The 140,670-nt window shown below is 29.4% G+C and overlaps 8 protein-coding genes and 1 pseudogene across 13 annotated transcripts; 4 read left to right on the top strand and 5 right to left on the bottom strand.

The window, feature by feature from the left end:
* The first annotated feature begins 7,643 nt into the window (after positions 1–7,643).
* On the top strand, positions 7,644–36,835 carry LOC132941265 (excitatory amino acid transporter 3). Of its 2 annotated transcripts, none has more exons than XM_061009242.1 (12): positions 7,644–7,949; positions 18,841–18,990; positions 24,208–24,333; positions 27,675–27,885; positions 28,166–28,208; positions 28,562–28,632; positions 28,858–29,004; positions 29,265–29,498; positions 30,784–30,975; positions 31,884–32,018; positions 32,171–32,258; positions 35,576–36,835. In XM_061009242.1, exons 1-12 carry the CDS (start codon positions 7,919–7,921, stop codon positions 35,684–35,686), a joined length of 1,539 nt encoding a protein of 512 aa, XP_060865225.1. In that variant the 5' UTR covers positions 7,644–7,918; the 3' UTR covers positions 35,687–36,835. The 2 variants fall into 2 exon arrangements, with proteins under 2 accessions (XP_060865225.1, XP_060865226.1); XM_061009243.1 differs by lacking the exon at positions 7,644–7,949 and adding an exon at positions 18,260–18,656.
* A 4,987-nt stretch (positions 36,836–41,822) lies between these two features.
* Positions 41,823–45,826, bottom strand: LOC132940428 (large ribosomal subunit protein uL6). Its single transcript, XM_061008035.1, has 4 exons — positions 45,667–45,826; positions 44,821–45,072; positions 44,546–44,756; positions 41,823–41,950 (listed from the first exon to the last, which is right to left on the bottom strand). The coding sequence occupies exons 2-4, from the start codon at positions 45,070–45,072 to the stop codon at positions 41,847–41,849; spliced, it is 567 nt and encodes a 188-aa protein (XP_060864018.1). The 5' UTR covers positions 45,667–45,826; the 3' UTR covers positions 41,823–41,846.
* A 54-nt stretch (positions 45,827–45,880) lies between these two features.
* Positions 45,881–50,927, top strand: LOC132940427 (palmitoyltransferase ZDHHC23-B). Its single transcript, XM_061008033.1, has 5 exons — positions 45,881–46,061; positions 46,706–46,911; positions 49,249–49,848; positions 49,932–50,108; positions 50,571–50,927. Exons 2-5 carry the CDS (start codon positions 46,793–46,795, stop codon positions 50,788–50,790), a joined length of 1,116 nt encoding a protein of 371 aa, XP_060864016.1. The 5' UTR covers positions 45,881–46,061; positions 46,706–46,792; the 3' UTR covers positions 50,791–50,927.
* Positions 46,060–46,697, top strand: LOC132940429 (nuclear cap-binding protein subunit 2-like). The gene has a single exon (XM_061008036.1). The coding sequence runs from the start codon at positions 46,125–46,127 to the stop codon at positions 46,602–46,604; it is 480 nt and encodes a 159-aa protein (XP_060864019.1). The 5' UTR covers positions 46,060–46,124; the 3' UTR covers positions 46,605–46,697.
* Positions 50,928–51,008: 81 nt separating the features above from the next.
* Positions 51,009–55,320, bottom strand: LOC132940426 (coiled-coil domain-containing protein 191). Its single transcript, XM_061008032.1, is given in 7 exon segments — positions 51,009–51,156; positions 51,623–51,657; positions 51,659–51,778; positions 52,017–53,370; positions 54,406–54,470; positions 54,880–55,032; positions 55,186–55,320. Coding segments are annotated over 6 exon segments (1,875 nt in total). The 5' UTR covers positions 55,186–55,320.
* A 13,304-nt stretch (positions 55,321–68,624) lies between these two features.
* On the top strand, positions 68,625–79,097 carry LOC132940758 (guanine nucleotide exchange factor for Rab-3A-like). Of its 5 annotated transcripts, XR_009664102.1 has the most exons (10): positions 68,625–69,040; positions 70,881–71,377; positions 71,436–71,616; positions 72,982–73,148; positions 73,219–73,430; positions 74,456–74,558; positions 74,673–74,739; positions 76,698–76,838; positions 78,082–78,190; positions 78,264–79,097. XR_009664102.1 is itself a non-coding variant. In XM_061008492.1 (8 exons), the coding sequence occupies exons 2-8, from the start codon at positions 70,913–70,915 to the stop codon at positions 78,341–78,343; spliced, it is 1,275 nt and encodes a 424-aa protein (XP_060864475.1). In that variant the 5' UTR covers positions 68,633–69,040; positions 70,881–70,912; the 3' UTR covers positions 78,344–79,097. The 5 variants fall into 5 exon arrangements, 3 of the variants coding, with proteins under 3 accessions (XP_060864475.1, XP_060864476.1, XP_060864477.1); XR_009664101.1 differs by having other exon boundaries at positions 76,698–78,190; XM_061008492.1 differs by lacking the exons at positions 76,698–76,838; positions 78,082–78,190 and having other exon boundaries at positions 68,633–69,040.
* On the bottom strand, positions 71,681–81,433 carry LOC132940759 (uncharacterized). Its single transcript, XM_061008495.1, has 3 exons — positions 81,216–81,433; positions 72,356–72,629; positions 71,681–72,269 (listed from the first exon to the last, which is right to left on the bottom strand). Exons 2-3 carry the CDS (start codon positions 72,624–72,626, stop codon positions 71,860–71,862), a joined length of 681 nt encoding a protein of 226 aa, XP_060864478.1. The 5' UTR covers positions 72,627–72,629; positions 81,216–81,433; the 3' UTR covers positions 71,681–71,859.
* A 7,849-nt stretch (positions 81,434–89,282) lies between these two features.
* Positions 89,283–91,670, bottom strand: LOC132941733 (uncharacterized; annotated as a pseudogene).
* A 122-nt stretch (positions 91,671–91,792) lies between these two features.
* Positions 91,793–108,646, bottom strand: LOC132941732 (nose resistant to fluoxetine protein 6-like). The gene is made up of 12 exons (XM_061009880.1): positions 108,099–108,646; positions 99,795–100,015; positions 99,175–99,392; positions 98,805–98,899; positions 98,527–98,720; positions 97,186–97,352; positions 95,469–95,637; positions 95,073–95,266; positions 94,641–94,782; positions 94,366–94,555; positions 92,228–92,370; positions 91,793–92,098 (listed from the first exon to the last, which is right to left on the bottom strand). Exons 1-12 carry the CDS (start codon positions 108,376–108,378, stop codon positions 91,985–91,987), a joined length of 2,127 nt encoding a protein of 708 aa, XP_060865863.1. The 5' UTR covers positions 108,379–108,646; the 3' UTR covers positions 91,793–91,984.
* Positions 108,647–140,670: the final 32,024 nt, after the last annotated feature.

Below are 140,670 nucleotides of genomic sequence, written 5' to 3' on the forward strand. Positions count from 1 at the left end.
AATTATTACATACATATTGGGAAAATAGTTTTATTATTATAATTGTTTATCAAAATTAGGTTTTTATTAAATATACAATAACACAATCTATTACCATTTAATGAAGTATCAATGAATTTTATTTTGATATATTTACAATTATTGTGAATGATTTGTATATGTGTTAATAAGAATAGATAACTATTAATTAAATATTTAATTATTTGTATTTATTCGGGTGACTGATGGGAGTGCAGCTACTCTCCACCCCCCCCCCCCCCCAAGAAAAAACTATCTGAGAACATTTTTTTTAATTAAGTGCTTTATAATTTATATGTATCGGTATAACAATATTTTGTTTTTATTATTATTATAATAATATTATCTGTTAACACATTTTTTACTAAAACAAATAGACCATAAGTTTGCCCAATATATCTATATAATAGACATTGATTAACCATCTGTGTGGCGGGGAGTATAAGGCCATTATAAAATCTATATAATAGACAATATAAAACAATAACAATAACAATAATATACCTGTAGTGAACTGATAATTATAAAATTGTGTTTTTCTTCATATTTTATTTTTAGTTTAATTTTTATTTATTGTAAGTACGTATTGAATATGATATGTGTAAGATGTCCCTATTGATATGTGTAAAATATTTTCAAATTGTATTAAAAATATCTTTTGTAATAAAATTATAAATTTTCAAAATTATTGTAGACATAGTTGTTCAATACACAATATACCTATATACAATAAATTAAACTATGATTTAATATAATAATAGATAGGTATACACACTAAAAAAATATATAACATTTTCAAAATTTAGTTTTTCATCCTTGAGTCCCTGAGTATAAACCAAAAGCAATACTCGAATGAGTAAAAAAAACTTAAAATTATTTGTCAGACTGGTTTATAGTAACTTCACATGCGAATTAACTATTATAAATACGTACTATTAATTATTATTGTCACATAATTACCTATTATTATAATATTATATGAAAAGAATATAGGTAATTCGTTTGTAAGTGCAATTTTAATCAATATAGGTACTGTACGAATTGGTCAGTCGCGTAATTACGGTGATTAGAGGGGGGGTCGTACCCCCATGACTTTTTTAATTGGCGAATCATATTTATATGTACTTATTATTTTCTGGTTACTACCTAATATAGTTTATTATATAAAAACAACAAATAAAAACCCAAATCCCCTATGGTAGCTGTATAACTAAGTAATATTTTACTTTGTAATAAACACAAATCACTATTGCAAATTGAATATTGCTCAAATATATATTGAAATAATACAGTTTATCTCGATTTTTGGGATTTTTTTTTTCGAAAACCTATAGATAATAGGTACTTATATTTCAACGAGTTAAGCACAATGGTACTATCGGAATTTATCGGCCGATCTTAGTTCCAAGGTTATAACATTTTAAAGTTTGGGATTTTTCGTAAATTACGCATATACACAGATTATTCCACAAATCTACATAGAAAATGCAGTTTAACTCCCAAACGATTTTTGGACAATTTTTTTCGGAAATCTATATATTTCAACGAGTCGAGTACCTATACTACGGTGCAATCAGAATTTATTGGTCGGACTTAGTTTCAATAAGGTTATATAACCTTTTGAAAATTACAATTTTGAGTATTTGACGTCTACGCAGATTATTCCACGAATCTACTCGAAAAAGTACATTTAAAACTTTATATATAGTATGTATTTATTTATTTTCATGTATGCGTGCATTTATACATGTAGGTACCCTACTTACATTATTCAAATTATAGATCACAATGGTTGGACTGAGAGCTTTTTATGATATAAACCAAATTTTTTTTTGGTGGGTGGTGGCGGTGTTTGAGCCTGAAGCCTGAAGGTAAATGTTTTTAATCTCCCTCCCCCCAACAAACACGACCAAATTACGCCACGGAACTGGTTTGTGCGTAGTGTCGTAGAGTGGGGTCCTCGGCTAACAACAATATTGGAATTCGATTCGAAGCAACGCCAGAGATGTGCCAATTATCAGTGTTTAACATTTCGCGATTTTCTATAAAATTCAAAAATCCTTTCAATACTCAAATTTCATAAAATTGTGAACAAAAAAAGTAAAATTATTTTTAATTTATAAAAAGATTACAATTACGATTATCTCAATACAATATGGTAAAAAAGTTTTACTTTCCAACAGTATCCTACTTAATAAATGGTTATGTTTATTGAATGCTTCGTACTATTTAAAATACAAAAGCTGACTATTTTTGCTACAAAAATGCTGGAGTCTGAGGGGTCTGAGGTGAGTTTTATTATTTAGTATAGAAAGCAAGTGTATCTATGAATGAAAAAGAGGTGGGCTAGACACAAAATACGCAATTATATAATATAAAGGTTACATAAGTTATAATATTCGTAGCTTTAAAAAGTAATAAGCCATAATACAAAGCCATACACATAATATAATGTATGTTGTGTGTATTACTGACTTATATTATATAGAGACTTTAAAGCAGGCGTATTACGTGATTTTATAAATGATAAACGAGAACGAATTTTTGAAATAGTACCTATCTAAGGGGAGTTCAACCACTATAGCACCCTGGCTGCACCCTCTATATTGTATGATTGTCCCCGGGTGATGGGTACTTGGAGAGTGAAGAGATGTTATGAATCTTTGCACTGAAATGGTTTATTGGCGGTAAGGTGTTTTTGTGAAATTTTGTTATTTTAGTTTCGTCAAGCACATAATATTATGTATTTATATATTATATTGTATATAAGTACATACGATATTTACACGGATATACGGAGTGTTTGATTTAATTCATCATTAATTAATAGCGAATTTTATTGCAGGTTTGGATTTCTGTGCTGCACCCCAGATCGGTAAATCACACTGTTTATTGTCATGAGTCATGACAGCCATGCAAATTAGATTTTATTCAAAGAATGAAAAAAGTTATGTTGAATAATGAATTAGACGTTGACGTACTCATTATTTAAGTGTAGAGGCGTTTTCTAATGTGGGTCTCACGTTAATCGTTTGTCTAAATGACTAAATTTATTCTTTTAACATTTAACGTACTATGTTGATTATAACTTATAAGAACTTATGCCTTATAGCACAGATTAAAATATATTCTCCACCATACACATAAAATTATGTATTTGATTTGAAGGTCATTTTTTTTTCTTATTTTATACCAACCTAACGTCTGGAAAATTGTAATTAATGAAAATCCGATTGTTATAAACCGATGTACCTATAATTAATACCTAAATGTATAATATGCTTATTTTATTTGTTTTTTTTATTTCCTTTTTTAGAATATTAAGAATGTTTAGGACCCCCCTCCCTCTCAAAAAAAAAAAAATAAATAAAATAAGAAAAAAGTAGCACTACCAAATACTGGCGGGTAATACTGGCATTATAACGGGTCAGATAGTATATTTTAATAATAAAATACACACAAGATCAATGGTAATTAATTAATTTATAATTAACAGTTTAATAAATTATTACATTTTATAATTAGTGAAATAATTTATCATTATCATTATATTAAAATTAATATATGCAAATAAAAATATAAATGGCTGCAATTACAATTTAGATTGATTTGTGTAAATTGTTAAATGAACGTATTAGTACAGTACATTATATAATTTTAAAGGAGATATTTACGATACTAACTACCTACATAAAAAAATACATTTTTTGTTAAAAAATTTAGTAGGTAAAAAATTATTATTGAAATATTTTAGTAATTTGGTAAAAACTTATAGCACATTGTTTTTAAAAAATGGTATCTGGTAATGAGATTACCAGTATACCATGACATATAATGACCCGGGAATCAACTAATACATAAAGTAGGTCTCAGGAATCAACTCACCTACTGCGAATTAGAGGATACCTATCCTAACTTAAATAATCTGTATAAATATAGTATACGTATTACGTACCTATACATATGGTGGACTATAATATTATATAGTTGATAGTAAAATATCAATGATTATTGACTACCATTTGCGTATATTTGGTTAAATACTTAAATGTGTTTGAAGGCTCAATATTTTTACCCATTATCAAAATTAGGCAGGCTTCAACTTTCTGCTTATTGCCAAAATGTATCCAAACAACAAGTATACCTACATAATATAGTACCTATATATTTATAAATGCAAATAAATAAATAATAAATAATGATATGTTTATTTTAAATTTGTATGTTATAAACTTATAAATCTACTAGCTGATCCCGCGCACTTCGTTGCCAGTAAAAAATGACAATTCTTAAAAAAATTGTGATTGTTTAACTCCTTTTCGGCAGGGACTGGAACCTTACCAAAAAGAACCGGTTTTGGAACCTGAACTCTTTCAATATTGGGAACCAAAACCTCACCGAAACCCTTATTTAAATTAATTTTAATACCGCGGAACCTCACCGGAACCGATACTTTAATTTTACAATTTTTTTTTTACATAAGTATAATACCAAAACAGGTAACACATTTTTTATTTTTTAAAAACCGAAACCTAAATTTTAGGTTTTCTGGGAACCGAACAGGAACCGGAACCGTAAAATCATCAAGGTTCCAGTCCCTGCTTTTGGGTGTACATTGCAGCTCAACTACCCTGAACAATGTGCGACGACATATCAAGTACGCAATCCACCAGCTATAAGTGCAACTTGGGTGTTGACCATTTCCCCTCAAACGCTGTTTTTGGCATTTTAAAAATGTACCAGTTGCCCTCGCATATTATTACATACACGGTTATAATACCAACCCATAAAATAGGGGAGGCGTGTGTCCTCCTATAAATAATCCTTGTATAAATAATTGTATTAATAATTTTAAAAAAAAAATAATAATAATCGAAAATATCTCATGGCTAAATAACGTAACTTTCCGGTGAACTTTTTTTTTAATAAAAGTAGAAGAACCTCTATGAAAATTTCTAATGTTAGCCCTGAAAAGAGAAACTTTTATGAATTTTTAACCGAAAAATTATTTGCACATTTTCGGGAGCCCAATGAATTTTGTCATGAAATGTTTTATAAATTTTCTTACAGAAGTTCAAACAAGTACTTACATTAATTGTTATACCTAAACAAAAAAAACCCAAATCAAAGATTTTATAAATAAATACAAAAATAAAAATATAAGCAAATTAGATTTTGTAAAATCTGTTATTCATTATCGTCAAATAGATAATATCCAACGATTTATTATTATATACATTTTATAGTCCAGTCAAGTATAATGCTTATAAAAAATACGTTCATGAATATTAAATAATAAAAATTAAAAAAAAAAAATGGGTACACATCTTGTATTAATGAAATGCAAAATGTGCCGTATAAATAAACGAAGGTATATACCCTTTAATAATAAAGAGACATTATAATAATATTATTGACTATCAAAACCAAAGCTTCTTTGTTATGTCATATTCGTAACAATGTATCCGTCTATTTTCCCCAGAAGCCATAGTTTAATTTCCCATTCAAAGTTAAAAATTAATAATAATAAAAAACATTATAAGAAGTTCTTATAGGTTCTCATCCTTAGTGTATATATTTTTGATAATGAACATAAGTATTTACTAGACTTGAAACACGTTTCTTATAGATTTATTCGTAATTATTATAAATTATAAATATAGTAAATTGTGAATATGAAATATTTTGAAAATCTGGTATCTCTAGAGTGATGACTGATAGCTAAAAAATCCAATGAAGAATTGATACAGGAATATAATATTATCGTCATGTGTAATTAAATTTTTTTTTTGTATGGTCACAATCTACAAGACGTACATTTACAAATATAAATACGAATATTGAATTATTTCGTATATTAAACATTAATCCCGATAGGTAATAAATAATAATATTCATTCGATAAACAAAGTTACGTCGTAATAATTAAAACAAACGCGAAAGGATGGAGTAAAAAATAAAAATCTGCAGCACCTAACTTAGCCACCTAGGCATTGGAGCTTAATAATTATTAGTAAGTGTGGTCGGCACATCAGATTAAAAATTGATAGGAAAAATCAGAAAACACACTACACGAGTGTCATCGATATAATTTTATCAAAGTCGTAAAATGATACGTTGTACAGTATAATCGTATCGTAGATATATTGTAAATAATATTCGTTTTTGCATCGAAAATTCTAATCAGAATATTTTATACAAATATATAAGTATTATGCATTTATGCATTTATGCGCGTGTTTATTATAATATGAGATGTATATACAAGGTGACTATTTTATTAGGTTATCACTAAACCGTAATTTTTCTTTCATCATTCAAAACTAATACATTACAACATTTTTGAAGAATAAAATGTTATATAACTCGTAATTAATAATTATATTTGTGCACTATGTTTCACCATTGCAATTGCCGCAGCCCGCAAGTTAATTACAAGTTGTAATCAAGTTGTAACTTACAACAGTTATACCTATAGAAGTGTTTAAAGTTTTAAAGTTTAGACAAGGGAAGTAATGCAAGTACACCAATGTCATTGTGCCACCTCACTCCAATCGTCTAAAAAACTCTAAAACGTAAATGCTTATGCTTAGAAGTTATAAACTCAACTAATATATTATTATTAACTAGATAGTAATAGGTTCTGCAGATTTAAAAGTCGATTTTCGGGTATATCTGAAATCATCAGAGAATTGAGAATATGAAATTAAAAAAAACGTGGATAAGTGGATGTAACTCTGCTGTACAGTAGGTTACAAGTAGGTCACTGTAATGGATGGTGTTAAATTTGAATTCAATGATATAATATCATTGTATAAGAAAAACGATTCTGAGCGAAAACGGTCAGTCAGCCTATGATATCATTACCAAGTATATTTGATGATATTATTTTGAATAAAGTAATTTATATATAACCTATTTAAGTGGAGCCTTGTTTTAAATTTTCAATCCCTACGGTCATTTCTTTTAGAGTTACACCAAAAACCAAAATCGATTTTCTCGAAAACAGATTTTGCGTAATAATTCCCGTTTTTCCTTAATTTTTGTTTTTGTTTTTCACGTCGCTTTTGAAAACTACTGGGAAATTTTTACTTTTGACCCCCCCAAAGTACCAACTAGATTCACTTTCCTATCAGAAAAGTTACTGTTGAAGAAAATCCAAGCTCTTTTACTGTCCTAAAAGGTAATAACAGACACGAAAAAAAAAAAAAGAAAAAACACACATCATTGTAAAATCAATACATTCATCGCTTCGCTCAGAATCTAAAATGTAAGTTATAATTTCACACGGTAAAAACTTGAACGATAATATTAAAAATGTAATTTAAAAAACAATATAACCATTGCGAAAAAACACGGATTTACCGTGAATAAACCATGATACGTTTTGCTTAACACTATGATGCTTTTCCAAAATAATCGCCCTGTATATACAACACATCTGTGACACTAGACGTCGGTCGTCGTCATTAAAATTTATGTTTACGTCAACGGCGGGATGACCGACAGCAAACCGACAGCGACGCCGCCGACACGAGCGAGCGAGTGTGTGTGTGTGTGTCCGGCGCGCGCGTGTGGGCAAGTGTGACAAACCACGAAAGCCCTTTGTAGAAAGTGCGCTCAGTACGAGTGGTCGTCGGACGACAATGTCCAACGGTCAGCTGCGAATAATTATATTATTATTATCGTCGTCGTCGTCGATACCGCCGCAATCGCAGCCGTCGTAGCCGTGACTTTAAGTCGATTCAGCGGCAGCCGTTTTTATTTTATTAGTTTTTTATTAGTTATTTTGTTACCATTATCATAACACTATCGTCGTACATTAGTCGTCCATATTATCATCACGTCGGGATCGAGGAGATAGTGCCTGCAGGGATCCGGCGGCGGGCACGCTGCAGGAATGAAAATCAAACATGCCAGCAACAACATCGGTGAGTGATGCGTAATATTCCCCTAAATATTATTACCTATAATATAACAATAAATCTACACTATAAAATTATTGTCACGTAATTTAAAGGATTTTATAATATTATATACTATAGTATAATATTATTATAGTTCTATACTCATAACAATATTATCAACAGGTAAAATTTATTTATAAATGTAGGGGATAATCTCTGTAACTATACTGAACCGATTCTAAAATTTTTTTCACTTATTGAAAGCTATATACTGATATATATCCCTGATAAGTAATAGTAACATTATATGAGTAACATAGTAATTTAAGTATTCTAAATTACTAAATTACTCGTGCGTGCGAAGCCGTTACTATAACGGCCATTGATAAGATAAAATAATAAAAATATTTATAGGTGTTTTAATTGCCTATCAATCAAACCTAATACATATCAACGCCTCAATATTTTTCCGGAATAGGTCGATAAAAACTTCAAGCACGACAAAAAATCTCACAGCGAAGTTTAGAAACAGACAAGCAACGGGAAGCAATTTAACTTAAGAAATCTAGTAACAATGGTAAAGCATTGCTGGGTCAGATAATATATAAAATTATAATTTTATTATCAGAAACTGATTCAATAAATTGCAGGGGCCATTTACAATCCAACGTGAAGTCCTAGTCCATAATTATTTTAGTGCCCCCCACTTACCAATTCACCTGTTAATTTTCTAAGATTTAAGATTTAAACTAAAGTTGAGAATTCATTTTAAAACAATAATTCTAATAGGTAAGTTGTAGGTACGTCCGTAATAAGTACGTTCAATAGTACCGCGGTATAGTATAATTCAAATTTAGCACCGTTAATTTATTTGAAAACGTTATAATATCGCCTAATCTATAATTTATATTTTTCGAGTACCTATACCTACATGTAGCTTAGGTTAGGTTAGGTTATACAAACACAGGCGGCAAAATAATTATTGTTACCTATTGAACAAATCGATTTTGAACATGAATACAGCGGATTAGAACGAATAACAATATATTATAGAAAAGAAACATTATTATGTGAAACCAAATGAAATCAACGCTCAGCTCGCAGTCTAAAATAAAAATATTTTCAAAAATTGTATTTTATATTATGTTTGTTCTACAAGGAAATATGTGAGTTATAGTGCCCCTATATGTTTTTGGGGCCAAGTTGCGTAAATCCGGGCTGGATGCTTGTTGATTATTATATTATAATTAAGTATATTAGCCATTAGGTACACAAAATATAGTAATAAAGTCGTTGTAGCAGTTGCGGCGTTGTCTGTAGTAGGACCTAACCTATGACCAACGATCGCCGTTTTTCTTTTCGGTTTTCAATTACGACCGCGATTTTATATGTATTCCACGCGCACCCGTTCCTAATCATTTTGTTTTCGTTTAGAATTTTTCGCGAAACGACTCGTCCGTCCTTGTTCTCAACTTCCACAACGCATAAAATATTGTTATTTCAATGCGCATCGAATAAAATATGTGTAATTTATATTTGTGCCTATCATACTGTAACGATGCATGCCATATCCCATATAATCCATTATTATTGGTATTACATTAATTATTATTACATATTATATAGAGGAACAGGCTATATTATTGCATTATATAGTTATATAGTTGTATGAAACACACGCGAACCAACGGGGCGAAAATATAATATTGTTCGGTCGTCGTCTGTTGGATTTATCACTCTGTAATTTATGCGACATGCGTAAATAAGAATCATTTTTATAATAATTATTACTGTATGTAAACATCGAGTCTCACGTGCCACACAGAGGTCGTATAATAATTACATTGCCGTTATATGGCAATTACACGGTTCGTCGTAATACAGTAAAATATTATGATAACAATATTACATTCACTGAATCCATATCATTCAACTAAACCCGCGAATGATATTATAATATTCGATCAATCAAACGATTAAAATAAAGTGAGTCGCGTCGTCCATGTGTTATTGCGACACTGTAGCAGCAGTGAAATATTGCTACTGGTTTGTTATTGGCCCGTAATCTCTATAATGATAATAAAAAATAGTATGCAAGTTATAATATTTTATATTTTTATATTTTAATACTTTCAAATGTTATAAATATTGATCATAATAACATATATTTAAAAATTAAAATTTTGATGATACCTTGTCGGCTTCCGATAGACGTTAATGAGTGTGTGTGACCTTGCCGCGCAGATTAAGTGGCCGTATTGCGTCCCATGAGTTTGATACAGTAATCTCTGCGCTAAGCTTGGACAAAAAAACGAAAATATCCCTCGACTTGCTATAAGCAACACCACCTCAAGAGGGCATCGGGTTGGAGCCGATTATTCGGACACCTGCAAGTGAAAGGAGGGAGCCGAAACGGACAAACTGGAGCCGATGCGGATACACCGAAAAAAAACCTAGATATGATAATGACATATTAATACCAATTAATTTGTATGATAATAATATGAATAATAATAATGTGAACAAAATTAAGATGGGGTCCAAATTGTGCGGGCGGTTGATAATTGGGCCACATTTTAGCTACCTGATTCGTATACAATATATTATTTTGTTTGCATTTTATTACCCGGATTCTGACCCGAGTATTTGGGCCACGTAACACATAAATATACGAGTACATAAAATAAATGAAGTTAATTCTATATCATTTAATATTGGATAATTTATTACCTTTTGCGATAAGACACTCAGTCGCTTCGAATAAAGTTTCGTGTGTGTTGCTGCAGTGAAAAAAAATTAATTATAATATATTATCATTTCATAAAAATCTAAAATGTACTAAAATATAGTAACTCAATTACCGGCATACCTTTTTCAAAAAAAGATTTATCCTGGCCCAATTCCCGGGCACCCAATTTTGCTTTATCTATTTTAATTATTTCAAATGTACCTTTATTTAATTAAGTATAGCTTAATGTGCTTAAATCGTTCCTCATAATTTTTTGTTGCTATATTATCCTGTATCATCATTACCTCCAAATTGTGTGTGTAGCCCCTTCTAAAAACAATTCCGCAAAATTGTATATATGATTAATTATATATAGATTATGTTGAAACCCATGTGGTTACCAAAACAGCATTAGCTTTCCAGCTGTCAGAAAAAATTATGGAACCTGGTCTAAAACAAACACGTTTGGTATTGGATTGTTTGATACTTTCTTAAGTATCGTTGGGTGTTTGGTTATTGGTTTAACAACCCATTAGTAATAAATACCTATAGTACACCATTAATAATAATATGTAATAGATGGTTTTTACCGAGATTCGTCAAATTATTAGATTATAAATATGATAAATTGATTATTTAGAGTGGCATAGCGAGGCAATAACAAAACAGAACCAAAATATTTATTCAGAATCCAATATCTATTCCCAAAATTAAATATTTAGATATATTATATGGAAAAAAACAGCCAAACAAAATATTGTTTATATATTACAAACTATTGAAAATCGTGATTGGTGAACATCTAATACAAATTAGTACAAGCAATAGATGACGTAGAATGTAGATTCTCATCAGTGTTATATTTATAGAGATTTTTATAAAATAAACTATTATTTCACTCGAATAATTTATAGTTTACCTGTTTCTTTGTAGTTTGAAATTGTAATAGCTATACTTTATATTACATTAGAATATAATATGTATAATAATTAATATCAATCATATATGTTTTAGATTTTATTTTTTCAGAAGATATAATCATTGTTTTCATTGCTTTCTATGTTATTTATCATTTAACTGCTAAATATAGGGGTTGGTTTTGAAGCCTTTATATTTAAGGGAGAAATCAGAATATTTATGAGTGACATATTATAATAACATTATGGAATGAAGACATGAACGTATTTATGCAATTTGTTGAAAACACTATTTATTTTATAGTATAACTTCTTGACCGAGCAGACGAACAAAAAAATCAACCGGTGAACAATTTACTTAAACTGATATTAAGGGAATAGGGGATTGAAAGCGGTGATCCTGTCTTTATCGAACACTTACAATTGGTATATAAATCTATATGAGATCAATTTTTCCACTATTTTTAATTTTTCTACAAAATATAATTTTCTATGATTTAGGAGATACAAGATTAATACAATAGAAAAGTCGATCTCAAACATAGACGTGATTTCGAATTCAAACCGTTTTCAGAATTATAATTGCTTCACTAGGTCGATCGGTACGTTGGAAATAGAACACATCTAAATTCCTATGTTATGCGTGTGTTACTGAGTTCGATAAAGACTGATCATCACCGCTTTCACGCTTTAATTAAAACACCGCCACCGTGGTTATCACTTATCACAGAATAATAAAGGATTACGTATAAATTATATTATTTTTATATTAAACTATGTATAACTGTAATACCATAATATTAGTATACGAAATGAAAATGGCGGGGGTATAATTTATTGTGTGTGCTTATAATGGACAAATATACCGTACAAATATAAATAAGTACCTAGGTGTACCTACTATATGTAACCTACCTATGTCAAGTACAAACTCCATCAATAATCACTAAAATAACTAAAACCTAAGCATAATTAAGATAAAAGTAAAATTTAATTATATAATTATAGTTCAAAATTATATTTCCGTTGAGACATTTAGTATTTACATATTTTGGGATATTTTTATAAACAAAACATTTAGACTGTTCTCATTTAATTCGTTTTACAATATTGCATTATATATTTATTATATATCATAAAATAGAAATGTCCGTATAAACAATTACATAATTCCATTTACCTAAATACAAATAAGGTACGTTATAAGACGTATATAGAATTAAATTGAAGCTAATTCATAAATTACCTTATAATAACCTAACATAATTAGGTATTTAATTAGAATGAACATTATTAGTACGTCATATTACATATTATGATTATCTTGAAACGATAAATAATTTGTAGGTAAATTGTACATAAGTAAAATATATACGGCCATGAAGTTGGCCCACCGACTTCACACAATACGTTCAAAATGTATGCCAATATTTTGCGAATAATTTTGTAAAATTCCCGAAATTTGCGAGTCATTACATTCCCTTGTCCTATTCAAGGGTGGGCCAACTTCATGTAGATCAGTAGCCCACCCATCTTACTCAAATTAACCGAGCCGGTATCAAAAGTTTCGTCTTGCTAAAAGCTGCGAGGCCATTCCTGAAATTGGCTAGTCACCTAAAGCTGAGAAATTAACTTCCAAAGTTATGAATTTTGCCCACCCATCTTACTCAAATCAACCCAAACAAATTACAGCAAATTACTCAAAAAGTATTTGCATATATTTTGAACGGTTTGTGTGAAGAGTCGGTGAGCCAACTCACGGCCGTAAAATAAATAGCTTCTTATTTGGAGAGGCTTGAGCTCTACGGTGTGTGTGTGTGTGTGTGTGTGTGTGTGTCTGTCTGTGTGTCACAAATTAGATTGTTAAAATTCTAGTTTTTAAACTGCTCAAACATTCTGAAATAATAAGCTATATGGACCATATTTTCACACAGAAACTTCTTTTGTTAATATTAACTCGCATTATTTACTGTAAATTGTAAGAAGATAATTTTTTTGAAATTATTGATGAATACAAATTGAGTAATTTGAGTTGGCGCCGAATATCCAAAAATAATACGAACGTATAGTTCGACAAAATATTTATAATATTAACAGTAGGTATTTAACTAGCCGTTAATTTCTTAATAGGTAGATATATTTTATTAAATATTAATTTTTTATGTAGAATAATATTATCAAATTAAACGCATGAATTTCACATGTCTGTGTCAACCTGTTGTATTTCGCCATTCTCAAATCTTTATAATAAACTATATAAGTATATTATATAAATATACTAATAACGTATCGACTACTCGTTTTTGAACGTGAATGTTTCAAAATTAAATCTGATATCGAAGTGAATGTTCAAAACTCAAAATATATAATGAAATAATTAAATGCTATCTGGTTTTTTCACCTATTTGTCAATAGGCATATAGTATTACATGTTATTATGCAGTTTACACAACGTTGTAAAAACAAAAATCAAAGAATAAAAAAATCAAAAACCGATTAATATAGAAATCTTATACCTATGCCTAAAGAAAAGTACATATGGGAGCGGTTTGTCAACATTTTTAAGATTACGCCATCGTTATAATACTGCCTACTGGCCTCGTGAGTCAACTTAGCTATATGTTATCTAACAATCAAAAAATTTAAAATATTATACCGTTATTCGTTTTCTTGTTCTTTTAAAAATCTGAGTTGGCTAATTTATAAATCTTTTGAAACCTGAATTACGAATTTCTATTAAGTATTCAAATAATCATATGGTTAGGCACTTTTTTTTTATTTAGCTTCCAATATTTAAATTATAATAGCTCAAAAGTTAGGTAGGTATTAGAAATAAAAACATAAATGAACAATTTAAAATAAATGTTTTTACAAAAAAGAAGTAATTTTACTTTTTAGGCACGTTATATATTAATAAATTATAGTCAGTAGATAGAGAAGTAAATTAGGGATGTATATGTTATATTTATATACAGTTACGATCGGACGACGGACGTGTTCGGAACAAACACAGTGAGACACAAGTACAACACCAGTGCTGTATTTAGAATTGTGTTGTCATAGGCACACATTTCTTTACAGCATGCGGGCATCCCTACCTTCCTCTTTCATAGCTATAACTTTCTTTGGATGATTTTTGCGTACTTTGACCAAAGACTAACCATTCTTCTACACGGCGTTGAATAAGTCTAGACTTACCTTGTTTACTATATATAAATATATAAGCTTTTGGCTGATGACATTGATTCTCTTGAATTTTTTAGAGCCTTTTATCTTTCTCTACTCCAACAGCCCAACTCGTAATACATGGTCTAAAAATCTATTTCATTTAAACCTGTACGTTTATGCCGCAAAGTAACACTCGCTGTAACAGAATTATGCAAACCGTTAACAACCTGAAAATTGAAATGTTCAACTCACCAAACTTATATTTATCTAAGTTGTATTGTACTTTGGGGTCCGAAAGAGAAGTAATGCTAACGTGGTTCCTCCTCCGGTCCTCGATTTAACCGAAAAAAAAAGTTGTATTGTACATTTTTAATTCTTAACTCATAATAATTACACTCATGTATACATTTTATAACATTATTATTTAATAAATTATTGTATTTAAATATCATGTATTCGCGAAATCACAATATTATTCAGTATTCAATATTCATATTATTATTATCTGTAATAGGGCCTCGCCCGTTTAACACCAAATAAATAAATATTCTTCTACACGTGTTACCAAATGCAAAGATTTTTATAAATTAATCATAATTTATTGGTTGAAATTATTATTGTTCATTAAAATCTTGATGTCCTGCAGAAATATTGCGTAAACCAAGAACGATGGAGAATAATAATATATTTTATATTATATAATTGATCATCGTCTATACCGTAAATAATACGCCACAGAGGCCTGTGAGACACCCTGTGCGTACCATAATTAGGTATTGGGCAGCAGTACCTAGCCTGCTGCAGTGGCATATTTACTGTGGTGATGACTGATGACGACCATAATGGTATTCCCTATATTTATTTTTATACTTATGTTTTATTAATACAATTTTCTAAATAAATAGAAACGTTGTGAAAGAAAAATTGAAGTAGTATTTTTCTGGTGGTCATCATCACTTATCACACACCTCCCCCTCCTCACTCACCATCGAAAAAAAAAATAATATTCTAAGAAATACGCGGCTATAGGTACGCTAGATGACTTTAATATAATAGACCTCAAAAACAGTTTTCGTACATCACCATATGAATTATCAAGGCTAGGCATTAACGGGTTAATAAGTTAACAGTTAAGTTATTTTTAACTTATAAACTTAACTTACTAGTTCGCTGTTTTAATTAACTTAACTCATTTGTATATACGTTAACTTAAAATCAACTTATATTATTTTTAATATTCACAGTTACGTTAATTTTGAATTTTCATATTATCTAAATATTATTTATATAAGTTATAAATTCCTAGAATATATAAAATATTATCAGAAAAAAAGGATATATTTACGAAGGATTTCGTACATATATTTTTAAATAAAAACTAATATTAACAACACGATTCACGAAAAAAATTTCTTGAGAAAGCATACTAAATTTGTAGTCAAATAATGAAGTTTGAAAATTCAATAATCTATAATTGGAAATTTTACGTAGAAGTGCATGGTAGTGTAGTTTCAAATCATTTAGAACAATATCAACATAGTTATAGCCAATTTAACTAGAAATTATTTTAGCGTATTTTCAACATTTAATTAGATAATATTTCCCGCGGCCCGCATTACAGTGTACAATCCAACATCTATGGCAACCAATAAACAAAAATAATAATAATAATTTCTACTATTACCATTATAATCTGCAAAAAAAAAAGAAAAAAAAGATCATTGTAAAACCAATATGTTCCCGAAATAATAAGGTATCAACAAAAAATGAATGATATTGCAACAAAAACACTCCACCATACTCCGAGTAAAAAAAACACTAAGTATAAAAAACAACTTCAAAAGTTGTGATATCATTTTGACATTTTATAGGTAGCTAAGTCTTTGAACTATATTATATCATTGCTGTTAAAAATAATCTGCTAAAAAATTCATAGTAAAATCAAGCTAAGTTAAATATTTTAGCAGATTATTTTAATACAAATTATATATAAGTTCATATATCTAGTTCAAATACTTAGCTACCTATAAAATTATATCACAACTTTTAGAACCGTTTTTTATACTTTACTTTTTTTTTTACACGGAGTTTGACGGAGTATTTTTGTTGGAATATCACTCATTTTTTTTGTTGATACCTTATTATTTCGGGAACATATTGGTTTTACAACGATTATCTAGTATTCTAGTATATTATCTAATAAAATGTTGAAAATACACTACGATAATTATTTCTAGTTAAATTGGCTATAACTCTGTTGATATTGTTCTAAATGATTTGAAACTACACTACCATCATGCACTTCTACGTAAAATTTCCAATTATATATTATTGAATTTTCAAACTTCATTACTTAACTACACATTTAGTATGCTTTATCAAGAAATTTTTATATAGTACAAATTTTCATTATTACTATTATAATGTGCAAAACAAAAAACATCATTGTAAAACCAAGTTCCCGAACTAATAAAGTAGGTATTAACAAAAAATAAGTGATATCCCGACAAAAACACTTCGTCAAACTCCGTGTAAAAAAAATGTCAAGTATAAAAAACGGTTTTAAAAGTCGTGATATCGTTTTATAGGTAGCTAAGTATTTGAACATTTGAACTAGATATATTATGAACTTAGATATAATTTATGTTAAAATAATCTGCTAAAAAATGTACAGTAAAATCGAGCTAAGTTCAATTTTTAAGCAGATTATTTTAACATAAATGCGATGTCTATAGTTCAAAGACTTGGGCGCCTGTAAAATGATATCACAACAACTTTTAGAGCCGTTTTTTTTTTTATACCTACTCAGCGTTGTTTTTACACGGAGTGTTTTTGTCGGGTTATACTTTTTAATACATTCGATAACCGTTAGTCCGGCGTCGTGACCCCATACGGACTAAATCGGCGAGGCATATACATATTATACTATAAGAGGTATACTATTACCTAGTATTACAGCATATTATATTGTACCTATACTTATAACAGGCCTACTTAGACGGCAGCAGCAGCAGCAGCAGCAGCAATAATATTATTTTGTAGCGGTTTTCGTTTCTTCCGAGGCGCGCACGGTGTCAAAATCGCGTGGCCGGTCGCAGTTTCCCCCGCACCCGGTCCCCGGTGCGGAGAGCGACCGACCGTCATGTATAATAATAAAATAATTTAGTTTTTTTTTTACACTGAGCGCGTACACACAATAACGATAAAATAATAATAATATATTGTCAGCCGTGGCGGTGGATATAATATTATATGGTGTATCATCGATGTACACGCCGCGCCGTCGCGGTCGGCTGGAGCGTCGTCGCGCCAAGCGCATGCAAGCGACCGCGTCGGCGTCCGACATTCTCGTCCCGAAAACCAGTTCCCCCCGGGGTTACCACCACCCAGGTAACCGTCGAACCACGTACAATTCACTTGTAAAAAACGACGACCATGTGTGTGTGTGTGTGTGTGTGCTGCAGGTACAACACGCTCGCACGATGCATTATTATTATTATTATTATTATTACTATTATTGTTGTTGTTATTAACCATCATCTCGTCATCATCGCGTAGGTAGTCGCCGTTGTCGTCGTGTGTGCGGTTTTGTTCTGCGCGCGTATTCTCCAGCAGTCTGTCGCGCGTGTGCACAGAAATCACGACGCTCTGCGCATTTTTTCGTGCAGCGCGACGACGGTATCTCCCGGTCGAGCTATAAAACCGTACCCGTACCAGCAGTGACCATTAACTACTAATCGTGACGTATACCCAGATTACCTATTACCATTTACCGCGGTATCGCCATATTATATTATACCGCTATAGTGTAGGTAGTAACTGGTACCGCAGTCTTCGACGCTTGCGGTAAATCGATCTTTACGAACACGCCGCCGCACTGCAGCTGAGGTTGACGCGGTAAAACATCATATTGCACCTGTAAGTCGTTTTTCGACCGCGTTAGATATGATTATCGTACGATTTAATGTTATTATATTGTTATTGTATCCGGCCGCGCGAAATCCGAAACTAATAACAAACGATAGCACACTATTATTAGTCTTACGTCATAAATGGGTACATATTATCATTATACGCGTCAAATAATGTTTTTTTTTCGCAGACGACATGGAAAGACAACGGGCAGAGTCGACGTTCACCATCATTTCAAAGGTCAAGAATTCGCCCAACGTGAACACGGCCGTGAAATGGCTATCGTCCAACAAGTTACTCATATTCATCTTGGTATCGGTCGTATTCGGAGTGATCTTGGGTGAGTACATGGTTAAACACAATACTATAATACATATTATACGACCAACAGCTAGAAGTAATAATATTACGCGAGTAGTATAATTTATTGTTCCAATATTGAAAAGGTACTTCAATTTCAGTGAATATATTAATATTAATCGCATACCTACCTACAACTATTCGTCGACAATAAATTTACTGTGGTTTTTATTTTGTGTGAAAATCTTACCACCTGATCACAGAGTTTTCACATCAAGTAGGTAGGTATACAGCACTTATACCTATATCGGTTATACATAATATACCTATTATTGTTACTTTTCTGTAGACTCATTCCAGGTTGTGGGAAAAAATCTGAATTTAGTACAGTTTTTATCAAGTGCCAACCATATACTATACGTAATATTATTATGTATTTTCTTAAAAATATAGGTAGATAGGTACGTATTTGAACTTGATAAATAAAATACGTCTATAATCAAGTCATTTGATTTATTGATCAACCTTTAAATTCCACAAAAATATAAATAGTTACATAATGTAGGTAGGTACATTTATACTAACTTTAACACATTGAACACAATATAATTAATACCTATTTCTTCGATTAGATGTATTTTCAATGTTCTATAATCTATACTAATTTATTGAAATTAGAACATTTTGTAATATTAATTGTATTTTATTACACGATTCTCACATAAAATTAAATATACAATTATAATTATTATTATTCTGCAGATAAACTATGAAATCTACGTATTTAAAAATGCCATTTTGCATAATATTATCTATAGCGATAAGGTCTTGAAGTTATTGAATCGAGTGCATTAAACTTACCTTTGCTGAAAGTCGTAAAAGAAATACCTTAATAGTTTTAATTTATAGAATATGACGTAGAAGTAGAACCTACAATATGCAACAATGAAAATATATTAAAATTTATTAACTCTCGCGGAGGAACGAAATTACTTCAGACCAACTATAGATGGAAAAATAGGTATTCTCCAGAATTTTAGTTCAAAACGGTGTAATACTGTTATAATAGGTATCTGCAGTCAGTTGCCAGTGGCTTTAAAGTTAGAGGCCTTAAGTTAGGACTCAGAAAACTTTTGCATATTATATACACTATGTACAGCCTAGGGAGGGATTGATCTCCTTGATCCCCTCCCCCCCTTAAATACGCCACTGCCCGTATACAGTACACTATCGCAGCCCGCAGGGTTGGACAAACTTTTTTTGATAAAGATCAACTGAGAATATATTTTTCATTTGATGATAGCCATACAAATATAATATACGACTGTCGACAGCAGTCTCTGCAGGGATTTATTAGGGGGTTACTATATGTGTTATAATACATTCTAACTAAAGGGAATGACTTTGAAATCGGCCCCTAGTATACCTACATAGTATAAATTATTATAAAAAGCAGGTAAGTGGATATCGCTCTGCTGTACAGTAGGTAAAAAGTGGGTCAATGTATAATGGATTATATTAAACTTGAATTCAATGATATAATATCATTGTATAAGAAAAACAATTCTGAGCGTAGACGGTTTGTCAATCTGGATATTTTATATTGTTATTATTTATTATAGTCTGTAAGTTGAATTAATATTATAATATTATAATTTTTTATTCGTTTTTATGGTGATAAACAAAACGTTAGAAATTAAAATTCCACTTTTAGCGGTTTTTCGTAATTTGTCGGTGGCTTTTCACGTGGCATTAAATAACTATTGATAAAATCGAAAATGACCTCTCTAAAGTACCTTCTTGATCCAATTTGCTAAAAAATAAGATACTTTATGTTGAAATCAAAGCACTCCGTCTGGTAGAAATTTTGTATACAGGGTAAAATTAAATTTTAAAAAAACACCATTCTAAAACCACTAGCTTCCTCACTCCGCTCAGAATCTAAAATGAGTTCATACTTTTCTAACATAAACGAATTTTTCAATCGAATTTAATTGCGTTATTAGATAGATAATGCCTAAGTTATATAAAAATGCTTGTTGCAAAGTCTACAAGTGCATTTGCATATCAATCTTGCTAAGTCGTATTTAATGCTAGATGACATAGAAATCCATTTCAAGCTTTTTTGATTAAGTATGTAAAGTTTTATTTTGCGTATTTTTGCATATTTAGAGTTTTTTCCCTATTTGGCATATTTATGCGGATTTTGGCCAACATTTGATGTAAAAAGCAATAATTTATATTTTTGCACTGTTTAAAATAGGTATATTATGGGAATTGTTTTAAAATTTTCGAATTTTCGTTTTAAATATAACGACTAACTGGATATTTATTTTATTAGGTTATTATTTAATAATAGATGTTTTTAAATTTAATTTTTGGAACTAAAATTAAACAAATAAAACGTAATTTTTCAAAATATGAATGGATATATTTTCTTGTTATTCCCAAAATTTCTTATAATTTCTTCTTTTTTTAATCTGCAATTTTTAGTGCATATAAATACATTTTTCTGAACTTTTTAAGGCATATTTTCAATGCGTAAGTGCATGCTTATTAAGGCAATTTTTAGGGTATGAACTTACGAGCCCTGGCCCCTGATTATTAGTTATTATTAGGCATTAATGTCACTATTTTAGTATAATGTACTTATAACAACTCAATTACTTGTTCTTATCAATTTATTAGATTTATTAAACAAAGTGAAAATTTAAAATTTAATTTATAAATGGAAATAATTTGAGTAAAAAGTATTAAATATTGTGTTTACATTAAGTATTAAGTACTTGTATATTAATGGTTTAATTTAACTATAACTATATATTTTAAATGGTAAATTAAAATTTCTATCCTTGTGAATATTTTGAATTATCCCTCCAAGAAACAATGGTGGATTCAAGACTTCAATTGTATAATAAATAATATTATATGCCACTATCTCGTGTCGAAAAGAGTGAAGCGAGAAAAGTGCTGTATTAATATACATGTATTTATTTATTTATTAAAGAGGTCTAGAATTTTAAAACGTTTAATTCTTAAACGTTGCCTGTTATTTTAATATAATATAGTAGATAACTACTATATTCAACAAAAATAAATTGTCTTACCTAATCTGAGCGTTTCTTTTTTTTTAGAACGATTTATTGTTAATTAGTTTATTAAACAAAAATAACGTAAAATATATGTATGGGCGTAACGTATTCAAAAGTATTATAGGTACCTAATATGATTTATATTATAATAATAATAATCATTTAGGTGATATCATTTGCAAAATTAACGTGGGCGCAGAATCGCGTACAACACGATTACAGGTACATATTTTAACATTTATTACAACACTAATACTAGTAGTATAGGTACTATCCAAATTCCAAGCTTAAGAAAATGCAAATTTACCAAACTCGTAACCTTGAAATCGCTCAAGGTCAATAGTTCTGTATTTTTTAAAAGAAACAAAGTGTGTTATTTTTTTATTTTATGGTGATAGTAAACTTTTATTATTTATACATAGGTTATAAAAGACAACATATTTTTATATAAAAAAGTTGGAGCGAGTAGTTGATATTGTTTTTGTTTTATATTTTACTTTTCAAAAATTCAATTTTGAACACTAAATATTATTTTGAAATATTTTTTAGTTTAAATAAAAACTTAAGTAACATGCTCAAGTAACTTGAGAAACATTTGTATCACTCAAAATGGTATACATTTGTGCTTCATTCATCACAACTCTTTGTAAGTATTAAGTAGGTACACTTAACAGTACCTATTAAACTTCTAAGTTCTATTTGTTTAGCGAATTTCATTAGAGTATTTATAGATGTTTATTTTTTTTATTAAACTCAGAAAAACTTCGGCAGCAAAGGATTTAAGTTATAATTTAACTTCATAACAGTGTTGATTATAGTATTACAATATTAATTTGAATGAAGTTGAGGCGGGAGAATACGACATTTTATCGGAAAAAATAACTAGGCAATACCTAAGAATTATGAATATAATATTGAATTCTATTGGTTTAAAAAAATGAAGCAATTCGTATTCAGTATTATTATTATTATTATTTACTATCATATATGACATTTATTAATTATCTATAAGTTAGAACCATGTAGTAAATATTTAGGATTGTTTATATTACCACGTAAAAGTGTATAACGTATTGGTTTAGTTAATCATCGTTCATGAGCGTGATTAGTGAATTTTTTTTTTAATTAACCATTTAATTTGCCGCCACAGAGTAATGAGAATTGCCAAGAGAATTATCAAGTTAAATATTATAAAACGTTAAAGCTGATGAAAAATAAAAATGTAGCAATAAAAAATATGTTTTTGTAAAGTTTAGGAGATTATAAATGTATTACGTAAGGGCCTACAAAGTGAGTTACTTTTTGAAAGGTGAAATCTGATTAGTTTTGTGCATATAAATTCATTGAATATACATATTTGTGTCATTAAATTAAGTTCAAAATGAGCATAATTCATTGATTATACTCTATAATATATTTTTACAAAAACACTACTGCAGGGTGTCGATGTTTAATATTTTAATATAGGTATAAATTAGTACTTTTTAACAGTAAGTACGGATATACAAACCGATAGTTTAACACTTTAACATATTATTTGTCGGTTTTTTATATCATCTGCTGTAAATTTCCTACGATATGGTAAAAGTTGTAATAACTAGCTATGTACGAATTAAAGTAGTTATCATTTTAGCAAAATTACTAATTAATCAGTAATATAATAATAAAGATAAACAATACATATTAACCAGTAAGTACGATTTTTTTTTATCAAAATTATAGATCCAACCAATTAAAATATTATATTGACCTATGTTTATTGAAATTATTTTTTTCCGGCTATTATTTTTTTGCCATTATTCCATAATTAGGTTCATTATACGTAATATTATCAACAATTAAAATGTAAAGGCATTAATAATGCACTATTTTTTATATATCATATACAACTTATACGTCATTATTATTTATAAATACCTACAATTTTAAAAACACAACATTAATTATCATAATTTCTGAATAACATGATACAACGTGTTAAATTTATTTTACGTCCATAACAATAATATAATATATTGTAAAACAGATATTGAATTCTAAGATGGTTTATTTATATTCTATATCTTAAAATCTCAAAATAAATAAATGTATTAAAATGCTTACAGTGCCATTTATGATGTTATCAATAGGTTTATAATATTATATTTCATTGTATTTGATTTCAGGATTGATATTAAGACCGCTGAACCTTAGCAGTGATATTATTACTCTAATTTCATATCCTGGTGACCTTTTCTTGAGGACTTTAAAGTTGATGGTGTTACCATTCATTATATCATGTTTAATTATAGGTAAGCATATTTTTTTATTTATATAACAATACTCAATATTAACGCAATGTAACACCTAATTACAATTTACAAGTAATTAGTAGATATTGAGTTATGGGTAACAGATGATTAAAAATCACAATTAAAACTGAACTGAATGAATAGGTATTGATTGTAATTGTCGAAATATAACAATTTTAAGTTAGAATTTCAATAAAGAAAAAAAAACTGAACTGGAATCGTTTTCAGTTTGATCAGCTTTATTGACAATTTCTAAGCCATTATGTACATTTTTTTTATAAAATTTTTCCTCACTTAAATAATAATAAGGTATAATAAGTTATATTTATAGATACATTAAGATGATTGCCAAAGTCCTTTAAGACAGCGGAGAACTTTAATAGGTGAAGTTTGGAATTTATTAATTAGTCAATAAATGAATCATGTTTTATGTGTATGTAAAACTTATATATTTAAAATATATAATGAAAAATACAATTAAGTATTACCTATAATATATGTTTAACTCGTATTAGTAATATATTTATAACAGTAGAACAAAAATTCTATTGGATTCATTTTACCTAGAAAACACATATAATGACATAATATATTTTTGATTTAATATTTGTATACATTTTATAATATTATTATTATAATCAAATATTGGTACTCTAATCCACCAATCTAAACTTAAAACACTTATAATTAATTACTCGTTCGGTATTCAATTTTTAGACGTAGAAATACTATGCTTAAAAAATGTAGAATAATATCTTCTCCTTCTTCGGTAAACTCGGCCACTAGGACCATCCCGACAACATCCTTGCCTCCAATTTTTTCTATACGATGCCTGTATCATCCAGTCGACACCTCCTCGTAACGCTTTTACATCATTCTTCACTACGTCCTCCAATCTCAGACGTGGTATTCCCAGCGATCTTTTCCCAGTAGGGTTTTCTTCTAATATTATGCGTATTAGTGGGTTTTTACTACACCATGCATACCCAGCCCATAAAAATCTTTTGTTCTTTATTGTTTCGAGTATACTGGGTTTATGGAAGAGCGTTTCTAATCCATCGTTTTTTCTTATTCTCCACTCACCACTTAGCATGTCCTTTACTGGTTCAAAAATCTTTCGCAATATTTTTCTTTCCAAATTAAGAGTTTTATTCATCACTTTTCCTTTATGACCATGTCTCAGATCCATAAGTAATTACAGTTTGTATTAATGTAATGTATAATTGTATTTTTAAATTCTTTGAAAGTGATCTTGATCCCAGTAATTTCGCAAGACTATAGAGGCATTTATTTCCTGACTGAATTCTTGCCCCTATTTCTATTTCCATTTCATTTCTCTCGGAAAGTATAGACCTTAGGTATTTGAATTGTTTTGTTCTTTTGAAATGTCGGAAAGTAGAAAAATTAAAATGTAGAATAATATATAATTGATAATATAAATTAAATAGGTATAGGTACTTAAATTAGTTAAGTTCTATAAAGTTATAACTTAAAAATTTATAATAATAAAATATATTAAAAAATTATACATAGTTATTTTAAAAATAATATGTGTCTTACACTCTTACATTTAAATAAATCCCTGTGGCCTACGTATAACTGATCTACGAAAATTGGCTTTTGAGAATGTTAAAGTGTGAAAAACGAACCTTAGATTGGCAACCAGCTCATAATAAATTAAGTAAAACAAGTTTACGTCATAATTATAACTGTATAAGACAAAGGTACATTTCTATGCAGTTTTTAGACACAATATTACTCAGTGCCACCAATTATGGGGGGGGGGGGAGAGGGGCAACTGCCCCGAGTGGAAAACTTTAGTGGTGGCAAATGTGTTGAATGGGGGTTTATACTTAGGAGACTATCGCACTCTACATAAATTAAGGAAAATAATACTTATTAGTAATTATATATTTAGCAATAAAAAATTACCCGACTTAACTTTTATTATAATTCTATTCTCATTTCAATATTTAATAGGCAATCAAATCCATAATTATTAATCTTTCTCGATTACTCCTTATACCAATTAAACATTATCTTATCTTTTAAAATTTATTTTAACTTTAAACCTAACTTAATTGCATAATATTACGATTTAATGTATTTTAATTGATATTAAATCATATTATTTGTCTGTAATTTTGCATAACTGAAGTAGACCCATTAGACCTGGGATGCATGATAGAAGGGGGGCCTCATCGTGCATCCCAGTCTTGTATACTTTACCCCCCATAATACCTGTTGTACCAATTTTATTACAGATTGTATATATATTCTTGTCAATCAAAAGAAAAAAAAACAATAAATTACAGTCAGTTGATAAAGATATAAATATTTTTTGTGAAATTTGCGTCATCAAACTTATTTTGCCCCGGTGCTCATATAGTCTAAAATTCGCCACTGCAACTACTAGTATAGACAATGGTCATGGTTGGCGTCATGACATTTATTATAATACCGTTTTTCACCATACCGCACTGTTGCACCCAAGTTACACCACAGATATGGGCACAGAAAATTATAATTGTCCTGAATGCAGGCTGGTGCAAGTGTAGAAGAAACACAATATCAGTACCTACTAACCACTAAAGTTATCACTAAAGAGTAAAGATAATAAAATATGTTATATATAAATATGTTATATATCTGTGGTACTTATCATGGTAATGATAAGGCGCACGAGCTCCAGGAGCTCGTGCAACTATCACTGCACTAAGTGCAAAAAACTCGCATAATGCAGTAACGTGGAACATAAAATTAGTAATTTACACTGGTGAAACACAAAAAAGTACACCAGTGCAGCTAGTGCGACGAGGTAGAAAACACTATAAATTGCTGTTCCACTGAACGCTGCGTCAAGACACTACAGGAGAAACCAATAAACCCAAATAATTTATTATTAACTTTGTTAATATTCATTGGGGTTATTATTGCAATATTTATTACTTATTTAGATCGTTGTAGGATGTATCCTGCAGGCATAACGTACTTTTTATGTGTTCCATAATCAAATATTATTATTGTTTAAATTTATGACAGTGGTACATTATGTAGGTACTTATCCGCAAACACATTACTTTCACTCATTTTTTACTAAACCATATTTTTATTTTACGCACGTTTCATTAGAATTCAAAATTATGAATGTGAACCAAAATTACAATTTTTCCTTTTCTGCCATATTTATCTTTTTATTAGGTACTGTTTCAGATTAAATACTATATTGCAGTATAGAACAGCTGACTTTAATATTGAAATCCAATATGGCAATATATTATGTTAATATATATTTGCATAGTTATTAAGTTCATTATGCATTGTGAACGAATTTTTTTCAGGTGCTGCTAATTTGGATATAAGCAAAAATGGCAATGTTGCAATCCGAACCATTGTGTATTTTGTCCTTACGTCTGTTTTTAATGTCTGTTTGGGGTTAACGCTCGGTCTGCTCGTTCATCCCGGCAGCCCAGATTTAAGGTACACGAATACCACGTCATTTTCAGGACCCAAAAAAATGAACGTTATGGATGGATTTTTAGATATGGGAAAGTGAGTAAAATAAAATACTAATTGTATTCGTTGGATGTAATAATTAACAATTCAAATAAGTCATTTTATAATTGTATATACTAATCAAAACTGTATAGAAATTAAATTAAAATAGAAATAAAATTAAAATTAAAAATTACATTGATATACCTATTATAAAACAATAGCACTATATTAGTATACACTATATATAGTAATAATTTTGAATTTGTATGAATAAAATTAGTATCACTGTCTTCAATTTTAAATTTAAATTTACTTAGTGATTTTTTTTTTTTAGGAATTTATTGCCAGAAAATTTGTTCCAAGCTACAATCCAACAAGTAAGAAATAATTAATAAATACTATTAAATATTAATCGTATAATATTATATAACTATTAACATTTTCAAAAGTTCTATTATTGTTCGGGGCTATTGCTTCAAAGTAATATTTTATGAATTAATTTCCTAAATTTAAAAATTATAATTAAAAGTACCTAATATAAAATATTTTTCCTTCTTAAATCACTGTTGAAACGCATAAGGTTTATTGTCTTGAGATCTTATAATATATTAACATCATTATTATAAATATAATAGTTATTATACTATGCGCCTTACCATTCACTATGTACCAAGTAACTTAGTACCTACTACATTCGATTTGTATAGTGACGATTGTGAATATTTTTCAGACATTAACCGAGTATGAGACCGTCATGGGTGAAAATAACACGAAAACGTTGAAAAAAGTCGTTAAATACAAGTAATACTACAACATTATTAAAGTGCAGTTGGCTGGGTCGGATAATATTTAATAATATTATATCCCGTGCTTTTGACTTTGTCCAATATACTATAATCGTTATCGTAGCTTACATAATATAAATATAAATCTTGCTGCTGTGCAGCAACTCGTTTTGGATGAAAAAAAATATATATACCTAACATAAAAAAAATCGTTCAAAAAATATTTCCAAACCATTTTCAGAGACGGTACAAATACATTGGGCATAATATTCTTTTGCCTGATCTTCGGAACCGTACTGGGCACGATGGGTGAACGCAAGCGACCAGTTTTGAACTTCTTCACAGTCACCTACGAAGTAATGCAAAAGATACTCACCGGAGTGATTTGGTAAATTTCGATAAACTGCTTATTGCATGCGTCTAACAAAATATATTATTATGTATACCTACATCATACACTCCCACACACACGTGGTTTATTCAATTCCGGACCTAATTAAACTATGAAATATATTTCTATAATCCTCATCCATTTATATACCGCATTATAATATACATAACATATTGTATACATAACATATTGTTAATATTATATTATTGCACGTACAACCCTATTACGGTAACCTCTATTACAGAACGTCTCTGTAGGTTTACACCAATTGGAGTGGCCAGCGTCATATGCGGTAAGATCATCACACAGGCCCAACTCACCACCACGCTGGTCCAGCTCAGCTTGTTCATCGCAACGACTGTCGGCGGTTTCCTATTCTATCAGCTGATTGTCATACAAGTAATTTATTTCGTAATCGTGAAGAAGTCTCCGTGGCCGTACTACGTGTCGCTGGGACCCGCTCTCGCGACCGCCTTTGCCACTGCTTCCAAGTAAGATATTTTGTTTTCGTTGAAGGTCGTCAGCGACTAATACAAAGTTTGACTGATATGACAAATAAAAATAAAAAATATTATAATACTATTAACCAAATATCATCCCATGAAATGTAAAAAAATATAAAACTCACGGAACTTTAATAATAATATTTATTGAAGTATTTGATTTTGAAAATATGACTGTGTTTGTATAATATTTTGTTCCCACTATTACACCAATGAGCTTAAGCTATAGGTACTATAAACTTAACAGATATTATAGAAACCAAAGTTTCGTCAAAAAATACGTAAATTCCAATTGAATCACATAACTTACAACTGTAGGTATAGGATTTAGATTTTAGATGATGGACTAAAAGATTGCGAAATATGCTCATACTATATTTTATAAAAAAAATTATGATTTTGATTTTAAATTTATATAAAACATGTTACCACAATGTTTATTTATTCATTAATTATTATAAAATCATAATTTTAAAAAAAATTCTAGAAAAGTGTAGGAAAAAATAATATTATGGTATAAAATAATAATTGGGTTGGTAGAGCTTAAATTTAAGTTTTTAAAATTATCTTTACTGTATTGAAAGTCTTGAACAAAATACATTTTCATTTTCTCGAAATTGTTCATAAAGTTATACGTATTTAAGACTTTTGAGTTGTAAAATAGTGCAATATGTCATAATAAGACCAAATATACGTATAACCTTAACATTAAAAAAAAAAATTTAATGTTTAAAGGTACTTACACACAAATATTATAATAATTACTAAAATACTAAAATAATTCATATTTTCAATCACACTTTCATGAAACTGCTTATTTAGCTTACTTGGCGTTTAAACTGTAGTTACAATCGACCAGTAAAAATATGAAAATGCTAGTCATATACTCATATACTCATATCTGAGTTATAGTTCATAAGTTCATACTGTATAGGTTAGGTAGACATTTCAAACAATTGTAAGAATATTAATTTGAGCAATAATTAATAAAGCATATAACTCAACACGCTTTATTTGTATAGGTACAAACTTTACGCATATTAATATTTTTGTTTTTTAAAATATTAATAAATAAATTATATTAATGTTTCGTAATTATTATAATGATGACTCATGAATGAATAGTGTAAACTAAATACTTCAAAGATTCATAAATCATAATAATATGTATCTAACATTCATATATTTTACCTACGTGTTGTTGCCTTAATGATAACATTAAATAATATGATCTCAATTTTAATTTAATTTATTATTTAATGTTTTATCTTAGGTCAGCGTCTCTTCCAATAACATTCAAAGTGTTGGACGAAAAATTAAAGATGAATCCAAAAATCACTAAATTTGTCCTACCAATCGGTACGATCAATATGGACGGTTCGGCTCTGTACCTGAGTGTAGCACTATTGTTCTTGGCACAAATCAATAATTTGCAATTAGGCATTGGAGAAATTTTCACTATCGGGTATGATATTAAAGGTTTCGACGATACATATATAATACAACCTTATATAACAATATAACGTATATCGAATTACACGTCATTCGAAACTCACAGTTTTGTTTTTTACCTTTTTACCGTAAACTGTCGTTCAATAATATATGACGTCGATAAACATCATTGTTTAACAATAAACACCTCGATAAGAAAATTTTAGTAGGTAAAAAAAATGGTTCAAAAACCAGTATAGGTATAATAAAAGTGCATCATAATATTTTATTAATCTGTCCTCTATAGACTATATAACATTATAATATACCTATACAAGATTAAGATTATAAGAATTATTATTTTGAAAATGTTCAAGTATTAAATCATAATTTGATCGAATAGTTTTTGTGTTATTATCAATTTTTGTTTTGAGGTAATAGCAGTTTAGAAGATATGGGAACATTTATTCTTAAAATAATTTGTAAAATCTAAGTACTTATCTAAAAAATACGGTCTTTAAATACGGTACTTGTAAATTCCAAAAATTAGAATTTTAATATATTTGTTTTGTAAGCAATTTGTTTGTTTTTCATATATCTATGATATCCAACTGAAAATCCAGTTTTTATATAAATACGAACGCCAGACAAGTTATAGTTCGATCGCAATAATTACATATATTATATAAATAGTACACCCAGGCCTACCTAGCTGTAGTTAATGGGGTGCAACCATAATGTTTAATGGCTACAAATTGCGCAATCCCCTCGCGCATGTTTTTTTAAATATAAAAACCGGTGGGTACAAAAAATTGCGACCAATGAATATGATAACAATCGATGTTTAAATTTATATGATGACAACCAAAAAATATTCACATAATTATATACATGCCCCTCACAAATAAGTGATTTATTTTAATTGGTATCATTCGACTACAGGTTGGCTTGCACGGCGGCAAGTATGTCTTCGGCAGCTATTCCATCGGCAGCCATCGTCTTGGTCGTAATGCTGTGTAGCGTGATCAACATACCCACCGAAGACGTATCTATGCTGTTTGCCGTCGATTGGCTAGTGTGAGTACCTTATGTATCGCTATATACGACATTAGGACACATAATATAATACATATGTACTTATACATATAAATGTATAATAGGTACACGCGTTTCTGAAATTAGTTATTTATAATATTAATTTTTTATTTTTAATATATATCGCAAAACAGGGACAGGTTCAGGACCATGAACAATCTGATCGGAGACTGTTACACGGTGGCCATTGTTCAACATTTATCCAAAGAGGAATTAGAACAGGTAAAAACACAATAATAATAGATATACTTTTTATAATATAAGTACAACAATACAATTATAATGTCAGTCAAATTTGGTACCTAGCGAAGTTCACCAATCCAGCATTTAGGTATATACCTAACACAAATAATGATACCCGCCCCATCTTTTTAATTTTTGAAATCATCAATCTCGAATTCAAGTTTAGAAACTAATAGTTTATAGTATAATAATAGTATAATAGTTATAGATTTATTATAGTATAATAAACAATTTTAAATATTTGATATGCCTACTTTACTATAATGACCACATTTAAATAGTGCCTTTATAAAATAAACTATAGACAATAACTTCCTGAATAATATATAATATTTGTTCCCCCTCCCCCGATAGCCTATGTATTTAAATAGTTTATTTAATACACCTATTAGGGGTATATATTATATAGGTACTATATGTAGATAAATAGAACCAGGAATATCCCCTATATATTATTATATAACGTGTAGCCCGATGTATTGTGTTAGGTATAATATAGGTAAATGTACATTGTACATAAATTATAGTTAATCCGACTAGATTTAGGTATCGCATTTCAGACATTCATTACGATTTATAAATCACCGCATAATACTGTACACAAGTACCTATTCCCATTTCCTATTTTACTTATATATTGTAATAATATGACTAATATAGCGCGATAGGTACACCGATGACTGTATTTTATTTACATTGCTTCCATCTATTATACTTGGCTGTTTGCCAACCAGGAAATCGGTACGGAAAATATTACAACTCCAAAACCCGAGGTTTTGTCTGACACGATGCAGTATTATTGTAGTTCGTAACCTCGTACCTATAGGTATACCGTCGTTACTCGCTTTAAAAGTGTAAATCTTAGATCATATACGATATATACTATGATCTAAGGTGTAAATAGTGTCAGTATGGTTACGCAATAAAGAAAAAAAACGAAAAAATAATAAGTTTTATCATTGATTATGAATAGGTACTCAAAATATATTAAATTTATATTCAATGGTTATATATATTATATTTTTTAGTTTATCAAAAAATGTGATCATAGAAAATAATATATAATAATGTTTACCTATCATCGTATAGAATCATAAACAATCGAGTTTGGAGCGGCTCTCGACAAAATATTTTCACGAACGCCCTTGGTCGGCTTGAATAATCGATTAGTAATACACTTCGATATTAAAGTAGAATAAGTAGATACATACACAATACGGTTGTCGGTTAGATAGATGTATACCGATACTATTACTGAGTATAATATGATTATTATGATCTTTGTGGTGTAGAAAGTAAAATCGACATCCAATAGTAATAACTATAGTAGTATCTACAAGTCTACAACTTACTGTCGCGAGAAATTTTAGTATGGGTACGCATTATAATAATATCCACTATCCAGTGACCAGTATCCACACTTTTCTGAAGAATGGTCTGCCATAGCTAAAAAGCTACAGTGCCACATTAAAAAAATACAATAACAAATATAATATTAATACATGTAATTAAGGCCCCTGCAAACCCTATTAATTTTTCATCAAAACGACCTTAACGACTGACAAAAATTAAAGTACTTCTAGTGGTTCGATTTAAAAAATGTAAAGATGTTTTAATTGGTCAACAAGTCTACTTTGCATCGGTCGGAGCATATTTTTTATATTTTAGATATTTTTGAATATATTCAATACTAAAAAGTTATACATTTATAAAATGTAAAATATTTATTCTCGTCAAGAATTTGCTAAAATTGAAAAAGTGCTCCGACCGATGCAAAGTAAACTTGTTTACCAACACAAACATCTTTACGTTTTTTTGATTTGAACTACTAGAAGTACTTAAATTGTTGTCAGTCGCTAACGTCGTTTTGATGATAAATTAATAGGGTTTGCAGGGGCCTTAAATATGCATTTCTTACAAAATATGCAAAAATGTGCAAGTATACATTTAATGTATAATATAGAATCATTAGAATCTATACAATATTATTAAAGGTATTAAGAATAGATAAATCCACAGGATTTAAGTTGTCACTGGCACGGTCAACTGCATGAGTAGATAACCGTGGTTACCGGAAACGCCGTGCAGGATCAGCTATAGAAAATAGTAAACTCTGAAGCCAGTGAAGCCCTATAAATACCTACATACTATAATAAATTAGGAATCAAACTTACTCCATCGCTTTTTGTTGATCCTGAAAAAAAATGTTGATATCAAAATTATAAATATGATTTTTGATTCATTATGTCTGTCTATTGGCATTCGCGCGGTTACCTGAATACAATATAGTACACTGTATAATAATAGTGACAAATCAATTGATTCAGATGCGCAGGTTGATACCTATATTATTGTACAAATACAACGCATGTTATAACTTACTCAACTAATAAAGTGATTCTTTACGTGTACTGAACGATTTTGCAATTGTCTTTCACTGATACGTGATTGGAATACATATTGCAATTAGAAGTAGGTACATCAAAAGTCAATGTAGCATGAGCCCAAAAAATTAGTACATTAATTCGATATTGTAAAACATTATAAAATTGTCATTGTAAAATTTATCGGTCACCGGATATATTAAATTCATTAATATGTTTAAACGGTAATGGTTAATCTCATTTTCAACCTCTACTATTGAGTAAGAGTTCTTTACAACTAACGGTGTGAATATCCAAAATATAACACCCATGGTGGTACATAAAACTATAAAAAGCGTCAAAAAACATTTCAATTTCTTTTGACTAATTTCAAGTATATTATACGTCTGATGTGATACCTACTTATATGACAAACATTTTACGGCCTTTGAGTGTATTCAATTCCATATGGTAACTGAGTTACTAATTATGAAACAAAGTTTAAAATTTCAACTACAACCATCATATGCATACTGTATTATGCATACTGAAATATCTCATCGCCTCGTTTACCTATGTCACTTACTAACTAGGATGTGCTTAAAATATACCCAAATACCGCCATGGCGGGAATAAATACTTGGATTGCAGCTATACATTTGAAATAATTGTAACCCAACAACAACTTTGGACCGTGTGAGTTCAAAATTTGATATAGAATCCGATAGTTTTGTATTCGATAAGACAGTGACACAACTATACAAGGGTGCAGAAGCACTCCCGACGCCTTGCCTTTATAATAATTTCAAATACCTATACCAGCTATAGTTGTAACAAATACCTATCAATGTGATTTTATTGTTTTAGTTCAAATTTTTTTTCTTACCACATGATTACCATTTGTTTAATATTTGTTTTTCCTCCCCTCGACAGGACGACGAGAAAGAAGCCGAAGAAGCGCACGTCAACGGCACGTTCGTTATGCAAGAACAAGAACAAAACCCACAGACGAATCAGAGTTTTTCCACCAACACGCCAGTATAAAATATATTATTATATTATTATTTTCAATACCTATATTATAACGACTGCGACGTGTTTCCAGTATTATTATGTATGTGTAATATAACGGAGCTGGCTGTTTAATCGCACGTGCTGCAGACGACAGTTCATATTATTATTATGTTATGACTCGAACGTATTATTATTATTATTATTAGTAGTATGTATTAGTATTTTACTTATTATTATTATTATTATTCCGTGTTCGTATGACCATTTACACTGCGTACCTGTTATTTTTTCAAACAATGTTTTTTTAAGAAATCGCGATGATGGTAAGACATATAAATTATCTCCGCGTCGGGTCGCATGTATAGGTAATATAACCACCCGCGACACATTGGTAGGGCGAATAAGTACTTCGAGTATTATGACGGTTTAAAATCGTAACAGTCGAATATTCGAGATACGTACCACCTATACCCATAATATAACGTGGATAATTTTTTTCAAATTTCAATTAACAGTTTAATATTCAAATACGGCACTTTTCCGACAGTGTTTTCCTATTTTGCACTCTCATGCTTACACAATATGTATATAATATGTACTATACAAATCGGTAGATCTGTATGACACGTAAACTAGAAAAATACAGACGAAAATCGTATCATATTTTACTATATTTACCTTTGTGGCCAACGATTATAATAACATATACCCTGCCACACGATTATAGGACCTTATTGCTGGTGGTTATTGATATCGTTATTAAATACAAGACACAAGTACACCTACCGTAACAGAAAATGAGAACACTTTTATCGTTTTGATTTATTTTATATTTTCGAGAAATCAATTACCTACCTAGGTATTAATAATACAATTAGTACCAGTGGCGCGTATATAGAAATTAATTATATATATATATATATATATGCCACTGATTAGTACAATAGTACAACATTTAAACTATCTTAAACTTAGTCGAAAATTTGTTGTGTTACCGTCATGCACCCTTGAAATTATTTTTATTATTATTTTATATTGTGTTTTTTCTATCGTGTCAGTTTATAATATTATATTGTGCCTATCATATTATATTATATATTATTTACCTGCCATATGTTCATATAATTACTTTTTCGCGTTAATATAAAATTATACATGTGTAAACATTTGTTTCAGGTATTGAATGTTATGATTTGTTGTTGTATTTGTAGTCTCTATACATTATTATAATACGGGCTTTATAGTATTTACGTCACAACTCACAACTGTGCATCGCCTGATTTGACTAATAATATTGTAATATTATAAATTATAATCATATTCATTGGATGCATAACGTATAAAATCGTCGATAAAATAAAACACTTGACCGGGCGTCAAAATGGCCATCGTCATCATCGATATATATATAGGAATAACAATCGGTTGCCAGTTTCGAGAGTGCAGGTGACCCTAAGTATAGTAACCTGATATTATACACTATTATATTATGTGAGCTTCGATTTTTACCGCTTGTGTTGACCTTAGGAGAAAACTGTTAAACACGATGTCCCACGCGCTGACACTCTGAAGTCGGAACAGTGTACATACAATTAGTATATCATACAGTCGAAAATCCTAATGAAACGATTTAATTTTTCTTGCACCAAAAATATAATTCAATTTTATCCAAAATATTTACGCAACAAATAAACAGGACTCGAAGCTTGACTAATAGAATTTGGATACAAAAACTATTTCTTAACTTAAATAGCGTCGCAGAGTTACAGTAAAGATGCATCATATGCGGACACGCGCCTAGCTCAAAATTAACATTTGTTCAAAATATCCCGAAAGGAATAATCCAAATATCAGTAACTATACTATATGTATACTATATTATAGTGCAGTAGTCTACCCAGGGTTTTAGAATTGTGGGTCAGCCTTGCTTACGAGAGGCCACTGTGTAGAAACTTCAACCAACTGTCCTGACTATTATAGGTATATTGTAAAGTCGCCCAATGCGCTCGCGATTTACCTTATTAGTTATTTACATCACATTTCGATACATTCAATATAACTATATATTACACGAGTCATACAACATTTTTAAGTAAAATGTAAAATTTACCTACAAGCTTTAGCCATTATAAATTAATTGGTTTTTTTATTTGTTGCATTAAAATGTATATTCAATTATATAGTGTGACACAAACGTCAAGTCAGTAATCTATAAATTGTTATAACTTATAAGGTAAGCTTTATTGAGGGTACCATTATAGTACCACGACAGATGACGCGTATCGTCGAACATATTTATTATTTATTAACAAAGAAGCTTGACTACACGTCATATAATAAAACGATGTTATCATAACAATACAAGTAGGTAGGTATAGGCACTTAATGTAACGTAGGTATCTGTTTTTATGTCGGAAAAGTCTTAAATCGATTTTCTATATTTTGAAACATTTATTCTTCTCTCTCTCGAAATCATAGTACATAATATAAAATATTTTGTAATGTTGATGAATGTCGACAAATCGTTATGTACTCAGGTATACGTAGGCACTTATAGAAAAATGTTTCACGACTCTGCGTATAGAATTAATAAACCAGCTACCTACAATAGAGACGATTACATTTTTCTTGTTTCTTTACAACAGAGGTCAACAAACTTCTTCAATCGTAGTTACACACAGCCTGTAGTCTGTTTTATAGGCCAACAGCCGACATTTCCTAATCAAGCGATCACGAGGTTCGAGGTATATTAATAATAGATATCGCCATATCGGATATCCGTATGGTGAACTAGTTACGACTCAAGTCAGTATAGTCACTGTTAGAATCGAAATCGAATGCCTAAGTACCGAAGAGCATTTACGAGAAACTCTTTAGATTGATCTCCGCGGGAGGACACCTTTATTGTACAGTGTACTTCACACGGACATTGATCATTCACACCAGAAAAAAATATAATTTGTATTGGGTATAGTCCACCTGCGAAAAAATAAAAATGTACGTTTTTGACAGCCCTTTCATCGAAAATTTACTGTCGATGCACTTTACAGTAATAATATAGTTTGATAGTGAACGTCAGTTAATTAAAATGTTCAATTTTTATATTTAAGGCTTGACAAGTATATGTAGAAGACTCAAAAGACAGTGGTCTAGAGACCTAGAAAAAAAAAATTTTAAAAACAATTGATACTTAATATATGTACCGGCCGGGTGGTGCTGCTGAGTGCCTGCAGCCCACAAATGTTAAATATTCCTGTCATTTACCATGAAATATCAAATTTGCTTATTGTATTTAACGTTGTAGGGATTGTAAATTATATTCAAATATAAAATAAAAAAAGGCTTCACAATTTAATACAAGAAACTCATAAGTATAGATGTTAGTGAAACCTAAATATTTAAAAAAATAAATAATCTCAACTATATCTAAATTAATTGAATGTGATTTTTATGAAAAATTGTAGATTATTTCTGATAGTATTGTATTGCCTTTATAATATACATATAGGTATTAAGCAGTACCCACCTAATAGAAATTGTAGTTCACAACAATTGATAGGTATCTTATATTCTTATGTTCCATTTTTGTATATGTGAATTTCAGATGACAACAGTTTTTGTTACGGTAACGACACAGAATTTTAAAATTACATTTATTAACATTATAAAGTTCCCTACGCAGTATATTACAAAACCGAACTATATAATTTGTTCCTTGCACTCTGATACTGTAGGCAGGTAGTAGAGCTCTGCACGGTCTGGTCTAGACCGGTCCAAACCGGACCATGGTTCGGTCTTAGTGTATTGTAATTTAATGTGATGGTTCGGTCTCTTCGTTTAAAAAAAAAATGGTACGGTCCGCTTCGATTCTTAAAAAAAATGGTCCAGTCCGGTCCGCCATCAAATTTATATTAGGTCGATATTGTCCGGTCTATAGTGATCTGCATTTTGAACGTCGATTTAATATTATAATTTTACATATAATTTATATTACCTTAAAAAATAAAAATCATTATCATAATAAAATAGTCGTTCGGTCTGACTTCATTTTTATTTTATCGGCATGGTCCGGTCCTAGTATTTGTTAAAATATATCAGTCCGGTCCAGTCCTGGTCGCTGTTCAAAGGATTAGTCCGGTCCGGTCTATAAGAAAACGGACCATGCAGAGCTCTAGACTAGGTAGGTACGTCTTGAGAAATGATATTTTAGAAATTCCATACTCATCAATTTTATTCAAATTTTAATGTTTATACCTACAATTGAAGTCTTTTTATCAATAATTTAGTTGTAAGTTTACAACCAAATAATATAATATGTGCTTCTATCTATTGGGTTTTTTTTTTTTTTTAAACAAAATTAGAACACATATTTCAGTCATTAATTTGAACGAAACTTGATTATTTTGTATAAAAGAATTCACTCTGCGTGCACCACTTGAAAAATTAATTTACACTTTAAAGGGTTAATAATTTTTAAAAAATAATCAAAAGAACGGTGAAAAACAGGAATATATTCGCTACACCAGCATTAGGTAAAATCGAAATTTCTCTTGGTAAAGTGACAATAATTAAAATATTAGATGAAACACGCTATAAGAAACCACCCTGAATGTTGAAGATTTTCTAATGTTTTGCGCTAAATAATTGCATATTTATGGGTTGATGAAACCTCTAACTTAAAAAAAAACAAAGTAGTCTGTGAATTCCGTGAAAATATTTGTCTGTAGATGAGTGTTTTTATTGTGATAAGTGATAACACACGCATCTGTAATTAGTCACGTATAGTGTATACAGGTTCAAAACTCGCCAGTTTCGAAAAAAAAATGGGTCATATAATATGCTCAATACTTTATTAACGACACTTTTTTTCGATAAGTTTAAACGATAAGTATAGTCGAAATAATGGTTCGATTTTCAACTTCAGAATATTGTTCGATGGGAAAGTGAATATAGTTAGTGCATTGGGAAGGTTAAAATTCCCAGAAGTTTGCAAAAGCGACAGGAAAAACAAATAAAATTAAAAGAATTTGTTCGCAAAATTGATTTTGGTTTTTGGTGTAACTCAAATGACCGTAGGCGTATTACATTTTTTGGTTACAGAATAACCTACTTACGTGGAACCTCGTTGTAAGTTTTCAATCCTTAGGTATAAAAATTGTGTATTTTTAACAATATCATTATTAAATTTTAAAGAAAATCAACTATAAATGTTTATAAAAAAATTGTCTATACCCGGTTCAAAATAAGCACATCGATTTACGTAATAAAACCAGTTTTGCCCGTGGCGCCTATGTGCTTTTTATTTTGAACATGGTATATATTGTATTTTAATATTTTTAAACTGCTAAGCAATACATCAGGAGCCTTGTATTTAATTTTAACGCTTATTGGTACAACAACTACAATTTTATTGATATTTACAGAAAAAAAAACTAAAAAAATTGAAATTTGAAATTGTCTGTAAAAAGCTCAAGATACTACACACTTTCAAACTTGCTACATACTCACATCAGTCAAATACCTTTGTGGATGTTCAACCAACAGCAAGTGTATATGTAACATAATATATATGTTTAACCACATGTAAACTACTAGAATCGATAAGATTTCTTTCTTTAAAAGTTTAAAATATTAATTTATAATGATAATTTAAATAAGATAATCTATTATCTCATCAAATTATTGTTTTGCCCATTATTTTTAATAATATTAGGTAGAATAATAACATTTGCACCATACACTTAAACCGAAATACACAGGGCGATATATAAAACCTTTATTGGGTGAATTTCCTCTGAATTAACACCAATGATGACTAATAACTACACGCGAACACAGCTTTCAACTTCACACTATTTGAGATACAAAACAATACCACAACACACCAAAAACAACATCCATCCAATATCAAAGATATTTTACACAACCAGTCTAATTAGCTGATGAAGCTCTTGTCGGGTCTGGGTAGATGCTTGTATATATAATATTCTCAGATACTAAAATACATAATATAAAAAAAAACAGTCGCAATATTTAAGTATATCATAAATCTAGAAATAGTAGAGTACAAATATAGGAGACAAAGGGTCAATTAAGAGCAAACAGTATTATGTTTGCATACTTACTTGACCACAATATAAGGAAATTCAATAAAAAAAATACATAATTAAACGTATGAAATAATCAATTTTTATTCCTCTTGTACAACTGTTGTCTTTTCAGATACATATAAACCATCCAAGAACTTACGGATATCCTTGTTCTTTACGGTTGTGGACTGTTGGATTAAAGCAGCTAGAACAAATAATAAATTATAAATTATTACCACTAAGAACTAAATTAATTTTTACAATATATTAAATGCAATCTTTAAAATGCAATAATATAATCACAAAATGAATCAAGACTTGTACATTAAATAGACTAATACTTTTATAATTTTTATAATAGGTTAAAATATTAGAAGTATTTTTTACACTAATAGTTTTGATTAAGAAGATTGCAATCGGTCAGTTATTAAAACCAAAATGTACCAATCAATTTTCAATCATACCGATGGACTTAGTAATGTGATTATACTTTTGAAGTGATCTGAGTTTAGAATTTTATTTATTTAAGATCGATCAAAACCACTTTTTTAATATTATGTTGTTCCTTAACTGCTATACATTTTTTGCTTGAATATTTATAACTTATGAAATTTAAATGTCAATTATTCAAAATTTAAATTAAATATGAGGCCTGATCGATCTCAAATTCATACTAAAGAATTCAAATCGGTTTTCAGAAGTCATATTGTGCAATTAGGTGTATCGGTAAGATTGATAATTGATACATACAAATGAGCATACATAGTTTATCATTCACACGTACAAAGCCGAGGTGGTGACTTGTATGTGCGCCTGTGCAGAAACACTCAGATATTTATTTTACATTAGGCCAGCCGTATTTCAAAGCAGTGCAAAACAGGTGGCCAGGTTATTGCAGTGAGTATGCAATTGGGAAAACAAGCTAACGATACGCACTCTAGTGGCATGATCCTCAACTCGCATATTCGGAATGTATAGATATAAATTTATATTGGTTGTTTTACTTTTTATAATAAATTAATGTTGTTATCAAAACTTTATACGCTTTTATAGCTAATTGTATACATTGGTAAGTACAAGTTCTACTAATATTATCAAAAACATTTAAATACACTTCGGGAAAATAAATATAATCTCCCACATCGACGTAGTGGGGTACCCGGCCTAACCTTCAGTACGATAGGCGTCGACAGCGCTCTCAGTGTTAATTTGTTTTCCCAATAGGTCGTGGCTATTTTTTTCACTGCATTGGTGTGCCCGGCCTTACTCATACACACTAATGATCAGTTACTACGTACAAATTAACAAAATTCACATATGTGCAATAAGAAAATTGCCTATTTTGAACTTCTTAAAAACTGTCTATTTGCAATCCTCTTAAAAGCGAGAACACACTGTACGGTTACAGCCGCAGCGGTAATAAACATCCAGGTTGACCACAACATGCATTGCTTCAGCTAATGACAACCTCAGCAGTTATTTTAGGATAGGGGTGCTAACGTCTCGGTACAACATGTTACTAGTTTATGACTTCGGTCCCAGTCGTCCCATTAGACCCTCCAAAAGTTCCGGCTAAGACTAAAGACCGATAACTGGTTGTTTTTATTTCAAATATAAACTAAAATATTAGTTATTAAAGTTTAAAATTATTATTCATATTATATATACTATTGTTTTTATCCTTTTTTCAAAATTCATTCGAACGTAAAGTATTAATATAAGTAATAAGTACCTAGTAAAAAGTAATATTGGCTAATAAACATTTAAACTCAAAAAGGATATAATTACTTCCATATAACTTACGATACAAGAAAAAAAAAAGGGGGAATATCCAGGTTTGGTAATTTCAAAATATGGCAACCCTATTTTAGTATAGTGTGGTTGGTCTAATTCAAAACAATGTATTTCGATCAAACCGGATAATTTTTACTGCTGCAGTCAGAATTCAGTGCAAAACCAGACAATGTGTTCCCGGCCTTAGATTATTTTATTATTTTAACAAATCTAATTATATAAAAAAATTGAATTGAGTATAGAATGCGGTTTATTTGCTATTGTATTTTAAAAATCATTATTCAGGCTCTTTCTAAATAGTTCAAACTATGTCTAATCTAATTCTAAATTTACTAAGTTTTTAAAAAATTATTAAGAAAAATTAAGTAGGTACTACAATATAAGTAGTTCCTTTCATATTGATTATGGTGGCACACAACAGTGTCCAATGCATCCATAGGCCACTGGTCATACAATATGACTAGCAAACCTTTAATTTTTTATAGTCTTTACAATAGAATAGATGCAATCAGAATGAGAATGTACACTAACCAAACTTATTCTGTGGTTAAACCACGGATTAAGATTATAGGTATACTAGTGCCACTGAGAGAGCGTTACTCATTGGCGCATCCAAATGACCGAGCTCCGCGTTTTCGTAACCCATATTTATCCCACTTTACCATATAGTTGTAGCAACGAAGGGGGCGACAGCGGGCAGGTTTAGTGGTGGGAATGCCCAGTAGCACAAGTATAGTATATTATATATCTTAGTCCGTGGGTAAAATTGAATGAACAGAATTTTGAAAATTATATGATTAATTTCAGCTGCTGTCTCGAAACATTATAATAAAAGGCTATAAGTGAGAAATATGACAGTTTTCAAAATATAGTGACAAAAAGTGACCAAAAGCTAAAAAAAAAAGTGAAAGTTGCAGCTCTGAACAATGTTTAGCAAATTTAAATATAATTGAGTTAAATATTAAGTGGTAGGTAGAGGTACTTATAGTAAATAAATGTATTATACCTGATCTAGAAACTTTTTCAATGTCATTTCCTTCTACAATTAACTCGTCTTTTTGTTTAGAGTTAGTAATGGTGACACCTGGCGACATCTTGACACGTCTGATATATTTTTCTCCCAAGAAATTTCTGATTTCAATGAGCGAATTATTTTCAGAAGTAACACAATTGATGGGGAAATGGGCATATACGGCTCTCATTTTGTACAAGAAACCCTAAAAATAAATTTAAAAATGTTATATCAAACTAACACTTATTATTAAATCGATTGGCACTCACTTTGGTGACACCCTTAATCATATTTTCAACATGGGTGCAAATGGTTCTGACAGCAGCTAATTCTTTCTTGGTTCCAAACCATTTTTCAACAGTTAATATACGTGGTCCTTTCAGGTATATATCAACAGATAAATGTTTGAAATTCCTTTCTAACGAACCACGGGGGCCTTTGACAACTATAATCCTCTTATTGACTGTGACATCAATGCCGTCGGGGATTTTCACAGACTGGTTGGCGTTTATGGTCCTCATCTGAAAAAGTTTTTAAAAAAATGTTTTAAATAGGTATTCAATACACAATACGTACAGAACAACAAAACATCATATATCGGTTGATTATTAAAGACGAATATAAAAAATGCAACTGTGTACAACAGGCAATAACGAGGGTATACAGAATAACCGGAAGATCGGGAAAATTGATGGTATTCAAAAAAAAATTGCACAACGAAATCACTCGATATATGAAAGATGTATTATACGGGTAGACACAGTCCGTGTGCACTTCATCAAAACGTTGAGGACAGTCACGGTAAAGTCGATACATTCCAAAGTTTCAAACTCACGGCTTGGACAGGTAAGATATGTTTGTAAATGATCGGTGAACAGGCAAAAGCCGTGCCCGAGATTTAGATCGATGTGGGAATCGATGGAAACGTAAACTGAAAGTGCCGGAGGAGCGTAAATCGACGTTTCGGCGGTCGTCACCGCTTACGTTCCGGAACCCCAAAAAATTATATTCCCTAACGCAAACACAAAATAAAATTAAAATAACGATTGCGAAGAACTTACTGCAACGATCAATTGGGTTTTAAATGTAATACAGTAGACAAAAATTTGGATTACCTTGGATGAAAATCCGGACACACCGAAGACGCAAACTAGAATCGAAGAAGAGAATAATTTGTTTAGGTGCAAATTCTAGGTTATGATTTTATGAAAAAATGTCATGAGGACGTGGTATACGCGGTATAAGGTAATATGCGGTATCTAGTCGCGGTCACAAACCCTGTAACCAATATAGTTTGATTATTTATATTTTTTTTGTTTTTATTATCAGTGTTCTTATCAATCGTGTTTTCGTTTCGGCGTCGGTTCGCGAATCACTATTGCTCACTTCTCAGAAGTCAGAAACTAAGAACTCAAAACTTTAGAACTTCAGAGGTGCTTACTACGTCTGCTTACAACTACTGGTTACGGCTTACCAGCCTTACCATTCTTTCGGAAAACGATTTTGGTTCGTAAGTAAATTTTTTATTTATTATTTGACGAAAATACGCGACCATTTCTAAAAAACAAACGCCATGACTGACATAAGCTCGTATAGAGACCAACACTTTAAAGGCTCTCGTGGTGAGCTGGACAAGATGTTGCGTTTGTCGACGACCATGTACATTGGAAACTTAGCGTTTTATACGACGGAGGGTCAGATATACGAGTTGTTCTCAAAGTGTGGCGATATTAAGCGCATCGTCATGGGCCTGGATAAATTCAAGAAAACACCCTGTGGCTTTTGCTTTATTGAGTACTATACAAGAGAGGATGCTGAGAATTGTATGCGTTTCGTCAATGGCACCCGACTGGACGACCGCATCATAAGAACAGACTGGGACGCCGGATTTCTGGAAGGTAGACAATATGGCCGTGGAAAAACAGGCGGCCAAGTGCGGGACGAGTATAGGACTGATTATGACATCGGCCGAGGTGGATATGGCAAAAACGCTCAACCCAAAGCGGACATGATAATATTCGGCAGAAACAAAGACGCCCTTCCAATGGAATGATGCACAATTTTATTTAAATATATATAATTTTTTTTTTTCTATCACGTGTAAATTTCATACCACTTGATTTTGTAAATAAATAAATATTTTATATGTTGTAGAAGTGTATTCAATTCAAACTCAATTGATCATATTATGATCATGTTATGTAACATTGGGATGTGACATTTTAAAATTGCTACACACAAATGAATAATAACCGATCAGATAATTTGCATTGCTGTGAATATATTAACATGAACGAAGAAAAGTCTACTATAATATCAGACCTCTGTAGTTGTCCACCATTTGGAAACTGCTGTTCAAAGTAAATATACTTATTATATTATTGAATACTGGCACTGTTTTTAGTTTGCTATTTTTATTTCTTTTTTTAACAATTAGCAGCAATTTTTTTATAATTAATAATAATGGTCTATGGTTTTATACAAGACTGTAGCCATAAATTAAATATTTAATAAATAAAACTGTTGGTGAATTAATTAATTAGTTTGCTACTTTAACTTACCTACTATTAGTTTAAAATTGTTTTGTCCTGAAATAAGTGTCGATTGTAAAAAAAAAAATACTAAACACCTACTAATATTAATAAATTTTCATTTTTAAAGCTCTTGGTCCAGTCAATAAAACATTTTGAGTCTAGTAAAAAAACAGTGATAAATTTAGTGTTAATAAGTGAACCTAGCTAAATTATAGCTTTGATTATACATACAAATATACTTCTTAGTATTTTTCTTATAAAATGAATTGATTAAAAATCTATATAGTATCGCTAAGAATTGGTGGCTTATTTTGATCAAAATATAGTGACTGTCTTGAGTGGAAATTTCATAGAATATTTACATTAAGCTGATGAGGCTGAAAAAAATTTTAAATGTATTGGACAATTTGAATTGTATTTGTTATTGAGTTGTATTTATGTACATGCAAGTTGCAATATATTTATATTTAAACTTAATATTTTTTGGATATAAACTCTTTTTAAGTGTATTAAATATATTAATAAAATCCAAGTAAAAAATGTTATATTGACTAATATTAAGCATTTTCTCAATATTATATGCTAATAAATACATTTTATATATTAATGGTTTGTTAATAACTATTGGACCATACTAAAACAATTCTAAAACTTGTAATATGCAATGCAGATAAAAATATTTTGCCAACAATTTTAAACAGCCAGTATTTCAATTAATAAGTATTGTCGTTTGGAAATATGTAGAGAACAATTATAAGGAAAGATAAAAGCATTTTATTTCATGACTCATACTAGTCATAAGCATGAGTTCACAATATTATTGAAAAAAGTTTCACATTTTAAATCATTTGTAAATGCTTAATCAAAATGACAAAATAGATTTTAAAATGTAAAAAGGAAAATAATTTATTAAAACAATTGCATGTGACCATTATTAATGATGTGGTATCTTGTACACCCTGTTATTGCTAGTTAAAAAAGAAAACTAATATAAAATATAAAAGGGGCATTTAGTAGATTTGTAGTATGAGGATATAAATTATATATACATAGTATATCTGAGCACCTTCACAAAAGACAGTATTAAATTAAGATCAAAATGATCTACTACTTCTGTAAATTAAGTAATTTTCTCTATAAAATTATAAAAATTTTTCTATCATGAAGAGGATGCTACACAGATATATTTTGTGGCCTCCGCCTTACAAGTGTGTAACATAGTAAATTTACGCTCAGCAGATCTTGTTTAGCTCCGTTAGTTTAAAAATTTGAGTAAATCAACGTTTATGAAACTTAGTGGTTATTTGTGTTGGTATGTGCATTTTGTTACGATAATTCAGTTTTTTAAGTAAATTATGAGCATTTTTAATGTATGCTATCTAATATATAAAATTCTTGTGTCACAATGTTAGTTACCATACTCCTCTGAAACGGCTTGACCGATTTTTATGAAATTTTATATGTATATTCAGTAGGTCTGAGAATTGGCTACTATCTATTTTTCATACCCCTAAGTAATAAGGGTTGTCCAGAAAAAAATAAAAATAATAATAGTGTATTATATATTGGTTGCTATTAGTTAATTGGGCATGTTTGTTGATTTGTATTATTATTTTTTGTCAATATATTATATATAAATGAATGTTTGCGTTTAGATTAGACCTCTGGGAAGAAGATAGGTTAATTTAAAAAGGATTAAATTTGGTTTATTTTTTATTCATCGGATTTTAGTATGGTTAGGTTAGGTTAGGATTTTGTATTAATTGATTATATTAATCCACCGTAGGTGGAATTAAGTAAAAACAACAAACTTGGTATAACTTTGATACTTTAGAGTTAAATCATACACTTATGTACAAACAGCACGGGATAGATTGCCTACCTGATAATATACTGCTATGAATCAGAATTTTTATTCTGGGCAACAGAAAAGTTAAGATAAATCTAGAACATCATACACCGAATATTAAATAACGCATTGAACAAAGTTTGAGTCATATACAGTTTGTACATTTAACGGGTAACGAAGTGCACGGGATCAGCTAGTATTATATAATATGCAAAACTATGTTACTCACTTAAAAGACGGGGATAACAAATGACTGTGTCACGTCCTTTTCAGATTTATTAGTACTATTATATTATTTTTTTACATTGTTTCAGTTTGTTAAAATGTCCGCCGTCTCGAGACATAGAAATAAATGTTATGGTGGCAAATTTTCAAGATCGATTTAGAATTCCTTGGCATGGTGGAGCAAGACGTATTTCTTTAGATTCTGCAGTGCCCTTACTTCTCTTTCCGGCTTCTCTTTATTTTGCTGCTCAAGGGTTTTGGCCGACAATTTTAATGTTTCCGTTGGTTACATTGTTCCTGTATTACACTCATCGCACTGTCCGCAAATATAGAGTGGCCACAAAATTCTTTTATGTGTGGACATTGACATCGGCATCATTAGTGTTAATTGTCTTCCAGTTTCTGGTGGTGCCCATGTTAGATATAAACACCAATGAAAACATCATAATTACAGTCACTATGGTAGCCACTGCAGCTTGTTTCTATTTTACTAAGAAACACGCTATCAAATCTCATCTGAAGTATGATCTAGAAATGACAAATATCAATAAAACTGACGAAAACCTAGTTTTAATAAACGAAACTGAAAATGTTCAATGCAATACTTGTAAAAGGGATGTACCGTCCAGAACATATCACTGTTTTGTGTGTAAGACCTGTGTGATCCAACAACACATACATTCTTATTGGTATTACACTGAGACCTATTGATTTTTAGTTTATACAAAGCATAAATAAATACAATCATAATAGTGTTTATTTATTCATACAGGATAGACTGTTGCATTGGAAAGCATAATAGGAAACCGTATATGGCTGGTCTGGTACTCGGTTCAGTTTTGTTTACATTCTTATCAAATCTCATCCTAACTACACTGTGTCATCCTTTCAATGTTTTTGCAACAATCATGTTACCCGATGACTGTAGTGATGTATATTATGATATTATGTAAGACAATTTTAAATATTTTATTCTATATTATTATAATACATGTTGATTCATTACAATTTAATAATTTATACATGTGTACATTTTCATGTCAACAATCGAAAAAGTGGACATATATTATAAACTCTTATGGCATTTTTTAATTATTTATTTATAATATAAATAATCTAAAATATTATTACGTTGAACTGTGTAATTTCTTGTATTACTTTTGCAATTATTTAAAAAGTCTCATGGTTTTACTAATTTTATACTTCAATTCAGTGAATTTTTCTTTTAAACTCTTGAGTAAATTTTTTATCAATATCATTTTGTTTAAAAATTAAATTTTTTGAATTAATAATATAATATTATATGATGAAAATATTTAATTGGTATCAAAATGAATGTATGTTTAAGATCAAACACAGTATGCATGACATACCCATGACTTAATATTAATTTGTATTTTGTTTTTTCTAGGTATGGTATTTGTTTTGTATCTGGGCTGTATTGTTTTGCAGTCGGAGTAATTTTGTTTTTAATGTTTATCAATGACATCTATATGGTTTCATTAGGAATAACTTACCATGAGTGGCAAGAACAGTGTAAAGATTTTAAAGGTGATTGCCGTTGGTTCCTATTTAGGCCCGTTATTAGGAATGTATTACCAAACTGGAAAGCATTTTTCAATAATGTCTGAACTTTGGATACATGTTTTTATTTTTCATATATATATTTTATGTACCTATTACTTTCGATATACTATATATTTTTAAAGCTTTTATTGCATATTAATTAATTTTTATAATATAATAAATATATAATTAATACTGTTTACTATTAATTGTTAGATACAAAAAAAAAATGTATTTCATAAATGTATAAGTTTATATAATAATGTGATAAGTCTGTTATAAATTATAATTCAAATGCTGGAGGAATAAAGTCTGGTAAAATTTCCTGAACCTTTTCATGCCACAAACGTAGTCTACAGTCTTTGAGCCTTTCCTTGTATATTATTTCTGGAAACTTTCTCCAATTTTCGAAACAACACTTCATTAATATCCTATAATCACATTCCAATTAGTATTTGTCAACTATTAAAGCTTTAATCTTATATTAGTTATTATTCTATTTTGATTAAATGTTAGTTAATATCTTATCCTAGGTACGTTATGTTAATTATAGGGTTTGAGACTTCTAACTCTTACTATAAATAATTAATTTGTTTATATTTTAATTAGAATAATATACTACTTATATGGTCAGTGTTGAATTAAGAGTTTTACTGTTAGAAAGATAAGTTTGGCAGTTCAGTTTTGTTGTGTTGGTAACTCTTTATTGACAAGATAATTTTCAAAAATGTCCTCTAGTAATTGAATTTTGTACAAATAGGACCTGTGCAGAGCTAGGTACACCCCAAAGTACCCTACAGATCCTATAATGTCCCCATATCGTAATTCTTAAACTATATTTTTTGATAGTGATACTTATATAAAAAGGTATCACTTGTTTTTATAAAATAATATTACTTGTTATGATAAGATTCTGCTTTCGACATTTTTTTTTTGTGTTTGAACTCTAATTTCCCTAACATAATCAAGCCATATTTTAAACCAATATTCTTCCATCTTAAGATTTCGCCAATCCTCGGCTACTTGTTGTTTTCTTTTCCTTTCTTCTAAAATCTAAAAATAAATATAGTTATAACGCATCTTAATCAACTGTCATAACTTAATTAGGTAAGTACCTATGTACCATTAACCTATATCATTGATTATATATTAATATATTATAGTTATTATTACTAATTAGGTAACCACACACACCTATAAATGCAATGTGAAATAATACAATTGGATTATACTAGATAATATACAATGTACATGTCATGTAACACATCTCATATTTATTATAAGTGCCTACCTCGTAAAACCCGATAAATGTGGTCATCAACAATTTCCGCTTGTAAAACTGTTCTGCAAAAAGAATTTTCTCGTTCAAACTGTTGTTGACGTAAAACCGCCATTTGCTGAAGCAAGTGCCGATCAGTTGTCTGTCGTAGTGATCCGAAGCCTCTTCCGCCCGCCACCTGGCACAGTTCAAATTCGCACTGAACGCTTCGAGTCCTCTCCTCATCAACAGTTTACGGTATAAATCGTCCGCGATCCGAAAGTTTTCCCTCCGCACTTCCCTTTCCGCTTTTCGCCTGTTCTCTTCGATCGCCCTCAGTCTCAGGTTTTCCCTGGCCTCGAACAACCGCTCACGTTTCTGCTCCATCCGTTCCCTCGTGCACTTCTCCTCCAGCTCTTGTTTTTTCCGAAACTCTTCCTGTTCCGCCTTCCGGCGCCTCTCCTTGATCGCCTCCCACTTGGCCCGACGTTCCAGTGCCCGCAATTCCATCCGGTTCAATATGTCGGACGGACTAGCCACAGCGGTGCTCTGCTGTCGCGCCGTTAGCGCGTTTCTAGTTTTCAATCTCCTCTCGGACCCACCGGCGTGCAGGTCTTGCAATAGCCTCTGGTTCTCGAGCAACGCCTTCTCGGATTCCAATTTCAACTGTTGCACCCTCAGGCTTTCGATTTCCTTCCGCTGTTTGTCGAGCAATTTTTTCTGTTCGTCGATTTTCGCCTGCTGACGATCGCCATTGCTGACGCTCCGCTTCGTCGGCGGCGCCGAGCGGTTCCACGCGCAAGTCTGTCTATTATTATTGTTGCCGGACGTTTTATTTTTCCGCCGACGATTGTCATCCATGTCCAATTTCTCTTGGATTTTCGACAAAAACATGTCGACTTTATCGTTCGTCCCCGCGTGACCGCGGGACGCTTTCGACTTTGCTGCGTAATTCCGCCACCTGTCCCAGTAAATCCTCTGTAGCAGACACGTCGGCAACGCTTCCGGTCCGTTTTTATCGCCCGGAACCATGTCGCTACAGCCTTGATCTGCAGTAGTCGTACGATCAGCTTTGTCGTCGTCGTCCGAGTTGTACTCGAATATCGTCGCCGGTTCAACGCCGCGATTATCGCAATCATTTTTATAGTAATTGATATGGTTATTTACAATGTTGACGTTCAACCGTCGTACGTTGATGATTGTGAAATTATTGACAACCGTGCCTGTTCCTGCATTAGATATTGACGATTTGTTGCAGATATTGAAAACGCCATTGACGGCCTCCGAGTTTTTACAGTGAAATTCGTCGTCATCCTGTTGCAGTACGCGCCGATCGTCAATCGACGATATTCCTCGGACGTGTTCCGATTTTTTCCTGCGCGCATACCTGTCGTGTATAATATCATAACAAAATTAATTAATTTAATAATAAAATACGTATATTATATGTATGGGTGGACTTGCAGAGATTTGAGTTTTGCTAGGTGGTCTTTATTATACAATGTTTTTATTACATTATAATATAAAATTAATACTAACATAGCAAATTTACGCTCAGGAGAACGCGTTTAGATCCATGGATGCATTAGTTTAAAAATTAGAGTCAATCGACCTATTATGAAACTTAATTGTAAGTACATTATCTGTTTTTGTATGTGAGTTTTTTACGGTAGTTCTATTTTTTAGTAAGTTATGCGTATATTATAATGTAGCGTAAATTATAAATGCTCATAATTCACTTAAAAAATGAATTATCGTAAAAACCCCACATACAAACACAGATAATGTTTTTACCATGAAGTTTATATATATATATGGTCAATTCACTCTATTATTTAAACTAACCGAGTTAAGCGTTATCTGCTGAGCGTACATTGTCTATGTTATGCACTTGTAAGACGGAGACAACAAATATCTGTGTACCTAGCGTCCTCCTAAATCTATTTGATTGGGAGAAAATCAAAAATCCGACAAACTTAAAAATACATAATATACATAGTGAGTGGTGGTAACCTAATTGGTGGTTAGGTAAGCTTTCAAATCTGTCCATTTTTATATATTTAAGTATTACCTATTGTAATTGGTGCAAATAGGGGGGGGGGGTCTTGGGGGGACTTAGTCCTCCCCAAATGTCGGTCAAGTCCACCCAGTTCAAAATCTAGTAATTAGTACTAATTTTTATATTCTGTGGTACTAAGCAATATGGCCTATGAGGAGGGGGGCTTGAGTCCCCCAAAAAATTTAGTCAATTTGTGCCTATGCCTATCGCATTAATGTAGGTACCTAAAGGCTATAGGTATAATTGTTTTTTAACAGTTAGCAGTTATAACACGTGATATACTCGTGACTTGTGTATAATAGTGTATAACTGAATTTAATAATATTATATACATGGATTGTTCGCTGAAAAATAAAAATTTACTTGTTTATGTCTGAAATCACTCTTTTACAGTCCTTTTCAATTAACCAACGATGTTCGTCTTCTGTCTAAAATGTAATTGAAATGAATAAAATTAATATTAGGTAACTATACCATACCTATATATATTATTATAATATTAAGTATATGAGTATAATATGACGTTGTATAAATATTGCGTAGGATATTTTAGATCGTGCTTAGAAAGCAAAAACAGCCCAATTTTTTAAGAAATGCTTAAAGTCGTGTATAAATAACTTACCTAATCGACCAATTACTACAACTCAAACAAAAACAAAATAAATGCAAATATTTCATAACATAAAGGTAAAAACCACTGGTTACATAAATATAAGCATAGCTATAAAAACATTTTATACAAGCGTGCTAGGTACATAAGTACATTACGGTATTACGGTAAACAAGTTAGTAAGATAAACTTTGTCTTATTTTTTAAATACCAATTTTACTATTTACCAAGCGTCTTTCGGAATTACTAACGATTCTATCCAATCGTTTTCTACTAACGATGCTGTAATCTTCTAGACTCCTAGCGGAAAACTGTGCAACGTCCACTGCCAAGTTGCAGTACTGGACGTTAACGGCCTGATGATCGATGTTGAACGCCATCTCAACATAATAATATAATATCGTTCTCGGACATAATTTTATATGTATATAAAGTATAAACTAAATATTAACACAACTTATAATATGTTTAATATATAACTTTAAGAGAAGAGGTAGGTATGTACAAACCGTCTATTGTTGTGCAATACCTACGTCATGAGGTTAGCCTTTTATTATGTTTCGTAAAGTTTTGTTTACGCATTTCACGCCGATTTATCGATAACACCGACGACTGCGTGTTGTACAATATTACACATTATAATAACAATAACAACAATCACACCGGACCCTATGATGTACTAGCTGTGGTGCCAGTTGGAAAATGTTTACGTGTTACTGTCGCAATCGCTATGACAACATAACCATGATGTGGGTGTATATTATATATTATAGGTAGCCGGTAGGTACACGTATGTGGTTGCATAGTATAATGTATACCTATGTATAATATACAGTAAAATTATTGTTAATTGACTTAATTGTTATGTAAGTTTTAAATAAGTAATTTTGATTGTATAGTTTACAATGTACATTTATCGGTTTATAGTAGGTACCTATAGGCTACAGGAACCTATATCTTTTACTCCATGTCAGTATATGTCACCCTTATAGGCTGTAAAGTTCTCGCGACTCCCAAAATAGGTACTCATCGTAACACAGTTTGAGAACCGCTGATCTAGTATATTATTTTTCAAAAAATATTTTGATATTAAAACCCAATTAAGCAAATAATATATACTTCTAATAAACTTCTCTGCGTGTCGTATTCCTATTGTAATAGCGACAAATATTATTTTTACTTAACAGTTAGCACCACACCATCGTGTGTTCGATTTGGCAAGAGACGCGATGAAGAACACTGCACACATAATTGGCATGGACCATTCCCACCTAACTTTGGAGGTGACCAAACATAGCTTCTGGGCTGTGGGGACTTATAATATGTGGACAACCGCTGTGACAATGCCCCTCACGCTCGGCCACCAGCCGAACTTGACAATCTGTCGACAGCTTACACCCTCTAAAAGTCATTCACGTACCCTCAACGCTGGTTGTAAACACTGCTCCTGCACCGGCACCGTAAATAGCACCCAATGCTCCACCAGTACCGCTGATTTCGGGACCACCGCCACCATCTTCGAAAATCCTATACCGTACAGCATGTTGGAACACTCTAAACCTGACTTAGCACCGATGACTTCAGCATGCAGCGAGGAGAAAAAAATTTAAATGGAATAGGTACCGGTAATCCACTATGTGCGTATGTATATTTTATAAGCAGCAAAGTTGATACATTATTAAGCATTTATCCACTGTGCATAGGTATTTGCATGGCAGTTTATGATATTGCGTTACATTACGCGGGACAGATTACGTTTAGTAGCCTATCTACGACGCCGTATGATCATTAATTCATAATAAATCTAAATGTATAGATACGCGAATTTTTTTTTATTTTAAACTTAATTTAGTTATAAATTATAAATTTCGACTATAATATTATACGTGAATACATCGAGCTAGACACGGCCAATTATAACTAATAAGTAGACTATGATGTTTATTTCCATTACCTATACCCGCTACTTTTTCAACAAAAAATCCTATTTATTATAAATCGATTATCGGTTATTGGTTTTGAAAAATGGTGCCATTATTATTATAATTATTGTTATAGCTATATTATTATTTTGATACATAAAATAGGCTAGGCCCAAAAACAATGGTACATTATTATACGGGGCCATAAACAGTATAACAAGTTCGGAAAATAAAAAAATATATATATAGTAATTGGATTATATTTAGGACGCACTAAAAGTGAAATTATATAGGGATCTCCAATGCAGCCACCGTTTCAAAACTCATTAAACTTCGGAAGATGGATAAAAAGAGAATAATAATAATGATTCCTTTTAATTTTAAAACAATAACTGCAGACAGTTCAGTTTATTGTTTATAGGAAAACGATTTTTATAGAAGGCGATCGACGAAGAAACCATCAGCCTTTCGATATACAATTTTATTTGGGTAATTGTGTACAACACATATCGACCATACAGTGGTGGACTTAACTATTTAAGGGTTTAAATGAAGCCTGCAAATTTATACGAGGGGCCTCGTACAAAATGTACCTACAGTGGCCAGTGACATACCTGCGAAATAGTTTTGATTCTATTAACCTAACAATGGTAAATTATATTGCAGTAATGCAATTTGCAATATAAAATGTATTCATTATTTTGTGGTAAAAATTAAAAAAAAATTAAATTTTATCGTTCAAGTGGGCCCCAGTATGGATATGAGGAGAGGGGCCCCGTCGGCATATGACAACTTACTAGACGACCGTTAAATCCGCCACTGCAGCAAGAATAATATGATTTATGATACAGCAATAATATTATATTATGCATGGCTTGTGCGCAAGTCATAATTTTTTACGTAACGTTTACAAAAAATTTAGTTTTATGAATTTATTTTTTTCAATAATATAATAACATATAGGTACGCTGCGTCACTGTTTAAAATAACACGGTATATGTATATTCAGTATAATATTTTTGTACATAAATTGAATATGTACAAGCGTATAGGTATATTATGTTATTAATTATTATTGTATATGTATTTATAGATATTAATATAAATGTATTCCTGTATGAGCGTACGGTTGTATATCTATACCAACACCGACGCCTATAAGTAATAACCTAATGTTCATGAATTAATAATAATAATATTATGTAGGCAATGGGCATAGCTGGTTTTTATTCCATTTCAGAAAACATAATAATATTTTAGTCGACAGGAATACCGATAAATATTTCGTTCCATACCTACACACATTGCAGCATCGTCAGACCGTGACCAATTATTATTATTATTATATTGAAGTGCGTGTCGTAATGAAGTTCCAAGCACAGTTTTTACTGTATTTAACGGTAAATCTAAAATCATATTATTTATTGTTATACATTGCAGAATGAAAAAGATTCAAACGGCAAATGTACTAATGACAATATAATATTAGGTATGATATTGTGTATTACACGAGTTTCTCATCATATAGGTCATCGTATTCACCAATTCATCATATTATCAATATTGACAATTATATCACAATATTAAAGACTCATCAATGTTCATAACTCGCGATATTTTTATATTTTCAAGCGGCAACACATACGCAGTAATACAATTTATATAGGTATATATTTTAATATTATACAGGCATTAACATAATATTTATATTTTGTACATTTACGATCTGTGGTATTTATAATATTATTACATTCGGACAAACAAAAAGAAAACATTATTTAGGTATACACGTATAATATACATACCTATACATTGTAGTCCGTCACATCCTCAACACATGCGATGAATCACTCTCTTGCGGTGTATATACATAGGTATAATACGTATGTATTAACAATAGTCACGGAATACTGAGCACCACGGATAACGCGAACATCGACCCTTTCGTTTAAATATTATGCGTGTACAACGACTTATATTATATACAGAGTGATCCGTATAAAGGTAAACACTAATTTTACATTTTTTCAAAAGGTCATAACGTTTTTAAAAACATAAATATTTTACGTGATTTGAAGTATAATTACAAAATTAAATTTTTTTTTAGTATTTTCAATTCATAATTTCTCAAGTTTTTTTTTGCTTTTTTAGTGACATAAATCATACATTCATCGATCATAATTCATAATTTATTATATTTTATGCATTTTTCATTTTTCATTCCATTCGTAGGCTATTTTTCTGAGTATTCCGATTTATAAAAATCAAATTTTAAACTGATGAGTTGTCAATTATTTATATTTTATATTATGTATTTAAAATTTAGTTTAACGGGATGGAGGTGACTATACTGGTTAGGGATTAGTAACAGTCGCGTGGTATTCCTCAAAATATTGGTTCACTACTCCGCTTATCAAAACTTTAAATACTTATAAAGTTATTATAATTATAACAAATAGTAATATTACTCGTTCAAAATTTGATTACTATAAATCGAATAAACACTAAAAAAATATTCTGTTCCGGAATATGTAATTAAAAATGTGTGCCGTCGTTCAAAATAGTAAAAGACCTAATAATTGATAATGATTTAAAAAAGTAAAAATATACCTTTTTAAAAAAAAAGTTGTGTTATAAAAAAATATTAATAATACACTTCTAAATAATTATAGTCTTAACTTTTATAACAATCACCTTGTATAATAATAGTGTAAACGAGACGGCCTACAAATTACGATGGGAACCTGTGCAACAAAGACTTAAAACAATCGGTATACGATTTTCTTTGTGAGCTGTGCAATAATAAGAATGCGCTTCTTATATCTATATATTATTTAAATTATTATTACGAGGTTTACGAAATTTTCGGAAAACGAAATTAATGTAAGATTATGTAGGTATAGGTAGGAATGTCCATATAATATTATATAAAGGCAGAGTAGCTGTATTTATTATTCACCATATTCGGTATAATATTACAAAATATATTATTCTATCGTGTCTAAACAATTAAATTTTATAGGTGATATTACTATAAAGGTCGAAGGAAATAAAATAAACGCATTTGGGGGAAAGTCGTTCACGTATTGATATATCTATATACGGCGACAAACTAAACCTCTATACCACAATACTAATTATTTGTTATTATAAATACGGGAAATTGTATTCATACCAAATTATTTGGTATTTGATTTTTTCGTAATAAAAAAGTATATAATATATGGTGTGTTATATTGTATTATGAAATCAAATTTTCGCACATTGCATACTTGATAAGCTGTCGCACATTGTCCGCGATCCGATAGTCTGATTGCCTACCAGCTAGGGAGGCTGAGTTGCGCCCAAAAGGAGTTGAACAATCGCATTTTTTTAAAAAGTCATATAGGTATTTATTGAAAAATAACAGCGGAATAATTATCGAAATAATTAGGTATGCGTATCCGATTTAATTACCACACCGTAACGTGTTTGCTGAGCCTTAAAAGTTATGAGTGTTTTTCAAATGAAATATATTAGATATTTTAAGAACTATACGGTATTTAATTTTCATAAATATACTATGAATATAATTATTAATTAACAAACAAACGTCTCATTTACAATGTATAATATGTACCGCATAATATACTATGTCTCATGCATGATTATATTAATATATTACTATTATTACAGTCGCCCTGTATGCGTAAACCTACTTAAGTGTCCAGCGTAACGACCTAGCACATATATTTATGAAATTAAACGTATTGCGAGATACACCTCTAAATATAGATAAAAAAAATTTAACCTTTTTTTAGTTTTGGTTTTTCTTGAATATTTGTATTTATTGGGAACATAAAAATTTTACCCGATACTTCAATTTTGAGTGGGTATATATATTTTATACACCTACTTTCTACTCAAAAATACAACATACAATCATACATAACCGAACTTGCTTTCATATTTTATATGTTAGTATCACGGTTTAAGATAGATAATTATTTTATATCATTATATATTTTATAATCATTTAATTCAAGTAAAATATTGTGCAATTTTTGCACAGTTATTAATGCACTTTGGCATATAGGTTGTGTAAGAACATAATATATAGGTATAATATAATAACTGTGGGAATTCATAAATTCATTAATACACTGCGTATTTATTTTTTTTATTAAAATTAAGTTATCCTGACGTCATGGTCATCTAAACTGAATGTAATTAGATTATAATTTTTTTGACGTCATTAAACATATAATAAGTTATTACAAGTTTACAACCGTTTACAATGATTGAAGAAATTTAAAAGTTTACCGATGTAAAGATATTGATTATGTACAATTGATATAATGATAACAATAAAAGTAATGTAGGTAATATTAATAAAAGTAGGTAAAAGTAGGTACCATAATAATAAAAATTAAATACAAGTGTTATTTGAAATGATTAAATAGTTTTTTGTCTTTAGTATTATTATTAATTAATTAATCATTCTGTAAGAATATCGTGAGGACCTCTTCGTTTGGGCCTACACGGAGAGTACCTAGGATTGTCATTTAGGTGGTAATATTACGCACTGTTTGCACGTTTTAGTTGTTCGAAAAAGTTAGTTTTTACTAAATGGAAAATTTTATTGAGGATAGTTTCAAGTCTGTGTAAATGGGATTCGTTTCTCACTAACTAGAGCGCATTTGTAATAATTGTTCTTAGTATTTTGGATTGGATAACTAGAGTTTTATCTATAATATGTGTTTTTACGCAGTTGCCCCAAATCCAAATGGGGACAGCACAGTCCATATTCCATATACCTACTTTATAGAGTACTAAGTAGAATTTGTTTGTAAAAAAGTAAAGAGCATTTCCAACTTATAGTGGTTTGTCGATTAAATAAGCCAATTAATTAAGGGATATAGAAATTAAAGGGGTTGATAACCTTGTTGTAGCTTTACTAGTTTGATGAAATTCAATACATTATAGGTAGGTATTCAACAAATACAGATATACTTATTTTGAAAAGTGTTTATAAATACGTATTTGAATATTCAGTAAAAAAAAGTATTTAAGTACAAATAAAAAAGTATTTGAATTTTCGGTTGAATATATATAATAATTAATATTCACAATAAAAAAAACCCGGTCAGAATACAGACAGTAATCTCTCGTCTCGTTTCGTTCTTTTAGCAAAAGCCATATTATAGTATTATTATTTCATATTTAAAAAAACAGGATAGATATAAACCATCCATCATATCGGAAAATAAACTCTTCATATCCGACCTAATAATTATTACGTCTAACTGTAAATAAGAGTGTAAACTTAAAACGTTCATAAAAAACAATAGACTAATATTTTCGTTGCTCAATGCCATCATAGTCCATACGACCCATACTGTTACAGTTAAATACAATGTTATGGTATTGTTCATATTGGTATCAAGATACCTATGTAACTACAATAGTTATAATAATATGTTGTGTTATTTGTTGTACTTAGGTAGTTATAGGTTAGGTATATTGGCTATTATCAATTTAATGTTTTTCAATTATTTCGAAGATAAAAAGTTACGCATCAATATTGGTATATTGGCTTGTACCTACTTGTACTAATTATTGTTTATTTAATTTAAATAGGTAAATTTTTTTAATCAGCTGTTATTACATAATAAGTAATAACCAATAATTGTAATAAATTATATTATTAGGGCGTACCTATATACGTCGTCGTATCTCATTATAATTTAACTGTGGACGGCATACGGAATAATATTTTATAATATTTGCAATATTCGGCGATGGAAACAATAATATTAAGGCTGTCGTATTACATCAGCCACGTTTATGGTTTGTTTGAATTACATTTATATTCGGCCAATACGATAAGTTTAACTCGTGTTTTTGACTTATGTATACGCATCGTAAAAATTAGTAACAAAAATGAAAAAATTAATATTTACAAATTAAATATGTAGGATGCGTCTAAAAGCTAACGCGTGATTCTATTATTATTATTTTGAATCCATATTAAATTGTATTATGGGTAGTCCATTAAACATTGCGAAAATAATCAAGACCTTCTAGAAGGTGTTTATCGCTTCGTTTTGTTTATTTTATTCTTGTTCAGTGGTCCTTGGATACTATTGAATAACATAATATTGACGGCCATAAACTTGTATTACAGTATTAGGTATTCAGGTACTCCTGGTACTCAATCGTTAAATTACCAACAAGGTGATCGAGAAGATCTCACGATTTTTAATTTATAAAGACTAAATATTAAATAGTATGGATTATATAAAAGTGTTTTTATTCGCATAACGCTAATATACATGTACTATATACCATATAGTTGGACGTTGCATTCATTTTTTAGCTGTTAGTTTATGTAAATGTTCCTTTTCCGCGCATACTATATTGTAATATGTATTTATTATTATTTTTATACTATAAACATTGATGTTTTAATTAAATATTACAATTAGCTATCGCGTATTGAAAAATATATATTATATTTTGAAAATATGAATTAATATGTTGCAAGTATGGAGAACTTTGGTAGCTTACTCGTTTGACCTTCGTGCAGTGTGTAGGTACAAAATAAAATGTAAACTTTTAAAATAATTCGGATAAAATATAATGATACGAATGGACGCATGTATACATTATTTGGTACCTATAGGCTATAAAGGTACCCAGGTATAAGGTATGTACAAACTGTCAAACTACAAAGTAATTGATCATTATTGTAACAGCTGAAAACACTCATATTGTTTATTATTACGAAAAGTAATACAGTGAAACCTCGATAACTCGAATCGGTTAGGGGCGAAAAAAAAATTCGAGTTACAGAAAAAATTGTGTATACTTACTTATCGTGTTATTGAAATGCAGGGGCGAAGATATTCCTTCGAGTCATCGGAAATTCGACTTATAGACATTCGAGTTATCGAGGTTTCACTGTAATATTTACGATAAATAAATTTCGAAGATACAGCATACAGATTACTATTACAAATTTACAATATAGGTGAGAATGTACAAAATCATAATATTATAAATTATGACGAACAAATATAATATGTATAGGTATAGGTACTATGGTACGATTTGTACTGCCTATATAATAGAGTATAGACTGCAGTGAATAAAACGTCGATAACAAATAAATCAATGTTATAAACTTATAAAATTAAACCTATTCTAATGACCGTAAAAAAAAATTGTTATCCAATCTTTATAACATAGCGATGCGCGTTCGTATCGTGATGAATCGAAAAATTCGAAATGAAAATTACGAAGAGTTTCTTCAGAGACTGGACGAACGGTTAATAATTATACGGTTATACATTATACATATACAAGTACAACGGACTGCGATTGGTTAAATTACTCATGGTGTCTATAATATTATTAGTGTCGTTCTTTTATATACCTATTTACTATATTGTAATAATATTACATAACAGTGGGTACCAATATCTTATATTATACAGATATATAATAGAATGCAATATAATATTATATAGAATACTGCAGCTGCTGCAGCCATGTCTATTATTCGACAATAATAAGGATGAATGGAAATATATATAAGTATACAGTCATAATAATAATAATAGTAAATAGGTATTATATATGATGTATAAAGGTATATATGGGGTACGGGGAGTACATCTGAGGCTCTAACTCACCGTGCAACAGTTTGTCGCCTCTGCTCTAACTTTTTACTTTTTTTCTCATTATTTTAGAAATATAATTTTATATTGGAAAATTATTTCTGTACTATACTAAATATAAATAACACCGGAAATTTAGAACCCCAAAATATATTGGGAATTTGAATTTTTTAATTTTTTTGTTAAATTTGGATTCAGTAATAAATAATTGTATATGCCTACGATATAAACAATTCAAAGCGAAGGTGGTCTGTTAGTCATATAATATTTAAGTCAGATAATTAATAACTATACTGACATAATATGATGGGTTTAAAAATTGTCAATTTGTTTTTATTTATATATTATTATTGACACCTATTTGTTTGTTTTTAAATCATAGGTACATAGAATGACATTTAAATCTCGTGTTGGGGGCACATGATTTTTATTTTAGGTTTGCATATCTATTTCATTATGACATTACGTTTTTTCATTTATTTTTTTTCAATAATATCTATCCGTGTGAGTATTGCATGTGGAAGAGTGTTGACTGTTGAGAATCAATCATTCACTTATTATAGCATTATAGGCTCATACAAATTATGATAAATTATATTTCACCGAAGCTTGGTCTAAGCGTTTTCTTTGCTCTTTTTCCTTACTGCCTCGTTACGCGTATCTACCTACATACAGTAATTTATAATACCTATTATATAGCACAGGAACAATCGTATGTTTGACAGCAGAGTTCCAGAAACACCCTGTACTATACCATATACATATAGATAATTGTTGTGACCAGCTGTACATAAATTATATTGTACGGTTTGCTATCCGAGTCCAAGCAGAGGAGCCTGAAAAGAGCATAACAATTCACAATTGTAATTACACAGATATGTCAATATAATATATACATATTATGTGTGTGTCGTGTGTGTGTACTATGTCTATATCACATATTACATAGATACGTCATAAGTTTATATATGTATTATATATGTATGTGTGACCCATATATTATAGACGTACACGCATATAACCATGGGATAATTTGACGGCGCATAGGTACCCGACACTGGCAAAACTAGCATATTATACCTTATTCCCGCGTCTATTATTGTGTTGTTGTAACCGATTAGGTATACTCAGCGAAGAACTTTACGATAAGACATATTATGCCGCATATCGTATATAATTTGCAGAGCCCGCGCTATTACCTAAGCAGTATTATATACACATGTTAGTATGTTACCTATATGACTATAATATATTCGCACAAAAACCATAGTGAAATACGTTCGCTAATTACATATTATGAACACAAATTGTAGAAATAAGCGTTATAGCTGCCGGTATTCGTGTCGAAATTTTAACGTGAAACTGTGAAGTCTATGCCATATAGATATAGTGCCTTTATAATATGGTACACTATTAAATATTAAAAGATTTTAAAAAAATAAATCAAATAGTTTGAAAGTTGAAACCTATAACAACTGTATAATGGACCATAGTGGATAGTCAAACGGGGGAGGGGTAAGGGCGGCGATGTATCCCCCGATGAACTTTTTTCCAATATTTTGAATAAATTATTGATATCTTTATAGAGAAAATAATGAGAATAATAATATTATTTTTTTATAATCTGCAGATAAAATATTAATATCTATTCATAACTTTCGATACCGATATTAACGAAAATTATTTTTGTTCTCGTTATAAAAACAATATAAACTTTGATTGATAAATACTTATTAAAAAGGAAATATATTTGTATGAATAAAATAAGATTTAAATTAATATTTAACAGTTCAAACTTAATTAAAGCCTTCGTATCAGAAAGTTCTTACTGCCTATTGGTACTAATAAGTAATAACTTATTAGGTTTTACCTCATTTCTTTTTTAATTAAATTATAAATGTGTTATATTATGTTAATTTAAAACTTAAATATTTATGAATTGTGTAATTATCGTGTTATTTTAGAGGGGGCGAACCTCATAGCTTAGCTATAATGACTATAATGGCGTTTCATCTTGGGGTTGTAAATAGAACCACAAATGTAGTACCTATATTAACCTAATAAATAAACTGACGAAAAAAAATTGATTACCTATCTAATTTAGGTATAATTTTTGCCTACCTATTAACTAATTTGTTAGTATATGTTTTTAATGAATAAATTGATTATAAATTATAATTCTTAAATTGTGATTTTAGTGATCAAAGTACATGTTGAAAAATCAGCTTCATCGCCTTCATTTATGTACCCATGACAAAATCATTTGACTGCCACTGGTGTCTGGTACCCATTAACTCTTAACTGGGTTCATGCGTGTTTAGAACTCAACATGAACGTAATATTACCAAATAGCATAAATTAAAAATTGTATGTAATATTGAAAGAAGTACCTACAAATAACAAATACCAATATTAGTATGTATAATCAGTACCTAGTAGTTTATAGTGCAATAGACTATCATAATGGCCCATAGTGGTATAATACATACTGTTCGACAAACGTCAATACAAATTATAGTTAGGTATAATATTATAGGAATTACACAAATTTTAATTATTACAATCTTTAATTAAAACTATATTAAATAATATCATATCATTGATACATTTATAATAATAACCACAATAATGTGTCATCTAATATTCTAATAACTAATATAAGTAATAACAATTAAATATTAAATTATATCATAACATTAGGTAAGCGTATAACAATGTATAATACTTATCATATTATTTGTAATCGTTGTATTAAATTAAATTAACTTTAATTAGGTATTTAAAAGTGGTTTGGATCAACTTTAATTAAAAGTCAGTTTAACTTTAAAAACTATTGACGCTATTTCCTAGTCGCTGGAACAAAAATTATATTGTACGTGTGTTATTAGATATCTCTCAACCTTTTGATCGCGTTTGGCATTCTGTATAAGCTTAAAAGATTCCTTCCACGTGCTTATTATCTAATTATAAAATCGTATCTCACAGAACGTCATTTTCAAATTCGCTATGCTCTCTCTGACATAGCAGTAGTTATAAACGCCGGCGTTCCACAAGGCGGCATATTATCCCCTATTCTACATTTATGTTTTAGACCAACCAACCACTCTTAATACGTCAGTAGCTGATTATGCTGACAACAAAACGATAATTTCAATCAACAATGATCCCCTCACTGCCTCTACAAATCTGAAGAATTACCTTGGCCATATGGAAAACTGGTTTACCAAATGGCGTTTTGAAGTTAACCAAAGCAAATCTATTCACACGACCTTCACCCTCAGGCAGGATCCGTGTCCTAATGTTTCTCTATTTAGTATATGACTATATGGTACACCCATTCCTTGCTCTCCTATACTGTTAAATATCTTTGTGACTTTGTCTAACACTCGATCAAAGACTTTTTTGGGCCCACCATATAACAACCAAGAGACCAGCTCTAAATAATCGCCTACGCATGCCAAAAACGGTATTATGAAATAATAAATACACCTCCACGGGCATGAAACTTCTTATGCTCAAAAGTATACTCAAACCAACGCCCTGGGTTGAGAAGACTGAATAGGTACGTTTCTGTGAGTTCGACTATGGAGGTATAAGTAACCAATAGTATCGGGCCATCGGAGCATGTACAAAATACAAATACCTACACAATAGTTTAGTAAGTGTTTAGTATAGTGTAAGCACTTTCCTGCAATACAATTTACAACACTATTTAAAAATTAAAACTGATTGAAATTATTATGACCACCACTTACCTAGTGGCTAGTAGTCAGTACTCGGTAGTAGTCATATTAGTTATAAATAGTTTAAACTTTAAAGTTATTTTGCGTAAATAAATCTATTTTTTCGTCATCAACATCCAACGACATTCTTATTAAAAATGCATATTTTTGGTGTTTTTATAATAATAATATAATAGTAGGTATCGTCGTCTTGCAACATAATGTAATAATAATTTATGATGGTTATTGCGACGAGTGCAACACCCAGATCATGCCTCCCGATTTACCCACCGTCCATTATAGCTGCAATTTGTTATTACTTAGGTACCCAGCTTCATACCTAGTGCGGTTATTATTTTTTTACCCGACACCCGTTTTGTACTAATTTATTCTTATCGATCGACGATCACTGTGATCGGAACACACATTTGTTTTGTCCGTGTGCATTAATGATACGATAATATGTTACTATTGTACGATCGCGAATTACCGTGCGCGTTCCCGGGACAGCGTGGCGCCCGATAATTTCGGTTGCGGCGCCAGGACACGCTGTCGCCGCAGCCGAGTCCGTTACCCCCACTCAGCGCGGTTCACGGACGACGGAAACGTCAACGCTTTCACATCGCGGGCTCAACGTTTCGCCGCGTGCGCGCGCCACACGATACTAATAATAATAACACAACCACCTAAATAATAATAATGATTGTTTCCCGTGATAAATCGTTCGTCGTTATCAGGGTCAGGCCGCAGCCCGCAGTGTCCGTGCTCCGTAGATCGCGTGAGTTGGCCCGAGCTTCGTCGTCGTCCGTGTTATTATTTCTGAGCATTATCAGCGTCGTTGTTTTTCATTTTTGATTTTAAATTTTAATATTATAATGGGGTTTGAAAAGGTATAATAATATGATCGTATTATTATTCGTTGGATCGCAATAATCGTATCCGTTCGGCCGCCTACGTCCGTCCTCTACGATTCGGTGATCTGACGTTTTAAATACACACGTATTGTAGTCAATTTACAACAGTCCGCAGAGTTGCACCAGGGACCACCTACACATGCGTAATAATATACTATGGCACCGATCCGTAAGTCCCGAATTGTATTATTGTTGTTATTATTCGTTCTTTCGCCAACGAGCGACGCAGCCGCCGTACTGTGCTGGAGGCGGTATCGTGGGCCCCCGAAACGATGACTGTTGTAGCCGTCCGTCCGTGTTAGGCAATATTATTTTCGCGCGAACGCTTTTTTTGGCGCTCGACATATGTTTGCCCGGATTCGTTTCCGTCTCGTCGCAGTGTTAGGAAGACGTGTCGAATGTACTTAATTATTGTTGTAATGCAAAGTGTATTATGTATAACGTGCACAGTATCGTCGATCGTCACATTCGTCGTCGTTTGCGGTAAACGAATCACTTAAACGGTGAAAGTAGTGCGGACGCATGACACTTAGGAACATAATATTATGTCGCTTTCTACGCGGTAAACGTTTGGATATTATTATTATACTTTGCCAGGACTTTGGTCCGGACATTAGATGAAAAATAAATAGCCCAAAAAAAAAAAAAAACGTCTTTTGTTCGACCCGACGTCTTGGCTTTATTTTCGCGATCTATTTTAAACGACGACAATTTAATAATTATGCGCTTTTGCATATTCAGAGTATATTAATAGAGTTCCAATTTTGTGTGATTACTCTCACGGCCAACTCTCCGACCATATGTCCGAAATAATATTATACGTACAGATATAAATATTTTTTTTTTTTTGCACACAAAGAAATCGTGTTTATATTAAATATTAATTGTTTCCTGTTTACATTATAGGTACGTAGGTCTTATTGTTTTTGAATTGATAACAAAACATATACTATCTATTTTCAAATTCATTGTAATTCAAAAGTAGGTACCTATATTTATTGTTTTTTTGCAAACAGTGTTATCTCATTTGTGTGGCTTCAATGTTTGAATTCATTCCAGTTGTTTGTCCTTTCAGATATTTAAACTTAAATCTGTTTAGCGTGCCTAGTTCTATATAATACATTGACATGTGTTTGAATAATAATTTTGTGATATTATTTGCTCAGAATTTATTTAACAAATAATTAAACATTACGTCCTATCTAAAAGTTTATTTAAAACTAATATAATATACCTAGCTTCTTATATATATACATATATAGTTATATTATACGAATATACCTATAAATATATTTATTTGAAAGTAACGATAATCCACCTATTTATCATATTCTGAATCATTCTTAAGTAATATTACATTTTTTGTAGATTTTGGTAGTTCTTCTTTATACCTAAAAACCCCATATAAAACTTAGAAAATAAAAAATAATAGGTACTTTTTTAATGTCTAACTCTGTCCTGCGAGAGAACAAGCTGATTCTGCACATCCCCACTTGACACTGATTCCACTATGGCAAGGTGTCACATTGAGATATGCAAACGAATCAAGTTTTGTTGGCCTTCGTGTTCTCTTGTCGAACAGAGTTAGTATAATGAGATTAGATGAGAGTTAGGTAGGAACTGGACATTTTTAGAATTTATTTATATAAAATGTCACTTCTTCTTAGATAGGTATAGCATTTAAAGATGAAATATTAAATTAATTACACAACAGTTTTTGTGTTTTATAGAAACTATTTCATTTTTATAGCTTGGGATGTTGATATTTTGTTGAGATTTACCAAAAAGTTGGCAATAGATACATTTTTTGTGCCATTATAGGTACCTTATATACTTACATTATTCATACCTTCAGTATACTATACCTACCTATTTTCTAATTTTGATTTGAGACATAATTTTTTTCAACCATTATTTTTTGCTTTTACAATATTAATTATTATATTATTTGCCTATAGTATACATGTTTAATAAATAATATTAATAGACTTGTATTTGTTTGGGATTAGGTTTGTACAAAATAATCGAATAAAATTTTGTAATGAACACATTATCGGAGTCTGATGTCATTGAAAAATCTCTCCATGTTCCTGAAATTACCCAAATGGCTAATGATAATGAATTAATATTATCACCAAAAAAACATCTGGTTTGCTTTGCTACTGTCAAAGGGGATTGTTTGGTGACAAAAAACGGTGCATCGTATGCTGGGATTAAGGAGTGTCTGCTCAGTGATCGAATGGTTGATAAAAACGAACCAATTGAAATTCAAATTACAGATTCTGCAATTCCTGACACTGATATCGATAGTGGAATGGAATCTTCAGCATCTAGCTGGGATCGATCAGTTAATGAAGTAAAAGAACATGCATTTGCTAGGCTTGAGGAAGAATTAAAAAAAGCGAATGAAACATTAAAACTTAGAGATGAAGAAGTATCACGTTTAAGTAGAATACGTGCTGATGTCGAATCAGAATTAGAAGAATTGACTGCTAGTCTATTTCAAGTTAGTAACTCTAATACATTATTGATTATATAGTTATTTTAATATATTTTTATTGTAGGAAGCTCATAATATGGTGAAAGAAGCAAATTTACGCCAGGCGGCTGCAACCAGAGCATTAAAAGAATCTTCAATGAAAGTTGATGTTTTATCTGCTGAGGTGACAGCATTAAAAACCCTTGTACTAACTTCTACACCAAGTCACCCTAATTTATCAAGAGAAGACAGCATTTCGATGCCAGGTTAGTATAATTTATTTGTTCTTATAGTCGCAGATAACTTGTAATAGTAAACAATAGTAGATAATAAACGAATAAATATGATAATTTATTAATATGTATATTGTATAATTTACAATACACAATTGTAAATGTATTTATTAATTTATTGTTTATATCAATATATATATATATATATATAAGGTACTAACGAGTACAATAATTAATAAACTTGTCGTATTCATACATAAGGTATACAGACATTAATTAAACGTTATTTTTATAATTATTTTTCTTAAAAATAAATATTCTCACTGTATCACTTGGTGGTTCGGGTATGTTCTTAATCCAAGGGTGCCCATTATCGTCTCTGTATTCGTTAAAATGTTTTTTTACCACACACTCCATGCCTAGATTCTGAGCTATTTTTGCACTGAAGTAATTAGTACAATCCATGCAAATAACAGATATTTCATCATTGAGTAAAGCTGCGTCAAACGATTGTTTGGCCACAGCTGTGGACAATCCAAGACTACGGTATTGTTTTGCTGTTGCTAAGGTTTTAATCTCCCACATTGTGTCTACATTTAACATTTTGAATAGACATGGCTCGCTCTGAATTGACGCCCAGAATCTTAAAGCACGATATAAATCTATATTGCTTTTATTATATAGATCTAAAAAAGTTTTTAAATTAGACATTTATTTTTGTATAAGAATATCATATTAATATCATATTGTAAGATAAATCAAATTCACTAACCAGCATGTATTTTTTGTTTCAATGCATTATCAGGTTTTGTAATACTATTAATAGCTAGAGATGCTACAGATTTATTATTTGTATCAATAGCTACTAATGTAATGTCACCTTCTTTGATTTCATAAAAGCGTTCATTTAATTTTTCAACATCTATTTTCTGAGCTTTGAAAACCGGTTCATCTAAATAAAAATCCTTCATTGTTGATTTGATATTTGGTATGTGTTCTTCTCTTGCACAAACAATCTCTATGTTCTCTGAGCATTTGTCCATTTTCTAAAGAAATATGTAAAATAGTTATTATAATTTAAGAAATATTGTATACCTATCATACTTTTCCGTTGTAACAAGTTGGTAAACAAATATTTCGTAAATACATTGGTGAAAGTTGAAGTATTTGTTTTTTAATAAACATCATATCTAATGAGTATTATTTTACTAGATATTATGTTTATGATTGTTACTTTTTTTACCTATTAGAAAATAATTACAAATTTATGTTTTCAAAACTATAATATAAATTACATTAAACTGTTTTTTTTTTTATTATTTTAAGCCAATCAATAAAATTACATTGGAATTTATATAAACTAGTTAACTACTAATGTTTAATTTAATTATTTTTTAGGAGGACTAAGTGGAGTTGGACTATTTTATCGTAAACATAAGAGATCTCCCTCGCACAATAACCTAAAGTACGGCCGAGAAAATTCGCCACCGGATTCTCCGCTAAAACAAAAGTCTAATCAATCCGAAACAGACACAGACATTTTAGACATATCGAATAGTGCTGAGGTAAACAAATGTTATGTTTTTTTATTTTAATAATATAGTATTATAATATTTTTAACTATGATATTTTAAGGTTGATCCAAATGTGCATCGTGAATTTGTTCTTTGGATGAAATCTCCTACTTTAGACAAATCAGATGCCTTTATAAGTCGAATATACAGAGAAGATATCGATCAATGTCTAGAGTTTAATAATTCAACTTTGGCAATGGATGTTAGAAATGCAATTGAATGTGGGAATCTTTTTATTGAGTCTATGGACAAGTCAAAATCTCATTTTCCAAAGTAAATAAAAAATTGTATATTAGTTTTCTCTATTTAATGTAGTTGGGACTTTAGAGTTACTTGGGGTTTTTTCAATGATACCTAAGTGTTTTTCATATTGAAAATAGTCTTATAAAGAATTATTACATATCAAACTATAGTGAATACAGCTTTTTAAGTCATCTGAATGATTTAATGATGGTACACAGGTGTTATGATATCATTTAAACTATAAAGTTGATATTGTCAATTTCAGTGTTGGGTAGTAACTTAACGCAAATTACAAATTACTGTAACGCAGCAGTAATTTCATTACTTTTTACTTTAAGTAACTCAATTGTAACAAAATTACTTTTTAAAAGTAATTTCTATGAAGTAACGCATTAACACGTTATTTTCCACGTTACTAAAATAATCGTTTTGAATGTATTATAAAAACAAGCCGATAGGATGATAATCCAGACAAATTAAAAATGAATTATATGTATTTTCAATTCCGATAAGAGTTAACAATATTATCAAACATTCCAGGAATAAATGTTATTACTTTATTAGCAGAAAGAAAAGAGTTCGGTTTAAAATAAAATTTAATTAAAATTAATTATGATTTATGACTAGGTGAGAGGATTGTACATTTGTACATAATAGGTCTGTGATTGTAAAGTATATAGGTACATAATAATTAAATCATATAAATTGAGTATGGTTAAAAAATTCTAAACAAAAAGTAACGTTATTTGTAATGCATTACTTAATTAATAAAAAAGTAATGTAACGTGATAAAAATAATTTTAGGAAATGCAAATGTAATTTAAATAAACATATTTGAAGTAACGAGTAACGTAATGTCATAACATTTAAAAGTAATTTACCCAACATGAGTCAATTTAGGATTCGGTTTTACAAAAGTAATTCTAATAAATGGTTCTATAAGTAATCAGTGATAAAAATGAATGAGCTGTACCAGTGTACCCACTATAAAAATACATACAATTGAAATAATATTAATGTTTAAAGTAATTAATATTCAGTTTTTCTAATTTCAGAAAATGCGCTCTAATGGAACTGCCATTGCTGTGTCTCTATAGAATGAATTTAGGAGGAGCAGATAGCGAATGCTATTGCATTTCACAAATTTGTCGAAATAGAGTGAGAATTTTTTTTTTATGACATTTTAATTTTACATTAATATCCTAACGTTTGATATTATTTTTTGTTTTGATTTGTGCTAAACAACAATTGTAACTTTATTTTTGTTTTTAGATTACTGCGGTATGTGATTTCCTCAACTACCTCAGATACATTCAAAGGGGCTTGGTCAAAAGTCTAGGTTTGTAACTCAGTAATATATTTCTAATCTTTTACAACACACGAAAAATAATACTAACACTGTTTAAAATAAATTTAATCTATCATTTGAAAACTACCAGGTAGATAACTCTATTAACTACTTAATGAATCAAAAAATAATTATTAAAATACCTTGAATGTTGGGTACTTTTTTAATTGTTTTCAAAAGTCGCTTGATTTTGATAAAAATAATGTTATTTTATTCAAAATCTACATTTGTTTGGGAAATATTTATGTTAAAATATACACGACACTAAATTTATAATTCAAACCAAACAAATAATAATTTATATTGGGTGTTTACTTTGAAAAATTATATTTCTGGTTCAAAATTACTTCTATTTAATTTAATTTCTATACAGTATAATATTATGTAATTATTTAACCGAATAACAATAATGTCACAATATTACACAGAACATGCCACATTGTACAGATTATATCAAGTCACCTAAATAATTTTTTTTTAATGAATGTATTAATTTATTCATATTTCTCATATATTTTCATAATGCGTGACAATGATAACATTTTTGTCTATTCTTTTAATTTTGTTTGCACTGTTTGAATTTGAACTTTTAAACATCACAAAATGTAATTTTTATTTTAAAACATAATAATAGTATACTAATGCCGGGTTGCACAAAACATTTCATGAATCAATAGTCTCTTAAACAAGATTTAGTGGCTCATGATTAGTCCATTCATTTTGTGTTCATTTTCATTCACTAATGAACCTTTAAATTTAATAAATTGTTTATGCAACCCAGCGTAAGTGTTTACACCAAACAAAAAAAATATATTTATGTTTATACTCAAACATTTCAAACTTTTCTAACTGTTCAAGATGTTTGAATTTGAACTTTTTCATTTCTTAGAGTTCAAGTTGTATAAGGGTTCGATAACTCATATCTATCATAAATTAAAAATGTGTTTTTATTTTATAAAAATACTAGGGGGCTCTGCTCACTTTGCTTATTAACCCCCCTTCAATTTTTGCGAGCTGAAAATGTATAACTTATTTAAAAAATCTGAATGCGAAAGACTACAAACACTATAAATGATTAATATTTTAATTAAAATATAATATAATATTGGTTGTTGTGGTAATTATTTGATAAAACTATTTTTCAACACTTTTTTTCATAAAACAGAGATAATACAGATATTTTTACCAAAATGTGATGACAATGTATACATTTTGTATGGTACGTTTTATTCAATATATAATTATGATTCAACATTAAACTCCTACAATAATTGTATTTCATAAAGTACCTACTTATTAAAAAAATTCACATAACCTCCCATACAAGACGTATGCAATAAATAAACTTAATATACTGTATCCATCAATACTATCACTTTATGTAATCAGTTAAATTAATATCGATCACACATTATTATGTGGTTCAACGCCGCCCGTGATCTCAGAAACGGCAGAAATAACATAAACTAAAACCAACCATACCTTTAATTTTAGAGTTCATTGTCAATGGCCTATCTAAGTTTCAGAGTTTATTAAAAAAATTCCAATTCAATTATACTAATTATAGCGTATATAAATGTATTTCAGTGTCGTTGAAAGTGTTAAAAAAAGTTACCATATATGTTAAAATAATAAACTTCATGAGTAGACATATGTACAACAGAAAAATTAAAAATATATCAAAATAACTAGAATTTTTATAGATTTCATGTTTAGGAACCTGATTTGACTACATAATAATACATTTAGATTATTGTACATAAATATATATTAATAATTTCAAGATAATATCGAACATTGCAGAATTTGAATTATTGTTCATATTTTAGTTTTAACTATGAGCAAATTTACAATATGTAATTATGTTTGATGAAATTGAATTGTCTTCTGTACATTCTGAATTAAAAATTATAACTAAAATACTATCATTAAATAATAATTTTCATTAGGTAAATTGTATACATCAAATTAGAAGGCGTCAAGTTATGTTTGACCGCAAGATTATTATTTACCATTTTAAGTTACAATATTAGTGTCAAGATGGATAATCAGATTTAATGGAATCCATGTGAACATCGTTTGACAAAATAGTAAAAACTAAATTTCTAATAAAATAATGTATATTAAATTATACACCTCGAACACTAATTACAATGGAACATAATACAATTCATAACAAACAAGCATACACATATATCTATAATATAAGTAATATTTATAATTATTTCTACTTATGGATTAAAAATAATTTATTATATTCTCACGTAGAAGTACTGTAGTCAAACAAAAACAGTAGACTTAATAACTTAATAATAAATTATAATGTACTACATACGTCGTACATATTATTAAGTTTTAAAAAGTACATTCTGTTAGAATGATACATTTTCCAATAATTGGAAATAGTAATTGTATATCATAGCGTTTAACTTCACAAAATTGCATCTAATAAAAATGGCAATTACACAAGTTCATCGGCTTTTATTATTGACACATTTGATATTTTTTTTGCTTAAAGCTGAACACATGTACATTTATATTTTACATTGGCACATTGCTTTGAATTACTTAAACATATTTTAGGTTCTGAGCATAGTAGGGACCTCTATTGTTTTTTTAATAAATTGTGCATTTTTATTCATTGCAGTAAAATCTGTACAATTACATTTAACCTTATTAATAATTAGAAATTGAACACAATCAGGAATTTGTATCTTTTCTAATTATACTTTTTTAATACCACAGATAAAATTGTATCTGTTAGTATAGTACAATCTGCAGTAACTCCCTCGCAGCCACGCTTCGCTCAGAATCTGAAATTAAAACAATTAATCTTGGAAGAATATGATTAGGTACTCAAAAAAATATCAGAATAGAATTTGTCGTTAGTCCGTATGATATTGTATCCTACACTCATTTATCAAATGACTTTACGCTTTTCTCATTTTGTAACCAAACTTAAACAAGGAGTTAAACGTCGTAGGTTCGTTAATATTACGAAAATTACAATGAAAGCGTTTTATGTGTTATATTTCAATAGTACACCTCGTTAATTTTGTTTTAAATAAAAGTTATTATTAGGTAGTATCGATTTATTGTTAACTTCAATCGGTTATAAGTTTTAGCCATATAGACAAAGAACACTTATACACACCTTATCTAGTTAATTTGGTTACGTCTATCTAATTTGCATAGTGAGGTTATAAAATGAGAAATGAGGAGGCGGTTTCGATAAAAGCTTGTTTGTTTTCGACGGATAGGTATAACACGACATGTTGGACTAACACCCATTGATCCATTTAAGTAATTAATTAATTTGTAATGTATAATTAGACGAACCACGGACACGTAATTTAACGGGATGAGCACCAAGCTTGTTTAAATTAAAAACTTCAAAGCAACGCGAAAGTTATTTTTAGTAATGAGTAATAATCGCTAATTGGTATGCCATTGAGATACAAACATTTTTAGACTTTCTATTAATATTTTATGTTTTTTTTTGTTTTTTTTTCTAGAAAACGATATGTACTGGGAAATCGTAAGACTGCGAAAACAAATGATGTTGGCTAAGTTGGGTCTAGCTTTGACATCGTAATATTGCTAATGTAAGGTATTAAAAAAAAAAAATGGAAGCTACTAAAAAAAATAGAAAACTATAATATGGTAATATTGTAGTAACGTTGTCAAACGGATAAATAATACAGATGTTACGTGTAATTTTTGTGATCATATCTTGTGATTTTTTTTTAGATTTTTTTCGTATAGTAAGTATGTACATTGTACATATATTTTAAGTATAATTTAAGTCCGATGATATTGTGGACCGAAAGCGCAAGGCCCCTAAAACGTACGCTGATGAATCTTTACGTAATTACGTCTTATAATGAAATATCTAAAACAACAATAACTGCCGGATAAATGTTTAGATATTTTAAAGCTTCCCTGGCCACAACCCACCTATCTACTTAGTTTTTATATTTTTACTTATCTTTGTGCAACTAAACATTTTAATCGATAAGTGATAAAAAATTATACCTATACCATAATTTTACTTAGGTAGGTACACGCAATTGTCTTGCCAATTGATGTGAATGTGATTTAATATTGTAATATACATATAAGGCAGTTAATATTTATATTACCTATGGAACAAAATATAGTTTATAATTGTTTACGAAAGATCTGAAATGGTGAGATATATATTTTATATTTTTGTTTTTTTTTACATATATATATATATATTTTTATGTATTAATTTGTATACTTCGACAGTATATTGATATAATTTGTGTGTAAAACATCATAAATATACAATATACTTCGAATAATAAATAATAATAATAAAAATATTTTAATGCAATAAATCGAATTATTAAAATATTAAGTTTTTTTGTTATAATTTATACATCAGTTTAAACAATACAATACGAACTGTTATAATATTATATGATTTATTGTCTACCGATACAGTGACATATCAGTAGCGTACTCACAGGGGGGTTTTGGATGTTTAACTCCCCCTGGTATTATTTTACTATATTATGTAATATAGACATATATACCTATTTATCACGTATGCATATAATTATTCCTCCCATTGAAAATATCTGTGTATTCAATAACGAGATTCGTGTGACAATATAATTGGCATGGCTCGATAGCGATCATTTTATACAATACCTCTCCTCCCTTCACGCAATGATCAAATTTCAAATAATAAGTAACCAATAACCAGGGGGGCTTCTGACCTCTGAATTGACTATAGAACAGTGAATAATCTATTTTTACCATTTGGAAAAATATCTTCGCCGATTTTTTTATTAGTACATTTTCGAAAATGTTGAGCAGAGCCGGTAAAATAAGGCAGGAGTAGCATAATAATTATGAATGTTATGGGATAGCTTGTATTGTGTGCCACACTATAATGTACCTACGCATTTCCAACTGTTCCGGTAACATGAGAAACGATGAAGACTGATGAATGATAATAAAACCAACATTAATTACACTATTTCGGTCGTTTTGGCTACTCTATAATATTATATAGTCTATAGAGTAGGACTAATTTATTTAATCTGTGATTCCGCCCATATTACTCACCCGTGCTTTATATAATAGTACAATTCAATTATTATTTGACTACTACACATTATCTGACTATAATAATAATAGTAGTCTCCAAGGAACAAACGATAGAAGGTGACCTGTAGTATGTAACTTGCCTATGTCTATTGGACACTACCTACGTCCTGCATGGCTACATACAAATACTGCAGCTCTATTAATCGGCATGTACCTGATAAAAGAGAACACTACTTTACAGAAGTCGAATTTAAATAAATCTATATTATTCATAAGCCTTTTTTGTATGTTATTGGGAAATAATATTTACAATAGGCACCTATATTAGATATTATGTTATATTTTTACAATGATTGATTATGTGTGTTCTCTTTTTTTGACTTCATTACGTTTTCGATAATCAATATCAACATTGAACATTATAAAGAGAGGGGGGGTGTGGTAGTATTTTTTATTGGATCTTAAGAATGGACATTTCTTGGTATTCCTGGTATTCTAGAAAAAAAACTAACAAAAAGGGCTGAAATTGGGAGTATTCACGCAACGCCAATTTTTGACTAATTCGATTTTTCATTGTAATTCAAAAAGAAATAACAGTAGACTTAAAATTATCATCAAATATTCATATAATAATTTTCTTTACAGAACAGTATAAACATTAGTATCACGCACAATGCAATTTTCGAAATACTTTGGCTACCCACTTATTTTAAGCTATTAATATCACTCTTTTACGGTACATCGCCTACTTGGTATTGATTATTGACTTGGAAGTTATATGAGATGTTCTTGAGAAAACATTTTTCAGCCTATTGAATAATTAAAAAACTATCCATAGAAATGGATGCTGTATCTAATGGTCTCCTTCGCTCAGAATCCTTTTTTTTAGTTTTTTCGTGTACGATAATTTATCACATGAATTCAATTTTAACGCATCTAATACACAGTGACCACCTATTGGCTATTCATCTATGAGACGTGTGTTAGTAACCTAAATACCTAAGGAAAACAAAAAATAGTCCAGTTTTTTTTTAAAAATAAACTTATCAAGCAAACAAATACAAATTAATTCGTAATCATTACACGAACACGATGCATGTGTATGAGTATTATAATTTATCACACGAATTCAATTTTAACACATCTATTACAGTGACCATCTATAATTGGCTATTCAACGTGTCAGTAACCTAAATACCTAAGGAAAACGAAAACTAGTTCCGTTTTTTTTTTTTTTTTAAAAACTAATCAAGTAAACAAATACAAATGAATTCGTAATCATTACACGAACACGATGCATGTATGAATATTATAACATAAAAGTAGGTATAAAACTAATGATAATAATAATAATAATATATTAATATATTATACCCATTACCTACCTATTTCGTTTTTACCCGATTGCAACAATACGATTCGATGATTTTTTTTCACGTCTACAATATCCTGTTTTTGTATGTTTAAATATTGTTATCACATAAAACGTAAATTGCATGTAAATTGGCTGACAGTAATACTATGCACTAAAATACTAATATTAATAATATTTCCTTAGCGTATTTATTTTGTTTTCGCCGATGCAATCATACATTTTCTTTGTAGGTTAGGAATTTTTGATAACCCCGGTCGCGGTAAACCTGTCCGCCAATCACGGACATAATATTTCTTGCCATATACTGCCATAACTTCGTTTACTCGCATAATTTGTTGGAAGTTAACCGAAATTACAAGTCTACAATTCCATCCCTTGAATAGAGCCTATTAACAATATTATAGTATTATTGTATGATGTTTGTAATTTATTCCACCATAATAATGAATTATGATAATTATTTTTAATAGGTACTGTGGCCGTGCGGGTACACCATTGATTACGCTATGTCGTTGTTACAGTTATAACTATAAGCAAATTTAGTAAACTTAAACGACAAATCAAAAGTTAGATAAGCCTAACCGGTTAGTGATAAATATATGGATGACCACTAGTTAATCAATAGTAATATAGGTAATAAACATTTAATATGTGGGAGAAAGGTAATAATATTATGTGTTCCACTTGGCCACTAAAATCAATATTTTTACTTTTTTTTTATACATATTTCAATATTTGTGTAGTTGTATCAAAGTTTTATTAATGAAAACTATTCCTAAAAAATACGAGTATACATGTCAGTATGTCAAAAGTACAGAATGATTCGAGTTCAAAATGTATTATTACCTAAACTCTTATTAGTTATTACACAGAATAGGCTATAGGTATATATAGGCAACCAAATCAACTCTTATTTTAGATAGTTCATAACTTGTTATTATATTATTATCGTAATATGTGTTATAACTTATTATCATATATATTACATAATATATTATGTACAGTACAAGTATTTATACGCTTTTTAAATCGAAAATAATATTTACACGTCAATTATTATTTATTATAGAATTGCGACATGTATACGTCCGTGCGGGATCTCTTCTAAGTGACGGCCATAAAGACATAAAACTTATACTACCTATAAGTTAGTAGTTACCTATAGTTAATAAAGCTTTTAGTAATAGTTAGGTAATACATTTTACTATATTAGGTACCTAAAATACGCACAGATTGCAACGACAATAACAATAACTTTGAAAATTGCCTACATTTAACTCCTTAAAAACGGTACCGATACCCCTCTAATTCTAAAATTAATGAATAAATAATAAATCATACATCACTATAGAATATGTTTATATTAATATAAATCAACATATTAATGATTACTTCTTTAGTAATAATTGTACTATAATGGATTAAATGAAAACATGTTTTTTTCTGATCGTAGGTATAACTTGAAAATGTTGTTAAATCGAGAACCACCGAATCTGACAAAGCGACGAACGCTAGGAAATAAGTGACGAAAACGACGACGACAACCGTTTTCCCGAATATTATAATCATCGGAAATTAATATCGAAGTTACACTGTCGCGTTACCTATGTCTTTAATAATAATATGTACCTATACCTCTACGAAGTAGACTGTGGTCGAAATACAACGACAGATTTTATACAGAGGTCGAGGCGATTACCATCGCTCAAAATAATATAGTGTATAATAATTATGTTACCAGTCAGTGATGATAATTAGGCATTATTAAAAAATGACTAGTCTATGTTGACCCTGACTGTTTTTCATAGACATTGATATTTTAGAGAATGCCGAACTAATAAGATAGACAATGATAAAAATAAGTTTAATAGTAATTCATTAGTTTTATGATTGATCAGTCATTGCCATTATTGACTAAGACTATGCAGTCATTGATAATTTAGTCAAAGAAAAACTAACAGCCAACCGGGTGGTGATGAGACACATAATAATATATTATGTTTACTATTAAGGAATAAACAACATGATGAAATAAAATTTTTCATGATTTTAATACTTTTATGGAGATAATGTATGGACATCACTTATTCTCACATGGTAAGCTGCTATGGCACTTTGACGTACAAAGCCGATTAGTAGATCGACCAGTACATTTATTTGTTTTGCAGTGGCATCGTTGAAATCCTCAAGTTCCCATATCACGCTATATTGACCCCAGCCGCTTCACGGAGTGTAATTTATTTTTCTGCAGATAACTTCAAGACGTTTTCAAGGAGAATACATTTTTCTTTGCAAGGAAAAATTTCTGTTCTTGTGTATACACTAAATATTTTTGAGAATACCGGTCTCTGTACCTATAAAGTATTTTTTTATTAATTTAAATTAATTTTCTTATTTTGAAATTTTCATACCTAATTTATACATGTTATCTTCTATACTAATGATGACAGCCAACAAATTTCTGGGTGAACCTCTAGCTCGTTTAACATAGGGGATTGAAACTCGAATATTTACTCCTACTTCAAGTACTTCAAATTTTCTATTGGATTTTTTTATCATTATTTTGGCCTGATTTTCCAAGCATTTTGCAGATAATTGTCTTTCATCCAATATTTCGTCTTGTCTAATATCGACTAAAATATAAAAAGCAATTGTTAATCATTGTAATTATTTTTTTTTTTTTGGAATAATTAATTTGAATTTCAGATTGGCTCACTTAGTTGCTCATTGTTGACCAGTTGAACACCATTAAGAATATTGTCAGTATTGTCTTCTTGTCTAATATTAATAATTTTATTATCAATATCTTCAATATCTTCTTCTTGGTTTAAATCAGCGGTTTCATTGAGTGGAAATCCAACTGACGCAACACCAAGTCTTACAGGACACCCAAACATCGCCTCGTACGGTGATCTGCCAATTCCTATTAAATAAAATATGTGGTCAAGTTTATTTTCAACTAATTTTTATTATAGATTTTTATGCACTAAAATCAAAATATGCCATATAATATAATGTCAAAATCGTGAAAATATACAACACTAATTTGCAAGAAAAAAAATTTTAATTGGGTAATGTGATATGGTAAAAAATACACATGTATTTGATAATTATAATTATTTATTACATATTATTAACTTATTTTTTGAATTTTCTTAACGAAGTATTAATTTATACCTTTTTTAAATAATCTCAACGTATATTCCTCTTTATTAAAAAATAATTTATTATCTTCACGTTTATTTTTCAATAAATCTTTAAAAAAACTTATCCCATACCTATCTAGTTTTATCCATATGATGAAAACATAAATGCCAAGGCTATGGTGTCTGAAGTATGTTTGTATAAACTGTTGTTCTCGGAGTAAAATTGCTACATGGTCAGGATAATTTATTGCCTGAAGTACGCACATGAAAACGGGGTTGAGCAGGATTAAATAACCGTAACCATAATAAAAACAAAATATCAGTTTTGAGAGTGTAAACACTGTGAACAAATAATAAATAATACATTATTTTGGATAAATTGTAAATATATAGGTACAAAGGTACCTATAGAATATAGATTATGGGTACCTGTCATAGTTCATAATGTTATAATATGGTTAATGCACGAGAAGAGATAGTTATAAATAACATAAAACAGAATGATGAAATACTAAAATTCAACTGTACTATTAAATTAAATATGGAAATGCATGCTAGTAAACAGGACTTACTTGGTTTTGACTTCTAATATAACTTTATAACTATGTGCACATTCATTTGGCACTGATGGTGACGGTAATTTTAAGGGGAGCTTATAGACTCCAGTATTAACCTTATTATCCTCGTAATTATTCAACAGGTAGTTGTGTATAAATTTCCACACCACCTTTGCGAAAAACGACAACTTCGGAATAATGAAGTCCGTTTAAATGCGTGAGGAGGTATTATACATAGCGCGTTTTTTTATTGTGGTATCCCCGTTAAGGCCTAATCCACACGTACAAAAAAAACGTCAATTTTATCCACACTTTCATTACAAAGTAATTTATTATTATTTAATTATGATCAATGGTGGATAGGTTTTTGTTTTTAATGTATTTATATAAGAATTGTTTAATAGGTATATGTTTTGACGAAGGACCGTCACGGTTGACAATAATTAGAAGAAAAATGATGTAATGATGGTAAAATTTGCAAAAGTCTGTCCATGACTGGATTTGAACATCATGGAATTCGATGATGCAGCTTGAGATTTTTTTTTTATACGGCGAATTTGTGGATTTAATTTTAACTCAATAGGAAATATTAGGCTAAATAATTATTAAATTATTTAAATTGTTAAACGCACGCACTGGTGAATTATTATTCAAAATAATTTATTTCAATAGGTAGGTACTGTTAATTTTTCTGCCAACACTCATAAATTTATAAGTTACACGGGTTCATATTATTAGGAACTTCACTTTTTTTAATACTCCCATATGGATATTGGTGAAAAATGTAACAGTAACAATAAACCAACGTTAGAATAGTTGTAATAAATATATAAACCATTCAAGTAGTTTAAAATAAATTAAATTGACACTTAATTTGCACTTAAACTCTTATAAATTATTTACGTAAAAATATGTATATTATAAGTTATAAGTTATAATTGTAGTGGTTGGAAGTTATAGGAGCTAAAAAAAGCAATATATGTATGAAATATGCACAAAAAAAATTGTGAAATATGCATGAAAAAAATGTCAAATATTCAAAATAGTTTGATAAAAATTTTAAACTCCAAAAAAGCAATTTTTGTTGTTATTAAATTGTACTAAAAAAAATGTAAAATTTGAAAAAAAAATGTATAATATTTAAAATATGGCGAAAACATTTTATTGAACTGAAAATAATATATTCGAAAAGATAGTAAATCGGAATATAGGCACGATAGAGTGTTTTCGTTAAAACTTAAATGAATAGTCGATTGCGGTGATACAATAAATACCTACTTACATTAATATGGAGTTATATATTCAATATCATCATTAAAATACACGGCTTAAAAAGAAAAAGATCAATTAATTTTTTTAAACATTTATTAAAACGCATATGAAGATCAAGAAATATGTACTTTTCCCCTAAAATTGACAAAATATGCGAAATATGCATTTTCAATATTCAATTTTTTTTAAACTGACCATTGTATAGCTTGGATTTTTTTTAGTTAAATGTTCTATAAATCGAGAGCATAATATAGAATAATATACAACTCTTATACAGTCCTACAACTTCCGAGCCCTAATTATAACATTTAAAATACTATCCTCGTCATCAACTATTTTCATTTAAATGTATGATTATGAAATATTTTAAAATCATTAATGCATTATTATTAATTTCATTCCCTTTGAGAACTACAAACAATGCGTAAAAAATAAAAAAATTTAAATTCTCACTCATATGCATTTTCTAATCATAACCAGCGAGATGGGAGAGAGATAGGGACTATTCCGTACGACCTTTTCTTTTTTCGGTATCTACGACGTTGTTGGGACTTCTTGCGAATTACTTCGACAACTTACAGCCTGCAGTGTTGAATGTTGATTGTTTTAAGTAGAGGAAAAACAATTACATTAATTCATTACTTTACTTTTAAGTTTGAACACTCAATGTTAAATAACAAATTCAAAAAACCCCAAAACCACAAAACTAATATTGGATTATACATTTAAAACAATTCACTGTTGAAAATATTACGGTATAAATAAACAAAAATATTCTATTCGATTAAACATTTACAAAACAATATATAGTAGTCTCCTTTTTAGCCAGCACGGTATTGCACTTATATCTATTTATTATAGTCAACATAATATTACAATAAAAATTTTATGTGCGTGGGTATAATATATCGTGAACCGAAGTTTATTTGTATTTCAAAGTAAAGGTTAAACACTTACATTTATTCCTACCAGCGTCCAGAGTCATACTTAAACGCATGGGCTTATATTATTTACTTTTCAGACTTTAAATGAATATTTATTGTTTCGGACAATCTGCGTACCGGATGACGTGGATGCATATATTTTAGTTCCCAGATGTAATGTATAAAATACGCAAGCCTGAAAAATCCAAAAGCCGTCATCGTTTCTCCACGACCAGGTTAATATGTACCTATTTTGCCTATACTATACGCCGGTTAACACTTAACAATACCTTAGGTTTGCGGGTTTCAAGTATTTAAAAGAATATAATAATATTTTGTACACACTTCACTCTTATCAGTATTTACACCGATTTCTAGTGTAGTCTATACCCTAGATTTAGCTATCAAATATTTAATAATAAATTATAAGTATATTTTAATGTTATAAAATAACATGAAATTCAGTTGAAAAATTTCGCAATAATATATTAGGTATATTATAAAATGTATTACCCAGACCACATTTCTGTGAAAAAAAAGACGTTTATGTTACTTACATTTTTAAAAGAAAAGAGCTTACTTTGACACCTCAAACTGCGCTATACTATTTATTTAAATAGTGATATATACATTGAAAGAAAAAAATGTTACTTTTTTTCGAACTTAGGTGTTGGCGACATACCTGGTGATAGCTAATTTCATACAAATTTTACTTTTAGTGAATTTTGTTGTGGAAGGATTTCCGAGCGATTTACAAAACTAAGCTACATAGCTTACGGCACCGCCGAGTAACAATTTCGCCAAAAAAAAATTTTCAAAAATGTTTATTCTAAAAAGGAAAAGGATTGAAAACAGTTTTTAAAACAACGTTTATGGTACTTAGATTTTTCAAAACAAAGGAGCTTATTTTGACACCTCAAACTGCGCTATACCATTTATTTAAATGGCAAATGTTTTTGATCGATCAAAAAATTATTTATTGCTTATTATTAAAAAAATCGATAGTGTTTCATGGCTATAAAGATTTAAAAGATTCAAAATGTTACCAAGTATATAAAATTCTACTATTGATATCTGGGGGAAATTTAAGGGATTGACGGTCAATTGTTTTTGAGTTCGAAAAAAAAAACAAAATCGAGCTTATCAAAAACTGGTATTGCTTCGTTCCGAATCTAAAATATCAAGAATCAAAGCCCCCACACATACCGCAGTAGGTATTATTTTGATTAAAATTTACTAGTAGTTAATATAAATAACATTATAAATGCTACGTTTTTTTCTAAAAATGATTTATTTCTAAACTTGTATTTAGTATTGTTTTGATTTTAATTATGTTACTCTAATTAGTCGTAGTATAGTAAATATTAATTTTTTAATGTATTTCTGCTTGTGATATAAGCTTGTATATTATATATAGCGTTTAATAGTATATAGGTTATAAAATTAATATTTAGTATAGAAATTGTTTTGGTGGAAACGGGGTCAATATTATCTCATACGGTGGAAAACGAGTATTGGTGGAAAAGAGGAAGATACATTTTTGATGGAAAAGGGAAAGATCAACTTTTGGCGGAAATGTGTTACGCCCAATGTATAATAAATAAATATTAATACACCATTATGGTATTGAATATTGTTATATTTTGTGGGTGTATGGTGTATTAATATTTATTTATTATAGTATTGTACTATAATACATTATCGTTGTGACATTGCTTCGCCTTATTCGTGTACGAATATATCATCATATTATAATAATACGGAAATTAAAAATAATAAGCAATTATTATTTAAATACTAAATAGACAATTACAAAAATTAATAAACATTTCATGATACTTGGCTAATGGTATGCATCATCTGGAAGGCGTGAACAATCATATTTGTATTTTAATCATAGCCACATTGATATATATATATATATATATATATATATATATATATTTATTGAGAATAAGCAAATACAGAATTTACAAATAATAAGTACTTAAATATGCCATATGGTGATAATAATAAGAAACAAAAAACTTGATGACGTGATATATTGGTAGGTACTTCCAATAATTTTTTTTTTTTTTTTAATTAGTCATTAAGCCCGGCAACTATGGCCATTAGCTGTTTGTTTAGTTTTTATTTGTGGGTGAGGATACTGTTGGTTGGTAAACACGTGTGTGTAGTTTGGCAGTCGGCCACTCCGTCCTCCTTCCAATAATTTATCATATAACTTAATAATCATTATGGGTATGTGGGTAGATATATAGATATAGAATGGGTAGATACCTGGAATATAATTATAATATATTCATTTTAATTGCAAAAAACTTTGAAAGTATATTTGAAATTGTCAGGATTTATTTTATAAAATTACAACATACATGTTTAGGTACCTAGTAGATTAATATCACAAAATAAATCTATACAAATATATTATCATAATAATAACGGTGCAAAAATAAATGTATTACCCTAGTAGTAGATTATACTACCCAACTAATAAAAATGTACAAAATAAATATGTATGCAACACACGAGTATTAATAATTTTATTTGTATTAAACTTAAAATGCATAATAACATATTATTATTATTATAACCTGAACGAGCATTGAGTCAATGCGGATTGATGACTGCGCATATTGACGCGGTAATTGATTCATTCATTGAAACTCGCCATAAATGTTGAAAAAACGTCACAGATACGCCTTTTAAATTGAAGTCTCGCCATTGATCGACGAGTATACCCACTCGATGCAAGTATGTAACCACAAAATACTTCAAAATAACTGTCATCGCTGTTCTCTGGAGTCGCGTACCAGCTGGTACTGACGTTGGCTGCAGTGAACGTAATCCGGAGAACCCGTCACCGTCTCGACGGTCTCCGCGGTGGTGCTGCAGGCGGTGTCGTGACATCGACGCGTCGACCGTCGTGAACGCTTAGGGCGAATAACGATGCCCCGTCGTTGGACGCCTCGCATTACTCGCATCAGCAATCGCAGACCGCGTTTGACAAGCGGCGGCGCGTCACCGCCGCTCGCCGTCGTAGCCGGCGGACGTCGTTGCGGAACGGATCGTCCGCCGTTTCCGGGACCGCCGTGATCGATGATGGCGTTCCGCGCTTCGGCAGATCTGCGACCGCACGGTCCGCTGAACCGGGACAGGCTGCACGACAGCGTTCTAAGCACCGGTGACAGGACACGCAAGCCGACCAGGCACACTGCCAGCGCGGTGATCGCGGTGATCGCGGTGAACGCGGACGCCGGGAGGACCCGGGCCGTGGCCAGAGCGATGGTGACCGCGCACAGGCCGTGCATTAACACGGACCGGTCGGCCCGTCGCGCTTGTTCTACGCACCCGTTGCCACAACCGCTCGATTCCGCGGCCGTCCACGTTTGTATCTGCGGCGGCAGCGGGCTGAAATATTGTTCTGCACCGCCACTTCCGTCGTCGTCGTCAGATCGTTCGCGCGCGATCATTTCGTGGACTGCCGAGAGTACGATGCCGCGGGACGACGACTGACGATGACGACGACACCTGAGTTTCGTTTTCGATTAAGGCGTGCGCACGCTTATGCCTGTGCACGCGAATAATATTAATATTATATTTCAACACCAAACACGGATGCTTATTAATTAACGTGCTTACTCACATGTATAACTATTGTAATTTATTTGTGTGCTTAAGTATAATATTATTATTCTGCCGAGTGTTCCGAATAGTTGATTTTATATTAGGGCAACGAAAACACCGCGATTGATATAATAATATTATAAGAGGGAGATGAAAAAGAAGAAGTGGTAAAAGGCGCGAGGAACTGTCGTCGACTAAATTAAGCGAAACCAAAATATCAATATAATTGCACGATCCTAATTGTCCACCTCCGCGAAATCCACACTTCGATAAAGTTATTCAAACACCTAATATTATCAAATCTGTATCTAAAAATTGAAAAACCGTTGTATTCAATGTTCGTAATAATATGCATCTAGTTTAAGCTTATAAAATGTGTTGAATAATATAATTTTTACTAACCAATGGCCACAGTAGATTGGGACGTTTCTTTGTAACAAAAAAATAAAAAGTAATACGAATAATAAATAAAATAGTAAAATATACCGCAGACTACAATGGCGTTTACATTGTTGTCAGAGCCTCGGGGAGATGTTCTCATTTCAACCTGCAAATTGTGAGCTACATAATACGTAAAATAAGCTAGGAAAATATAAAATAGGTTAATATAAAGCTTAAAGTACAGCGCAAACGAGTTGTCGTAAATTTAAAAAATGTATTAATATCGACTCGTACAAACGTGTCTTGGCTCTCAGAATAGTACACATAAGTATAACCCACGGTCACCAACCGATATCTGGGGAGGATCATATTTCATAATATGCAACAAATACGGGCTGCAGCGTACTACTCTCACTCAAACGTCTACTAACTGAATTCCTCAATAAACAACTAGAAAGTAAAGAAATGGATATCCTCCAATTCTCCTGCGTTTACATTGTTGTCAGAGCCTCGGGGAGATGTTCTCATTTCAACCTACAAATTGTGAGCTACATAATATGTAAAATAGGTTAATATAAAGTTTAAAGTACAGCAGAAATAATAAATCCAACTCCCATAGGTTAAGGGGAACCCGTGGACCACGGTATATTTTATGTATCTTCTAAAATAATTATGTTCATGATCATGCTTATTAAGATTTATTTATCAATAAATAAATACAAGTATAAGTTTATTCATACATCAATTAAAAATAAATTAGGTATAAATACGATGAATAGTAAAAATAGTAATGAATATAGGGTTTTTTTGGGGAATTTTACAATATCAAAACTATTAACAATAATATATATCATACATAAAAACAATAATGTTTTACTTCCGTTTAATAAATTTTGTCGCCAAACTACCTAAAGGTGCTTCGACAACCAGGAATAATAGTAAGCCCATAAAATAACTTTTCAACGCATCATAGAACCAAGCATCAACCTAAAAAAACGTGATTATAAAATTAATGTATGTTTTGAAATTAGTCGAAATTAATAGAAAATACGATTATTTTAATATGTTGATAATAATATTATGCTAATATTTTAATAATAATTATTTCAGTCTTACCACAGTTGGTTTTGAGAGATAATTAGGTGATCTCATTCGACTCTGTGATATCATCATAACAGTGAGGTTTACCAAGAAAACGGAATACGAAAGTCTTCCCATCGGTACAATGAATCTATTACTAAAGAATTTTAGTAGTAGACCTGTGAACAGTAAAAAATTCATGGTATGAAAATAAAATTGGTGTATAGGTCCTACTTTTCGGTTATTTCTATTACTGTCAGTCTCAATTCCGTTATCTCGGCGCCGATGTCGGTACGGGGCACGTATTAATAGTCATAATTGCCTTTTTTTAATTATTACGTATACTGCAGTGGCAAAATTATCGAGAGTGTTGGGTGTGCGGTTAACAGGTGCCCCCAGTTTTGAGATCTCATATTATACGATAATCCTACTATAATCTGTAATATTTAGGTACACGTATTGTTTGATTTAATATAATAACAATAAATAATAATAGTCGTCGTCTTTAGGTACTCTTTTGAGTTTAAATAATTCGAATTACAATAGTACCTATGTGAGAAACCAGCTGTCTAAAATTGGGCGTATACAACTAATAATTACTAACAATAAAAATAACGCGTGAAAACAATATTTTTTAGAGTCATAATCATTAGGTATGACTGTGTACATTTTTTTTATCAGCTATAAGGGCCCCAGTCTAGAAATTTTAACATGGACTCCTTATTATCAAGTTGCGCCACTGATTACGTATTTCATATTATGAATTGTTGGAAAAATAAATTCTATGAAAAGCAATTAGTTATTGAATAGTATAATAACTTATTGTCGACATTTATGATAGAGTGATAGTTTTAAAGAGCATAAAGAACGGTGGATGGTTATTACTACAACAATGGATATTTGCAGGCATTCGTCTCGAAACTATAATATTTCTTTTACAAGTGAAAAACATGGTAATCGAGTCGAGTAGTAGGTAGTCGAAATAATTGAATAATCCGTTGACTGCAAAAACCGCACACTTCTGATAAAATACAGGTCAAAACCGCACACTTTTGGTAGGTTAAAACCGCACACATTTAATAGGTCAAAACCGCACAATTTTAGAAATTGTCGTTTCCAAAAACCGCACAGTTATGATTTTGACCCCAAAAAGGTCGATAAACAAAAAACGCATGTGTATATGTACAATCAATAATTTGTTCTATTTTTTTTAAATTTTATTTAAAAATTTTAAATATCAATTTTAAAAAAATGCCAACTTAAAAATGTATAAATTCAATAATTTTAAATATTAATTTTAAAAAAATGTAAAACAAAAAATGTATAGGTATGATAAAAAATTTTAAATATTAATTTAAAAAAAAATTAAAACTTTCAAAGTTTGATTGGCTGAAACCGACTGCCGACGTTTTTTAAAAACTTTATACGATCTCCGTCGCGTAAAAATTCTTCCCAAAATTGAAACAATAGTACATAATATAGTACATATCATATAATCTTATCTTTTCACTATTTTCACTAAAAATAGTGTGCGGTTTTAACCCACTATAAATGTACGGTAATTTGTTATACAATGACCGTTAAGCTGTGCGGTTTTTGGCTATCGACCTTTTTAGGGCTAAAATCAAAAGTGTGCGGTTTTTGGGTGCAACCGAATAATCTATCGAGCTGATATATAAAGTATAATATACGATAACATCGGATGCCGGATGGTATATTCGAAATAACGGAAAAGTACGTTTACCTTTAGTTACCTAGTACAATTACCTTTTTTGTGAGTGTACTTTATTATTATTTTTCATTGGTACCTATCTAAATATTTTTTAACTAAAAAGATCGAAAAAATGGAAAACAATTTGAAAAATCTGATAGAATTTTACATTGCATAAGTTAACTTATTATAAATTATTTTAAGTTATAAGTTATAACACTCAGAGAAAAATAATGCCTAAAATTAATGATATCGTTGTGTGATAGTTCCATAACTTAATGAATTTAAGATTTACTTTGGTACACGTTTTTTAAAAACAAAGAAAATATAATTTAAGAAACTATTTTCTAATGTCAAACGTTATGCAGTGTAAAATCTTGTAATAATTCTGGGAGCAAAAAATGCAAAAACTATCAAATTATATTATGTCGTTTGAGTGCTGTGTGACCAAAATTCAACTTACCGTAACCACTTGTGAAATGGCAAACAAGTATCCATGAAAATAATATTGACCATGTGCAATGACTTAACGTTGAGTATAGAGCTTGTTCTAATGGATAATAAGGTCTATCTCTCTTATAAAATATAGCTCCATAAAATTGAACCCACAAACAAATTACGGCAATAGTGAACGTTCCGGCGTAGACAGTTATCTAAAATATCAAAATTTAATATTTATTGGTTCGATTCATAAATACATTTTTATAAAATTTAAGTAGATAATGAGCTGATACTTACTTGTGAAAATTTTACTTTGTTTTCCCTCAATTTATCAATGATTATACCTATTGCTATTCCTATAAAAAAAGGAAAAGCTCGCACGTAACTGGCTCTGTATGACTCATTAAATGTTGCGGAATATCTCGTGTTTTCTAAGAATCTGAATTTGTATTTAAAATGTTTCATTAGAATTCAATAATACACTTTGACTTTATTTTGTCTTTTAATTTATTATTCAAATGTTAAATACGAATAACGCTAAAAACTAAGTATTTCGTTTTATATTTAGCATACTGTATAGGTATTAAAATAACTTTGATAAGCGCAATACCCGCAAGTATAGACGTCTATTGTGTATAATAGTAAAGTAACAGTGTATTATCAAAATGAACTTATTACATTATTATTTGATTATAGTAACATTTTAGTATTATTGTAAATTCAACTCACGGAAGAAGTATTTTAATTATTCCCTCTCTTTTTGTCAATATCGTGATTACGAATGGCACGGATATAGCTACACCAATAACTGCAATTAGTAATCCAATCCCGAATTTAATGTTCTTCGTGTAAACGTAAACAATAATAACTCCAAGTACGCAAAACTGAACATCACACGATATGTACCAACTGACTATGAGGCACTGCAATAGTGATGGTTAACAGTTAAACATATGATACGATTTTATACAAATGGTGATAATAATTGATATTTATTTATCCTCCGAGAATAATATTGGGGGTCCTTCTCACAACCGAACCATATAATATTATGGTTATGTGACTTATTCCAAGATTCGTCATTACATCGAAATAGAATAATACAATTTTGTAGTGAGTACTTACTTCATACTTTGAATCGATTAAATTACTTATGAACAACATATTGGTCCACCAATAGTTTTTACAAATATCTGCTTCGTCCCAGGTTTTATAAGGCCATAGTGGGCCGTCTCCGAGGTGGGGTACGATATGAGCCGTGATCGCCATCATCGCACCATAAGCCGGTAATATTCTGAAATGATTTTAGAATATAATTTGTAATATTTTAATGACTAAAAGTGTGCAAGAGCAGTAGCGTCAGTGGCGTAGTTATGATGAGGGGTGAGGGGGTATAGATGCCCCAGAGATTTTAGATTCTGAGCGGAGTGACGAATGCATATTTCAACGATGTATTTTATTAGATTATTTTTGCGTCTGTAAATACAGATTTAACTACTTTATTTTCAATTTTGAGGATGACTTCTGATAGAAAATTGGATCTAGATTGACAAAAAAAAACATCGCACGCTAGTCGATATTTTTCCTCTACCAGGAAAATCTATGAACCATATAATATATGTTTTTCTTAATAAGTTACCATGACAGCGAAAATTTCGACGGAAAATAAAAAGTCGTATTTAGCCTAAAAAGTTTTTACTCAAAACTATTTGGTTTTTTTTAGTTTAACTCAAAATCACCATAGATACCTTAACATTTCATTAATTCTTTATTTTATCATTTTTTATAACGTTATAATTGTTAAAATATTTTTTCTCGTTTTGAGTTATTTAAAGACTTAAAATGTTCTAAATTTTTTCATTTTTATTCCATAAATATCGATAAAACAAATTTTCTTTGGGTTATAAGGCTTGATAATTGAATACAAGGTTTCTCATAAGTTGTTATAATAGCAGTTGAAACGTATTAAAAGCACATAGGCACGAATTCTTTATATGCCTTTGAAGTCAAAATCTCAAAAGTTTACAAATAATTATTATTTTGTAGTTAAAAATGTATAAAATGTTCAATTTTTATAACTTAGGATTGAAAATGTAGAACAAGGTTTCTAAAAAAATGCATGTTATCAACTTTCTAGTCGTAAATCGTAACTATGATGAATATAAAATAAATAACTATTTAAATGTAGCCAGCTGTAGGTATTAGGTTCTATGCTTGTATAAACGTTTTTTTTAAATTAAATGGATTTTCTTTATTGGTCTTTATCCAACTGCAATAATTGAACAGTGGTTGTGTAATGTTAACTTTTTGGGCTACTACCTATTAAGGGGACGTTACAGTGACGTTTGTTGTCTCCTACTTATAGGTGCAAGAGCGTATAACATTATACATTTTATAGGTATTTTAATTTTAAAGCAAATTATGAGTGTTTTAAGGTGTACAAACAATTTACAATTTTAAAATACTCATAACTCACTTTAAAATTAAAATATAATAAAAATCCTGTGTTATCGCCTGGCTAATAATCTTACCTTTAAATTGTATAAGAGATCAATTCATTCTATTTTTTAAACTAACGGAAATAAACGTGCTAAATCTGCTGAGCGTAAAATATGTTATGTTACGCACTTGTAAGACGGAGACAACAAATTTCACTGTACGTCCCCTAAAGATTTTCCACTTGTATTATTAAGTAGTTCAAGTCAAAAATGTTGTCATTAACCAAAATTCGTGAATAAAATTAACGTATCGGACATTGCCCGTAACACTCACATGCGTTTTAGATTTTCATAGCATATTATTATCGTAAATTTTATTTTTTATATAATGTAAAGGGTTTTACCTGATAATTCTGTAGACGATTGGCATAACAAGTTGTGCCAAGACTGACTTTTCTGATTTTTTATAAATCGGTACTAATGTTGAATATATCAAAAAACCAGTTATGAAAAAAAAAGGATCAGTTAAGTTCATACTAGTCAAATAGAGATAGCGTCCATTGACGTAAATCTGTAATTATACAATATTATTATTTATTGTTTTATTATTACGGTTATATTTTCTATAAATACTAAAACGTTTTTTTAAATTTATTAAAAAAAAATTTAAGCAACATTTGAAATTTGGAAATGGATTGCAAACGGACAATTATTTCAACCAAAATGTACCAATCTTTTTTTAATCATACCGATGGACCTGATAACGCGATAAGACTTCTGAAATCTGATTTTAATTTGTTAATATGTCTATTTGAAATCGACCAGGCCACTTTTTTTTAACATTTTGTCTTCAAATCCAATAAATTTTGTTTGAATATTTAGAATTTATGAAAGTTTAAACGTTGATTATTCGAAAATTAAATTAAATATATTAAAATGTGGTCTGATCGATCTCAAGTAGACATATCAACGAATTAAAATCTGTTTTCAGAAGTCTTATTGTGTTATCAGGTCCATAGGTGTAGAATTGACAAAAAGTACATGCAAAATCCTAATGAACATGCATTATTGTTTACTCTTTGCACGCCCAACTGTAAATTTCTTTTACACATAGTCGCACAGACCAGTGGCGTAAACATGATTTCTGAAAGGGGTGTGGGGGATCAAAAAAAGACTTAATGACATGCCTAAATGGGGGGGAAAAATTGGAAAATCCCCACCCTCTCAAAACTTTTTACTGAGGTAATAAAATATTATTGACAAAAAGGAACAATTAATATAATTTGAATTGATTCAAAATTCACATCAAACACAATATGGAAGATTATCCACTTCAAAGCCAATGGGAGGGAATCTGACCCCTACCCCCCCCCCCCCCACAATTGTATACGCCACTGGTATAGATTAATGATCACTTACTACGCACACATTTACAAGACCCGCAAGCATACAATTTGGAAATTACCTATTTTAAACTCCTTAAAAACTGTCCATTTGCAATCCTCTTAAAAATTAAAATAGGATTTAAACACAGATTTAATTCGTTTTTAGAGAAAATTGTAAATAATACGAAGAAACATAAACAATCTTCTTTAAAAATCGACCGCTTCTGTGTTACCCTACACTCAGAACCATCATTTAAAATATGAAATTGTTCATCATGTTTTTAAAATTTTAATTTAACTGCTTTCCCTCTCCTATATTAACTTTATTTAAAAAAATATATAAATAATGTTTCAACTTACATTTTCTATGAATTTAGGATTAATTATTGGATTTCCAACTAAATACATAAATCTGTGACCCAGTAAAATTACAAACATCAAAATCGCTTTCCAACCATTTAGCATATTAAATTCGTTTTCTTTATCGAATTTCAGTAATACTTTAAACGAACGAATAAAAGAAAATTTGTAGAAAAATGATTTTGGAACTTTTCCTGTTGATTAATAAAACATCAAATACGTTAAATATGTTAATTTTAGTTAATTGTTAAAAATAATCGTATTAGTATTTTACTAACTCTCGTCTTCTTTCTTCACTTGCTGGCGAGATAATGCTATATAATGATGAGCTGTTGAAACGCCACAAATTAAAAATAGCACTCCTAAAACCACGCTAAAACAATAAAATAAATTGATGAACATGAACTAATTGTTTACTTTTTAATTATCAATTCTAATCTTTTTTTTGTTAGTAATTCTTGCTTTTATAGTCTTTTATAATTTATAAACTGAGCAATGAGCATATTATACACTTTTATTATTTATTAATTCAGTTGGATATTTGAATGCCTTTTTTTACATAAAAGATGACTTGGTATTATGATATATGAATAAATGATAAAAAAAATATCAAAAATACCTAATAACAACAAGAAAAAAAACAATTACTTGGTCACGTAGTATGCTGTATTGTAAGGATACATGTCTCCACTAACAGTACACAAGAGCGGATTTACTTTGACAACAGTTTTGAATTGCTCGGGTAAAAACACCTTGTCCAATTCGTTTTGCAATGATGTTTGAAGATCTGTTGCTGTACAAGAATTCGGAATGCAGATTCCTAAATTTAAACTATTTCGTTGAACTTGATCTGGATAATCCACCCACTAAAACAATAAAGTTGTATACAAAGAATTTTAAATGTCACTTATATTACAAATTGTATTTGTTTAACGGAATCCAATTAGTAATTCGGATATATTATATTGTTCCATAATATTATAGCGGTATGCGATAATTACTGGTATACTACATAATGACTACAATTTAAATTGAGTCTTAGATGACAAATTAAGTACCTATACCAAATTGTCATTTATTTTTTTTAAGTAGTATTCTCGTACGAAAAAAATAATATGAAATATCATATTTGTTGATTTATTGTAATATTGTATGATCTACATTTTGTTTAAGACTGATAGCCATTAATATTAATCGAATTATATAACCATGCCTGGTATAGTGGTAGATTAATATTTTTTAAAAAATATTTCAGTATTTTAACATACCCCGAGTACTGTTTTCCATGCATGATTGTTGCCAAAATCGTCTAGATTTTCCGTTCTATTGAAACCATAATTTTTTCCTTCTGGTGGAAATAGCTTTATTTCAGACAAACAATACTGTCCTCTTATTGGATGATGCACATCGACACATTCATCATAGACCCCCATTTGATATCTATTACCTGCCAGTAAACCAACGGGATAACGGTTCCAGGATTCGGACACTGAAAAATAAATGTGATTTTCTATAAGTATTGATTATAATATGAGCTATGAGCATACATGATGTTTTTAATATTTGAATTATGAAGCCTATGTGGACATATGGATTACAACTCTGGAGATCGGCCAAAAAAATCAAATTTAAACAAAATTCAAGTCTTTCAGACAATTACTTTTTAGAGAAATCACTAACGCTCCCTTCTTCGTCACTAATTTAACTCTACACGAAGATCTAGGTATTCTACCTGTTATAGCCGAATTGAACATTTTTTACAAACGTTTTTTTTGATAGACTAGAAAATTACCTTAACCCACTAATAAAAGAGGCACATGCCTTCTTAGTTCTCACTGCCCGGAAATCCACAACGTAGGCTCAAAAGGAAATGGCGTTGTCACCATTTAAATTAAATATCCCTTTTTAATTACCATAAACACAATACCAAGCTAAGTGTCATTATAATGGTTGGCATCTTATTCAAGAAATACATGGTTTTTTTTTAACCCTTATCATGTATTACACTATCGTAATGCTATCACATCATCACAAATTGCATTAGGTTTAAATTACATTTAATATTTATAGAAAATATATTCATAGAAACATTTAAAACTCATATAAAATAAGAATTTTGTTTTTTTTTTCTGTTCGGTCGGTCCGGGTTTAGTGTATGTGCGTTTAAGACGTAGGTATAAATGTAAATGTTGTTATTTGTTAAATGTTATTTTTAACCATTCTATCCATTATATTATAGAGATGAACCCCATATTAGCTACTATAATAATACGGTTGAGTACGATTGCACGCGTTTTACCTTTTTGGGCATACGATTGCGCGCAGTGCCGGAATAACAAAGAACATGATTTTGAAAATTCAAAAGCGTACGTTGCGCGTGAAATGTGATGCGACGTTGCCAAATTGTTTGTGACAAATTTCAGTTATTTCGTAAATCATTTTTATATTTAAATACAGATACAAATGCATCCATTTAAGAAGTTTTTAAATACATTTACTTGAATACTTATTATTATAAAAAAAAATGTATCGTTAAATATACGTAAATAACGAAAAATAAAACAAACACTTTAAAAAAAAAAATATTCATAAACAATGGTTAAATATTCGAATAGATAAATAAATTAAAAAGTAAATAATTAAAAAAAGTTGACAAATTACATTTAATATTTTTAAGGTAAATTTCAAAGCCCGATATTATTATATTATCGCGATACCGATTTCCAACTATGGCTAAAAACTTTAAAGTAAATTTTCTGTCGTTTTATTTTTTTATAGCCTTCGTATTGCTTACACATAAATTCTATTTTCTTAAGTTCTTCCTTCAATATTTACCGTGCACCAATATATTTGGCAACGTTGCTTAGAAGTTGAAATAATTTAGCGCGCGCAATCGTACGCCTAAAAAGGCACCGCTGATAAGGACCGCGCGCAATCGTATTGCACCCGTAATAATATGTGTAATAATATGGTCAATGGCATACCATTGGAAAAGTATTCCACGACAATACGACATATTGTGAAGAAGTATTTCAGAATAAAATAAGGTAGTGATGTCGTACGCGATCTACCAAACTTTCGTATTAATTGAACTATAAAAGGGAAGTCATATAAACGTATAAATAAATAGCCGTAAATTATCAAGATAATTTGGAAATTCGGAAATTCGGAATAACCGGTAGATCGCCTATTTGGGTAGATCGCGTACGACATCACTACCTAAAATAATAATAGTTGCTGTATAAATACAATTCATTACGTCCAGATACGAGCTACAATACCTACTCATTTTTAACACCGGTCAGCCGTTGTTTATTTTTGTTAACAGTTATAACTTGTAAATAATATCAATGATGCACTTAAAAATAAAGATTTTTTTTTTTTAATAAACCAATAAATTAATTACAGTAATATTATATGACGTAGTGTACCTATACTAATAAATTGTGTATTATTTCAAACAACAACTGCCCGTTTCATTATGTAAATATATTATGACATTGAACTACATCAATTATATAGTTATATACAGACTTCTCACACGCTCACTCAAAACATCAACACATTATCACATTAAATTCGTCTCGGGTTATTATACTTAACAAGACGCATGTACAACTATAATAAATAATTATAAAATATATAATATACAATATTAGGCTAAACATAACAAATAATTATATTGTATTATCGCGAAAATTTAAAAATGTAATGTTTTTTAATAATATATTAAAAATGTATATTTATTATTTTTGGTTTAACATAATTATGTTAAATTTTTATTATAAAATAATTATATTGTACTATCATGAAAACTTAAAAACGTAATCTTTTTAATATATTAAAAATGTATATTTATTATTTTTGGTTTAACTAAAATAGAAATATGAGCACTGGACAGCTATATACCTATATTAATATTCCGGAAGACAATATTGTAAATGTCGCGGTCGTTTACGTAACGATCCTAGATATAAATTGTACAATATAAATACAATATATAATATAATAATTTAATCATTTTTATAAATATGCAGCAAATAATTCTAAATTGTTCTAAATAATATTACCATTTACTTTCAACATTATTTTGTTTCATAGCTTCGCAAGATTTCTATATACTATAATTATTGATGTGATGCTTGTATAGCTTAAATGAGTAGATATTACTATATTTATATATTATATTATGTGTGTATTATATTTAGGTAAAGTATATAATAAACAATAATAATAATAAAAAAAAACAGATTAGGTATAATATGCTTAATTGGCAATAGTAACATTAAATAATCGTATGCATATTTCTTCGAGGTATCAAAAACGTATTGGTAGTTAAATTAAAACCAAAATGCTCTGAATAATATAATAAAGATTAAAATATAACTAGTAACTACAAACTTCCTAATATATTTTAATTATTAATACAAATATTGTGTAACATTCTATTAATACTTATAATAATACTATTATGACTTATAAATATTAATTATTACACAAATTATATTATAATATTATGTATTATTTATAATAATATTATGATAATGTACACATTATTATACATGGTCATTCAACCACATATATTATGTATACTCAAATATCATAAAATTTTAGTCCCGAGTGATGTAAAATACGGTCCTTGACTTCTTTTAGATTTTGGTTGATAACACGACGCGTGTATACCGTAAAATATGTAATAAGTAATATTCACTAATATAACATTAGTGTCGGAAACGCATCTATTATATTAAATTATTATCTCGAGCAGTAGTGTCCAATAACGTGATACGATCGGTCAACTGTTTTTAATTTTTTTTTTTGCGAGGGGGAGAGGGAGAGGGTAAGGGATACAGCAAAATTCTCCTTAAGTTTTCCTACATTAAACAAAAACAAAAAAGTTTACCAGAAATTTGACTTAAGTCAAATTCATTTTTCACGAGCCGTTAAACTTTGAAGTTAGACATTGTATATTTACCCGTAAACTATCAAATTCTCATACAACGATTTTCTTATTTTGTCGTTATTCAAAAACTGTTAACCGTAGCTGGTACTTTAAATGGTCATCAAATGTTTATCTTATCATTTTCTGCACATGATACAATTTTCAAATTTTCAAATTTTGACTCGTTTTGAGTTATTTATAAACATTTGAAATTTGAAATTCTAGTTTTCTAGTTTTTTATTCTATAAATTTTAAATTTAAATAAAAGTTACCACTTTTTTCGGTTTTTTTAATTTTTCTTGACGTTTTCTAAAACCACCTGGGATTTTTAATTTTGAACTCTCAAAAATACTAACTATATTTACTTCTCCATCAGAAAAAATACTGATCTCGATAATCGGAGCATTTTTACTACCAAAAATATTGCTGACAGACAGGAAAAAAACACACATTATTGTAAAATCAATACATTCTTTCGCTCCGCTCGGAATCTAAAATCTAAATCTAAAAATATTTTTTTATTTGTATTGGGCGGTCACCGTTGGTGACAAAAACTAAAATAATTATTAAAACCGTAAAATTTTTAACTCTGTATTTTATATTTTGTCAAAACCACCCAAATGGCGGGCCGTGTTAAAAATATGCGTAGTTTCATTTAGGGTAGTTATAAAGGCAGGCCAGTAGGCCACTGCAGGGTAAATGTACCGACATTATTTAATTTGTCTCGGGCAACGCCATGCAGGATATGCTATAGAATAATAACATATTATATAAGAATATAATAATATAATATTATAATGTATGTGCCCCCTCCAATCAGAAGAAACTTTGATTTCAAATGTCGATTGACGAATTTACACGAAAAGTGTTTTGAATAGGTAGCCTTGTTCGTAAGCACTACTACGATAATCGCCGAGAAGTGTTGAATTATAATGAATCGCGGAACTGCTGTCGGATACACGCACATATTTTAGTCTAAATCAGTGTATATTAATTAAACAATTATTCTAGATAATTATAAATTACCATTTTTGTAATATTTAGTTAACATATTAAACTCAAAAACAATATTTCCTTCCGGGTAATTAATAGATACAATATATCATTTGCATAATAATTATGTCTGCCAACAAAAATTATTTAAAAGTTGTTAAAACTTGAGTAGTATTGTTTTGTTTACTTTAAAATGTTGTTCCAACATTTTATATTATTACTTAACCATAAATTATTATCCACGTAAATTAAAACAGTAGGCGATCCAAAATAATTACTACATAAAAAATTTACTGCTTTTTTAATATTATTTTCTATCTGCAGTATTAACAATTTTTCAGTTTGTTATAAACTTATTCAATAAATATGTATAAGCAATATTATATAATATTATATTCTACCAATTACTCATAATTTAACAACCATGGACATATTTTATTTCATCATCTTGGATAAATAAAATATTTTTACTAAAATTTCAATGTCATATTTATATTTTTATTTTATCATAAAACTGTTAAGATTTTCAACTATTGACCTAACTATAATAAATAAATATATATAAACAAATAAAATATATAATAATTATGTCATTAACTGACTAACTTTTAGTAATGACTAATGAGCTATGCATAATGCTTGTTATATATTACAAATATTATATTATACTTGTAATATATTTGTATATCATTTTATAAACTTAAATTTAATTTTGAATAAGTTCACAATTTTCATTTATATCTTTCGACTTTCGTCGAAAATCATGTGTAGATTTTGTTTTTTTTTGGAAAATGACAGCGTAAAAGAAAAAAAAAACTACTTACCTACTGACAAATGTACAGTTAAATACTTAAATTATTCTGTTATGCACAGTTCAATAAAACAAAATATCACTAGGTATTTGTATTAGAAATTGTATATTTGTTGTTATGTTATAGCATTTTTGGTAGGTACATAATTACTAAAAATTACATAAATATTAAAATATTTATGTAATTTGTGACTATTTAAAACAGAACAAACCAGGAAATAACAAAAAAATTAGTGCAGCTACAATTTGCTTTTTGAAGCGCGCTTTCAAATTTTAAAAACTACAATGTCCTATAAAGATCATTTTTAACCGATCTCCCTCAAATTCATAACTCTTCACGTGAAACTTATAGTTAATAATATTAACATCACTACTCACATAGTCCTGTTGTCAGATAAGTTAAAGAAGATCTGGTCTCTGCAGTCTGCGCCCTTTCCAGAATTTGAATTATTATGAAAGTGAAATAATTGTTTTATAGAATATAATTTAATATGTACTGTGGTAGTATGTGTCTATTAGGTACATAATTATAATTGCTGTAAGTGGTTATCATTTTTTATTATAAATTATAATTTAAATAATTATAATATAGGTAATAGCTAGTTTTCTCACGTACGCGGCTTATGATGTCTTAGTGTAATGGGAGATATTAATTTTATCTTTTATGCATGGATTTTTATTATTTTTATCCATCTTTTCTAATAACTGAATTAAATTGTGCACTTGAAAAACAAATTTCGTATTCAATATTAACACATTATATTTTTTTTCTTATTATGTAAATTAAGTTTTTGCTATTTTATTGACTGTTGTTCAACCAACATATCCGGGTACCTATACTTGGAAAAAATATAAAATTAAAAAACAAAATTATATTCCTATAATTCTTAAAAATACCTCAATAATAAATTAATATACCTACTATAAAAATATCTTTAAAAATTAAAATTATAAGAGATGCATTTTAAATAGTTTAATAAGTATTATTTTGTGTATTGATTTAATATGTACGATGTTAAATATTTTATCGCGTTCTTAATATTTTGGGTGGATTATTTTCTACCTACTCAAATTTAACTTATGTTAAACTAGACAAATAAATTGATAAAACTCTATATTGTTGCATGGCGTCTTTACTAATAAATAATAATTTTATTAAACTCTTCTTGAACCCTATGTGAATTAGATTGAAAACAATATAATCGGTTTAATAGATCGGTATAATCGGTGCTAAAGATAGCATTAATTTATTGACATAGAATAAATCCAATTCAACACAGTTATGTGTTTAGGGTGAGAACAACTATTTTTCTGACCGATTCATGTCGTCATTTTTGCGTTACAGACTACTACAGTACCTAAAAGTTGGCAGCTGCCGGCCCTAGCAACCGGTGTATAATACAATAAAATATGTGACCATGGAAACATTGCTGATTCATTTATTTTTATCATATTATGGTAAAATTACATTTGTTCGGATATTGTTTACGCTATAGTAGTTACATTAGAACTCAACTTAAGAATAAAATTGTTTGAAATTTGTAATTATGACTTCGAATTCCGAATGCAAGAAAGCCTATTGTGATTCGTGAATGTAAACTCACCATTGACGAACATCGAGAATTCGAGAAGTTTATAATCATATAGTTCAGAGACGAGTAGACTTATGAAGAAAAGTATGCAATATTTAAATATTAACGTCATACTGTTAAGGCGAATGAACTTGGACTGAAAAAGGCCAAAGATGCTCGTGAGGGACGTAAAATACTTAAACAAGAAAGTATACCCGATTTCGTACAATGGTCGACACTCGACAACGAAGTTTCTTTCGTTAAACCTGTCAAATCGAACGAAGAAAATATACGTAAGCGAAAACGGCACGGTTTGAAACGATTTATACTTATCACTGTAGGCCGTAGGGCTTGAAACCGATATTTGATACCGATTTTGAATACCGGTTTAAACCGTTAAAAACCGAAAACAAAATCGAAAAAAATCAATACAGGTAATCAAAATTGAAATCGAAATCGAAAAATACAAAATCTGGTATTCAAAACCAAAAACGAAATCAGAAAAAATAAATACCAATATCTGAAACCGAAATCAAAATAGAAAAAAATATTAACGGTTTCAAGCCCTGCAGTTATTAGGTATTAAATCATGCATAGCAATATATAATGTAAGTTCCTACAAATTGTTAAAATTTAAGTAAAAATGATTTGTTTTTGTGTTGTTAATTGTTATTAGCCCTTTAAACGACTATGACTATAAACTATTTGGAGCTAGATACCATACCAAGAGGATATCTCGACCCACGTAACACCTCTGCTGTGTTCAATCACATCAATAGGTTTAACCCATAAGCAGACTCGTGCCTTTTTTTGCTTCATGTTCATCTACCAGGCCCCATTTCTAAAAATACGTAAAACACGAATAGAAATTTCATTTTTTTTTATCAATTTTAAATATAGAAATATATCTCTACAAATTCTATTTTTTGTAATAGGATAATGAGTTTTATTTTTGATGGTGGTAACTGGTAATCTAGACCCTCGCGTGCCTGTTTAAGGGCTGACAACGTAGGTATAAACTTCTAACTTGTTATGTATGTATATTTGAACGTAAAAATGATGTTAGTACTATATTTTAATTGGACGTATTACTATGATATAATATTATATGCACTATGCACACTATGTCGCGCGTCGCTGAAAAATAAATCAACGACATTTAACCGTTTTGATCGACCGTACGTGATATGATGAATAATATTATACCTTATAATGATATAATATAATGTTATATTTAATATTATATAATACTCACTCCTAACGGCCCAGCTGGTGTAATTCCGTAAACTGTTGTCGTAAATCTCCACTTGTTTGCGGCACTCGGAGCTCCCTACATGTCGCACGGTGAAATTCGCCAAAGCTTGGTAGAAAAGATCAGAGACCCACGACCCAGGAATACCGGCATCCGGAGTGTTTGCTCCAGCATTTAACGCCATGGTGGACTCATTATTGGACGCGACTTGGCCGTTGGAGTACTCTGTCGACAGCAAAGCGATCAGCACGATCGCAACCGCCGCCGGTGGGTAAAACGACATTTCGAAGCCGTTTACTTATAAATAATTTATAAATCTATCGGAGATTTATGGATCGAAAAATATTTGGTTCTGATGGCTTTTTATACACCACTCGCGGTGTATATTATAACGAGAGTGTCAATATTATTATTATTGTTCACTTGCGCGCGGCGTGGCGGTCACTCGAAATTTGCGGTCAAAGTGTGAGCATTCCTATTATTTCACACTCGTCTAATATAAAACTTGAGAATTAAAGTTATCTGAGAAAACTTGGATTATCGTCGTCGGCATCTGGTGGTCAAGTGCGGGATAGTTATAGTATGCCCATGGTCTATGAGTCTATGGTACGTGGTGGTACGCGTGTAACGACCTTGCCAAAAACGACAAGGGAAGTAGAAAAATACTATGTACACGATGTATTTGTTTATATTATCGCAGCGGTATAAAATCAGAATGTTAATTTTTTAATGCCTATATAGAATAATTATAATAATATTGCTATAATTGTAATACGCCTCAGGTTTGTTCTCCGGTATTAATATAAGTAAGGCTGGGCATTAACGAGTTAAAAAGTTAAAGTTAAGTTAAAAAGTTTAAATTAAATTAACTTTTTAACTTAACTAACTTTGTTTTTCATTAACTGAGCTGTTAACTTACTAAATTTGGTTCTTAATTAACGTGAAATTAACGAGTTAATTTTTCATTTTAAGAAGTAAGTTAACTTAATTTATTTTGTTTTTAATTTTATTATATTTTACTATTTCAGTCTATTTCGTTTTCATGTTAAAATATATGTATCGTAAATTGTTTAAAGTTAAAAATGTATATCATTCGAATCTAAATTATTTGGAAATACTGTATGAGGTATAAACACTATATCCTAAAAGTGTGCATTAACTTTTAACTTAACTGAGTTAAAAAAATCATGAACTTGCCCAGCTTTGAATATAAGTCATAACTTATAACTAGGTACATTATCAATACACATCATGTTATATGTTATTATAATAATATTATATATTGTTGCAAATCGTTTGACAAAAAACTTAATTCAGAATTTAATTCTGACCACCCAAATATTGTTTTATTAATTAAAGAATAGATTCGACGTAAAACAAATCTTAAATAAAGAAGCATAATATTAAAGCCAAGAAAGCACATATTAAAAAAAAAGCGGGTAAGTGGATGTCGCTCTGCTGTATAGCAGGTTATAAGTGGATCAATGTATAATGAATTGTATTAAACTTGAATTCAATGATATAATTTCATTGTATAAGAAAAACGATTCTGAGCGGAGATGGTTTGTCAGTCTGGATATTTTATATTGTTATTATTTATTATAGCCTTTAAGTTGAATTAATATTATAATATTATAGTTTTTTATTCGTTGCTATGGTGATAAACAAAGCTTTAGAAATTAAAAGCCCATTTTTAGCGGTATTTTGTAATTTGTTGGTGGTTTTTCCCGTGGCATTAAATAACTATTGAGAAAATCGAAAAATTACCTCTCTAAAGTACCATTTTGATCCAATTCGATAAAAGATAAGGTACTATGTATTGAAATCAAAACACTCCTTCTGGTAGAAATTTTGTATACAAGATAAAAAAAATAAACAAAAAAAAAAAAAGTTAATTATTGAACAAAATTAATTTAAAAAACTTAGCAAGTAGGTAACCACTCTGCTGTATAGTATGAGTCAATAAGGGTACCTATAGTCATTGAATAGGTAAGTCATTGTAATGGATATGACTCAAATTGTGTATTTGTGTGTTGAATTAGAATCAATGATAATTCATTATATACCAAAACTAAAAATGATTCTGAGCAGACTGTCTGACAACCTATATTACTAAGTACCTATATTTTATTATATACTAGCTGATCCCGTGCACTTCGTTGGCGATTAAAAATGCCAACTCTATATGAATAATATTATGTTTTATTTTATAATATAACGGTTACCATACCAATAATTGACAACAACCAATGACAACCAATAATTAATATTATAATAGCTTCAAAACCCATGGCAACCATTTATAAACAAAAATTTCCATCAGAAATCTCAAAATCCCAGTTTGAGCACCTCCCGGGGTTGGTCCTCTTTCTTTTTAATTTAGCCTATCTTCTGCTCAGATGTCCAATCTATCTCTGTACTAAATGATCCCGTGCACTTCGTTGCCCGGTAACCAATAAATATTATAATAGCTCAAAACCCATGGCAACCATTTATAAACAAAAATTCCCATAGGAAATCTCAAAATCCGTGTTTGACACCTCCCGGGATTAATACTCTCCCCTTTTAAATTAGCCTATCTTCTGCCCAGAGGTCTAATCTATCTATATATACTATATATAAATAGCTGATCCCGTGCACATCGTTGCTCTTTAAAAATGCCATCTCTATATGAATAATATGTTTTACATATTATCATGGCAACCATTTATATACAAAAAATTTCCATCGGAAATCTCATAATAATGTATAAATGGTTGCCATGGTAATTTAGACACAAAGATATACATTCATTTGTATGCATATTATAATAGGTAGGTATTATCATTGAGTATAAATAGTCTATACTATACTATATTGTATATAGTACTATCTATACTCAATGGTATTATTATTATTATTATTATCATCATCATTTATTTTACTATTATCAATATGGTAATTATTACACGGTATAAATAGGTTTCAAATTTAAATATTTTGAAAATGTCATACATTTTATAATAATAAGGTTGGCAAGTAGGTGCATAGCGCATCTGTACATTATGCGTATTGCGGGTTACTGTAATGGATGTCTAAATTTGAATTCAATTATATCGGCGCAACCGCCAACCCATTTGTGCTCGAACGCATTAATCTTAGTCAATTTGCATCCCAAATTATAGCCCATATTATGTGCCCGATTTAAAACTTACAATGAATATCATGAAACATTCCTTTCATTGGGTATCACAAACCCCTTAAGTTGTTATTGTTGCAATTTAAAAATATGAAAGATAGATAGGCTTTATAGAGTATATAGACTATAGAACCATTTTTTTTTTGACACAATTTTGACAAAAGTAGATATTTAACCAAAAAATAACAATTTGTTATTTTGCATTAATTTTAAAACACTGTTCGTGGGCACTTGGCTGGTAGGTACTTGAAACGTTTAATGTACATGTATTATTATATTTTATACGCACAATAACATTTTAAAATACAAATTTTTTGGCAAATATTGAATTCAACCTACTGTATTACTAATGCCTGATAGTAAAATAAATTACTTTAATCACAGTAATATTATAATTTATATTTACATATTTAATAATAATATTAGTCTGACAGACCGTTTTCGTTCAGAATTGTTTTTCGATAGCAATGATTTATCATTTAGTTCGAATTTAACACATCCATATGACAGTAACCTACTCAATGACGAAGTACAATAGCACATATAATATAGATACCTACATCCGTTTTTTATCTATATATATTTATTATTGTTTTATTATGTCTTATTGTGTTCTACTAGTCTCGTGGTGGGGAACTGAATGTGTTATCGTTATGGTAAATAAACGTTGTAGTGAAGTGACAATAAAGTAATGACTATCTAAGGGCTCGAAATTATAGAAGCACGTAGTTATAGTGATGGCGACAAGGAACTGGATGTGTAATTTTGGATTCAAGTACAGTTCTGTATATTATGGTAGGCAGGGCTGAACTAAGATTTTCAAGTAGAAATTTTAATTATTTAATGATTGGGGTGCTGACAATTTGGTGCATGTAAATAAACAATGCGCAATCGATAATCGGCCGCTGATGCGCAATAAACGATTTACGATATTTTGGCACAGCTAAACAGACGATGCGCAATTGACGGCCAACGTGAGTACGTGACCCTAGCAACCGGAACTTGGAACCTGGTTTTCCAGGGTTTTCGTGATTGCGACATTTGTTTTGTGGATACACATTGTTGTATAATAAATTACAATAATTACATAATCCCCAATAATTGTCAAAGTTTGCCCTTGAGGGGTGCCAGGGTAACGCATCTACAAAACCTTGTTTAGTCTTTTGTTATTTTAAACATTATGTGACAACGTGAGTAGAAATCTTGTTTCTTGTGATGTTATAGTTGGCGTTGTGTTAAAAAAAACTGTAATGCACATATTAAAACCGATAATTATTTGAAAAAGAAGTTAACTGAAATTAAAAACATTCATAACCATGGTTCGTGAACCAGAAACCGAAGAAAGTTTAATCTTACTGGACGTTCAAGGTAGGCGTAAAAGAAAAGCACGAGAAGGAGCGTGACCGTTTTCAACTAAAAACATACACTTCCCTTTTCGGCCAAAACAAAAAGTTCAATAATAATTAACATTATATATATACTTTAGGTCATTATGTTGTACTCATAGAAAATATTGAATAATAGTCGAACAGCGGAGCGTCGTTCATAACCGCACATTTTCAAAAAAAAGTCGTCGTTTAAAACCGCACACTTTTCTACCTTAACCCCCCAAATCAAACAGTTCAATACCGCACACATTGATATATATCAATAACGTATACATTTATCATTTATGATTTTGCTGATTACATATTGGATAGTTATATTGAGACCAATCATTTTTCCCCAATATTGTGGGCAGAAGAGCCCAATAAAAGTACAAGAACGACGAACGGCGCAGAAAGTTACCATAGTCAACTTAGGCATGCATTTTATGTTCCACATCCTACAATATTTAATTCAGTAAACTTTTAGTTATCATTGATTTATTTTTGTTTATTTTAATTTTTTTAGATAGATGTGTTAAAACAACAACAGATAATTACTGAAACCAAATTTCGACTCATAGGAAACGGCAACGTGAATCATACACGCAAAGTATGTAGGGAAAAAGAAAAATCGATTTTAAAAGTATATTATGATAATTTCGTTAACAACGAAATTAGTTTAATTGATTATTTAAAAACATTAGGATGTAAGTTTATTTCAATTTAATTATATGTTGAATTATTTTTAGTAAAAATAAAATATGTTTAATTTTTACTTGTCAATCAAATGTGTGTGGTTTGGAACTATCGACCTTTCAAATTTCCCTTTATTAACATTCGAATAAATGTGTGCGGTATTGAACGGTGTAAAATGTGCGGTTATGAACGGTGTAAAATGTGCGGTTATGAACGGTAAGTGTGCGGTTATGGCGACCGCCGGAACAGCGTACTCACGTGGGCCCGCTGGAACTATAAGCCCATCATCCGTCTATTAGTATAATGTCCATGGTAAAAATACAACCCAAAAGATATTATACACAACCGTCAACCACACATCTGATCCACATTGCCTTATTATAGTTAATATCTGTCGAGCATCCGGTTTTCATAATAATTGTACAATTGCGTGCATTACACAAATACACACACCAGTTTTTTGTAGACCTAATTAGTTCAAATTATATAATATTTCAATAAAAAAAGATTCAAACTAACAGGTGGAAAATAAATAATAATATTCCCGGATTATTAAAACTTTAAAAAATTTTTAATGGTAATTAGTTATAATGCATTTGGTCGACCTTCAACCTTGCGATAATCACATTTCAGTTAAATTTTCAACGCCGTCTAAAAGAAGTTGTAATTTACGTGGAAACATGCACGCACATAATGTAGACTGATATGACTAGTAGTAACACTATGCACATATATTCAGTTCCGCCATGACTATAATATTAAGGAACAATAATCTAGTTAATTAATAATATGTATATCGAGCAGTAACAGTAAGTTGTTTACCATAGTTGATGTAGCCATGTGGGTAAATTGGAATTTTTATCGTTCTTCAAACGAATCGCGAACATTCCCCCGGACATTACCAGCTTGGATATTTAACAATTTAATAATTGCTTTTGAATTTGATTCAAGTAGTTCAGTTGATCAAAAATATACATCTATAATTTATTATGTTTATGAAAATATTTGAAAATATTAGACAAAAGGCAAAATAATAATTTCATATTAATTAATAAAATATTATCATTAAATAGTAAACTTTAAAAAAAAAATGGAGGGGAAATATCCGCATCAAAAATATATCGGTGGGAAAATTTCCTACTACACCGAAAACAGTCGAGGGGGGGGGGATGTCCGCGATTCGTCTGAAGAACGATAAAAATTCCAACCTCGATTGTGTTCGGTGTAGTAGGACATTTTCCCACCGATAAATTTTTGATGCGGATATTTTCCCCCCATTTTTTTTTTAAAGTTTACTATTTAATGATAATATTTTATTAATTAATATGAAATTATTATTTTGCCTTTTGTCTAATATTTTCAAATATTTTCATAAACATAATAAATTATAGATGTATATTTTTGATCAACTGAACTACTTGAATCAAATTCAAAAGCAATTATTAAATTGTTAAATAACCAAACTGGTATAGTCTCAAAAAAAAAAAAAATATATATATACGTGTTTAGAAATAACAAAAGAATTAGTACTTAATCAAATGTTTTTTACAAAATGTATAATTTTTAGCTATTATTTTAATTTATGCTTATTTTTTTGAAATTTTATTTTTTAAGTAGTTCAGTGGATCGAACATATACATTTATAAACTATAATATTTATGAAAAAAAAAATGTTTATAATATTTATTTTATATTTTTATAAAAAAAAATATTTTCATATTAAATAATAAATAATACTGTATTATTAAATTCAATATAGTCAAAAATAAACTTTTAAAAAAAATGTGGGCAAAATGTCCGCATCAAAAATATATCGAGGGGAAATGTCCTTTACCCTTAAGACATGAATATTTTAATTTTACAATGATTGATGTATGTTTTTATTTTAGATTCTGAGTGAAACGATGAATGTATTGATTTTACAATGATGTGTGTTTTTTTTTTTATTTTTTTTTTTATTTTTTTTTTTATTTTTGTGTCTGTGTACACGATAAGTAGTCGAAATAATGCTTCGATTTTCGACTTCATTATCTTGTTCGATGGGAAAGTGAATATCGTTGGTGCATTGGGGAGGTCAAAATTTTAATTTCCCAGTAGTTTTCAAAAGCGATGTGAAAAACAAAAGAAAAATTAAGGAAAAACGGGAATTTTTACGCAAAATCGATTTTTAACAAAATCGATTTTGGTTATTGGTGTAACTCTAAAACAAATGACCGTAGATGCATGAAATTTTCACTGGTTGTTTATATTTGCATTTTCTATACACAATACAATTTTGAAAATAATTTGACTTTTTTTGAACTGTTTACGGACATTGTCAGTTTTCAGTTTTTTTAAATTTTTTTTCTATAAATATCAATAAAATTTTATTTGTTGGGTAAAAAAGCTTGAAAATTTAATAGAAGGCTCCTAGGTTATTGTTTCAAAGGCAGATGAAAAAAATTAAAAATCCTTAGTCACAGTTTTTTTTTATACACGTTTAAAGTTCAAATCTTGAAAAAATACGGAAAAATCACGAAAATTTGCAAATTATTTTGAGTTAGAAATTCATAAAAAATTTTCTTTTTAAATCTAAGATTTTAAAATCTAATACAAGATTCCTCATAAGTTTGTCTAACTTTATCAAAAAAAAAATTTCTACAAGAAAGTCAAATTAAATTTTTATGAGCGTTTTAAATTCATATTTTTACAACATTAGATATTCACTCGATTTCTCATGTACCGATTTCCTTATTTTCTTGTAATTCAAAAACGAATAACTGTAGATACATGAAAATTTCACTGAATGTTTATATTAGCATTTCCTATACACCATACAATTTTGAAAATATTTTGACACTTTTTGAGCTGTTTACGGGCATTTTCAGTTTTCAATTTTTTTAGTTTTTTTTTCTATAAATATCAATAAAGTTTTATCTATTGGGCCAAAAAGTGTAAAAATTTAATACAAGACTCCTGATATATTTTTACAATAGCAGTTGAAAAATATTGAAAATACATAGGCACAGTTTTTTTTTATAAGCATTTAAAGATCAAATTTGGACAGAATTTATCAAATTTATAATTTAATAATTATTTTGTAGTTAAAAATTTATAAAATGTTCAACTTTTATAGCTAAGGATTGAAAATTGAAAACAAGGCTCCACGTAAATAGGTTATTTATAAATTACTTTATTCACAATAATATCATCAAATATACTTGGTAATATCATAGGCTGACTGACCGTTTTCGCTCAGAATCGTTTTTCTTATACAATGATATTATATCATTGAATTCAAATTTAACACCATCAATTACAGTGACCCACTTGTAACCTACTGTACAGCAGAGCGACATCCACTTATCCACCTTTTTATTTTTGTATCTGTCATCAAATATTCAACAAATATTAAAATTAGCATTTTCTATGCATAGTTTAAAAAATATATTGACTCTTTCTGACCTATTTAGACATTTTAAATCTTAAATCCATTACACTATTACAGTGACTCACCAGAAACCTACTGTACAGTGGAGCGGTACCCACTCACCCGACTTTTTATTATTGAAACAATATAATATTTTATTAAATATACAAGTTACAACTATAGAGTAAACCGTACTTCACCATGTACTTTATAATTATGAGTTAGGTATAACAAATGCTCCATTACATAAACGTACATCATCCATCATGTTCTGCATTCGTTTTAATTATACAGGTATATGACACTTTGAAAATTTGGTCTTTTTTGTCAGTCGTGTGTTTTTTATAATTGTTAGTTCTTGGATTTTGGAATCTGAGTGTTGCGTTTTATGATTTGTATTTGTAAGTATTTCAGTATTTGTAACGATGTGAGTTTTTTTGTATATTATTATTATATATTTTGAAGCAGTAAAAATGATTCAATCTTTAACTTTTATGCGTTAATTTCTGGTATCATATTCGGTATAGTTGGTACTTTTGAAGAACCAGAAGTAAATAATTTCAATACTTTTCAAAATATTCGGAAATCATATAAAAAAGAAAAACGGAATTATTTACGCATAACCGGTTTTTGAAAAAATCTATTTTTTCATTTGATTATAATTGAACCATATTGACATTTTCACCAAAATTATATTTTATATATTTGGGAGAGTGAAAAGTGGCCGCTGATGCGCACATTTCTGGTGGTGGATTTCTGTACCTAATGGTTTCGCAGAGCGCACATTTTGAAATATTAGATTTAGATATAATTACCTGATATGAAAATGTATGACGATGTTGCATAATGTATATGATTTTTAGTATCCCTGCTTTCCGACGAAAAAAAAGGTTGCTAACATATTAACACATTTTCATTCTACCGACCATATAGTAGCTATTTGACGTGATATAATTTAAAATAATATATTTTGTATATATTTTTGAGTTGTTTGACGTTAAGTACATTTTTACTAAAAGACTCGCCAATGCAAACAAATTGTCCACCGAGTTTCTTTCTAAATAAATTAATAATCAATGATATTAAAAAAATTATTTAGACCGGGGCCTGGTGTGGTGCGGTGGTTGGCCGCTGTCACTATAATGTGTGCTGCGTCAAGCATCGTCTGGCGTCGCAGGCTCTCGGATGGGTGATCATCCGGATTCCCTGCGACGAATCCTTGCTCCAAATAAAAAACACGCGTTTCAACCGTAAGTTATTATAACCTTGACACATATGTATATGCGTATTCAGACCAATTTAAGATATTTATACAATGAACGTTCTGCACGTTTATGGTACTGACATAGAACTATAGAAGTTAATAACGGCTATAGCCAATATAGCCATACCATAATTATATTATATTCTACAATTAATTTGGGAAAATTAATTGAACCTATCGTAGAAAAAAAAATCAATATGTATTTTATTTAATTAATTTTTTGCTTTTACAGACCAATGTAAAAGCACTTTGCTGTCAACAGTTATTTCTTTATAACAATATACAAATATAATATTAAGATATCCAAACAAATATAGGCTGCTGACTGTCTCCGCTCAGACTGATTTTTCATGTGCTATAATTATAGATGAATCCATGAAAAGTGATGATTTTCTGAGGGAGGGGGTGTGGGCGAATAGTTTTTTTTAATTTCAGATAAAAAAGATTACGACTTTATGAGAAACTTAGTATTAAATTCTTAATCCTTTTTCCTGAGAAACAATAATGTTATCATACATTCATCTAATGAAACAAAAAATTCGAACATGTCATATTTAATTATTTAAAGCACAAAAAACTAAAATATTTTAAAGTTCTTATCATGTCAAGAAAATACTATAATAAATAATTACTGAAACAGTTCTGAGTTCTCTAAAACTGTGTACAAATGAATGAAATCGATAGTGTCGAAAACTGGTATTTATTTTTTTTCATTTTACGCACCCTTTTGACATAGAACTGCTTGAGGTATATTATGAAGTAGGTTATTCATAAAATATAAACGAGTTATTACATTTTAAAAATATTATTTTTCTACATAAATAGGTAGTCTATAAAAATTATATTAAAAGTTAGTAAAGCAAATATTAACATTATGCTTTAAGTTTAATATTTCATGTCTCCGAGTTCAATAATTATTATTACTAAAATAATTTATGCTGAAAATAATCGAAACAAATTTTGTAAATGTAAAATATATATTATATATATTATTTAGGTAGTTATTAATTAGGCATAATTACTATTGATTTGTTTCAGTAGCTTCTGATTATGAATTATTCATTTCAATTAAAATAAAACTCTGATGGGCGTCCATTATTTTTTTTTGTTTTGAATGAATTTCCCACATTATTTCTATTAACAGTTTGTACATATTATGATAATAATATTATAAGAAGTATAAACACATACCCGTCCCAACCCACTGTGCAGTTGAAGTTTTTAAACATTCTCAAAATATTAATTTTAAGTCATAATTATAGCATTATTATATTACGTTTATTTTACGTAAAATATTTGTTATAAAAAAACATAAGTATTTATAACACAAAATAAACACTTGAGAAATGTATGTATTTCTAATTATAAATACATCAAATAAACATTGTGATAAAACGTTAAGGGAATATTTGAGGGGCGACAATGCAAAACGTACTATTTCCATTTTTTGCTTTTTCCAGAGAAACATTGATTTTCTATAGTAGCTTATCAGAAAGTCATAGTAAAAATCTAAAATATTCAAAAAATGCATAAAAAAAACTGAACTTATTTACGATATTTGTTTATATTTAAATTTAAACATCATTTTTTAAAGTGAATCGTGGCAAAATGTACTATTTCCACCACTTAGTTCGTTTTGTCAAAATTCAATGGAAATAGTACGTTTTGGCCATATTTCATCATAACGTACTATTTCCATTAAATAGTACATTTTGATATAATTTAACGAATAAAGGTAGGTAGACATATTATTATTTTGTATTATTTGTTTAACAAAACGAACTAGAATTTTATTTTTCATAATCAACCATTTCGTGAAAAAATAAATACTCAATACTTTTTATTTACTGTAAAATTGCTACAATGTTTTGTATTATCTTTATAAATATTAAAACCTTATTTTATATTCATTAAAAATGAAGTCCATAATCATACAAATTGTATTATTCAAATTAAAGTATTTGGAGTAATACCCAACATACATTTAATATGAATTTATCTATTTTTTCATTTATTCATCATAATATCTACCTATGTATCTACTATGAAATCAATTTAAAAAAATAATTAAAATATCATAAGATTATTTTATTTTATTTCTTGAAATAGGTATTCCTATAAATTATTAGGTATCATAGTAATAAAAAGGCATAATATAGTATTTATCTACTATTTAATGATTTAACAATATAATTAAAAGTCTTCTATAAGTAAAGTTGTAAACCAATATATTCAATTTTTCATACCTCTAACCACTTTCACACTTTTTGAATAGATTCATTATAATCCATTTCTTCTGTGTTTTTAGTTTGACCACATGCGGCCATTTTAATGGTTATCGAGTTGAACATTTTAATTAAGTTGTTGCAAATAAAACATTAATATTGTACATAAAAGTATATTGGTAACTAAAACAATGAACTTTACTGTGTATGTACCTACTCGCGTCTCGCATAGTAGGTGAAGTATATTATCATAATACCATGATGGTAATCATAGTAATCATCACGATTTAAGATATATTTAAGGTATATCTTAAATCGTGGTAATCATAATGTCATATACACTTTTGGAGCGAAAAGTTTGTGATTAAACATTCAGCGCCAAAACGAATACTGAATTTTATCAGTTGCACCAACTAGTAAATAAAATAAAATAACGGAGTCCCATATTATATCACCATTAAATAATCAAAGCAAAAACAATATTAAAATTGAAATGTCAACAACATCTTTTACACTTGGAAATAGTACGTTTTGCAAATAATTGATTTAGTATATAGCTACATTTTAACATGGGAAATATAACGTTTTGCTCCAATCTGGAAATAGTAGGTACGTTCTGCACATAATTTAGGAAATAGTACGTTTTGATTCAATAATTATTAAGTGTACACTAAATAGCATGGGAAATAGTACGTTTTGATGTAATTTGGAAATAGTTCTTTTTGACACGATTTTAGCAATGGAAATGGTGCGTTATGCAGAAATCATGAAACTTTATGATCAAATATACACTGGAAATAGTACGTTTTAGCCAAATCTGACCACGAAATTCGATTCCGTGCGGTTTTTACTATCAGAAATGATATATAACTCAATTTTGATATTTTTGGCAATAGTACGTTTTGCATTGTCGCCCCTCATTTTATAATAATAAAAACGCCACCCATTATAATATATTATATCAATTTTATGTTCTTTTGATGTTGATAGCAATCCAAAAATATATTAAATAGCTGATCCCGCTGGCACTTCGTTGCCCGTTAAATGTACCAATTCTATATGACTCAAACTTTGTTCAATTCGTTATTTAATATTCGGTGTATGGTATTCAAAATTTATCTTAAATTTTCTGTTGCCCGGAATAAAAATTCTGATTCGCAGCAGTATATTATCAGGTAGGAAATCTATCTGCGGTAGATCACGCTATCGCGGACCTCGTGCTGTTTGTACGTAAGTGTATGATTTAACTCTATATTTAACTCTAAAGTATCAAAATTGTACCAAGTTTGTCATTTTTACTTAATTCCACCTACGGTGGATTAATATAATCAATTAATACAAAAGCCTAACGCAACCGTACTAAAATCCGATGAATAAAAAAAAACAAATTTAACACTTTTTAAATTAGCCTATTTTCTTCCCAGAGGTCCAATCTACACACAAACATTCATTTTTATCTATAAAATATTCATTTTTATATACTAATATATAAAATGATGCGTTTGTTTGTATGTTCGGGATAAACTACGAAACTACTGAACCGATTTCGAAAATTCTTTCACCAATAGAAAGCCACATTCTTTGTGAGTGTCATAGGCTAATTTAAAAAGGGAAGTGATCACCCCCGGTAGGGGCTCAAACAGGAATTTTGAGATTTACGATAGAAATTTTTGTTTTTTAATGGTTGTTATGGGTTATATATATAGATAAAAATAATTGTATAGACGTTGTTGTTGTTTTTGGCCATGTCACCAGGTGTGCACTTAAGAGGCCATAACTCCGGAACCACTTAGCCCACAGCGTACAAACTTCACAGAAACCATCTACATATCAATCTCAATATGTCCTGAAATTATCAAAATCGGTTTGGTGGATCTTGAGTTATAAAATGTATTCAAATTGTACAATTATTTTTATATATATAGATTATTATTTACTCCGCCGTTGGTATGGGTTTTATTTTAAATTTATAAATAGCGGCTGAAAATTGTTTTATTATCATTAATTATCATCAATATCCAAAAACACCGATAACCGTCGTCAGTCGTCCGTTTATTATTTAACTGCACGTCTCTGCTACTGCAGCAGATATAACAGTAATATTACTAATATTGTGTCTTGTGATTGTGGACGAACATTCGCATTTCGCGTGACTCCCATTCTCGAATTGTACGACAATACAGCAGTAGGTACATCGGGTATCCAGCTGGTTAGCATCGTGTCATCGTGCCATCGTAACTTTGTTTTTAGATCGTATTAAGAGTTAAGAAGTTTATCATGGCAACTAGAAAGGTAACATTCATTATTGTATACATCAATACCCACTTAGTAGATCACTATATTATAACTATTATTAAAGTTAAAATGTGCACTTTCGGGCCATGTTCTTGGAGCACTGTCATCCGATATTTCTACCTCCATAATATTATGTATCTACATGGCTATATATCGATATGTGACAACATAAATGTGCATTGACCATTGATTATGTTTTAAGTTTTTATTTGGAACAATCAACAAACATTTATAATGATTTCATAAACAACAACAATGATTGTGGTTATTTAGTTATGATTTTTCCCCCATTTTTCCTAACGATTAGGTATATTATGTTCAAGGTTCCCTTCTAAAAACATTCCATTAAAAAAATTCTTTCTGTTATAATACTTATTATAATTCATAGTATTACCTATAATTTATTTTTATAACATAACATTTTTATATATTACATATAATTGCCAAGTAGCTTAATTTATTTATCCTTTATTAAATTTAAATTTCTCATTAATTGTACTGCTTATTTTAGTTAAAAATAATACAATTTGTTACCAGAAAATATATTAATTGTTTCTATACGAGTTTCTATCTGATTCCTCCACCATATTTATATCTATCTATATTATTTCAGTAAATCAGAAAAACTAAGGTAACAATTATCCATCTAAACTTAATATTATGACAATAATGTTACAAAGAATGTACCTATTTCTTTAAGATTGGAAAAATAAATATGTACCTAGCTATTAGAAACTATGCTTTTTTACAATATTTGATACCTAGTTACTTCTAGTGCAGATAAATCCTATGTAAATATAATATATCCATATGATTCATAGCACTGTTTAAAAATTACAATACTAAGAAAAGTAGGTAAATGAGTCCTAAAAAAATGTTTTCTTGTTCATTGAGTTGTACCTATTAATTGAAAAATTAAGTTTCTACAAATATTAAAAATACACATAATAATGTAGGTACATTTTATATTTTTACCAATAGCAGTAGATATTACTTAATAGGTGCCTTTAATTTTTAATCAAGTTAAGTCATTATTACTATTATATTTCAGACTTTTAGTATATAATAACTTGGGTAACTCGACTAAAAAATAAATGTAGTATGTTTTTCCATTTTAGATTAAATTTAGTTGGGTTATTGTGGTATTTTTGGATTCGAAGGATTACAGCGTAGTACCAACAAAGTGGCTAGTTCAAAATGACACAAATAATCTAGAAAATAGTAGTGTACGGTTTTGTAAATGGCCACTTGGTCGAGTTAACCAGACATTCATGACGCCCTAGATCCAGGTTAAAAACAGGAAACAACTTGGTTTGAGTATGGTATTAAAATAGTTGGTGGCAATAAAACATATGGTCTGTAAAATAAAATCTATTTAATAGTTTACAATTATTATTATTTTAAGTATGTAGTATGGTTATGGTATCATAAATATTCATAGTAAATAACCTGGATGTTATATTTAAAAAAAATGTAAACACTTATTTTAGAAATTAACTTTATTTAATAATTATTTTGTTTAGTTGTAATTTTTTCTAATTTAAAATTTACCAACAACTTAGATAATTTTAAAAAAGCTTGGCATACAGAGTTGAAAAGGAATCAGAAAATGAAGAGGTTCAATTGATGACCAAACGTAAACGTTCAATATTTGCTGTATCAGATGGTAGCAGTGATGAAGGTAATTAATAACCTCTATCTATACTAATTATTAGAGTTAAGTATCTTAAGGCTTAGAAAACTATGGGTTGTGATACGTATAACACTAAACATGTTTGAAATTATTGTGTTCAGATCATTCAGGTTACTGTATAACACCTGCATTTAAGTTACCCAGAAATGAAAAGGCTGTACACTATACAGAACTCCTACCAGTGAATAGTTCACCCTTACTGAAACAATGCACAATGCAACCAAATGAAACATTACCATCATTATTATCGGATCAAATGAGTAAGCAATCATCTTCAGTGTATCAACTACAATACGCTCAAGTTTGTTAATCAAGTTCAGTTTACCAACCACCTCAAGATGAACAAGTAATTTTTAAATTTTTATAATTTAAGAGTACACCCTTAACTTAATACATAAGTAAAAATAAGTAAAAAAAAAGAAGTAATAAGTAATAAGTAATAAGTTTAATATTTATAATTAACTCAACACATTTCATACAAATGGTTAGGTTAGGTTAATTAAACAATTACCTAAAACATGTTGCTATTATTTAAATATCTATTTTATATTTTACTTAAATGTATACAGTATACAAGTGCACCGAATACACAGTAATTATATTACTTATGGTAACATTATTAAACTTTAAATCAAATATTATGTTAAAAACAATAATTTTAATATTTCTGTTTATACCTATTATTATTATTGGATTAGGGTTTTATGAAGATAAATTAGATACATTAAGATTAAACAATAATATCTTTCAAATTTGATGTTGAATCGCATATTTGCAAAAATTGAAGTAATAGAAGCCAATTTAAAAAATACTTCTCAAAGCATTGTTCCAACTGTGTACATTGATGCAATTTTTTTGAGTTACTTTCCCCTTAAAAATGCAAATGAGTTATTATTAATTGAAAATCTTATGAAAAACGAAACTGAGTTTGTTCTCAAACTGGTAATATAAAATCTTTTAATACCAAATCAATAGAATATTATAACTCTTAGATTTATCGTTAATAGGAATCGTTTATAAAAAGCTTAGGCGGTAATTGTGCTGCAAATCATATAAAAAGAGTCATGAGCAAATTGTTCACCGATGAATATTGTATACATATTTCATGGACTGGACGTGGATGGGTGAAGGATATGACTAAATTAAAAGAAACCGAACTTATCAAAATAGTGAAAAGTAATAATAAATAAAAAATGTTTAATGATCTATGCGACTATGCGAGCAATATACCTTCCTAAACTCAAACTAAACCTCAATTTAAAAGTATTAAGTAATAATTAAAGTACAAGTGTATATTGCATTTTTACTCTTTACTCTTTATTAATGATATTAATTTAGTAACCTATGTAGGTAATCAACTGAATTCATGTTGAAAATTTAATATTCTTACAAAGGTATATTAATTGCCAAACATAATTGTGTATTTAAGAATAATTAATTAATTAATTATAAATACATATTTTTCTTAATTTTTAGAGGTTGTCCAACAATGTTCTTCGACGCTATTTAATAACTCGCAGTTTGAAAAAGAAATAACTGAAAGACTTAGAGCTGTGAATACCAGATTTAAAAGTACCCAAAATAGAACTCTTAATAAATAAGTTTTATTAATTGTTCAGTATTTTCAAAAGTAAAATAAACATTTTTTTCATTTAAATTTTAATTGGGACAGTACATTTTTTTAAATTAGTTTTTAGTTAAACAAAAGTAATTTGATGATGGTATAGTGCACTTGTATGCATACATTTTTAAATGTAATTCAATATTTAAATTATTTTATAAAAATTAAATTTTATATATTTATATGACTCACAGTTATTGTTAAAGCTAATTTTAAATTTATAGAAATACCACAAATATATTATATTATGTGTCTATTATACAAAAACCCTTTAAAATGTGCATATATTTATATTTTCTTTATATGTTTTTGTGGGGTTTCAGACCAAATGCCAGAAATTAGGATCAATATCTTCTAGACATTTCAGAAGAATTGTAAAGTCGGCAAAGGAAAAATGTATTATGTCCAAAACACCATTACCGCGGACCAGTTTAATACCATCTGTAGTAAATATAAATTCCATCGATACAACCAAAGCAATAATACCATCTATAAATGATGCAGTTCTTAATTGTAATTATAACAGCAGTGTTGAAAATATCAATAATCATATTTAGAACGCAAGTTTTCATCTTCCCGAAATACCAAATTTAATCGTATCTAATCTCTTATTGCCACATTTAGATGAAACTTTAATTGATGATAATAATGGTATTTGTGACAAACTGCGGAATTGGATACTTCATTTTAAAATTTCCCCTTCAAAGAGCTTTTTACTTAACGTTAATTGTAATGCCTATTAAAATGCTTACTGTGTTTAATTTGGTCCAACTTAAAAGATAGGCTGATTTAAAAAGTGAAAGGACCAACCTCGGGAGGTGCTCAAACGGGAATTTTGAGATTTCCGATGGAAATGTTCGTTTACAAATGGTTGCTATGGGTTTTTAAGCTATTATAATAATAATAATAATAAAAAAACTATTTGCTTTACTTTTTAAATATAAATTATAATATAATATCTAACTATAAAAATGTAAAATGAAAATCCCTGTACAGGCTAAACTCTGGTACTACTTATCCAGATCTCCTTAATTGTTTTTTAAACAAAAGAGTATTTCACGGAGAGGGTCTATATGAAAGAAAATTTTTTGGAAAATCCACCAGTGTATAATATATTGGTTGCTATTGGTTAATGGGCATATTTGTTGATTTTTATTATTATCTTTATTCAATATACATATAAGATCTGATAAGTAATTCCAGAGTTTAGTCTGTATAGTTATAATCTGTGTATTTATATAGTTAGTGGGTATGTTAGACCTCTGGGAAGAAGATAGGTTAATATTTGCAAGAGGTTACATTTGTTTTTTTTATTCATCGGATTTTAGTACGTTTAGATTAGGATAGGATTTTGTGTAAATTGATAATATTAATCCGCCGTAGGTGGAATTAAGTAAAAACGACAAACTTGGTATAACTTTGATACTTTCGAGTTAAATCATACACTTACGTACAAACAGCACAGGGTCCGCGATCTACCGCAAGTAGTTTGCCTACCTGATAATGTATTGCTGCGAATCAGAATTTTTATTCCGGAAAAGTTAAGATACATTTTGAACACCATACACCGAATATTAAATAACGAATTGATTAAAGTTTGAGTCATAGGTATAGAGTTGATACATTTAACGGGCAACGAAGTGCACGGGATCAGCTAGTACATTTATAGGTTTTTTTAGATGTTGCTATATAGTAACGTAATTATATTATATTATGCATTGGTTGCTAAGGGCAACTTAAGTACCGCGTAAAAAAATATTAGTAAAAATTAAATTAAATTGTACTCGGCATAAAAATATAATACGTAGCTATAATATTATCTGTATATATTAAAAAGACCATGTTATAAAATATAAGGAATATGATTCTTTATAGTACCCGAACTTTTTCTACGCGTTACACGAATTACGAGACAAAACAAAAGCTTATTTATTATTCTATGAGTATACAATTAATTGTATAGCAGATAATTAATATTACCTATATTTACATTATTTAACTATATGCTGTGAGTTTGTGACCATGGCCGGTCGAAATGCATACACCTATACTAACACCAGCTTCCTAGTTGAACCAAATATACTTACCTTCCCGCTGTACCGCGTTTATAATAATATCATAATTTTATAAATAACCATAATTTATCTTCTCCTATAGAACCATCTGCGTCATCTATTCAAATATATATACACTCAGCATGTGAGTGCTATTAGTTGGTATACCTACTGGCAGTGTTTATCTAGATAAATATTCTTTTATCTTTTATCTTATCTAGGTAAATAGAGATTATTGATTCACACAGTTATCTAAGATAAACATCACCGTTATCTAGATGAATTTATCCAGATAATTTAATTTATTAAGTAGGTAGTATTTACTAATAACCATCGACATTTTCGATAACATACTATTAAGTTATTCTATATTGCTACGAGCTTACGGAGAGTGCTATAAACCAATACCAAAAAAAATTATCCGATAATTTATCTAGATAAAAAATTTTTTTTTTCATCTTTATCTAGATAAATAAATAATTTAGTTATCTTTATCAAGATAACATTATTATAATTTATATTTATCTTTATTTAGATAAAATTATATTTATCTCGGCTCAACACTGCCTATACTGGCTAGTGGCTACTACTCATTTCCGATGTGTTGTAGGTATCTGCAGATTTCTAAACAGTTGGTAATAATATTATAATTAGTGCATTAAATAGTAATTACCTTCCGTAATTATTATCCTTTCCGATGAGCTCAGTATGAATATTTGTTCGTGATTTTAAAATTTACATAACATTATGAATACAAGAACTACAAGTGTTTACAACAATTTCAATGTCACGCACGTGCACACAACACTACGATATTTTTATTTAATCTGAACATAATATGCGGTAATAAATTATTAGAATCGACAATTTTAGTATAATAATATTTTAATTTCATGGTTTTTGTATTCGTTCATTGATAATATTCGACGTTCATAATTACCTTAATAGTTCGCATGCTTATAAATTATAATTATTTTTCACTTGCACATTAGTAGCATATAGTGTTACTTATTACATACATTCAAACCGAGATACAAATATAATATAGCGTATATACTATATAGGATTACCTACTACAAAAAAAAACTGCACACGAGTGAAGCCGGGATATTCAGCTAGTTTAATAGCCTATATTATACAGTAGTGCCTTAAACATTCTTGAACGAGAGTTGTTTACATAATATAATAATACTTATAGTAATTATTATTTATTTCGCATACAATATGTACCTACACAACGATAATGAATACAGATATTCCGCATATGCAACACTCCCTGTAAGCAGTGTTGAGCCGAGATAAATATAATTTTATCTAGACAAAGATAAAGGATAACTAAATTATATATTTATCTAGATAAAGATGAAAAAAAAATTTTTTTATCTAGATAAATTATCGGATAATTTTTTTTTATATTGGTTTATGGCACTTCATAAGCTCGTAGCAATATAGAATAACTTAATAGTATATGTTATCGAAAATGTCGATAGTTTTTAGTAAATACTACCTACTTAATAAATTACTTAATCGTCTACCTATAAATTATAATAATTAAAAGCCGTTTAATAAATTACATTATCTGGATAAATTCATCTAGATAACGGTGATTTTTATCTTAGATAACTGTGTAAATTAATAATCTCTATTTATCTAGATAAGATAAAAGAATATTTATCTAGATAAACTCAAGCCTGTAAGCCTATACTTAGTGTTGGGATAGTTGACATAAAATTGAAACATAAATAAATATGAGTATCTACAGTCTATACTAAAAATAACATATTAAACGTAATCATCACTAATAAGTACTAAGGAGTAAGGAAGTATTCAACCAAAAATAACATTAGCAAGGAAAAAATAATTTTTTTAGAGCATTAACGAAATCAAAATTAAACAAAACAATATTCAAATCATTTATGTTTTTGAATTCATAGAAATTAATTACATATTACATAAATTAAAGCCGACAATAGATATCTAGTAGCGATCCAAAAGTTGTTTTACTACCGAAAAAATTATTTTTATTACATTATTTTATAACTGATGTCGTAACTTTACTATTTTTGTGTGCTCAAATTATTTCCTTTTCTAGGGAATTTTGAAAATTTGGAAATTTGACTTATCGTTCCATAATAATTATGCTTAGTTATGAAATTAAATCAATTAGCAAGCCCAGACATATTCAGCATCATCACGTCACTTTATGCATCGTGTATGCAATAATTAGCATAGATTTTTAAATTTCAAGAAATACAGAATAATCTAGAGAACTATTTATTTTTTTAATCAATAAATTTACTTCATCCCTATATCTATTGAAGTCAATTGTATTATGTTCACTCGATAATATGTACTACTTAATTGTATATGTCATTGTATTTATAAGATTAAATTAATATAAAAATTAATACTATAAAATTCACGGTCTTATTTCAAACAAATCATGTGCACCTAATATAAACATGTTATATATGAATTTAAAAAAACTGAAGATGTTTTTTTTTCTAGTGATATATTATTATACGTAGGTAGTACAATATTAATAAATCAAACTTAAATTTAACCTTAATCAATTCTAAATGTTTATGATTTTAAATTAATTATTGGACTTATTTAAAAAAAAATGAATGTATTATATTATATGTAATTTATCAAATGAAAATCACAACATAATTATAGTTTCTTTGAAGTGAAAATTGTATCATTATTTTTGTAGTAGGTATATTATATATAGTATTATATACAATTTCCCACCGATGGAATTTATAAATTAAGCATTCACAAATTCAAAGTGAATAATATTTCGGTGGGCACTAGATTATGCAGGAAATTACCTACAGTTATTATCTTATAGAATTACCTGGTACAAACTCATTTAACCAGCTGAATACACAAATACCTTATAATTATGCCCATATAACCTAGTCTAGACATTTGTTGTTATTAAACCTTTATATTTACTGTAAAAAAATAAATTTATCTTATCCCAATGGCCAAGTTGCCGAGGGTTATTTCTTTAATAAAAAAAAAATAAAAATTACCTGCTTATGTGATAAGCCGTATTTCAAGGATCTACACATGACTAGTGACTACCTACATATGTTTTAAGCTACCCATAGATTCCGCCAAATAGCATCGATTACACCAGTATCGATTCCGTTACTATATTGGTAGTTTTATCAATTTATCGATCCCACCACCTACCAAAAGGTATTTACCCGCAGTTATCGTATCTAGTATTTACTCCTTAACTTTATTAGTTATTACCTAATTAAAAATGTACACATGTAATTTGCCACTACAAAATATTTTTTACATATTCTAATGAAATACTAGAATAGTAATTTCGATATACATTGCACCTTAATTTGTACCTAACTAAAGATGGAATACCGAATTTAATACATGCGAAGCATTAGTACTACAGTAGGTTAAATTCATTTTTGCCAAAAAATTACATTTGAAAATGTCAATGTGTCTATACTCTAAAAGTTCCATATACCTACGAATAATATTTTTAAATTACAAAAAAATAACTAAAATCATAATTCTTGGTTTTAATATGTAATTTCGTCCAAGTTTGAACTTAAAATGACTGTGTTTATATATATTTTAGATTTTTTGGTTACAGTACGAATCGCTTTTGTGAATCCTTGTTTACAATTTTCAATCCTTACCTATGAAATTGAACAATTTATAATTATTTAACTACAATAAATTTTAGAATTATAGGGATTTTGATAAATGTTGTCAAAATTTTAACTTTAAATACTCATAACAAAATACGTGCCTATGGATTTTTAATTCTTATCAACTGTTATTATAACAATTTATAAGGAACCTTGTATTACATTTTCAAGCTTTTCGACCGAACCAATAGAAACATTTTTTTTGAAATTTATAGAATAAAAACTAGAAAACTAAGGTTGAAAATTCCAAATGTTTATAAATAACTCAAAACGAATCAAAATTTGAAAATTTTTTCATGTGTAGAAAATGATAAGACAAACATTTGATGACTATTTAATGTACCTACGGTTAAAAATTTTTGAATAACGACCAAATAAGAAAATTGTTGTATGAGAATTTGTTAATTCATGTGTGAATATCCAATGTCTAACTTCAGACGCTCATAAATAATTAATTTAACTTGCTGGTAAACATGTAGTTTTTATCGACAATAATTAAGAAATAATTAAGACAATAAAGAATAAAACTGGAAGTTTTCTTATGGCTATAAATAGCTAAAAAAAAGAATCACAATATTTCAAAAATGTTATGTTGCATAGAAATTGTTGATATAAACATTCTGAGAAAATCTCAGGTTTCTACATTTATTTTTTTAAACCAGTTTTGCGTAAAAAAATCAGTTACCTTAATATTAGATTCTGAGCGAAGCGATGAATGTATTGATTTTACAATGTGTGTTTTTATTAAAAAATTTTTTTTTTTTTTGTGTCTGTCATCACCTTTTAGGACGGTTTTATTATTTTTTTTAATTTTTTTATTTTTGTGTCTGTCATCAGTCATCACCTTTTAGGACAGTAAAAGTGCTTGGATTTTCTTCAGCAGTAACTTTTCTGATAGGAAAGTGAATCTAGTTGGTACTTTGGGGGGTCAGTAGTTTTCAAAAGTGACATGAAAAACAAAAGAAAAATTTAAAAAAAACGGGAATTTTTACGCAAAATCTGTTTTCGAGAAAATCGATTTTGGTTTTTGGTGTAACTCTAAAACAAATGACCGTAGGGACATAACTTTAACTGAATGTTTATAATTGCATTTCCTATACACCATAATATTTTGACTTATTTTGAGCTGTTTACGGACATTGTCAATTTCCATTTTTTTTAGTTTTTTTTTCTATAAATATCAATAAAATTTTATCTGTTGAGTAAAAAAGCTTGAAAATTTAATAGAAGGCTCCTAGGTTATTGTTTCAAAAGCAGATGAAAAAAATTAAAAATCATTAGTCACAGTTTTTTATTTAAAAGCATTTAAAGTTTAAATTTTGACAAAATACGGAAAAATCACGAAAATTAGCAAATTATTTTGAGTTGAGAATTCATAAAAATTTTTCTTTTTAAATCTAAGATTTGAAAATGTAATATAAGATTGTCTACCTTTATCAAAAAAAAATGTCTACAAGAAACTTAAATTAAATTTTCATGATCGTCTGAAATTTATATTTTTACAACATTTGATATTCACTCGATTTCTCATGTAAAAATTTTCTTATTTTATTGTAATTAAAAAACGAATGACTGTAGATACTTGAAAATTTCGCTGAATGTTTATATTAGCATTTTCTATACACCATAGAATTTTGAAAATATTTTGACTCTATTTGAGCTGTTTACGGACATTGTTAGTTTTCAATTTTTTTAGTTTTTTTTTCTATAAATATCAATACAATTTTATTTGTTGGGTAAAAAGCGTGAAAATTTAATATAAGGCTCCTGATATATCGTTCTAATAGCAGTTGAAAAATATTAAAAATACATAGGCACAATTTTTTTTCATAAGCATTTAAAGTTCAAATTTTGACAACATTTATCAAATTTATAATTTATTAATTATTTTGTAGTTAAAAATGTATAAAATGTTCAACTTTTGTAGCTAAGGATAAAAATTTAAAACAAGGTTCCACGTAAATAGGTTATATATAAATGACTTTATTCACAATAATATCATCAAATATACTTATTTCATAGGCTGACTGACCATTTTCGCTCAGAATCGTTTTTCTTATACGATGATATTATATCATTGAATTCAAATTTAACACCATCCATTACAGTGACCCACTTGTAACCTACTGTACAGCAGAGCAACGTCGACTTACCCAACTTTTTTTGTTTGATTTTTCGGACACTTTTGAAAACTATTGGGAATTTTTTCTTTGACCCCCCACCCAAAGTAACAACCTATCAATTCTGATAGGTTCACGCTGTTGAAGAAAATCAAAGCATTTGTTATGTCCCAAAGAAGTAGACACAAAAAAAAATTTGAACTTTTAAAGTCTGTAAAAAATAATTGTGTTAGCATATATTTTGAGATTTTTTGGTCACAATATCAAATTTTTATGAGAACCCTTGTTTTAGTTTTTCAATCCTTAGCTATAAAAGTTGAACACCTTTTGACCCAATGAATAAAATTGTATTGACATGTATAGGATAAAATGTATAAATTGGATAATTAATAGAATTGGAAAAGTAATAAAAAAAAATTGTTCTATAGGTATTTGTTGACTTACAGGTAAATATCCAAAGTCTTACTTCAAACGCTTGAAAACAATTAATTTGACTTTTCGATAAACTTTTGTTTTTTGTTACCTATGCGTAGTATTTTAGTTAAATGGTGTAATAGATGGGTTTTAGATAAAAAAAAAAAACATAAAATTACTATTGTTATAATTGCTCGTATATTTTAATTCCAATGCAGAATATTTTCGTTGAAAGACCTCGCTATATTTAAGGGGCAACATCTAGGCAATTTCGACATTCGACATCTCGTTATAACTTATAGTCTTATAAGTTATAGCGACTAGCGACATACAATAATGATAATATTATACTAATAATATTTAAGAGGCCTCCCTAAAGCTATTATTTAAGACATTAAGGGGTTACATTTAGGCAATTTCTTATCACGTCTTGGCCACCCGAGATCAATGTGTTGGTTACAAATTAATTCAATTTTATATTCTTATCTAGTTACTGACGATAGCGGTGCCCGCATTGAATTTCACTCACATTGTTAAGGGGATTTGTGGCGGTGATTTAATAAGGGGTCGCGTATAGGCAATTCGATGTCTTATACTCGTTATTACGCGGTATGGTTGTGTGCGAAGTAAATGTTCATTAGTGTCTGTAGATACGTTCGGAATCCGTCGTGTGCCACTCTCGCACTCACATGCACATGTAAAAAAATCGAGAAAAACGAAATATATATATTCTTTTATGCATCACCTATAAAAACTACCAAAAGTGGTAGTAAATTAAACATACTTCCTGAAGTTTGATTGTAATTTCGAAAAAAGGGTTGAATTCGTAAGCACCTAGACTATACTTTGTAGGAACCACTTTTTTGATATAAAACCCAAAAAGCCCAAAATAAATACAAATGTAATGCAATTATTTCATGAGATTTTTAAAAAAAATATCCAAATTGTATGATCATTTAAAATTGAAAATCGACTTTCCAGAAAGCCTAGTTATATTGCCAAGGAATTCATACATATATTAAAAAATAAATTCAGACATTCGGAAGTATTTGTAATTTACCACCGCTTATTGGTCTAAAACGTAAGAAACATACGTGTGGTGCGATCCCCTTAATCATTTTAAATTTTTGTTCACAAATTATGAGGTTTAATTCTTACAAAGTGTTGCTTACGATCTATAGACAATTTTCTGTCAAATTCAAATTTTTTTCAGTATCAAAATCAAACAGCGTAAACTTAATTTAATTTTGTCAAGACTCGAGGTCTTTTGAATTAAAATCGCCGGCAGTAGCGACTAGCGAGGCTCCTTTATATCTAAACATTCTTATCCCTAGTGACGGCGCCTTGCATAGGCAATTCTTAGACAAGTATGTATTCTAACAATTTTTTAAGCATAACTAGCTTTTATTGAGTATAGGTATTATTAATAAAAATTTTTAATTCAGAACCTGTAATTAGGGAATTAGTTTGTAAGATTAGAATTGGTTATTCACATGCATAATTTAATATATCGTGTTACCGATAGTTTAGTATGATCAGGCACGGACTGGTAAAATAGGGCACGGGATGCTCACAATTTAAAAGGTAAATAACAAAAATTGTTGAGGCGAATTTAATGCATGTAGATTATTTATAAAATATTAATATATTTTTTTTTGTTTTAAAAAAAAATTGAATATACGTTAAAAACGTAAATAAGTACCAAGTTACAACTAACTTTCAATCAAAATTGTACATTATTATAGATTACTAGTAATCGTAAGTTGGTAACAATCTGCTGTTCATTAGGTGTCTAGAGTCTTTAAATATATAATAAATAATATTAGGCAAATATATTTTAGAGCAAGGGATGCTGTAGCATCCCAGCATCCCAGCTAGTCCACGCCTGAGATGATAGACTACTATCGTTCTATTATTAGTATGGGTACTTAAGTTTTATATTATCGGAAGGTATACCAAATTGCCAATGTTATTTTTTTGGGAATTTAACATATTTCCTGTACTTAATAAAAGCGTAAATTTATCTCTTTTATATTTTACTATACATTCATGACAGATATAGGTAGGCAATTTTCTGTACGTTGGAAGTGGTTTCTTGTAGTGACTTTTATTTATATTAACATTTTTCCAGACATGATAATATATTATTTTATGTTTTGTGCTAAAAAGATCTGATCAATAATATAGATCGATTCAAAAGATCGATTCAGATCGCAAATTAATAATGCTAGCCCCCCTTCCCCCTGAAATTTTAATAGCTTTCCGCCTATGCCATCACTATACTTGTTGATTTTCCCTTACTCAATCTTTTACAATTGTAATGAAAGATTTAAATATTTAATAATATATAGGTAAGATATAACCATACATGCATGGTGCTTCGTGAGTATTGTTTATAATGATGTGTGTTTTCTTTTTTATGTCCGTCCTAAACTTTTGAGTCTATAAAAATGCTTTGATTTTCAACTTGGGCATCTTTTTTGGCGTCAGGAAAAAAAATTTAAGGAAAAACAGTAGTTTTTACGAATAACCGATACTTTAAATTTTCAGGAAATGTTTCTATGACCATTTTCCATTAATAACGAAATTTTCAAAACATTTTGACTTTTTAAGCTCTTTATTAACATGAGCAAATTTTGATTTTTTTACTTTTTTTCAATTATTGTTAATAAATAATATTTGCTCTGTCAAAAACCTTGACAATTGAATACAAAGTTCTTCTTGTGTTGTTATTGGTGTACTAAAAAAAAAAGTTTATTTTAAATTCAGAATAATTTTTATAAGCCTATAAAATTAGAATTTTGACGAAAATTGTCTTGATCACAATCATTTGTAAATTATTTTGTAGTTAGAAATTCATAAAAAATTTTCTTTTTATATCTAAGATTTGAAAAATTAATACAGGATTCCCAATAAATTCTTTGGCTTACATGAAAATAAAAAGTTTACAGGAATGTTACATACATTTTTTATGAGCGCTTGAAGTTTGATTTTTTTATGAGATTGGATATTCTTCCGTAATATAACAACCTATGTTATAATATATTTAGTCTGAGTACTTTTTATGCATTAATAAAATGTTACAATTACAAAATTTTTTTATATCTCTTTTCTTATAGCCATAATAAAATATTTTTTAGGTAGGTATGTGTATAAAAAAACCAATTTATTACAATCTTATTAAAGTCGGTACATTTGTTGTTCGTTCTATAACGTATTATACACTATAAATTCATGTAAATTAAAACCATTATATCCCAAGATGAATAATTCAATTATTTATGCGCTGTATTAGTTGATATAATAATTATTGTGATGATGTTATGGTTTTAATCTACGATTATATATTATTGTTTTTGATAAAATAAAACATTTTTACCATCTATATTCTTAATTTCAATATTTTGAGAAATATTTTCATATATAGTACTGAATTTTTAACAACCGTACTAATATTTGTATATAATACTCAAAGAGGATATTATTTTATTAGGTATCTAGTATATAATTATTATATATTATTTTTTATGATCTTGTTTATTCGTCTTTGTGTATCACCGAAATACTTTTATGAATAAGTTCCTGATTGTTATAGTTAGGTATGGTAGGTACTCGTATTTATGTATAACTTCAATTATATTATTATTAAAGTGCGTCCATATTTGAGCAAATTTACGGTCCAAAAAACTAATGGACCATCAGATCGTGTGTGTGATGGATACTCGTACACACAAAGTAAATTTTAGTGTGGACGCGGCTTTACGTTTGTTTTTATATTAACCATTAAAATACTCAATCCGGTTAAGCTGCAATGACGTATTTACGAATTTTTTTTGTGGGAGGTATAATTATTATTTATTAGGAACAATTTTATGAAACCGTTCATTTTCGAAGTGGGAGTTTTAAGGACCTTAGTCTGCCCTAGAAATAAGTGTGATTGTGTCGCTATATTTTACGAACTTTTTTTTAATACTATATGTTTTAATCGTATAATATTTTTTTCTCGTTAGTTTTAAATAATGTAATTATAAAATACTGCTAGTTCGACCTAATATGTTAAAAAACTATGATAAAAGTAATTTAAGCTACCAAATGGTCTTCAACATAATAATCATAATATGGATCGCGGTATACTTACTTTCGATAGTTTAAAAATGCATATTATTATGAAATCATTTTAAATAAGTTAGTTAAAAATTGGCATTTCCTACATTTGTATACTGAACCATATTTTATAACACTTATAAAATAGTATTTTTCTTTCGGTCGTGGCTTGGAAAATTGGATTTGTTTAGTTATTTTTTTTTGGTCTATCATAAAATCACGAACAATTATTACGCTTCCGAAAATGAGAAGTGAATCAAAAAAAAAAAGCTGGTAAGTGGTTGTCGCTCTGCTGTACAGTAGGTTACAAGTGGGACAATGTATAACGGATTGCGTATTAAACTTGAATTCAATGATATGATATTATTGTATAAGAAAAACGATTCTGAGCGGAGACGGTTTATCAGTCTGGATTTTTTAAATTGTTATTATTTATTATAGCCTTTAAGTGGAATTAATATTATAATATTATAATTTCTTATTCGTTGCTACGGTGATAGACAAATCGTTAGAAATTAAAATCCCATTTTAAACGTGGCATTAAATAACTATTGAGAAAATCGAAAAATGGCCTCTCTAAAGTACCATCTTGATCCAATTTGCTAAACGATTGTAATTGGTACTATATGTGTTGAAATCGAAGCATTCCATCTGGTAGAAATTTTGTATACAGGATATATTATATATAAAAAATAAAATAAAAAATAAACACCATTGTAAAACCACTATAGCTTCCTCGCTCCGCTCAGAATCTAAAATTGGTAAGACAACAACTGCAGCTTACCTCATCAAATACTCAAGACACTCATTACTGCGCCGCAGCGCGTGTGTGACGGAACTATGCACAATAATATTATATTTTATTAGTGTTCAACTCGAATATAGGTGTGGGCGTCTACTATACTCCAGTGGGCCTGTTGTCCGCGCGAGACATCGAGTGATATCGATTAGTATGGTAGAGCATACATAAAGCTGCTTATCCTGGTACGACTCACGTAATATTGCATTGATCGCTTCGCCCGAAGGCGCATAATAATAAAATAACATAGGTATAACGATATACCCGTGAGTACGTCACTCGTTACTATGACGTATTGTATTATACGGATTTACGGTGCTATAGCTCTGAAAAAAACCTTGATATCTAGTTTATGTGCGATGTCTGCAAGTCGCTAGTTTCGTTTTGATATTAATATATTATTATTCTTTCTTCGGCGTAGTTTCGTATTTCGTTTGCTGCACAATAGGTACGTCATCTTAGCCTGAGGTTATATTGAGTATAGCTGATATATTATATTAAATATAATACAGATACGGATGAATCCCCCCCCCCCCCGTGGTGATTTTATTTAAAAAAAGATAACTCGAATTTCCTCAAGATTTCATAACTATATAAATTTTGTCGAATTGCCCTTTTCATATTATAGGTAGTTGCCCTTTAGTACTCAAATTGCCTCCAATAAATAATGTAGATCGCCAATTTCAGTGATATTATTTCACTTTTTAAACATTGCAGATTTAATAACCGAGAAATATTTTCGCTTGGTCGTTTTGGCATATATGTTGTGAAGCTGAGTGATTGGCCTCTTGAGCGTTGTCAACACAAGGGTCAGATTCTCAACTGAACGAGTATGATCTTCCATTTTTGGTATTAACACTTTTTAGTCATAAAAAGGACGTAATTTCTGAACTATATACGCAGATCGTAAACGATTGTACGATTTTCCGCACTTATAATTATTTGTTTATTTTTTGGTTGCCATAATAAATTATTATTATTTAATGCGTTTAGATGAAGTCCCGTCTTAAAGTGGCATTTATTTCAAGAAAATTTCAATTTATAGATTTTTTCCTTTTCTTACACTACATGTCACACGATGAATCTCTGTGCCAAAGTTCACGTTTCTACCTATATGTAAAGTTCCTCATAATTTTAATGGTGGCAAGTGTGTCAGCAATAGTCAGTAACAAAAATGTAAACTTTAAAAGCTTACCATGTGAAACGACTTAATATTATGGGGTTAGGTTCGGACGGTTCGGTGTCTTACATTGTCCTAAGATATTTTGGTTTAGTCAATGTCTTATATTTCAAAAGCTAAGGAAGCCAGGAAGCAGAGATATGAGGGTTAAAATAGCTGGATTCATGTAAGATGTAACACAGCGCGCTACTTGAATTTGGTCAGGCACAGTAACGTGCAATAAAATTGACATAAGTTTAAATTAATAATAATAAATAAATAAAACGTGGTATCTTAATCTTTCCTATGTTTAATTTAATTTTTTTTTCAAACCACCCGAAGTTTTTTTTTATTATAACGATCAATGGTCTTGAACAATATTATACATTTCAAAAATGTACACACCTAAATATTAAATAAATACATTTTATTTGTAAATTAATTTAAATAAAAATAAAATTATCGTATTTGATATAATATAAATACTA

This window comes from Metopolophium dirhodum, chromosome 3, assembly GCF_019925205.1.
Source record: "Metopolophium dirhodum isolate CAU chromosome 3, ASM1992520v1, whole genome shotgun sequence".
In the NCBI taxonomy this organism is placed as follows: domain Eukaryota; kingdom Metazoa; phylum Arthropoda; class Insecta; order Hemiptera; family Aphididae; genus Metopolophium; species Metopolophium dirhodum.

Excerpts from the sequence above, each read along its gene's own strand:
- LOC132941265 (XM_061009242.1), top strand. The coding sequence starts at position 7,919 with ATGAAAATCAAACATGCCAGCAACAACATCG. Across the intron at positions 29,005-29,264 it reads ATACTCACCGGAGTGATTTG|GTTTACACCAATTGGAGTGG; the intron begins GTAAATTTCGAT and ends ACGTCTCTGTAG. Across the intron at positions 32,019-32,170 it reads TTTGCCGTCGATTGGCTAGT|GGACAGGTTCAGGACCATGA; the intron begins GTGAGTACCTTA and ends ATCGCAAAACAG.
- LOC132940428 (XM_061008035.1), bottom strand. The coding sequence starts at position 45,072 with ATGAGGACCATAAACGCCAACCAGTCTGTGAAAATCCCCGACGGCATT. Across the intron at positions 44,757-44,820 it reads TGATTAAGGGTGTCACCAAA|GGTTTCTTGTACAAAATGAG; the intron begins GTGAGTGCCAAT and ends ATTTATTTTTAG. Across the intron at positions 41,951-44,545 it reads TGAAAAAGTTTCTAGATCAG|CTGCTTTAATCCAACAGTCC; the intron begins GTATAATACATT and ends TATTTGTTCTAG.
- LOC132940429 (XM_061008036.1), top strand. The coding sequence starts at position 46,125 with ATGACTGACATAAGCTCGTATAGAGACCAACACTTTAAAGGCTCTCGT.
- LOC132940427 (XM_061008033.1), top strand. The coding sequence starts at position 46,793 with ATGAATAATAACCGATCAGATAATTTGCATTGCTGTGAATATATTAAC. Across the intron at positions 49,849-49,931 it reads CAACACATACATTCTTATTG|GATAGACTGTTGCATTGGAA; the intron begins GTATTACACTGA and ends TTATTCATACAG. Across the intron at positions 50,109-50,570 it reads GATGTATATTATGATATTAT|GTATGGTATTTGTTTTGTAT; the intron begins GTAAGACAATTT and ends TGTTTTTTCTAG.
- LOC132940758 (XM_061008492.1), top strand. The coding sequence starts at position 70,913 with ATGAACACATTATCGGAGTCTGATGTCATTGAAAAATCTCTCCATGTT. Across the intron at positions 71,617-72,981 it reads AGACAGCATTTCGATGCCAG|GAGGACTAAGTGGAGTTGGA; the intron begins GTTAGTATAATT and ends ATTATTTTTTAG. Across the intron at positions 74,740-78,263 it reads GGGCTTGGTCAAAAGTCTAG|AAAACGATATGTACTGGGAA; the intron begins GTTTGTAACTCA and ends TTTTTTTTCTAG.
- LOC132940759 (XM_061008495.1), bottom strand. The coding sequence starts at position 72,626 with ATGGACAAATGCTCAGAGAACATAGAGATTGTTTGTGCAAGAGAAGAA. Across the intron at positions 72,270-72,355 it reads GAAACAAAAAATACATGCTG|ATCTATATAATAAAAGCAAT; the intron begins GTTAGTGAATTT and ends AAACTTTTTTAG.
- LOC132941732 (XM_061009880.1), bottom strand. The coding sequence starts at position 108,378 with ATGTCGTTTTACCCACCGGCGGCGGTTGCGATCGTGCTGATCGCTTTG. Across the intron at positions 98,900-99,174 it reads ACAGCATACTACGTGACCAA|CGTGGTTTTAGGAGTGCTAT; the intron begins GTAATTGTTTTT and ends TTATTGTTTTAG. Across the intron at positions 92,099-92,227 it reads ATCTCTCAAAACCAACTGTG|GTTGATGCTTGGTTCTATGA; the intron begins GTAAGACTGAAA and ends ACGTTTTTTTAG.